A 137,459-nucleotide genomic window follows, 5' to 3' on the forward strand; every position below is an offset into this window, starting at 1 on the left:
CAATAGAGTAACACTCCATCTCTCAAAAAAATAAAATAATTCCAGCTGGTTGAGGTTGCTCATGTCTATTTAATCCCGGTACTTTGGGAGGCTGAGGCAAGTGGATGCTTGAGGCCAGGAGTGCTAGACTAGCCTGGCCAACATCGTGAAACCCTGTCTCTACCAATAAAAATACAAAATTAGCCAGACTCGGTGGAGTGTGCCTGTAATCCCATCCTTCTAGGGAGGCTGACAAACGAGAATTGCTTGAACCTGGGAGGCGGAGGTTGCAGTGAGCCAAGATCTCGCCACTGCACTTCAGCCTGGATGACAGAGTGAGACAGGGTCTTACCCTGTCACCCAGGTGGGAGTCCAGTAGCCCAATCATGTTTCATTGCAGCCTCCACTGCCAAGGCTCAAGCCATCCTCCCACCTCAGCCTCCGGAATAGCTAGGATTGCAGGTGTGTATCACCATACTCGGCTAATCTTGGTATTTTTTGTAGAGATGGGGTATCCCTATGTTGCTCAGGCTGGTCTTGAACTTCTAATCTCAAGCAATCTCTCACCTGGGCCTCTGGGCATGAGCCACTGCGTCTGGCATGGTGCTTCTTAATATATTTTTACTTTTTTTTTTTTTTTTTGAGACGGAGTTTCGCTCTTGTTACCCAAACTGTAGTGCAATGGCGCGATCTCGGCTCACCGCAACCTCCGCCTCCTGGGTTCAGGCAATTCTCCTGCCTCAGCCTCCTGAGTAGCTGGGATTACAGGTACGCGCCACCATGCCCAGCTAATTTTTTGTATTTGTAGTAGAGACGGGGTTTCACCATGTTGACCAGGATGGTCTCGATCTCTTGACCTCGTGATCCACCCACCTCGGCCTCCCAAAGTGCTGGGATTACAGGCTTGAGCCACCGCGCCCGGCACTTTTTTTTTTTTTTTTTTTTTTTTTGAGACAAGGTCTTGCTCTGTCTTCCAGGCTGAAACGCATTGATGCAATCATGGTTCACTGCAACCTCCGCCTCTCTCGTTCAAGCAATCTTCCTGCCTTAACCTCTGGAGTAGTTGGGACTACAGGCATACACCATGATGCCTAGCTAATTTTTTTTTTTTTCAGTCGTTTCTCCATGTTACCCAGGCTCCTGGACTCAAGCGATCCTCCAGCCTCGGCCTCCCAAAGTGCTGGGATGACAGGCATGAGCCATGTGGTACTTAAAAACAAACAAACAAACAAAGGGAACAAAAAAACCCACACTGGCTATAGAAGTGGCACGGGCCTCTATACACTATGAGATTCTTGGTACTAGCTACAAATTCTGTGCATACTCAAGATTTTCTGGAGTAGGTGTAATTACCCGGTTTTACAGGCAAGGATGCAAAGGCTGAGCCCCAAAGACCTACCCAAAGTCCTATAGCCGGCAAATAGATGGAGGTTAGATTAGAACTGAGGACTTTATTCAAGAGCCCTATTCTCACAACCCCATGGGGGCTTCTCGCTGCTTTATTCCCAGCACGCCCAAAAGAATGAATGAATGAATGCCTCGGGCACTGTGCCCACCTCCCAGCAAACTGTGGAGCTTGGACGAGCCCATTGTTTCGCGCAGGGGTGCCTGTCCGCCTTGCGCATGCGTAGTCCGTCGGCATGGGCCGCTCCGCTCCATCCGTCTGTACAGGGTATCGCCTCTCTCCTATTTGGTACATCCTCTCTCCCCCTGCGCCAGGGCCAGGGTGGTACACTCCGCCTCCGCTCGTCGCCCCTCCCCATCGGTTTCCGCGCGAAAAGCCGGGGCGCCTGCGCTACTGCAGCTGCTTCTGCTCTAACCTCCGAGATGCCGGCGCGCACCACCCCAGCCCGGGTGCCCACGCTGGCCACCCCAGCCATTTCGCTGCCCGACGATGTCCGTAGGCGGTAGGTACCCTGGGGGGAGCGCGGACTCTGGGAACCAGGCAGGGCGCTGGGTGGGGGGTCGTTTCCCCACCGGGTGGCCGCTGGCCGCTGCTGACAGACGGGCGCGCATGCGTGGGGTGGTGCGGCGCGCAGCGGCGGTTGGCGCGGGCAGAGTGGCACTTCCGGTCCCGCGTGCCCGGGCTGTTTGGCGCCAAAATGGGCCGTGGATTCCCCCTTAGCTCCCTGGTGGCTAGAAACTAGGTAGCGGGAGAGGTCTCTTTTGATCCACAAATCGAGCAAGCTTTGGGTTTGTCTCCAGGGTTCCCTTCTCCACGCAGCGGCGTGCCGGCCTCCTGCCTCCAGCCTGGTTGCACAGGAAGTGGGCAGCCCGCGGCCAACGGACACCCCTCGGGCACGGGCACTTCGGCCTCCACTTCCGGTGTCCTGCCGGGTCCCTGGGGGTGCTTCTCTGGTGGGAGGGGGTGCCTCAGTGCCTTTCCCCAAAAGTTGTGCATCCCGGTAGCGGCCTCCAGAGACGGACGTCATAGCTCAGCCCGGGCTGGGCTGGCTCCTGTTTGCGAGCCCAGCCTTCAGTCGGGGTGGCGGGGGCGGGGGGGACTCATTCTGTCACTTGAGACTGTGTGGTCCTTGCTCCTTAGGAAAGTCGTGTTTTGGCAGGAACTTTAAGCATGCAGTGCAGCGCAGGGAAGCGTGAAGGATGCATGGTTTGTCTTTTCTAGTAAATCTGTGCCGTGGGCATCAGGGAAGCCTTGCTAGTGAGAACTGGCTACACTTTCGTGTGTGTGTGTGTGTGTGTGTGTGTGTGTGTGTGTTCATGTGTGTGTTCTTTAGTGTATGTGTCTAATGTTGGGGGCCCTGGCTGTAGCCTCTGTCCAACTTCCGTGCACAAGTATCAGTGGGAACACTGGTCCCAGCCCCTTGTTGATGAAATTCATGCCTGAGAACTTGTTCAAGTGAGGTGTGCATTAGTCATCTCAAACCTCACCAGACCTGGACACTTCCAGCTGGATTTGCAAAAGCACTCTTTGCCATTTTTGCTTCCTTGGGCTTGTTAAGTGGCCTGGTTGGGCCACGCCAGTACTGATTTGGGTCTTTGGGGTGGGATGGATATTTGGTTTGACTCCCTCTTTCTCTTTTTGAAGGCTGGGTGCTGTGGCTCATGCCTGTAATCCCAGCAATTTGGGAGGCAGTGGCGGACGAATCTCTTGATCCAGGAGTTTGAGACCATCCTGGGCAAGGTGGCAAAAACCCATATCTCCTAAAAATATAAAAATTAGCCAGGAGTGGTGCCATGCGCCTGTAGTCCCAGCTACTGGAGAGACTGAGGTGGAATTATCACTTGAGCCCCAGTGGTTGAGGCTGTAGTGAGCCAAGATTGTCCAACCTGGGTGACGGAGTGAAACCCTGTCTCCAAACCCACTTTTTAAATTTATTATTTTTAGAGATGGGTCTCTGTTGTCCAGGCTGGAGTGTCCTGGCACAATTATAACTCACTGTAGCCTTGAACTCCTGGGCTCAAGGGATCCTCAACCTCCTGAGTAGCTGGGTCCACAGGCCACTCACCACCATGTCCAGCTGACTTTCTTAGTTTTTGTTTCTGTATACATGAGATCTCACCATATTGGCTAGGCTGGTCTTAAACTCCTGCCCTCAAGCATTCCTCCTGCCTCTATGTCCCAAAGGTTAGGATCACAGGTGTGAGCCACCCTGCCTTAACTACTTTTTTTTTTTTTGAGATGGAGTCTCATTCTGTCACCCAGGCTGGAATGCAGTGGTGTGATCTCAGCTCACTGCAGCCTCCACCTCCCTGGTTCAAGTGATTATCCTGCCTCTGCCTCCCAAGAGGCTGGGATTACAGGTGTATACCACCATGCCTGGATAATTTTTATATTTTCAGTAGAGACAGGGTTTCTCAGTGTTAGCCAGACTGGTCCCAAACTCCTGACCTCAAGTGATTAACCTGCCTTGGCCTCCCAAAGTGCTGGGATTATAGTCAAACCACTTTGTAACCAGTTAGTGGGGATATATCTTCTTGAATGATCTGTGCCAGTATCCTCCCAGGATAAAACTTGATTTAAAATGGAAGTGAAGTTATGAAAGTGTCTAACTGCATGATGTTAAATCCAGTTCAGAGAAGCTTGGGCCCAGTCTTTTTTATTTCCTTTTATTTTGCAGAGTTGGGGTCTTGCCATGTTGCCCAGGCTGGTCTTTGACTTCTGGCCTCAAGCAATCCTCCTGCCTCAGCCTCTCAAAGTGTTAGGATTATAGATGTGAGCCTGGCCTGCCCACCCTTCTTTAAAACACAGCCGCCACTTTGAGGACCTTAAACAAGCATATGTCACCTCTATATTCGTAGTCTAGGCATGATGACATGGGTTTTCAGCTGGTATTGCACTAAATGAGAATATGCCTGGCTTATAAAGGCTTATATGCTAGTGGCCAATTAGCTTGCTTTTTTCAGTTTCTGTTTGTTTAAGAGATAGGGTCTCGCTGTGTCACCTAGGCTGGAATGCAGTGACACAATCATGGCTCACTGCAGCGTCGAACCCCAGAGCTCAAGCCATCTTCCTGCCCCAACCTCCTGAGTAGCTGGTACATACCACCATGCCCAGCTAATCCTTAAAACATTTTTTAGAGGTGAGGGTCTTGCTTCATTGCTCAGGCTGATTTTGAACTCCTGACCTCATGATCCACCCACTTTGGCATCCCAAAGTGCTGGGCTTACAGGCATGAGCCACTGTGCCCAGCGTTAATTCATTCTTAAGCCTGCTCATAGAATGGTAGCCTTCCCCACAAGAGTGTTGAATTTTGTCAGTGCACCCTGCATGTTGCCATTATAACCCTAAAATTAGTAATTATTTCAGGGTCTCTTATCAGAGTGTCTGCTGTATTCACTGTACCTGCAGCTTGGAGCACAGTAGACTCGAATGCTCGCTTGCCAGCTGTTCCCCTGCATAGCCTGGATTAACACACCAGTACTAGCAGCCTCCTTCACAATTACTTTCTTATCTGCTAGTTATTCTGTGATTAGATTAAGCTAGGTCTTGAACTCCTTAAGTCCAGTTCCTTGACTACTACTGAGTACATACTGAGTAAGGCAAAATTGACCTAACTCTTTTTGTTTTGCTCCCCCATGGTAGGATTCTAGTGGTGCGGACTGCTGGGGTTCAAATCCCACCCTACTTGCCAGCTGTATGGCTCAGTCATCGAACCTCTTGGTGCCTTGGTGTTTCGTCTGTAAATACCTAATACCACAGGGACATTGGGAAGACTGAGCTTATCTGTATAAATGTGTTAAGAGCAGCACCTGTCCACAGGATCGGTAATTACGTGGTCCTGTGTGTACAGAGGGCATGCTATGAGTTTTGTTCCAGACCACGACAGTAAAGTGAATCTAGCAAGAAAGTGAGTGACACACACATTTTGGTTACTCAGTATGTGGGGTAAGAGTTATTATTAGACTAGGCCGTGCACAGTGGCTCATGCCTGTAATCCCCAGCACTTTGGGAGGACGGGGAGGGAGGATCGCTTCAGCCTAGGAGTTCAAGACTAGCCTGGGAAACATGGTAAGAACACCCCCATCTCAAAACACACACACACACACACACACACACACACACACACACACACACACACACAAAGTCAAAAGTGGTGGCATGCACCTGGGATCCCAGCTACCCAGGAGGCAGAGGTGGGAGGATCGCTTGAACCCATGAGGTCAAGGCTGCAGTGAGCCGAGATTGTGCCACTGCACTCCAGCCTGGATGACAGAGTGAGACCATGTCTCAAAGAAAGGTATACTATAGTTTTAACTATGCGGTAGTATTATATCTAAAACATGGTACCTACCTTAATAAAAAATACTTTTTGCTTAAAAAATAGTCATCTAGGCCAGTTGTGGTTGTTCATGTCTGTAATTCCAGCACTTTGGGATGCGGAGGTGGGTGGATCACTTGAGGCCAGGAGTTTGAGACCAGCCTGGCCAACATGGTGAAACCTGGTCTCTACTAAAATACAAACAATTAGCCAGATGTGGTGGTGTGTACCTGTAGTCCCAGCTGCTCTGGAGGCTGAGGCAGAAGAATCACTTGAACCTGGAGATGGAGGTTGCAGTGAGCCAAGATTGTACCACTGCACTCCCGCCTGGGCATCAGAGTGAAACTCCATGTCAAGAATTACAAGCCTTCAGCAAATCATAATCTTTTTGCAAGTGGAGGGTCTTACCTCAAACTTACTGGCTTAAAGGACATAGATTTATTTTCTTAGTTATGCAGGTCAGAAATCTGATGTGGGTCTCACCTGATGAAAATCAAGGTGTTGTAGGCTGCATTCCTTTCTGGGGGCTCTAGGAGATAATCTGTTTCCTGTTTTGGGGTGTTGGCAGAAGTTGGTGGTTGTAAGACTCAGGTCCTGGTTTTCTCACTTGCTGTAAGCTGAGGGTCGTTCCCCGCTTCTGGATGCCATCTCATCCCTCAGTCCATGCCCCCTTCCTTTCCCTTTAAAATCAGCAGCCTAGGATTGCATCTCTCTCTGATCCATCCATCATTATTGCTCGTTCTCTCTCAGTGCAGCTAGGAAGGTTCTGTGTTCTTAAGGACTCAAGTGATTGGATTGGACCCACCCATATAATCCAGGATAATCTCCCCATCTCAAGGGCTGTATTCTTAGTTATATCTGCAGAGTCACTTTTGTCATATAAAATAACATTCACAGGTTCCAGGGATTACGGCAGGTTCCAGGGATTACGACATGGACTTTTTTTTTTTTTTTTTTTTTAAGACGGAGTTTCGCTCTTGTTACCCAGGCTGGAGTGCAATGGCGCGATCTCGGCTCACCGCAACCTCCGCCTCCTGGGTTCAGGCAATTCTCCTGCCTCAGCCTCCTGAGTAGCTGGGATTACAGGCACGCGCCACCATGCCCAGCTAATGTTTTGTATTTTTAGTAGAGACGGGGTTTCACCATGTTGACCAGGATGGTCTCGATCTCTCGACCTCGTGATCCACCCGCCTCGGCCTCCCAAAGTGCTGGGATTACAGGCTTGAGCCACCGCGCCCGGCTTTTTTTTTTTTTTTTAAACAGTCTCACTGTCAGCCAGGCTGGAGTACAGTGGTACAATCTCGGCTCACTGCAACTTCGGCCTCCTGGGTTCAAGCGATTCTTGTGTCTCAGCCTTTTGGGTAGCTGGGATTACAGGCTTGATCCACCACGCCTGGCTAACTTTTGTATTTTTAGTAGTGGCAGGGTTTTGCCATGTTGCCCAGACTGATCTCGGAACTCCTGAGCTCAGGTGATTTACCTGCCTTGGCCTCTGGAAGTGCTGGGATTATAGGTGTGAACCACCACACCTGGCAGGTCTACTCTTTTGCCTACTGCAGATGGCATCTTGGGCAGCCCTGCTCCAGCTGCCATGCAGCCAGCCTGAAGAAGCTGGGTTAACAGAGACTTGTAACTTGTCTTGCATAGTCCACTGTATTTTATTTTTAGAGACAAGGTCTTTCTCTGTCACCCAGGCTGGAATGCAGTGACACAGTTATAGCTGTCTATGCTCTAGTGATCCTCCTGCCTCAGTCTCCTGAGAAGCTGAGACCCCAGGTATGTGCTCTCACACCTGGCTAATTACTATTTTTTGTAGAGGCAGGGTCTCTGCAGTGTTGCCCAGGCTGGTCTTCAATTCCTGGGCTCTAGTGATCTTCCCGTCTCAGTCTTCTGAGGAACCAAGACTACAGGTGCATTCTACCACAGCCAACTAATTACTATTTTTGTAGAGACAGGGTCTCGCCAACTAATTACTATTTTTTGTAGAGACAGGGTCTCGCTGTGTTGCCCAGGCTGGTCTCAAATTCCTGGGCTCTAGTGATCCTTCCGCCTCAGCCTCCCGAGCAGCTAGGACTGCAGGTACATGCTGTCATACCTAGCTAATTACTATTTTTTGTAGAGACAGGGTCTCGCTGTGTTGCCCAGGCTGGTCTCAAATTCCTGGGCTCTAGTGATCCTTCCGCCTCAGCCTCCCGAGCAGCTAGGACTACAGGTACATGCTGTCATACCTAGCTAATTACTATTTTTTGTAGAGATAGGGTCTGGCTGTGTTGCCCAGGCTGGTCTCAAATTCCTGGGCTCTAGCAATTCTTCTGCCTTGGCTTCCCGAGAAGCTAAGACTACAGGTATATGCTGTCATACCTAGCTAATTACAATTTTTTTTTTTTTTTTTTTTGTAGAGACAGGGTCTCACTGTGTTGCCCAAGCTGGTTTCGAATTCCTGGGCTCTAGTGATGCTTCTACTTTGGCCTCCTGAACAGCTAGGACTATAGCATACCCAGCTAAGTATTCTTTCTTTTAGAGACAGGGTCTCACTCTGTTGCCCAGGGTGGTCTGGAATTCCTGGGCTCAAGTGATCCTCCTGCCTTGGCTTCCCAAGTGTTGAGATTACAGACATGAGCCACTGTGCCCAGCCATGATGTGTTGTATTTCAGACCAGCATCTCTGGCATAGAGGTATGGGAGTAATCTTAACGTTTTTGCAATTTCTTCCTGTCCAATATGTATTAGATACCTCTGCTGGGTTAGTTTTCTTAAAACATGGCTCTGATAAGGGTCAGATGCGGTGGCTCATGCCTGTAATCGTAGCACTTTGGGAGGCTGAGGTGGGCATATACCTGAGGTCAGGAGTTCAAGACCAGCCTGCCCAACATGGCAAAACCCCTGTCTCTATTAATAATACAAAAACCCCACAATTATGGTTGCGGGTGCTTGTAGTCCCAGCTAATCTGGAGGCTGAGGTAGGAGAATCGCTTGAACCCGGGAGGTAGAGGTTGTGCTGAGCCGAGATCGCACTACTGCACTCCACCTTGGGTGACAAGAGCAAAACTGAGTCTTGGGGAAAAAAAAAAACAAACAAAAAACGGCTCCGATACCATGGCTTTTACTTTGGTGACTAGGTTTGATGGTTTTTTAACTCTAGAACAAGACTGATGAGCGTGATTGATGCTCCTGCCCTCCCTCAGTGTCGCCAGCCTCCTCTCTGGAGGTGCCTTTCTCTCCCTGTGTGTGGCCAGTCTTGAGTTTGTTTCTTGGGTGTTTCCAGAGCCAGCCGTCCGGTGATGGAGCCCCTGTTTGAGCAGCTTCCTGTGACCAGTTCACACAGAGCTCTCAACTCCTTCTTCCTGAGGCTCTTGCATCCTTTCCCTTGGGAAGCCTGCAGGCATGAGCTGTATTTGCCTTGTTCCTCCATGGCTGTTTATGTATATCTTATCTTCCCTCTTCGGCGGACAAATCTCCGAGGGAAACACTAGGAATGAATCATAGGGTCTCGGGCTGGACCCTAAGCCGGCATTCTCAGTCCTCTGCGAGGTCCTTCACGGCCATCTGCAACCCTGCTGGCTTCAGCAGATGTGATCGGTGTCATCACAGTTTTACCAGGGAAGGGACGTCTCTAAAGTGACCCTCCCATGGGCTCCTCAGTGCTTGCCTGGGATCCCACCTGCCACTCTGGGACCAGGCAGGTTAAATCAGGTCTTCACTGGATGAGACATCCTAGGGGTTCTGAAGGTTTCTCTCTTCTTTTTGCCAGGCTAAATATCCCAGTTCATAGGAAGGGTTGAAAGAAAGCAGACCCATTCTGCAAAGGACACCTTGGTCTCTGCAGTCAATTGAGCCTTGTCCTCCACACCCCAGGCAACCTCGGGATCAGGGACTGGCTGGCTGGTCGAGATAGAAGCCAAGTCCTTCTAGTTTTCTCAGCGAAGTGACTAAGAAGTCAGGTGCAACACTGCTACCACAGCGTGTGTGCCTCTGGCTGGAAGTACCTGTGTCTGTAGCTCTCCTGGCTTAAGACTCTCCCTGGACCCCAGTTGCTGCAAGCGTGGAATTACTTTTGCCTGGAAGCGATTTCCCTCTTCTCCTGGAAATCCTGATGGTTTTTTCTTTTGAGACAGGGTCATGCCCTATTGCTCAGGCTGGCCAGGCTGGAGTGCAGTGGTACCATCATAACTCATTGCAGCCCCAACCTCCCAAGTTGAGCGTTCCAGGCTCAGGCAATCCTCCCACCTCAGCCTCCCAAGTAGCTGGTACCACAGGTGCACACTACCACACCCGGCTAATTTTTACTTTTTTTTTTTTTTTTTTTTTTTTTTTTTTTTTGTAGAGATGGGAGCTCTCAATATAGCCCAGGCTGGTCTCAAACTCCTGACCTCAAGTGATCCTCCTGCCCCAGCCTCCCAAAGTGCTGGGATTACACAGTAGCTGGCATGAGCTACTGTGTCTTGCCTTGAGTCCAAGTGATACAGTATATATAATGTATGATACGCAGTCTCTCTTACCACACTGCAGGATGCTAAGTAGCTCTTCTACAGAGCAGCCTTGCCTGACCACCCAGCAAGTCAGGAAGTCCCTGCCTAGTGGCACCTACATCTAATGACTTAGCTCATTTCCTGGAGCAGGGCCTGGCATTCAGCAGGTGCTAAGATGTGAGCAGCACTGGTGGGGAAGCAGGGCCCACAAGACCCGGAGCAGCCGTTGTATGATATTGGTTCAGCAAAGTATTCCTCACGCTGCTGCCTGCACTGGCCCTCTAGGAGGTCCAGCCTGGAGGAGCCGCTTCTGCCCTTCGGAAAAATGATAACTGAGCACCTGTCTGTGTGGATGCTGGGTGGGAAGGTCCAGAGATGGCAGTGGCCTGGTCTCTGCCTGGGGCACCTTCCTTCCACCAACAGACACTTACCCAGCTAGTTAGACCTGTTCTCACCCCACAGTCTGCAGTTAACACCCAGGCTGGGAACAATAACTGCTGTGTTCCCCTCTCTTTTCCTTGGTGCCTTCTCTTTTTTTCTGAAGAGATAATCTCCCTATGTTCCCCAGGCTGGACTTGAACTCCTGGCCTCAAACAGTCCTCCCGCCTCAGCCTCCTGAGTAGCTGGGATGACAGGCGTGCACCACCGCACTCAGCTATTGTTCTTTTATTTCTTCCCTCTTTCCACACAAAAGAGTCAAGCCACTAATTGTCAGTAATCAGATCAGACCACGGTTTTCCAGGCAAACTCCTGGCAGTTCTATACTTAGGAATAATTAGTTAGAGACATCCTGAAGAATGTTCTTCGAGGAGGCACCAGCCACCTCCTCTAACTTCACCTCTGTCTGCCCTGTGTGTGGGCACCCCTTGCTTCCCTGGATGCCTTGACTCCCCCATTTCATCCTTATTAAAATGCTACTACCTCCCACAGGCCTTTAGGAGCATTAGCTGGCTTCTTCACAGTATCCTGTGGCCCTGGGCTACTCATTCTCACGCTGGCCACTCTGTGGCACACCTTATTATGGGCTGTCATCAAATCCAGCTGGAGAAAGACCCACTGTAGGTGATTTCCCTTAGGGAAGGGCACCAACTGTATGACCTGCCCCTTCCCTTTCCTGGTACCTTTTTCAGTCAGGGTCTTACTCTGTTGCCTAGGCTGGTGTGCAGTGATGCAATCATGTCTCACTGTGGCCTGGACCTACCAGGCTCAGGTGATCTTCCTTCCTCAGCTTCCCAAGTAACTAAGACCACAAGTGTGAGTCACCAAATCCAGATAATTTTTTTTTTTTTTTTTTTGAGACAGAGTATTGCTCTTGTTGCCCAGGTTGGAGTGCAATGGTGTGATCTTGGCTCACTGCAAGCTCCATCTCCTGGGTTCCAGCGATTCTCCTGCCTCAGCCTCCCAAGTAGCTGGGATTATAGGCCTGTGCCACCACAGCTGGCTAATATTTTATTGTTAGTAGAGATGGGGTTTTTCCATGTTGGTCAAGCTGGTCTCGAACTCCCAACCACAGGTTATCCACTGTCTCGGCCTCCCAAAATGGTGGGATTACAGGAATGAGTCACCGTGTGTGCCTAGCTTTTTTTTTTTTTTTTTTTTTTTTTTTGAGACGGAGTTTCACTCTTATTGCCCAGGCTAGAGTGCAATGGTACAATCATGGCTCACTGCAACCTCTGCCTCCTCGGTTCAAGCGATTGTCCTGTCTCAGCCTCCCGAGTAGCTGGGATTATAGGCATGTGCCACCACACCCAGCTAATTTTGTATTTTTAGTGGAGACAGGGTTTCTCCATGTTGGCCAGGCTGGTCTTGAACTCCCAACCTCAGGTGATCCGCCCACATATATATACATAGACATGTATATATGTATATATTCTGTTACAGAGATGCTGTATAATCTCACCATCAGAAAAATCACCCCTGAAAAGGGAACCTTGTTCAGATCAGATGACTTCTTAGCATTAGGCATTTCAGTAGGACACTCTAGACAGTGGTGGAGAGACAAAAGCCAGCTTATTTTTTTCTAACTCTCAGATTAAACTTTCCTTAGAACTGTGATATTCTTACAGGCAAATGAAGTTGCTTAACAAGTGTTTGTGTTTTCTCCCTATTTTTTCCCCCCAGGCTCAAAGATTTGGAAAGAGACGGCTTAACAGAAAAGGTAATGGCCACCTTAAAGTTTTTCTTTACCAAATGTGACATTTCAGTACCAAATGTGACTGACATGCTTTATGCCTCATAAAAAGATTTGTTTTCTTGAAGTGGATTTGGCACTTTTTGCCATGAGGTTTCAAAGATAATTGGGATAGTCTTGTTAAATGTTGGCACGAATTTACTGCTAATAGTTTTTTTTAAACCAATCTCAGTTACTAAACAATCTATTTTGGATTGTAGCTTGTCCTGGTAACACTGTTGTATTGTGTTTTTGTTGTTGTAGTTGTTTTGAGATAGGTTCTCATTCTGTCGCCTAGGCTGGAGTGTAGTAGCAGTCTCGGCTCAGTGCAACCTTCGCCTCTTAGGCTCAAGTGAACCTCCCATTCAGCCTCCCAAGTAGCTGTAACTATGGGCTCAAGCCATCATGTCCAGCTAATTTTTTATATTTTTTGTAAAGGTGGGATTTTGTCATGTCACCCAGGCTGCCTTGAACTCTGAGGCTCAAAGCAATAAATTTGCCTTGAGCTCCCAAAGTGCTGGGATTACAGGCCTGAGCTACTGTGCCTAGCCAACACTTTTCAAAAGCGTAGTATGGTTCTTATAAACCATGATAAGTCTCCATCTCACCTCTAACTTTCCCATCCTTCACCACTTTGGAGAAAGGAGTGAAGTGATCCTAATGGAAATAACCCTGAACATGTTTCATGACTGTTTAGTTTTTTGGCCAAGACAGCGTTGCCTGCCATCCAGTCATTGTGATGTGACAGCTCAGTAACTTGTGTCCATTATTGACTAGCTTGGGAATGTGGGAACTGCTAAACCTACACTCTTCTCTTAGGAATGTGTGAAGGAGAAATTGAATCTCTTGCACGAATTTCTGCAAACAGAAATAAAGAATCAGTTATGTGACTTGGAAACCAAATTGCGTAAAGAAGAATTATCTGAGGTAAGTCAGTTTCCAGCATCTGAGCCTCTAGAAAAACGTCTCCTCCCTGTAACTTCTATGTGACCAGGGAGGCGGCTCGATCGCCGGTTGTCCTCGTTGCCTGATGATGATGATGATGGAAACGAATGTGTTTCCTTGTTTTCTTGACTGCCACTTGTTTACATTCACTGCCGCTTAAATTATCCTTTCCTGCTGTAGGAGGGCTACCTGGCTAAAGTCAAATCCCTTTTAAATAAAGATTTGTCCTTGGAGAATGGTGCTCATGCTTGCAACCGGGAAGTGAATGGACGTCTAGAAAACGGGACCCAAGTAAGAGGTGAAGACCGTAGAGTGATAATGGCAGATGCCAACAGCCCCCCCAAACCCGTTTCCAAACATCGCACGCCCAGGAGGAGCAAGTCTGATGGAGAGACTAAGCGTAAGAGCACGATTCATTTTCCTTTTAAATAGTTTTCAGACAGAGTCTCACTCTGTTGTCCAGGCTGGAGCGAAGTGGCATGATCTCAGCTCACTGCAACCTCCACCTCCCAGATTCAAGTGATCTTAGCCTCCCAAGTAACTGGGGTTAGAGGCATGTGCTACCACACCTGCTGGTTTTTATATTTTTAGTAGAGATGGGGTTTCACCATGTTGGCCAGACTGGTCTCAGACTCCTGACCTCAGGTGATTCACCCGCCTCAGCCTCCCAAAGTGCTGGGATTAGAGGTGTGAGCCACCATACCCAGCTCTTTATTTTTATTTTTATTTTTTTAAGACACAGTCTTGCTGTGTTGCCCTGGCTGGAGTACAGTGGTATGATCTTGGCTCACTGCAACCTCCATCTCCTGGGTTCAAGTGATTCTCCTGCTTCAGCCTCTTGAGTAGCTGGGATTATAGGTGTGCACCACTACACCCAGCTAACTTTTTTGTATTTTAGTAGAGGTGGGATTTTGTCATATTGCCCAGGCTGGTCTTGAATACCTGAGATCATCTGATTTTCCCACCTCGGCCTCCCAAAGGATTGGGATTACAGACACAAGCCACTGCGCCTGGCCCACGCAAGGAGAGGTTCTATTTCCTGGCCTTCTTTGGCGTTTGGCCCCTCAAATAACTGATGTGATATGGCTCAGCAAACTGGCAGCTGCTAACTGCCAACATTAGCAAGCTGGTTATTGACGAGAATAAAAATGCAAAGATGCTTAGTCCTCGGAACCTGGCTTCCTGCAATAACTTGGTAATGTTTAACTGCATCATTGCTGTGGGATTTCTGTTCATAGTGGCTTTTTGTTTGTTGTTAATGCTTTTTTTTTCTTTAAACAGCTGAACCTTCACCTAGCCCCAGGATTACAAGGCAAAGTACCAGGCAGACCACTATCACATCTCATTTCACAAAGGGGTCAGTATCCAACAAATTGGCAGCTGGCTTTTTTAGGGGCCAGCTGTTTTGGGATGGAACTGGTAGGGTGTCAGGTGGCAATTCTGTCTTCTGTGTTGATAGGTTTTTGTCTTGCAGTTCTGTTCACTAGACATTCATGAATAGCATTTCTGAAAACCTTACCTGCTTTTACTCACATAGGAAAGTTCAAATGTACACAAAATCATGAGTTTTGTATAATGAACCCTGAAATACCCATCATCTAAAGCCAACAGTTATTCACTTAACAGCCATTGTTTTATCTATGTCCCTGTGTTGTGTGTCCCCACCTGGATTACTTTGTCTATAAATATTTCAGTATATTTCTAGACAATGAGATATCTTTTGACAACTTTTTCTTACTCATATTTTACAATAATTGCTAACACTTAACAGTCTTTTTTTTTTTTTTTTGAGACAGGGTCTGGCTTGGTTAACGAGGCTGGAGTGCAGTGGCGTGATCTTGGCTCTTTGCAGCCTCTGCCAGGCTCAAGCGACCCTCTCACCTCAGCCTTGCAAGTAGATGGGACCACAGGCATGTGCCACCATGCCTGGCTAATTTTTTGTTTATTTTTGGTAGAGGCCGGGTTTCATCATGTTGCCCAGGCTAATCTTAAACTCCTGAGCTCAAGCACTTCTCCTGCCTCAGTGTGGCAAAGTGCTGGGATTACAGGTGTGAGCCACTATGCCCTTCACAGTCTTTTTTTTTTTTTTTTCGAGACTGAGTCTCACTTTGTCGCCCAGGCAGGAATGCAGCAGCACAATCTTGGTTCACTGCAACACAACCTCTGCCTCCTGGGTTCAAGCGATTCTCCATCCTCAGCTTCCTGAGCAGATGGGATTGCAGGTGCATGCCAACATGCCTCGCTATTTTTGTATTTTCAGTAGAGATGGGGTTTCACCATGTTGGGCAGGCTGGTCTTGAAATCCTGACCTCAGGTGATGTGTCCACCGTGGCCTCCCAAAGTGCTGGGAGGAATGAGCCACCACGCCCCATCAAAACAGTCTTTTTAACAAGACAAAGTATAATACTGTTCTGATGCCTTATAAAAATGTAATATCAAATATATAGTTGGTATTCACATTTCTTTGTGGTGAACAAGCTTTTGTGGCAAACCAACAGCGTTTAGTTGACTTGTTTCTTAAAGTTATAGATTCTTTCCCTCCTGTTTTCCTGTAAATTCCTTAATTCCTTCTCTTCTTGCTGTTTACTTGAAGAAATTCATTCATTTGGGGCCGGGCGTGGTGGCTCACGCCTGTAATCCTAGCACTTTGGGAGGCCGAGGTGGGTGGATCACCTGAGGTCGGGAGTTCAAGACCAGCCTGGCCATTATGGTGAAACCCCATCTTTAAAAAAAAAAAAAAATGTGCCGGGCGCGGTGGCTCAAGCCTGTAATCCCAGCACTTTGGGAGGCCGAGGCGGGTGGATCACGAGGTCAAGAGATCGAGACCATCCTGGTCAACATGGTGAAACCCCGTCTCTACTAAAAATACAAAAAATTAGCTGGGCATGGTGGCGCGTGCCTGTAATCCCAGCTACTTAGGAGGCTGAGGCAGGAGAATTGCCTGAACCCAGGAGGCGGAGATTGTGGTGAGCCGAGATTGCGCCATTGCACTCCAGCCTGGGTAACGAGCAAAAACTCCGTCTCAAAAAAAAAAAAAAAAAAAAATGCATTCATTTGTCCAATAGTTTTTAGATTGGGCTGATTGCATTCTGTGGTGTTCCACAGGTCCCTTTGTCTTATGCTCCCTATAAAGTGATAGATAGAACTACAGGCCTGATCACATTCCAGCTTTTTATTTTTTATGGCTTGCTTTTTTTTTTTTTTTTTTATTTTGGCGGGGGACAGAGTGTTGCACTGTTGCCCAGGCTGGAGTGCAGTGGCATGATCTTGGCTTACTGCAACCTCCACCTCCTGGGTTCAAGCAATTTTCCTGCCTCAGCCTCCTGAGTAGATGGGATTATAAGTGCCTGCCACCCTGGCTTACGTTTGTACTTTTGATAGAGACAGGGTTTTACCATGTTGGCCAGCCTGGTCTGAAACTCCTGAACTCAGGTGATCTGCCTGCCTTGGCCTCCCAGAGTGCTGGGAATACAGGTGTGAGCAACTGTGCCCGGTCTGAGGCTGATTTTATGGATGGTACTGTGTCCCTCCATCAGAGAGGTGTGTAATGCTTCTTCTCTGACACCAGCAGCTGTTGGTCAGTTACCAAACCCGTGATTTCTTAGGACTTGCAACATGGCAAGACAGCATTCTAAGCCCATTATTCAGAGAAACGTTAAATCTGAAGCCTTCTGCCAGGCGTGGTGGCTCACACCTGTAACCCAGCACTTTGGGAGGCAGAGGCAGATGGATCACCTGAGTCAGAAGTTCCAGACCAGTGTGACCAACATGGAGAAACTCTGTCTCTTACTAAAAATACAAAATTAGCTGAGAGTGGTGGCACGTCTGTAATCCCAGCTACTCTGAAGGCTGAGGCAGGAGAATCACTTGAACCTGGGAGGCGGAGGTTGCGGTGAGCCAAGATCACATCTTTGTACTCCAGCCTGGGCAACAAAACCGCAGCTGTGTCTTTAAAAAATAAAAAACAGGCCGGGCGTGGTGGCTGAAGCTTGTACTGTAATCCCAGCACTTTGGGAGGCCGAGGTGGGTGGATCACGAGGTCGACAGATCGAGACCATCCTGGTCAACATGGTGAAACACCATCTCTACTAAAAATACAAAAAAATTAGCTGGGCATGGTGGCACGTGCCTGTAATCCCAGCTACTCAGGAGGCTGAGGCAGGAGAATTGCCTGAACCCAGGAGGCGGAGGTTGCGGTGAGCCGAGATCGCTCCATTGCACTCCAGCCTGGGTAATGAGAGCGCAACTCCGTCTCAAAAAAAAAAAAAAAAAAAACAAACTGAAGCATCTTTCAACATCCTGGTGAACAAGGGCCCTTGCTGGGAGAGAAGGCATCCATGCCCTGAACTGTCCCTAAGGGAGTGCATTGAGGAAGGAGGCCTGTCAGTCACTACAGGCCCGCTGGAGGTCTAGGGTCTTGTTACACTAATGGTCGGCCTCACTGTGTGTGACAGCCCTGCCAAACGGAAACCTCAGGAAGAGTCTGAAAGAGCCAAATTGGACGAGTTCATCAAGGAAGAAGACAAAGACAAGGTAGGGCTGGAACTTACATTTCCTCACTCCAGCTGAACTTGGTGTATTTAATGATTGTGACCTCATATGTGGTCTGTTCAAGTAAAAACCCTGTCTAGTTCGAGCTCTCCAGAGAGATGGGACCAATCAAATGTATATGCGTGTATACAGATGGGTAGATATGTTTATACATATGCACGTGTACGTATGTACATATATATAATTTTATTTTTTTTTTGTGGGTACATAGTTGGAGTATATATGAGGAGAGACACGTATTTTGAGGAAGTGGCTCACAAGATTGTGAAAGCTGGTAGATTTGAAATCCGCGGGGCAAGGTAGAAGAAGCCCGGGGAGAATTGATGTCACAGCTCAAGTCTGAAGGCAGTCTTACATACATACGTGTTATATATATATGTATGTATATGTATTCTGACTTTTTTTTTTGAGACCAGATTTTGCTCTTATCACCCAGGCTGGAGTACAGTGGCATGATCATGGCTCACTGCAACCTCCACTTTTCAGGCTCAAGCAATTCTCTTGCCTCAGTCTCCCGAGTAGCTGGGATTACAGGCACCCACCACCACTCCAGTTAATATTTTGTATTTTAGTAGAGATGGGGTTTCACCATGTTGCCCAAGTTGGTCTCCATCTCCTGAGCTCAAGTGATCTGCCTACCTTGACCTTGTAAAGTGCTGGGATTACGGGCATGAGCCACTGTGCCTGGCCAGGTTTTTTTCTTTTAAGCTTTTTTTTGAGGTGGAGTCTCACTCTGTCGCTTAGGATGGAGTGCAATGGAACGATCTTGGCTCACTGCACCCTCCGCCTCCCAGGTTCAAGCGATTCTTCATCCTCAGCCCTTCTGAGTAGCTGGGACTGCAGGCATGTGCCACCAACCCAGCGAATTTTTATATTTTTAGTAGAGATAGGGTTTTACTGTGTTGGCCAGGTTGATCTCAAACTCCTGACATCAAGTGATCCACCCATCTCGGCCTCCCAGTGTGGGGATTACGGTTTTGTTTTTTTGTTTTTGAGACAGGTCTCATTCTGTCACCCAGGTTGGGTTGCAGTGGTGCAGTCATGGCTCGCTACAGCCTCAACCTCCTGGGCTCAAGCAATCCTCCCACCTCAGCCTCCCGAGCAGCTGGGACTACAGGTGCATGGCACTCAGCTAATTTTTTTATTTTTTGTAGATTTGGGGTTTCCCCATGTTATCCAGACTGGTCTTTAAATAGATAAACATTTCTGACACAAGATGGAGAATCTTTGATTCTCTTATGTCGTATCACTAGGCAAACTCCAGTGATGGGCAGTGTGCCTGCCTACTTCTCGGAACCGCCTTTGTTTTGGGATTGGTAGGGCATTAATACCAGAGTAAGAGTTTCTCAGGTCTTCTCCCCAAGACCCAAGCCCCCTCCTTTTCCACTCTTGTTGTAACTGTGTCAAATATGTTAATATTTCAATTCACATTGTGGTGGTTATCTTCCCTTGAAACCAGTATTCTTACCTTTTTTGTTCTTCTTCCCTTCCCTCCACACAGGATGAGAAGAGGCGTAGAGTTACATCCAAAGAACGGTAAGAATAGTTACTTTACCTTTTCTTTTTCTACGAGTTGTGTAATCTTGATCACAAAATTACTGTTTCAGAAAGTTTAAGGCTGGGCACAGTGGCTCATGCCTGGAATCCCTGCACTTTGGAGGGACTGAGGCAGGCTAATCATTTGAGGTCAGGAGTTTAAGATCAGCCTGACCAACGTAGTCTTTAGTAGAAACCCTGTCTCTACTAAAAATACAAAAATCAGCTGGGCGTGGTGGTGGGTGCCTGTAATCCCAGCTGCTCCAGAGGCTGAAGCAGGAGGACTGCTTGAACCCAGGAGGTAGAGGCTACAGTGATCCGAGATCATACCACTGCACTCCAGCCTGGGCGATAGAGCAAGACTCCGTCTCAAAAAAAAAGTTTAAAAAGACCTTTATCGTGAGTTTCCATGGCAACCATATCCTCATTAAGGACGTTGAATTTGGGGTCAGATCATTAGTGTTTAGACTGAATTTGGATTCTCCTCTTTTCTTGGAAGGAAAGAATTGAGGACGGCTGACATTGGAACCATATGTAAAAATTGTATCAATTACTGAATGTTAAATGAGTATGCTTCTGTTAGGGCTCCTGAGATAATGAAGGTTGCTTTTGGGGGTAGGAAAGAGGAGCTTTATAAGAACAGCTTCTGTGAGGAAGCTCTTGGCATTCACACTTGGGGTCTGTTTTGCTTGACAGAGTTGCTAGACCACTTCCTGCAGAAGAACCCGAAAGAGTAAAACCAGGAACATGCACTGAAAAGGAAGAAGAAAGACATGAAAAAGTAAAGCTCTCTCACCTCCAAGTTTGTTAATTCTCCTTTAATTCTATACCGTCCCAATTTATTTTCAGAACACAGGGACAGGGTGTGGGGAACATGGAGGAACAAGATGGCTTTTGCCAGTGATCGAAATGGCCTTGACTTTGGCTAAAACACTTTTCAAACTTGTTTTTTGGTGTTCTTCTACATGGAAGGTGGGTTATGAGGTTGTGATAGTGAGGACCTTTGCTACTTATTTGTGGTATTTATTTTATTTTCTGTGTGGCGGGGGAGGGGTTGTTTTTGAGATAGTCTCCAGCTCTGTCACCCAGGCTGGAGTGCAGAGGTGCAATCTCAGCTTACTGCAACCTCCATCTCCCAGTTTCAAGTGATTCTCATGTCCCAGCCTCCTGAGTAGCTGGAACTACAGGTGCCCACTGCGACGCCCAGTTTATTTTTGTATTTTTAGTATGGACGGGGATTCACCGTGTTGGTCAGGCTGGTCTCGAACTCCTGACCTCAAATTATCTACCTGCCTCAGCCACCAAAGTGCTGGGGTTACAGGCATGAGCCACCATACCGACCAGCCTTTGCTAGTTTATCAACTAGTCACAGAGCTTCAGTTTGTTACCTCGCCCACTTGCTTCTCTGGCTGACAAGATCTTTGTAAAGATCTAATTTTCAGACATAAGAGGTGCTAATTTTTTTTTTTTCTTTTTTGAGACGGAGTCTTGCTCTGTCGCCCAGGCTGGAGTGCAGTGGTGCGATCTCGGCTCACTGCAACCTCCGCCTCCTGGGTTTAAGTGAATCTTGACTCAGCCTCCTGAGTAGCTGGGATTTCAGGTGGCTGCCACCACACCTGACTAATTTTGTATTTTTAGTAGAGATGGGATTTCACCATTTTGGTCAGGCTGGTTTTTTATCAACTCCTGACTTGAGGTGATCCACCCACCTCGGCCTCCCAAAGTGCTGGGATTATAGGGATGAGCCACTGCACCCCACCTAAAACACTTGTCAAACTTGTTTTTTCGTCGTTTTCTACATGGAAGGTGGGTTATGAGGTTCGATAGTGAGGACCTTTGCTACTTATTTGTGATATTTTATTTTATGTTACTTTCTTTTTTTTTGAGACAGTCACCCACTCTGTCACTGTCACCGAGGCTGGAGTGCAGAGGTGCGATCTCGGTTCATTGCAACCTCCGCCTCCCAGGTTCAAGTGATTCTCGTGTCCCAGCCTTCCGGGTAGATAGGACTTAGGCACCTGCCACCACGTCTGGCTAATTTTTGTATTTTTAGTAGAGATGGAGTTTCACCACATTGGCCAGGCTGGTCTCAAACTCTTGACCTTGAATGATCTGTCTGCCTCAGCCATCAAAGTGCTGGCATTACAGGCATGAGCCACCACACTGGCCCACCTTTGCTGCTTAATCAACTAGTCAGAATTTCAGTCTGTCACCTCGCCCACTTGCTTCTCTGGCTGACGAGATCTTGGTGAAGATCTAACTTTCAGACGTAGGAGGTGCTAAAATTCTTTAGCATCATCCAGACATAAAATTGCATTTTCCTCTGTGAAGTCAGACCAGCTCTTTCCCCAGTCCCCCATCTTTTTTGTAAAATCTGAGCATCTAAGGTTCTATGCAATACAGATGTTGGATCCTGGTTTTTTTATTTTTTTTTTTAATAGCTAAGGGCTGGGCATGGTGGCTGATGCCTAAATCCTAGCACTTCGGGAGGCCAAGGTGGGTGGATCACTTGAGCTCAGAGTTCAGGACTAACCTGGACAATGTAGTGAGACCCTATCTCTACAAAAAATACAAAAATTAGCCTGGTGTCGTGGAGTGTGCAGCATGCAATGTGCCTGTAGTTCCAGCGTCTTGGGAGGCTAAGGCAGCAAGATCACTTGAGCTCAGGAGGTTGAGGATGCAGTGAGCCATTTTTGCCCTACTGCAATCCAGCCTGGGTGACAAAGGAAGACTGTCTCAAAAAAAAAAAAAATGACTAGAAGTTACCTTCGAGTGCCTTTCTTAGGAGGTTGGTAAAGGATAGCTGTCCATTGGGGAATCAACTAAGATAATGCAATTTTTTATTTTTATTTTTGGAGACAGTTTTGTTCTTGTTGCTCATGTTGGAGTGCAGTGGTGGGATCTCGGCTCACTGCAACCTCTGCCTCCCAAGTTAAAACTATTCTCCTGCCTCAGCCTCCCGAGTAGTTGGGAACACAGGAGCCTGCTACCACGCCTGACTTATTTTTATATTTTTAGTAGAGACGGGGTTTTGCCATGTTGGCTAGGCTGGTCTCAAACTCCTGACCTCAGGTTCAGGAGTTCACCCACCTTGGCCTCCCAGAGTCTAGGACTACAGGCGTGAGTCACCGCACCCAGCCGAGATTCGTCTTTCATTGATCACCTTTCCTACCCTGGTTCTAGTTAAATTAGACAGCAGTTGCAATCAGTACGTACCTGGAATTCATTTCAGAACAAGCAGTTCTAACGGGCTAGTTCAACCACCACCCTCCAAAGAAGGAACCTGGGGCAAGGTTGGAATCACTCACCTGTGGGCACGCTAGCAGGATCTCTTTCTGGCAGGAGGAAGGTTTGCAATGTGTGTCTTAATACCAGCAACCTTTGTGATCTGTTCCCAAATTACCACATGGAGACTTTCTGAGGGTCGGATTTGATTTGCCTGGTTCTTCTATGGCAAGATGTATCAAAAAAAAAAAAAAAAAAAAAGATGTATCTAGTTTTTTGTTGTTGTTTGTTTTTGAGACAGTCTTGCTTTGTCGCAAAGGTTACGAGTGCAGTGGTGCTATCTTGGCTCACTGCAGTTTCCACCTCCCAGGTTCATGTGATTCTCCTGCCTCAGCCACCTGAGTAACTGGGATTACAGGCGCTGCCATCACACCCAGCTAATTTTCGTATTTTGAATAGAGACAGGGTTTCACCATGTTGGCCAGGATTGTCTCGATCTCTTGACCTCATGATCCACCTGCCTCAGCCTCCCAAAGTGCTGGGATTCGAAGTGTGGGCCACCATGCTGGGCCATGTCTGGTTCTTTAAATGCAGCCTCAGGCTGGGTGTGGTGGCTCACACCTGTAATGCCAGCACTTTGGGAGACTGAAGTGAATAGATCACTTGAATTCAAGACTAGTCTGGCACCATCTCTACCACAAATAAAAAATAAGCTGGACATGGTGGTGTGCACCTGTAAACTTGGCTACTTGGGAGGCCGAGGCAGGAGAATTGCTTGAACCTAGGAGGTAGAGGTTATAGTGAGCCAAGATTGCACCACTGCCTCGGTGACAGAGCAAGGCTCCATCTCATAAATAAATAAATGAATAAATGCAGTCTCACTGGATGTGTTGTTGTGTCTCTGTTGGAGCTACTTTCCAGATTGGGCCATCGTACTTCATTTCTTTATATGGAAAGTAGAGATCTGTAATAAGGTTACTTTCTGTAAGGCCATCAACACTTACTGATGACAGGTGGCAGAAGAATTTTGAAGTAAAAATACTTAAATAGCAGTGTTGTAGTATCTCCTTTCTAAAAGTTTCATTTCCTATCTACTTACCCCACTGAAGAAGAAAAGTGCTATCTTGAACACCTGGGCACACGTGATCCTTCCACTTCAGCCTCCCAGAGTGCTGAGAGGACAGGTGTGAGCCGCTGTGCCTGGCCGGTAGACTGTCTTTAGTCCCACCAACTGTACTCTAGGATAAGTTCAGGTGTTTTATTTCCATAGGATGCTTTAATAGATCCAAACCAAATTAAAATTGTCTTTTTTCCCCCCAACTTAGGAAGACAAGAGACTCCGGAGTCAAACCAAAGAACTGTAAGTACAGCGAACCTGCCTTTGTGCTTTATGTTGTGAAACTGAATTGCTAGCATAAGTATTCTGGTAAAGTAACGTGTTGGTGTGGAACAGTGGGCACTAATTATACACCTCTTATTTGGGCAACTTCTACTTGTGAAAGGCGAGACTACCCTGCAGCGAAGGCTGAAGTTAGCTTCTTTAATTGTAACTTCATTTTGAGAAGGAATCTCCCTCTGTCACCCAGGCTGGTGTGCAGTGGCGTGATCTTGGCTCACTGCAACCTCTACCTCCTGGGCTCAAGCTATTCTCCTGTCTCAGCCTCCTAAGTTACTGGGACTACAGGCATATACCACCATACCCAGCTAATTTTTGTATTCAAAAATACAAAATACAGGCCGGGCGCGGTGGCTCAAGCCTGTAATCCCAGCACTTTGGGAGGCCGAGGCGGGTGGATCACGAGGTCAAGAGATCAAGACCATCCTGGTCAACAAGGTGAAACCCCGTCTCTACTAAAAATACAAAAAGTTAGCTGGGCATGGTGGTGCGTGCCTGTAATCCCAGCTACTCAGGAGGCTGAGACAGGAGAATTGCCTGAACCCAGGAGGCGGAGGTTGCGGTGAGCCGAGATCGCGCCATTGCACTCCAGCCTGGGTAACAAGAGCGAAACTCTGTCTCAAAAAAAAAAAGAAAAAAGAAAAGAAAATACAAAATACAATTTAAAAATAAAAAAAACGCAAATATTAAAAATATTAAATTAAAAAATAACCTTAAAAATAAAAGTACAAAAAAATTAGCTGGGCATGGTGGAGCATGCCTGTGGTCCCAGCTACTTGGGAGACTAAGGCAGGAGAATCGAACCTGGGAGGTGGAGATTGCAGTGAGCCGAGATCACACCACTGCACTCCAGCCTGGGTGACATAGTGAGACTCTTATCTCAAAAGAAGAAGAAACAATTAACTGAAGCAAATGTTGAGACTGACCCTGAATCCAGAGACAGCATTTTGCCATATTGGTCAGGCTGATCTTGAACTCCTGACCTCAGGTGACCCTCCCCCTTCAGCCTCCCAAACTGCTGGGATTACAGGGTGACTTTGTCTTCCACTTCTCCTCCTGACCCCTGGGCCCTCCTCAGGGTTGGTCACACAGTTGTGTGTCGTGTGGTAGTGAAAGGCTATCGAGTGAGCAGCTGTCAGTTACCTATTGCTCTGAAAATGCTATGTGACAAATGGCCCCAAGGCCAGAGGCCTAGAACAGTGTGCATTTGTCAACCTTGCCTGTCTACAGCTTGGTGGCTGTTGACTGATCTTGAGCTGGCTTAATGGGGACGGCTGGGCTGACCTACCTCTGCCTTCACTGCTTGGCCAGCCTGGATAGACCCTTGTGGCTGTGCAAGGGCGGGAGGGCAGAAGTGAAAGTAGCGCTTTTTCAAACGTTTGTTGAAAAAAAAATTGGGCCAGGTGCACTAGCTCACGCCTGTAATCCCAGTGGTTAGGGAGACTGAAGCAAGTGGATCACTTGAGGTCAGGAGTTCAAGATCAGCCTGGCCAACATGGTCTGTATCAAAAATACAAAAAAATTAGCCAGGCATGGTGGTGCATGGTCCCAGCTACTTGGGAGGCTGAGGCAGGAGAATCACTTGAACCAGGGAGGTGGAGATTGCAGTGAACTGAGATCATATCACTGCACTCCAGCCTGGGCGACAGAGCAAGACTCCATCTCAGGGAGAAAAAACAAAAAACAAAAAACAAAAAAAAAACAATTGGCCGAAGCAGATGTTGAGACTAAGCCTGAATCCAGAGGTGGGCAGAATACCCCACCTGAGCGGCAGGGCCATAGCAGAGGGAGAGGTGAAGACTCAGACCTGTGTGTAGTCAGCTGTCTACAGTCACTGACTGACAGATCGCCCATCAGCCCAGCTCTGCTAAACCTGGGCAGGCCAGTCATGAATCTTCCTCCACTGCAGGCTGGGTTCCCATCAGGCCACAGAAATCAGGGCATTCCCTTGTCTGTTTTTTGCATTAAGCCACTAGCATCTCAGATGACCAACATTTAGGTGGGGTGTTGATGGTGTTCCTGAGGACCGTGAGTCCTGAAGTAGTAGTAAATGCCCTCTGAGTTTCCTGCAGTGAAGAGAGGCCACCTGTCCTCTGAACCTGGAGGGGAGCCTCTGTCAGCCCTGGGAGCCTGTTGGTCCCGGTGCAGGGTCCCCGAGCTGACCAGCCTGTACGTGTGTCATTTTCTGTGACAGAACACCCAAACAAAAACTGAAGGAGGAGCTGGACAGAGAAGCCAGGGCAGGCATGTATGCTGATGTGGATGAAGATGGAGAGGAGAAAGTAAGGGCGGGATCTTTGTTTCTGAACTCCCCCTTATTCTTCTCTTGTTTGGTTTGGTGGGAGGTTGCAGGGTGGGGCTCTGGGTTCAAGTCCAGCCCCATCCACCCAGGCTCCATGGGGCCGTCTAGACTCTTTCTCTGTCTGGGGGCTGGGATTTGTGGCTAGATCCCTGTGCCCAATGCCCAATGAATACTCGGTTGTCCTCTCATTTGCCCTAGAGAGGGTCTGTGTGTGCCTGGGCTGAGACATGTGTGAAGCATACTCTCTTGAGGCCTAATTGCTGAGAAGCCTTGATACATGTCAGCTCTGATGCACTTGGCAGCCACACCTCGATTTTTTACCAGCCTCCTACGTTTATCTGAGACTAGCTTTCCCCCTGCCAGCCTCCCCAGTCTAGTTCAGCCAAGTGCATACATTTAAACCCTAAGCATTATGTGGAGTACAGCTGGGCCTCTGTCAAAGCACAGGACGGCCAGGTGGGCTGCAGGCTCTCCTGCCTGAACTCTAGGGAAGGGAGCTAGGTCATTGGTGGTGGTGGTGCGGGGGTGGGCGCCACATCCCTGTCTAAGAGAGGCTGAAGACCCCAAGAGGGTCTCTGTGGGTTTCTGCCTGTTGTGTTCTAGAGAGTGGAGCCCAAAGTTACGGGCTTGGTGGGTGGCCAGTACCCTGACTTCTGACCCGGCCACCAGTGGGCCTCCGTCCTCACCCCGTAGCAGGGGAACTTTGGTATTGCCTCCAGCCTCCCACTGTGACGCCTTACTGTCCCTCACCTCTTCTGTCCAGATATTGGTCACCTTACTGTCAGTACTTGCCTGGGATCCCTTCAGACTGGAGAAAGCTTAGTGGCCTAATCACATTACTCCTTGCCCTCTTATCAGAAACTGGCAGGGGCCTGAGCTCACACCGCCAGCACTTTTGCCTCATGGTAGAAAGGGATGTGAGGGCTGGCATGGTGGCTCATGCCTATAATCCCAGCACCTTGGGAGGCTGAGGCAGGCAGATCACTTAAGATCAGGAGTTCGAGACCAGCCTGGCTAAGATGGTGAAACTTCATTTCTACTAAAAATACAAAATTAGCCGGACATGGTGGTGTGTGCCTGTAATCCCAGCTACTTGGGAGACTGAGGCAGGAGAATAGCTTGAACCCAGAAGACAGAGGTTGCAGTAAGCCGAGATCATGCCATTGTATTCCAGCCTAGGCAACAAAAGCAAAACTCCATCTCAAAAAAAAAAAAAATTATTTTTTTGTAGAGACAGGGTCTCACTGTGTTGCCCAGGCTGGCCTTGAGCTCCTGGCCTGAAGCAATCCTCCCACCTTAACCTCACAAAGTGTGGGGATTACAGGTGCACGCCACTGCACACAGCCTGTAAATAAAGTTTTGTTGGAACAGAGCCATGCTTTTCATTTACATTTTGCCTGTGGGTGCTGTTGTGCCACTGTGGCAGAGACCGATCATCCTGACACAGACCACGTGGTCGGCAAAGCTGAAAATACTTATCCTCTGGCTCTTTCAAAAACAGTTTACCAAGCCCTAGTCTAGGAGGTTGTTTAGTGCTCACTTGTTTGTATCCGGTAGGAAACTAAGTGGGGGAAGTGAAGCCTCATGTGTACCCAGTAGATCTTCCTAGGCCTGCCTGTCCTCCAGCTCCACAGTGCTGGGATCTATAACCTGTAATTTTGCTGTTTGCATTTTGTCTCACTCTGGCTCAGAAACTAATTTTTTCCCTTCTTTATCTCTCTACCTCCCTTCTGTTTTTCCCTCTTAGGATGAGAAGAAGCACAGAAGTCAACCCAAAGATCTGTAAGTGGTTAAAATGCTTGTGCCTTTGTGTCATCTAAATCAGTAGAAAGCCTGTGCTAGGCTAAGTGTGGTGGCTGACGCCTGTAATCCCAGCACTTGGGGAGGCTGAGGCATGAATCACCTGAGGTTGGGAGTTCGAGACCAGCCTGGCCAACATGGTGAAACCCTGTCTCTACTAAAAATACAAAAATTAGCTGGGTGTGGTGGCAGGCGCCTGTAATCTCAGCTACTTGGGAAGCTGAGGCAGGAGAATCGCTTGAAGCCAGGAGGCAGAGGTTGCAGTGAGCCAAGATTGTGCCACTGCACTCTGGTCTGGATGATAAGAGTGAAACTGTTTAAAAAAAAAAAAATGCCTGTTCTAGAAACCTGTGGTGACGTAGACAGGTGCAGGGACCCTGGGACCTCTGAAGGCCTCATCTCAGGATGACAAACCGGCAGTGTGCCTGTAGGGCTCCCATGGGTATCTTGCTTTCCCGTGGGAAGGCATTAGTTTGTCATTTTCCGTGTTAGTTGGTGATGTGGTTAGTGTTTCTAAGCTGCTGCTTGCTGTGTATCTGTTCACCTGCAGAGCTGCCAAACGAAGGCCTGAAGAAAAAGAACCTGAAAAAGCAAATCCACAGATTTCTGATGAAAAAGATGAGGATGAAAAGGTAAAGCCCTTATTTTTCTTTTTCTTTTTCTTTTTTTTTTTTGTGATGGGGTTTCGCCATGTTGCCCAGGCTGGTCTTGAACTTCTGACCTTAAGTGATCCTTCTGCCTTGGCCTCCCAAGGTGCTGGGATTACAGGCATGAGCCACTTGTGCCTGGCCTGTTTGTTTTTGACATTTTATTTGAATCAGGACCCAAACAAGGTTTATATAATGGATTTGGTTGAGACATATCCTAAATGTTTCATCTGTAGTTTTCCCACTCCTTCATATACTTGTAACTTGTGGAAAGTTATCTGTAGTTTCTAGGGTTCTGGACTTTGCCTGTCACATCTCACTGTAGCCCTGTCTGCTGCAGGCTGCTTGAGCACATGCCAGTCTTTGTTGTTCTCAACAGAACTTTTGAAATAGTGCTGTGTGTGTTCTGCATCACACAGGAAGCACAGTTTTCTTTCTTGGTGAAACTGTTGAGCTAATGTACTGACCGCCTGACCCATCCACAAAGTCCTTTCAGCTTCCCATCTAATGCGGGTTTTTTTGGTTGGTTGGTTTGATTTTTTTTTTGAGACGGAGTCTTGCTCTGCCCTCAGGCTGGAGTGCAGTGGCAGGATCTTGGCTCACTGCAACCTCTGCCTCCTGGGTTCAAGCCATTTTTCTGCCTCAGCCTCTTGAGTATCTGGGATTGCAGGTGCCCGCCATCATGCCTGGCTAATCTTATTTTTAGTAGGGATGTGATTTCGCCCTGTTGACCAGGCTGGTCTGGAACTTCTGACCTTAAATGATCTGTGTGCTTTGGCCTCCCAAAGTGCTGGGATTCCAGGCATGAGCCACCATGCCAGGCCTGGCTGTAAGATTTTTGATTATACAAGTTTAGGTGGTGGAGTGAGTAAGAGCATACCTGCTGGTCCTCTCACTGCCTCCCTCCCCATCTGTCTTATGGTAATCACATACACAAAGTTCTTAACACCAAAGCACTATCTGGGCGTAAAACGCTCTTGTATCCTTTACTCCTGTTTTCCCTGCAGGAGGAGAAGAGACGCAAAACAACCCCCAAAGAACCGTAAGAATTTATTCCTGGCATTATCCAAAGCTGATGGTAATGTTAAAATGATGATGGTTCTCGAAGAAAAGGGAAGGGGTTTTAGTAATTGCCAGAGCAACCTTGGGGAGCAACTTTAGGTTCATTTTGGATTGGGTTGGTGAACATGGGACCAAGATGCGTCAGGCAGGACGGCTTGTGGCAAAGAGCCACTGTGACCTCGTACCTGGGCCTCACAGCAGCCAGGGCCTCCCTGGGCCAGGTGTCTCAGGCAGAAACCTCACAGGGGCAATGTTGATATTTTCTGAAACAATTAAACTTTCTTGTGCTTTTTCCCCCAGGACGGAGAAAAAAATGGCCCGCACCAAAACAGTAGTCAGCTCCAAGGTACATGCCTGCCTGGGAATAAAGCTGGTGGCGGTGCTCACGAGGTGGCTGGGAGCGGCTTTCTGAGCGCCGTCATCTGTGTTCCTGCTCCCACAGACCCACCCTCCCAAGTGTATTCAGTGTGGTCAGTACCTGGACGACCCCGACCTCAAATATGGGCAGCACCCACCAGACGCGGTACGTGAAGCTCTCTTCCCAGCCTTCCACCGCCCGTCCCTTGTCCCTCTGCTCACCGGCCCCATGTCCTTCAGGTGGATGAGCCGCAGATGCTGACAAATGAGAAGCTGTCCATCTTCGACGCCAACGAGTCCGGCTTTGAGAGTTACGAGGCGCTTCCTCAACACAAACTAACGTGCTTCAGGTAACTGCACTTCAGTGTGCATGTTTGCTTTGTGGGAGGAGACACTTCCCCAGAGGCCCCTACTGGCTTATGATTCTGGTGACATCTTTTAGTGCCTGACCTACATCATGTCTTAAGCTAACACTTCTTGGTTAAGAGCCAACATGGAGGGCTGGACGTGGTGGCTCACGCCTATACCAGCACTTCGGGATGCTGAGGTGGGCAGATCACTTGAGGTCAGGAGTTAGAGACCAGCCTGGCCAACACAGTGAAACCCTGTCTCTACTAAAAATACAAAAAGTAGCCGGGTGTGCACCTGTAATCCCAGTTACTCGGGAGGCTGAGGCAGGAGAATTTCTTGAACTCGGGAGGTGGAGGTTGCAGGGAGCCAAGATGGTGCCACTGCACTCCAGCCTGGGCGACAGAGTTAGACTCCGTCTCAGAGAGCTGCTGTGGAAAGCTGGTGAAGGGACAGTAGACCTTTGCTGGTTCTTTTTGTTTTGGTTTGGTTTTTGGGTTTTTATACTATGTGTATTAGCTTTCCATTCTGTTCACACCCTGAAGGTCACACACTGAGATGAAGGCCTGCTCTGTGCTAGGTACCAGTGATCTAGGTGTTAACAGTTGTAGCTGCTCAGGTCCTGCTTCACGGAGCCAGAAACAGGTGGTACCTGTCGGGTAGTCACAGCCACGACAGATTTAAAAAGCCTGGTCTCATGCAGAGAGAATGAGTGGGAGGAAGAAGTTCTGTTGAGACGGGAGAGGCAACTACTTCAGTAAAGGCCTTGGTGACCTGCATGAGAAGTGGCCCAGGGGATGGCAGAGTGGGGCCCTCCCAGGTAGAAGGGGGCATGAGTACCAGGGCTTGGAGGGGCCTGTGCCAGCTGTGGAAGGTGAATGGCGAGGCTGGTGTGGTGGTTGGTGGGTTGGGGCCCACATAGGGCTTTAGTGTCCTCTGAGGGAAGGTGCCTGGAGCGTCCAGCCCATACCTTCGCCAAGGCTCACCTCAGCTCTTGAGTGGGCACAGGCCCAGGGCTCTATGGCATTCTCTGCCTATTTTTTTTCCCTTTCCCTGTGGGTGCAGTTACCCTCCAGGGCTTCACTTTGTTGTTTGTGGGAAATGCCTCAGCTCCAGGAATGGCCCTGCCTCCTTTTAGGCCTGAGTGTTGTTTTCCCTCTCTGTGAATGGGAGAGGGAGTGCCTTGGGGGCCCCTGTTGGAAGCAACCCCAAGCAGCAGTTCTTACACCCACTTGGAAGGCATCCACACGCTCTCTGTGCTTGGCTGATGGTGGTTCCCCTCCCTCTCCTTCTTTGGGATCCTGATCCAGATAGATATGCTGTTGTGTTTACCAGCAACCGCTAGTCCCCCCAGGCCTGGCCCAAAGCAGGGCCACACGCCTCTTCTTGTTGGCTCGAGTTAGGTGTGCTGTGGTGGGCAGAGCTGGCAAGCACGCTGTTGGGCCTGCCTCTGGTCTTCGTCAGAACAGAGGCTTGGGGGAGCCTGGGGCTGGGGCTGTCAGAGGCCTGAGTGTCTCAGCTTCCTCCCTGAGTGAGGTCTGTCATAGATTTGTTCCTGGAGGGTGGGATGGTGGCATGGAGGACAGTTCCCACAAGTCATATTCCTTCTCTCTACTGGAGCTGGACTGCCTGGGTTATTTAGGGACTCTCCATACTGCTGTACTTGACCTGAAAGTGGCAGATGGAAGCCAATCATGGGTGGGGTCTGGCCTGGGAACTGGTGGGTCCTGCGCCCGCCTGGGTTTAGAGCTTCTCTCCCCTATATGTCTCCTGTATGAAGAGAGCCTCCGGCTCAGGTGTGCATTGAGGAGCAGAATCCCTTCTTCTGTTGGCCCTCCATTGACCCTCACTGTCTTTATCCGTCTGTCCTTTCATCCTAAGGGTGGGACTGCCATCTCTTCTGTCTGCCATGCCTGGCACACAGTAGGGGAGCTCCACTGGAGGTGTTCGTTTTTTGTTTGAGCATTTCTGGTCTCCAAGGCACGAAGCTGAGTGAGTGTTGTGAGGAGTATTGTCCAGACACCTGTGCAGACCCCTACATAGGGGCTCTGAGGATAACCCAGCACCTTCGACTGGGAAGGGGTGGCCTTTGTGTCTAGATGAGCAGGTTTGTGAGCAGAACCCCCAGTTCACATATTTTTCCTTAAGTTTGACATCTGGTCTCTTTGTCTTCACTAAGGAATGTGCTCCCAAATGTCAAGGGTGCCCCCTCCAACCCTGTGTTGGAGATTTATGCCCAAAAGGAGACAGAAATCCTTCCCTCCCACATCCTTTTTCCACACTGTTCTGTAACCTGCTTTCTTTTTTAAATTGAGATCTGACTTGTATAGTATAAAATTAACCACATATGAGGTATCTTAAATAAGAGAATTCATAGGTATAGAAAGCAGATTGGTGATTGCAGGGGGCTGGGGTTCAGGGGCCGGTGGGGAGGAGTCTGGAGAGCTGCTGCTTAATGGGAATGAGGCTTTATTAACGTCTGAGTGACGGAAATGTCCTGCAGCTGAATAGAGGTGGTGGCTGCGCAGCATAGTGGAAGGTTCTAGAAACCACTTATTTCCCACACTGTAAGTCTGATCTCTTGGTGTTGCTCTTGCAAACACACATACTAATGATGCTTGGCTGGAAGAATAAGGTAGAAACTCTGGGTGATATAACACTGTCTTAATCTAGTGTTCCGCAACCAAAAAATGAGCATCGGGGCTGGGCGCAGTGGCTCATGCCTGTAATCCCAGCACTTTGGGAGGCCAAGGCAGGTGGATCACTGGAAGTCAGGAGTTCGAAACCAGCCTAGCCAATGTAGTGAAACCCTGTCACTACTAAAAATACAAAAATTAGCTGGGCATGGGGGCACAGGCCTGTAATCCCAGCTAACTCAGAAGGCTAAGGCAGGAGAGTTACTTGGACCTAGAAGGTGGAGAGATTGCAGTGAGTCAAGATCGCGCCACTGCACTCCAAACTGGGGGACAAAGCAAGACTCTGTCTCAAAAACAAACCATAAGTGTTGGACTTGCATCGTCTCATTGCCTGGTACCTGATCTGAACTCTGCACCGTGACCCGCCTTCAAGGCTTAGCTGGTAAGTGTGTGCTTTGTTTCCTGTCTAGCGTGTACTGTAAGCATGGTCATCTGTGTCCCATCGACACTGGCCTCATCGAGAAGAATATCGAACTCTTCTTTTCTGGTTCAGCAAAACCAATCTATGATGATGACCCATCTCTTGAAGGTAAGTGGAATGGTACAGGATGATGTTTGGGTACACTTTAAAACAGGCGTCCCCAAACTTTTTACACAGGGGGCCAGTTCACTGTCCCTCAGACAGTTGGAGGGCCGCCACATACTGTGCTCCTCTCACTGACCACCAATGAAAGAGGTGCCCCTTCCTGAAGTGCGGCGGGTTGTGGGGGTAGGGGGATAAATGGCCTCAGGGGGCCACATGCGGCCTGTGGGCCGTAGTTTGGGGACGCCTGCTTTAAAAAGAGCCAGGCATGGTGACTCACATCTGAAATTCAAGCATTTCAGGGATCTGAGGCCAGAGGATCGTTTGAGACCAATCTGGGCAACATAGCAAGAGCCTGCCTGTACAAAAAAATAATAATAATACACATGTATATATAAATAGAAACATACAAAGCAATATTCAGCTGGAGCTACTGCCTTTTAAAATTAGGGCATGAGACTTTGTGCCAGGAACAGCTGTAGGCCAAGTCACCCTGGTGACTGAGGAGCACTGACCTGGCTGATGGGATGTCTCCTGAGCTGGGCACTTGGAGGGCCTCTGGTCCCTCCTGGGTTTGAGACATGAGTCAGAGCCCTTAGGCCATTTCCTTTGGGGAAACTTTTTTTTTCTGCTCTAGGTGGTGTTAATGGCAAAAATCTTGGCCCCATAAATGAATGGTGGATCACTGGCTTTGATGGAGGTGAAAAGGCCCTCATCGGCTTCAGCACCTGTAAGTGTGTGGCCCATCATAGGCTGGCCCAGGGTCTGAAAGGGGGCCTTCGTGTTCTCCTTCCTGGGGTTTGGCTGAGTTCTGGTGGGAATTCTCAACAGGCTTGCAGAATGGCATGTGACTCTGTGGGAGCCTTACCGGGTTCAGTTGGGGTAGCCTCTTGTATTAGTTATGACTGGCTCTGGAACAGACTCTCCAGTTAGAAGAGCAGGTCTTGGCTAGGTGCAGTGGCTTACACTTGTAATCCCAGCATTTTGAGAGGCCAAGGTGGACAGATCATTTGAGGCCAAGAATTCAAGACCAACCTGGCCAACGTGATGAAACCCCGTCTCTACTAAAAATACAAAAATTAGCTAGATGTGATGATACACACCTGTAATCCCAGCTGCTTGGGAGGTTAAGGCAGGAGAATCACGTGAACCCGGGAGATGGAGGTTGCAGTGAGCCGAGATCATGCCACAGCACTCCAGGCTGGGCAATTGAGCGAGACTCTGTTCCCACCCCTCATTCCGCAAATAAAGAGCAGGTCTTATTCTTGCAATCCAAACCCAGACTGAATTCCAGAAACCAGAGTTGGGCTTTGTTGAAGGCCTTACTCAGCTAGTCTTCATTCTCTGGCTGGCTAAGACAGGCTCCTGCAGAACGAGCCAGCTATGATGTGTTGTGCCTGTTTCTGACATTGGGGTACAGGATGACTTTTAGACTGTTGGGTGAGCTTGGTAGACTCCTCCCTGCCCTGTGGCCACCACCGTAGGTGCCATCAAATTCCAGTTCCTTTTTCACAACTCCTCTGTTCATCCCAGCGTTCGCCGAGTACATTCTGATGGATCCCAGCCCCGAGTATGCGCCCATATTTGGGCTGATGCAGGAGAAGATCTACATCAGTAAGATTGTGGTGGAGTTCCTGCAGAGCAATTCCGACTCGACCTATGAGGATCTGATCAATAAGATTGAGGTAAGAGATGGAGGTTCCTCACCACCCAGGATTCCCACCGAAACTTGCCTTCAAAACCAGCAGACACCGTTTTTCAGCTCGATCTAGGCCAGTTTGGCTTAAGCATGCGAGAAACCTGTTCTCTCTTTCAAGACCACGGTTCCTCCTTCCGGCCTCAACCTGAATCGCTTCACGGAGGACTCCCTCCTGCGACATGCACAGTTTGTGGTGGAGCAGGTAGAGAGTTACGATGAGGCTGGGGACAGCGACGAGCAGCCCATCTTCCTGACGCCCTGCATGCGGGACCTGATCAAGCTGGCTGGGGTCACGCTGGGACAGAGGTAAGGCACGATGGGGACGAGAGTGAAGACCAGGGACCGGGAGGGTAGAGCGTGGCCCACGTCCTCTGTCCCACTCCTCTGAGATGCTGGAACCTCTCCTGTAGGCGAGCCCAGGCGAGGCGGCAGACCATCAGGCATTCTACCAGGGAGAAGGACAGGGGACCCACAAAAGCCACTACCACCAAGCTGGTCTATCAGATCTTCGACACTTTCTTCTCAGAGCAAATTGAAAAGGATGACAGAGAAGACAAGGAGAATGCCTTTAAGCGCCGGCGGTGTGGCGTCTGCGAGGTAACCTTGCCCGTGGAGGCTCCCGCTCCCCTAAAGCAGCCCAGCCTCTGACCTGATCTGTGGACAGTTCCATCTTTCTCCCTGTGACTTGAGACTCTGACTGCTCAAATGTGGCCCTTGAGACAGAAATTAGTTAGTGGTCTGGGAGGACCCTGCATGCTTCATGGAACATCGATAGGACAGGTATCCGCAGTGGCGTGCTTGGGTGCTTTGCTGGTAATTCCACTGGCCTTCACTGAAGAGCCTGGCTTCTGGGTGGCTCTGCTGTGCCTGCATCTCACTGTTCAAAGGGTTCCGTGTGAGGGCTAAGGAGGAGTTGACATCTAAGTGGACACTTTGTACAACTTAGATTTAAGGTCCTTAGGAGGCCTCCCTTTTTGTGAGTTTTTAAAATCTATATTTACTTCCCTCAGAAGGAACCAACCTAGTCCTATGACCCAGAAACCAGGTATATTTTGATACCTATCACTTGACTTTGTTTTGGATGAACACTGGCTTCAGGCCTTTGCCTTTGATCCCCGTGGCATCCCTTAACAGGAGCCTGCAGATCCGCCCCGTTCTTACTTTTCTCAGTTAACACATTTTTTTTTGAGACAGAGTCTTACTCTGTTGCTCAGGCTGGAGTGCAGTGGTGCAGTCTCAGCCCCTCCACCTCCCAGGTTCAAGCAGTTCTCTGGCCTCAGCCTTCACCTCTCAAGTAGCTGGGATTACAGGCATGCGCCACCACACCCGGTTAGTTTTTTTGTATTTTTAGTAGAGACAGGATTTCACCATGTTGACTAGGCTGGTCTTGAACTCCTGCCCTCAAGTGATCTGTTCACCTCAGCCTCCCAAAGTGCTGGGATGACGGGCGTGAGCCACTGTGCCTGGCCCTTAAATCTTTTGTTTTTAATTATGCAACTGTTATGTGTTGACACAGGTAGATCTAGTTATTTCATTTTAAGTATTCTGTAGTATTTCATTAAATGAATATCCTAACTTACTCCTCAATAATAGGCACCTCTTCAGGATTATAAATATACAGCAGCATCCTTGAGCAAAACTTCTCGTGAGTGTATCTGCTTAGAAATAGTATTGCTGGGCTGTGGGTGTATATTCTTAACTTTGATCAAGAAGATTGCTATCCAAAATGGTTTTACCAACTTATTCAAGCAGTGTGCATTCTTGTTTCCTCACACTGCCCATTTGGCTTCTTAACCTTTGCCCATCTGGAGAATGGGAAGGGAATTTTATTTCTCGCTCACCTATCATACTTCTAATGAGGTTGGATATTGCTTTTTTTTTTTTTTTTCTTATAGAGACAGCATCCTGCTGTGTTGCCTAGTCTCAAATTCCTGGCTTCAAGTGGTCCTCCTGTCTTGGCCTCCCAAACTGCCAGGATTAGAGGCATGAGCCACTGCACCCAGCCAAATATGCACATTTTTAAAAGTTTTCTTGTTTTTTGTTGTTGTTGTTGAGATGGGTTTTACTCTGTCATCCAGGCTGGAGTGCAGTGGCATGGTTGTAGCTCACTAAATCCTCAACCTCTTGGGCTCAAGTGATCCTCCACCTCAGCCTCCCAAGTAGCTGCGGCCACAGGTGCATGCCACCATGACCAGATAATTTTTAAAAAACCATTTTGTAAATGGGATTTTGCCATGTTTCCTAGGCTGGTCTTGAACACCTGAGCTCAAGCAATCCTCCCACCTTAGCATCCCGAGTTGCAGGGACTACAGGAATTTGTCACCATGCCTGGCTAATTTTTAATTCTTTTGTAGAGATGGGATCCCAGTATGTTGTCCAGACTGGTCTTGAACTCTTGGATTCAAGTGATCCACCTGCCTTAGCCTCCTAGTGTACCAGTTCAGACATGAGCCACCATGCCCAGCCTAAAAGTCTTAATTTACTATTTGTCTCATTGTTAATTGTTACTAAGGGCTATGTGATTCATTTTTTTTTTTCCTTTTTTGAGACGGAGTTTCGCTCCTGTTGTCCAGTCTGGAGTGCAGTGATCTTTGGCTCACGGCAACCTCTACCTCCCAGGTTCAAGCAATTATCCTGCCTCAGCCTCCCAAGTAGCTGAAATTACAGGTGCACCCCACCACACCTGGCTAATTTTTATATTTTTAGAAGAGATGGGGTTTTACCATTTTGCCAGGCTGGTCTGCTGACCTTAAGTGATCTGCCTCCTCGGCCTCCCAAAGTGCTAGGATTACAGGCATGAGCCACTGTGCCCAGCCCTGATTTGCCTTTTTAATGCCATTTTTTTCAGGTGTGTCAGCAGCCTGAGTGTGGGAAGTGTAAAGCCTGCAAGGACATGGTTAAATTTGGTGGCAGTGGACGGAGCAAGCAGGCTTGCCAAGAGCGGAGGTAGGTCGAGCCGAGTCTTCCTCCCGTGGCAGAGGACTTGCTGGCTGATGGTGGATTCACCAAGGCGGAAGGGCCCCGCCGTGTGTGGGACAACAGCAGGATTCCTTCGTTAGGCGTCGTCTCGGGGCCTGTCCCTGTTAGGAGGAAAACAGCCCCAGTTGGTCTTACTTAGAAAAGTGGCCTTAGGTATAACCAGTAACATTGCAGGTGTCCCAATATGGCCATGAAGGAGGCAGATGACGATGAGGAAGTCGATGATAACATCCCAGAGATGCCATCACCCAAAAAAATGCACCAGGGGAAGAAAAAGAAACAGAACAAGAATCGCATCTCTTGGGTTGGAGAAGCCGTTAAGGTAACCCTTGGAGCCCCTTGGTTGGCTCACTGCCGTGCTCCCAGTAAGCAGGTTGCCTCCTAGTATCTTGCCAACCTGACACCTCTTGGGCAGCCTGAGCCCCGGCACCCAGAAACCCGCCTATTTATCCCTGAGAGGAGCAGGACATGCCAAGACCATGTTCTGTGGCTTAGCACCAGCAAGGCATTTTTGTGTGGCCACAAGACTCAGTTCTCTTCATGTTCCAAAATGGACATTTGACACAGTTCTAGGGGCATCAGGCAGGTGAGCCCTCATAGCTTGTTTTCTGTATTGCTTTGAGAGAGTCTTGCTCTGTCACTCAGTCTGGAGTACAGTGGTGCAATCTCAGCTTGCTACAACCTCTGCCTTCCAGGTTGAAGCAATTCTCTTGCCCCAGCCTCCTGAGTAGCTGAGATTACAGGCATGCACCACCATGCCAGGCTAATTTTTTTGTATTTTTAGTAGAGACTGGGTTTCATCATGTTGGCCAGACCATTCTTGAACTCCTGGCCTCAAGTGATCCACCCACCTTAGCCTTCCAAAGTGCTGGGATTACAGGCAGGAGCCACCATGCCTGGCTCCTCATAGCTTGTTTTCAAGAGAGCTGTCACAGCCCCCTCAGGCCTGGGGTGGGTGTTTTTGGAGCACCAGCAGATGGCCTCCCATCTGTGGTCATCAGCCTCTCTGAGGGTCAGTTTCTCTACCACAATGTGAGGTAGAGGAGTGAGTATCCTCTGTGTTGCTTCTCTGATGTTTGTAAATTAAAGATGCAGTCAGTTCACGTAAGCATGAGGCTTGCCACCTGCTGGCTGCGTGGGCCATGGCTTAGTCCCTGCGGGAGGACAGACATGGGTACTGGTGTATGGCATTTGTGCCCCTGCAGGATGGGGGCCGGGGAGGAGGCTGGGGCCTTTCAGAGGTGACACCTGGGTTGAGATGGAGAAGGTGGGGGAGGAGCTAGCCACATGAAGACCTGGGAGAACGCTGCGCTGAAGTGGCAGTCAGCTGAGCTTGTTGGAAAAAAGGGAGGCCCGTGCAGCTGGAGTGGCCTGAGCCAGGGCGTGACAGGCAGGACAGGGGTCAGGGGTCAGACTGTGGCCTTATAGACCATGGTGAGGTGTTGGGGGCTGTGCTGTTAAAATTGAATGCTGGAACCCGAGTGGCAGAGCAGAGGTGGGAGGGATGGGAGCGCCTGCAGCATCCGGCCAAGGAAGGTGGATGTTCTCTGATTTTTTTCTTATTTATTATCAAAACCCTTGTAGAACAGGGTGCTCTCTGTAGCCACAACTCTTCATTGACTTCTTAATGAGATTGAGTTACGTTGTTATATAAAGTAACAGAGGACCATGCCGGTCAAGCCCAGCAAAGACCCTCAAAATGATCCTCCCTGAACTTACCCTCTCCTTTTCAGACCGACGGGAAGAAGAGTTTCTATAAGAAGGTGTGCATTGATGCGGAAACCCTGGAAGTCGGGGACTGTGTCTCTGTTATTCCAGATGATTCATCAAAACCGCTGTATCTAGCAAGGTTTGCGTTGTTTTTCTCGACTTCTGCGTGCACTTTCTCATCATCAAGCCTGTTTTGCCAAAACAGCAGCTTTTTGCCCTAGATGAAAACTGCTGATTCCAGGATGAGTTCCCCTACATAGACTCGGTCACATTCGCCAGCCAAGTTAGAACTTTCTCCCCATGCCTGTGTTCCGATTCCAGGGTCACAGCGCTGTGGGAGGACAACAGCAATGGGCAGATGTTTCATGCCCACTGGTTCTGTGCTGGGACAGACACGGTCCTTGGGGCCACGTCGGACCCTCTGGAGCTGTTCCTGGTGGACGAATGTGAGGACATGCAGCTTTCATACATCCACAGCAAAGTGAGGGTCATCTACAAGGCCCCCTCTGAAAACTGGGCCATGGAGGTGAGTGCCTGGTGCCCCTCACGAGCCCCTGCCTTGCCATGCAGGGTCACTGCTGATGTGCATTGTTTTGTTCTGATTTTTTTTTTTTTTTTTTAATTTGAGACAGAGTTTTACTCTTTTTGCCCAGGCTGGAGTACAATGACACAATCTCAGATCACTGCAACCTCCACCTCCCGGGTTCAAGTGATTCTCCTGCCTCGGCCTCCCAAGTAGCTGAGATTACAGGCACCCACCACCAGGCCTGGCTAACTTTTTTTTTTTTTTTGTATTTTTAGTAGAGAAGGGGTTTCACCACGTTGGCCAGTCTGATCTTGATCTTTTGACCTCAGGTGATTCACCTGGCTCAGCCTCCCAAAGAGCTGGGATTACAGACATGAGCCACTGTGCCCAGCCTGACACGCATTCTTATCTCCCAAGGGAGGCATGGATCCCGAGTCCCTGCTGGAGGGGAATGATGGGAAGACCTACTTCTACCAGCTATGGTACGATCAAGACTACGCGAGATTCGAGTCACCTCCGAAAACCCAGCCAACGGAGGACAACAAGTTCAAGTGAGCGTGGGGGCTGGGCTCGGGGACAGCACGCACTTTGAGCTTGCATCGCTCCCGTTTCCTGTGCACTTCCGCATGGTTGGCTTCCCCCAGGAGCCCCCCAGTTAGTGTTTCTTGCTCATCAAAGGCCAGCCTGACTATGGATGATGCTTCAAGTGTATAGTTGGCCAGGAGTTGCTTTAAGTGTGTAGATGATCTGGTGTTGGCTTTGTAAGAGGTTTCTCTATTCAGGAACAGGGTTCATCTTCCCATTTCCAGACTTCCCATGTGTTCTTAGCACGTGTGCCCCAGCTCTGGCATGTTTTTGGCTGTTTTTTATTTTCCTCTGTAAATGAGACCTTTTATTTGATTCTGTTCTAATTGGGTGACTGCTTTGAGGGAGGCCTTTTTTCTTTACATCCAATGCCCCATACCTTCTTTCTAATCTCTGTACCTCACTTGTTTCAACTAAAAGCATCAGCCAGCCCTCCGGAGGAGCAGGTGGCAATCGGGGTGACCCGGGGAGGCCAAGAGGGCTTCCCTGGGTGCATCTGCGCTTCTCCCATAAGCCTTGTGCTGGCTTTGGCTTGATCTCTATTTTTATTTTTATTTTTATTTTGAGATGGAGTTTCACTCTTGTTACCCAGAGTCTCAGGTGGCGTGATCTCGGTTCACTGCAATCTCCGCCTCCTGGGTTCAGTTCAGGCGGTTCTTCTGCCTCAGCCTCCAAAGTAGCTGGAACTACAAGTGCCTGCCACCATGCCCAGCTAATTTTTGTATTTTTAGTAGAGACTGGGTTTCACCATGTTGGCCAGGCTAGTCTGAAACTACCGACCTCAGGTGATCTGCCCCCTTCAGCCTCCCAAAGTGCTGGGATTACAGGTATAAGCACTGCGCCCAGCCTCTATTTTTATTTTATTTATTTGTTTATTTAGAGATAAGGTCTCTCTCTATCACCCAGGCTGGAGTGCAGTGGTGTGGTCACAGCTAATTGCAGCCTTGACCTGCTGGGCTCAAGTGATCTTCCCACCTTAGCCTCCTGAGTAGCTAGGACTGCAGGCATGCACCACCCTGCCTGGTTAATTTTTTAAAAAATTTTATGTGGAGACGGCATCTCACCGTGTTGGCCAGGCTAGTCTCACACTCCTAGGCTCAAGTGATCCTCCTGCCTTGGCCTCCCCAAGGGCTGAGATTATGGACATAAGCCACCATGCTGGGCCTTGCTCTCTATTTTTAAGGCCATCTTCAACTCTCCTTGAAGGGCTTACTAGTCAAGAATAATCTTGAATGTCCTCAAATACCTGTTGAGCCTTTATTGAGAGAACAGTAGGAGTCTCTGCTGGATTGAGTTCCTCACTGAGCCACTTGGGACTCTTGGTCATGGTGTGTTCTTTTTTTTTTTTTGGGGACGGAGTTTCTCTCTTGTTACCCAGGCTGGAGTGCAATGGCCTGATCTTGGCTCACTGCAACCTTCGCTTCCCGGATTCAAGCAATTCTCCTGCCTCAGCCTCCCGAGTAGCTGGGACTACAGGCATGCGCCACCATGCCCAGCTAATTTTTGTATATTTAGTAGAGATGGGGTTTCATCTTGGATCCACCCGCCTCGGCCTCCCAAAGTGTTGGCATTACAGGTGTGAGCCACTGCGCCCAGCTTCTTTTTTTTTTTTTTTGAATTTCATTTTAAGTTTTGGGGTACATGTGAAGAACATGCAAGATTGTTGCATAGGTACACACATGGCAGTGTGATTTGCTGCCTTCCTCCCCATCACCTATATCTGGCATTTCTCCTCATGCTATCTCTCCCCAACTCCCCACCCCCCGCTGTCCCTCCCCTATTTCCCCCCAACAGACGCCAGTGTGTGATGCTCCCCTTCTTGTGTCCATGTGTTCTCATTGTTCAACACCCGCCTATGAATGAGAACATGCGGTGTTTGATGTTCCGTTCTTGGTCAGGTTGCTGAGAATGTTGGTTTCCAGGTTCATCCATGTCCCTACAAAGGACACGAACTTATCGTTTTTGATGGCTGCATAGTATTCCATGGTGTATATGTGCCACACATTTTCCCTGTTCAGTCTATCATCGATGGGCATTTGGGTTGGTTCCAGGTCTTTGCTATTGTAAACAGTGCTGCAATGAACATTCATGTGCCTGTGTCCTCATAGTAGAAAAATTTACAATCCTTTGAATATATATCCAGTAATGGGATTGCTGGGTCAAATGGAATTTCTATTTCTAGGTCCTTGAGGAATCACCACACTGTCTTCCACAATGGTTGAACCAATTTACATTCCCACCAACAGTGCAAAAGTGTTTCTATTTCTCCACATCCTTTCCAGCATCTGTTCTCTCCAGATTTTTTAATGATCTCCATTCTAACTGGCATGAGACGGTATCTCAATGTAGTTTTGCATGATGTATTCTTAACCGTATTCTAGATCCTGTTTGTTGATATCTTAGGGTTTTTGTATCGATGACTCAAGTGGGATTGGCTTGATTTTCTTGCTTTGTTCTCTCTGGGCTTTGGTCTCAAATCAGTGCCTTCAAAATGTGAACACAAAGCACAAGAAGGCCACTTCCTTCGAGCATCTGCAAATAATTTCTCTTAGTCGCCAGAGTCGCTGGATTAAACCGGCAGTAGCTGCTGTGGTCACGGCCGGCCACCTCAGGGCCTTATATTTCTGTCCCTTTATTTCCTTCAGGTTCTGTGCGAGCTGTGCTCGTCTGGCTGAGATGAGGCAAAAAGAAATCCCCAGGGTCCTGGAGCAGCTCGAGGACCTGGACAGCCGGGTCCTCTACTTCTCAGCCACCAAGAACGGCATCTTGTACCGAGTTGGTGACGGCGTATATCTGCCCCCTGAGGCCTTCACATTCAAGTGAGTGCCCCCTCGGAGCAGGCAGGGCCAGGGCACTCCAGGCAGTCAGGCTGGCTTTGTGGTGTCCCCCTCCTCACAGACATCCCCCACTTCTCCACACCAGCTGTTGTCCCAGCCATCACATTGGCAAAGCTGGCAAACATAAAACATGGAATATAGACTGACTGCGGTGCCATCGCAGAGCAAAGCTGAGTATCATAGTCAGAACTCAGTGGTGTGGCTGGGCGTGGTGGCTCACGCCTGTAATCCCAGCACTTTGGCAGGCCAACACAGTGGGGCGGGATCACCTGAGGTCAGGAGTTCGAGACCAGCCTGACCAACATGGTGAAACCCCGTCTAATAAAAATACAAAAATTAGCTGGGTGTGGTGGTGCCTGTAATCCCAGCTACTTGGGGGGCTGAGGCACATGAATCACTTGAACCTAGGAGGCGAGGGTTGCAGTGAGCCAAGATTGTGCCACTGCACTCCAGCCTGGGCAACAGAGCGAAACATAGTCTCAGTAGCTGCTGTCTCGCTCACATGAGGTGCCCATCATGGGTCAGCAGAGGGCTTCGCCTGTTGTGTCCCTTGGATATCTGGGTGGCTTGAGTCAGAAGTTGCCAGTCTCCAAGCCCAAGGGAAAGCACACAGGACATTCCCCAGGCAGTGACTTGCTATTAGGTCACTTCTGCTCACTTCACATGCTGGGAAACACAAGATGCCAAGCAGTCGGGAGGCAGAGCCTGGGATATCTGAGCAGTATCGGCCACCACTGTAGCCAGTAATGCGCAGAGGGTGAACGCATTCTTCAAACTTTGAGACTGAATCTCCAGCTAAATTTTTTTTCCCCCGAGACAGAGTCTTAGTCTGTCACCCAGGCTGGAGTGCAGTGGCGCGATCTCAGCTCACTGCAACCTCTGCCTCCCAGGTTCAAGCGATTCTCCTGCCTCAGCCTCCCAAGTAGCTGGGATTACAGGTGTGTATTACTACGCTTGACTGATTTTTGCATTTTTAGTAGAGATGGGGTTTCACCATGTTGGCCAGGCTGGTCTCAAACTTCTGACCTTGTGGTACACCTACCTCTGCCTCCTTCCAAAGTGCTGGGATTACAGGAATCAGCCACAGCACTCAGACTAAATTGTTTCTTAGGGTACTCATCTGCCTTAATTGATTAGATGTTGGACTTTCAGTGATTATTGTCAGTCAGTCATTCCTAACTGAGTACTGCAAGGTGGAAGGTTCACTGATAGCAAATGGGTGCTTCTCTGCAGCATCAAGCTGTCCAGCCCTGTGAAACGCCCACGGAAGGAGCCCGTGGACGAGGACCTGTACCCAGAGCACTACCGGAAGTACTCCGACTACATCAAAGGCAGCAACCTGGACGCCCCTGAGCCCTACAGAATCGGCAGGATCAAAGAGATCTTCTGTCTCAAGAAGAGCAATGGGAGGCCCAACGAGACTGACATCAAGATCCGGCTCAACAAGTTCTACAGGTCAGCCGGGGCCTCTGCTCTTCCAGAAGGCTCTGCCTGAAGCAGGGTTATGACAGCACCCACGGCTGTTCTAAGTCAGGTTGAAGTAGCTGTTTTTCCAAGTGTTTCTGATGATCGCTGGACTCCAGTGACTAGAATTCTAGTTCCTAGCCCCCACTTTTAGGTCCTTATTATAATGCTGCAGAGTCCTTTTTCCAAAAGAAATCCTTAAGCTGGCCGGGTGCTGTAGTGAACACTAGCTGGGCGTGGTGGCACATGCCTGTAGTCCCAGCTACTTGGGAGGCTGAGGCTGGAGGGATCACTCAAACCCAGGAATTTGAAGCTGCGGTGAGCTATGATCTCACCACTGCACTCGAGCCTGGGTAATAGCCAGACCCTGTCTCAAAAGAAAAAGCAGTGGTAGAGTGGGCACCCCAGAGAACCTGCCAAACTCCATCTGTGACTGTCCGGGTTCTGTCCCGCTGTCCCCACCTGTTCCCAGGTCCTCCTTTCTGTCTCTGGGATTTTTTTCTTTCCCAAGCTTTTGACCTAAGTCCATTTTCTTTTTCTAAGACCCAAGTAACTGGCAGTAATTATGCATGAATCTGAAACTAACCTGTATAGAAAAGTATACACTTGCCTCACCTCTTAGCTAACGTAGAGAAGATTTCCTGAAGCCTTTGTAATAACAGGAAAGAAAACAGAGTTCTGAGTGGTACAGGCAAGAGAAACACACTCTGGAGAGGCTGCTACCGGGAGGTGGGCACAGCAGGGCAGGGCCAGGAGTGCAGAGCAAGCAGCCAAGCTGACCTAATGGAGGGGGAGTCTTTACCCTGTGGTTCCCTAACTGGGAGAGGTCTACCTTGCAGTTCCCTAATGTGCGGAGGGGATGTTTTTACCCTGTAGTTCCCTAACTAAGCATGGGGGTGGGGTCCTTTACCTTGTAGTTCCCTAACTGGGAGGTCTTTACTCTGTGGTTCCCTGATTAAGTGGGGTCTTTACCTTGCGGTTCTCTAACTGGGGGGTCTTTACCCTGCGGGTCTCTAACTGGGGGGGTCTTTACTCTGCGAGTCTCTAACTGTGGGGGGTGGTCTTTACCCTGCGGGTCTCTAACTGGGGAGTATTTATTCTGCAGTTCTCTAACTAGGGCATCTTTACCCTGAAGTTCCCTAAATGGGGGTTCTTTACCTTGCGGCTCCCTAACTGGGGATGTCTTTACCTTGCAGTTCCCTAACTGGGGGGTTCTTTAACTGGTAGCTCCCTAACTGGGTGGGGGCTCTTTACCCAGCAGTTCCCTGGGCACCCCAGGAACGTGGTACTGTTTAGTTTGGCATAAGCTCACCGCAAAGGAGAGCTTCTAATGAGGCCTCTCCCGCTTGCAGGCCCGAGAACACGCACAAGTCCACCCTGGCGAGCTACCATGCAGACATCAACCTGCTCTACTGGAGCGATGAAGAGGCTGTGGTAGACTTCAAGGCCGTGCAGGGTCGCTGCACCGTGGAGTACGGGGAGGACCTGCCCGAGTGTGTCCAGGAGTACTCCATGGGCGGCCCCGACCGATTCTACTTCCTTGAGGTGGTGCCTCTGCTTGCTAGAGGGAAGGCTTCGGGGTCAAAGTTGGCCAGAAAGGAGTCTGATACTGGGTTATGCACAAGGCGGCTTGGCCGCAGGGTTTAGCCTTTGCAAGAAGTGGGTAGCTGGCCGAGGTGAGGCTGTTCTGCGGGACCTTTTGCAGGGGTCTGGGCAGTGCCTGCAAAGCCGCAGTTGTCGCAGGATTCTCCATAGAACAGATCTGTGAGATTCAGGTTGTTCCAGCATTTAACACTCCTGGTTTTTTAAAAAAAATGCTTTGTTAAGAGAATGTAATGTTTTAGTATCCCGGTGCAACTAAATGTTAAGGACAATGAGGGCAGCCTCCAGCAGCCTGATTGTTGCCTTAGCATGAGTTGAAGAAGGTACCCCTGCATCTGGGTCCCTTGGGCTAGGTACCCACATCCAGGCCCAGCCCACATGACTGCATGTGGCCCTGGTTATGGAGAGGCTCTCGAGTCAGCTGAACAATGATTTGTAAATGTTTGGGGCTTGGCCATTCCATGTTATCTTAATACAGCTGTGTTTCCCCAGGCTCAGATGAGGATAGCCCAATTGGGCAGCAGACTCTGCATAGCACTTTTTCCTCTTCTAGAACAAGTAGTCCAAGTGCTTACAATTGCAGGCATTTCAGCATCAGTCAGATTAAATGTTAGTATTAATAAAATGGGTTGTTATAAGTTTCCATTGTAGCAAAATCAAACTCCTCTTATTGGTGGCTAACTGGTCATGGCCCCACTGAGGGAGAAGTTAAGTGACTCTCAAGTTGCTGTCTGACTAGTCTGTGTTAGAGAGGGGACCAGTGTGTTTCCCTCCTGAACGATCGCAGTGCTCTTTTTCAGGCCTATAATGCAAGGAGCAAAAGCTTTGAAGATCCTCCCAACCATGCTCGTAGCCCTGGAAACAAAGGGAAGGGCAAGGGAAAAGGTACGTCACTGTTGGGTTTCTTTTCAAGTCATTCTTTTGTAACTCAGAGGCTGCCTCGTCAATCGCTCAGTGTAAAACCGCTTCTGGTGTTAACAACTCTGGGACAGCGAGGCCATCTGAATTAACAAGGCGCTGAGAGCAAGGTAGGACTTGGACTCTGACGAGGGTTTAGTCTCTGGCTTCTCCCCCTCCAGGGAAGGGCAAGCCCAAGTCCCAAGCCTGTGAGCCGAGCGAGCCGGAGACCGAGATCAAGCTGCCTAAGCTTCGGACCCTGGACGTGTTTTCTGGCTGCGGGGGGTTGTCAGAGGGATTCCACCAAGCAGGTGAGCGTCCATAGGCTCCATCTCTGAACACCTAGTGAGCCCAGATCAGGCAGGTGCTACCTAAAACACGTTCTGACCCCTTCCTGACTCAAGAATCTCCTTCTGAGGCTGGGTGTGGTGGCTCACGCCTGTAATCTCAGCACTTTGGGAGGGCAAGGCGAGTGGATCACCTGAGGTCAGGAGTTTGAGACCAGCCTAGCCAACATGGTAAAACCCCGTCTCTACTAAAAATACAAAAATTAGCTGCATGTGGTTGTGTGCGCCTGAAATCCCAGCTGTTCAGGAGGCTGAGGTGGAAAAATCACTTGAACCGGGGAGGTGGAGATTGCAGTGAGCTGAGATCATGCCACTGCACTCCAGCCTGGGGGATAGCGAGACTCCATCTCAATAAAAGAAAAAAAGAATCTCCTCCTGGAGAGCTGAAAGTGTGCCTTTGTCCTTGGTTTGCCAGGCATCTCTGAGACACTGTGGGCCATCGAGATGTGGGACCCCGCAGCCCAGGCGTTCCGGCTGAACAACCCCGGCTCCACGGTGTTCACAGAGGACTGCAACGTCCTGCTGAAGCTGGTCATGGCTGGGGAGACCACCAACTCCCGCGGCCAGCGGCTGCCCCAGAAGGGAGACGTGGAGATGCTCTGTGGCGGGCCGCCCTGCCAGGGCTTCAGCGGCATGAACCGCTTCAACTCGCGCACCTACTCCAAGTTCAAAAACTCCCTGGTGGTCTCCTTCCTCAGGTAAATGGGTGGAAGCCCCCAGTGTTGCCTGCCCTTGACCAGACGGCCTAGGGCTATGCCACAGGTCACCAGTGGTCATTTTCACCCTGCACTGAGGCCTCCGCCCCCCCGAAGCTCAGAGCTTAGCTCTCGATAGGGAGAGACTTTGATAACATTCATGAGGGACTTCCAGCACATTGGGTCGCTTCTCCCCTCTGTCTGTGGGGGTGACTCCTGCAGTCTCTCCCACCCACTACAGCTACTGTGACTACTACCGGCCCCGGTTCTTCCTCCTGGAGAACGTCAGGAACTTTGTCTCCTTCAAGCGCTCCATGGTTCTGAAGCTCACCCTCCGCTGCCTGGTCCGCATGGGCTATCAGTGCACCTTTGGCGTGCTGCAGGTGGGCCCCGGGGCCGGGACGGGCAGACAGATGTGGCCACTATATAGCGCGGCCTGCAGCCAACCATCCCTTACTGAAAACAGTTCAATGGCACAGGCCTGCCATCCAGGCAGCAGAGGCTGGCGTGATGCTCTGTCTTGCTGGCTGGGTCAGGGGAGATGCATGCTCAGCCAGCGCCCAACCAGTCCACCTCTAGCGTCTCTACAGCTGTGTTCTCGTACATGCCCAGGAGGGTTGGCTGCAAGGGGCTCCTTGATATGCAGCTCTCGGGCTCCATTTCCTCGACAGGAAGGGCAAGCAGCGTAGCATTGAGTCTGCATGGGGTAGGGGAAGTGAGGTGCTCAGAGCCATGTGTAGGCGCAGCTGTTGAATTGGTTTGAAAGACAGTTGTACTTTAGAAAACTGCACACAGACCTCTACAGGAGGCCAAGGGCTGCACTCCAGGTGGCCGTGTCTGCAGGGGCAGGGGTGGGATTGGTCTGTGGGGCCAAGGCCTTATCTGAAAAGCATCCTCGGTCCTCTGTATCAGCTCAGCAATTGCGGGCACAACTAAAAATGAAGCAGCTAGGCTGGATGTGGTGGGTCACACCTGTAATCGCAGCACTTTGGGAGGTGGAGGTGGACGGATCATGAGGTTATGAGTTCAAGACCAGCCTGGACAACATGGTGAAACCCTATCTCTACTAAAAATACAAAAATTAGCTGGGCATGGTGGTGCATGCCTGTAATCCCAGCTACTCTGGAGGCTGAGGCAGGAGAATTGTTTGAACTGAGACCCGGGAGGCAGAGGTTGCAGTGAGCCAAGATTGTGCCACTGCACTACAGCTTGGGCTACAGAGCGACACTGTCTCAAAACTAAATTTTTAAGAAGTAAATAAAAATAAAAAAATGAAGCAGCTACCCAGATGCTAGCACAGGATGTCTACCTGAGGGGGCAAGCACTCGGCTGCCTGCCCCCCAGTTCAGCCTCGGGGCAACTCAGGCTCACCAGGCAAGACTTGTTGCAGCTGGTTCTGTCCTTGTGACCACAGTCGTCAGAGAAGCAGCAGGGATCCTGGTCTCTGATCCTGCCCTCTCCCCAAATGCTAAGACCTCGGGGCCCTTGCAGTGCTCTGAGAGCTGGCCACACTTGCCCGCAGGGTTTGCTCCCATCTTCCCCAGTGGCTGCCCCCGGGTTCAGCTGCTTTTGTTCTTTATCTGCTCTGACCTCTGACCAGGAGCACACCTACTGGGGGTAACGGGATTCTGCAGGTGTGCTCCACACCAGCCAGCCACTCTTTGAGTTGGGCTGCTAACCCTAGGCCTGTGTCTAGCCATTCCAGTTGGGGATGTCTCACTGACGCTACGGTTGTCTGTCCTTCCCCCACAGGCCGGTCAGTATGGCGTGGCCCAGACGCGGAGGCGGGCCATCATCCTGGCCGCGGCCCCTGGAGAGAAGCTCCCCCTGTTCCCGGAGCCACTGCATGTGTTTGCGCCCCGGGCCTGCCAGCTGAGTGTGGTGGTGGATGACAAGAAGTTCGTGAGCAACATAACCCGGTAGGTGGCCTCCATCGCTCCTCTGCGCTGTGGAGCAGGCCTTGGTAGCTCACGGGGCCCATAAGTGCTCTCTGGTGAGTGAGGCTTGGGGAGGAGAGGATGCTATGGCATCCAGCCTGCCACATGGCACTCTGCCACCCCTGGTTTCTAGTTCTAACCCTGCGTCATCTGCTCCCGAGTAGATGCTGTGTGCAGAACAGTCGGCCGCACACTTGGCTGTGGTTGTCTGCAAAGCCCACACCATAGCACTGTCCCCCGTGCAGATGGCCTCCACGTACACTGCCACCCATGTGACCTTGGGCTGTGCTGTGACCTCTGGAGAAGGCCATCTGAGCAGGCAGGGGGTGGCCCCCGTGATGAAGGGACAGCTGCTCTGTGCATCCCCGGTAGTGTCAACCTCCTGTGTTGCAGGTTGAGCTCGGGTCCTTTCCGGACCATCACGGTGCGAGACACGATGTCTGACCTGCCGGAGGTGCGGAATGGAGCCTCGGCACTGGAGATCTCCTACAATGGGGAGCCTCAGTCCTGGTTCCAGAGGCAGCTCCGGGGCACACAGTACCAGCCCATCCTCAGGGACCACATCTGTAAGGTAACAGCACCCATAGAGAGCAGCTCCTTGAGGCCCAGCCCAGCAGCCTCAGGGGAGCAGTCAGAGCCTGCCCAAGGCTCAGCGGGGACATGGAATCTGATCCCAGGCTCTTCCTCCTGAGTCCTCAGCCCGTGCGTGACCTCCGGCTCCTCTCACATAGTCAAGAGGAGGTCAGAGCTCCCATAGTCCTGAACTCGGTCTGGAATGGGGTCTAGCACCCACCCCTGCCTCCCTCTTCGCTGCCTCTACCCACATGTTTTCCCAGGATGCCAAGACCAGCTCTTGACCCTCCCCCAGTAGTACTCCCCTCCCCCACCCTAAAGGCTCAGCTTAGATTCCCATGCTGACCCACCCCTGCACTGCCCCACGTCCCTGCCATGGCCTCGAGCCAAGTGCGCCATCCTGACTGTCTCTTTCCCAATGGGCGTGAGCCCCAGGCGGCTTCCTGGTCACCATGGTGTTCCCAGCACCCAGCCCACCACAGATGCTTGGATGCTGCTAACACAGGGTGACAGCTGGGCCCCCACACTTTCAGGACATGAGTGCTTTGGTGGCCGCCCGCATGCGGCACATCCCCTTGGCCCCTGGCTCAGACTGGCGAGATCTGCCCAACATCGAAGTGCGGCTCTCGGACGGCACCATGGCCCGGAAGCTGCGGTACACCCACCACGACAGGAAGAACGGTCGCAGCAGCTCTGGGGCCCTCCGCGGGGTCTGCTCCTGTGTGGAAGGTGCGGTCTGTAGGCTGTGGTTCCCGGTGGGCTCGGGAAGGACAGCAGAGCCCTGGGGCTTTGGCCCATGAACCTGGAGGCCAGGTCAGGGAACAGACACACCAAGACTGGGTGTTCCAGAGAAGGTAGCTGCTGACTGTGTTAAGTAATAAAAGCAGGCTAGGCCAGTGGCTCATTCCCCTAATTGCAGTATTTTGGGAGGTCAAGGCAGGAGAATCGCTTAAGCCTGGGAGGTTGTGGCTGTGGTGAAATGATTGTGCCGTTGTCCTCCCTCCTTGGAGGCTGAGTAAGACCCTGTCTTACTCAGATCTCAGACTGACAAGCACTGACAGGTCACTGGGGCATCGCCCGCCAGGTCTGGACAGGAAGGAGGCTTCTGTGCCTGTCACTGGGTGGGGCCAGGGACAGCACAGTCTCTTCAGAGGGGACACCTGCTGGCCATCGAAGTGGGAAGACGGCCCACAGGAGGGACAGGGTTGAGACCTCTGAGTTGAGGCAGAGATTGAGCCAGAAGGAGCAGGCTACAACCCATGGAGGTGACAGAAAAAAGTCAATAATCAAAACATGTCAGGCGTGGTTTAATTCCAGCACTTTGGGAGGCTGAGGCAGGCAGATCATTTGAGGTCAGGAGTTTGAGACTAGACTGACCAACATGGTGAAACCCTGTCTCTACTAAAATTATAAAAATTACTGGGGTGTGGTGGCACGCACCTGTAATTCCACACTACTTGGGAGGTTGAGGCAGGAGAATTGCCTGTACCCAGGAGGCAGAGGTTGAAGTGAGCCACGGGCATGCCATTGCACTCCAGTCTGGCGACAGAGTGAGACTGTCTCAAAATATATATAGTAATAATAAAAGCAGTGCCTAGAGAAGGAGGATTGCTGGTTGTTCCACCCCAGGGGGTCCCTTGCACAGGAGATGCCGTCCCTGCCTCCCAAAGCTCTAAGAGCCACTGTCCCCCATCCCATAACTGCAGCCTGATTACTGTCCTCTCTTCCAGCTGGCAAAGCCTGCGACCCTGCAGCTAGGCAGTTCAATACCCTCATCCCCTGGTGCCTGCCCCACACTGGGAACCGGCACAACCACTGGGCTGGCCTCTACGGAAGGCTCGAGTGGGATGGCTTTTTTAGCACAACCGTAACCAACCCCGAGCCCATGGGCAAGCAGGTAGGTGGGGAGGGGTGTCTAGTGGCCTGGGTTAGGCTCTGTACTTGGAGGCCCAGCTGGGTGGAGGGGTGGGCTTAGCCCAGTGGGAGATAGCACCCCTGGACTCCAGGCACCTGGCTTCCTCTTCCTCCCACCCCCTTCGTGTCCCTGGGATAGGCTGGCAGGCCAAGGCCAAGTCTGGACTCTGCCATGGTACCATTTCCCTCCCTGTCCCCCATGGTGACCCGGCCTGGGTACTGCTGCCCTGACCCACTGCTTCTCTCCCCGCAGGGCCGTGTGCTCCACCCCGAGCAACACCGTGTGGTGAGTGTGCGGGAGTGTGCCCGCTCCCAGGGCTTCCCCGACACCTACCGGCTCTTTGGCAACATCCTGGACAAGCACCGGCAGGTCAGTGGGGCGGCGCCCGCCAGGTCTGGACGGGAAGGAGGCGTCTGTGCCTTTCACTGGGTGGGGCCAGGGACAGCACAGTCTCTTCGGAGGGGGCATCTGCTGGCCACCGGGTAGTGCCAGCACTCGAAGTGGGAAGATGGCCCGCAGGAAGGACAGGGTTCAGACGTCTAAGTTGAGGCAGAGATTGAGCCAGAAGGAGCAGGCTATAACCCATGGGGTTGACAGCTCGATTGCTGAAGGTTAAAATGAACCTGTACCTTTGTTCCTATCTGCTTCTCAGGTATGAGGTTCGCTTAATGAGTTAGTCTTAGTTAAGCATATTTTCATCAACGCAAGGCACGCACATGGCTTAGAAACCAGTGTCCAGGGTTCTTTGAAAACCACGTTTCCCCCCTCCCCCACAAACCTGGTTCTCAGGAAGCGGCCACTCTTTTTTTCCTTTTTTATTTTTTCTCTTTTTTTTGAGGTGGAGTTTTGCTTTTTCACTCAGGCTGGAGTGAAGTGGCGAGATCTCAGCTCTCAGCTCACTGCAACCTCCAAGCCCTGGGTTCAAGCAATTCTGCCTCAGTCTCCCGAGTAACTGGGATAACAGGTGTGTGCTACCACACCTGGCTAACTTTTGTATTTTTAGTAGAGATGGGGTTTCACCATGTTGGCTAGGCTGGTCCCAAACTCTTGACCTCAGATAATCTACCCGCCTCGGCCTCCCAAAGTGCTGGGATTACAGGCCTAAGCCACTGTGCCCTGCCAGGGAAGCAGCTGGGAGTGAAATGTATCTAGGTGGCTCATTTGTCTTTTTTTAATTTTTCCTGAGACAGGGTCTCACTGTGTTGCTCAGGTTGGAGTGCAGTGACATGATTTATGCTCACTGCAACCTCTGCCTCCCAGGTTCAAACGATTCTCCCACTTCAGCCTCCCGAGTAGCTGGGATTACAGGCACATGCCACCACGCCCAGCTAATTAATTTTTGTATTTTTAGTAGAGACAGGGTTTCACCATGTTGGCCAGGCTGGTCTTGAACTCCCGGCCTCAAGTAATCCACCTGCCTTGGCCTCCCAAAGTGCTGGGATTACAGGCGTGAGGGACTGCACCCAGCCCCATGTGTCTTTATCTTGAGTCTTTCTGAAGCTCTTTAAAGTCCCAGTGACACATAGCTGTGGGGTGGGACGATGGGCCAGTTGGAGGGTCCAAGGGCCTCATGCTGGAAGGGCTTTGGGACCATGTGAACAGGACCAGAACTCCTGCCCAAGGGGCACAATGCCCAGGTCATCCTCCATCTGAGCAGGGGCTGGCAGCACACCTGCCCCCCTGGCCTGGCTGTCCACATCAGGCGTTGCCCTTCTCCCCTCCCGCAGGTGGGCAATGCTGTGCCGCCGCCCCTGGCCAAAGCCATCGGCTTGGAGATCAAGCTCTGTGTGTTGGCCAAAGCCCGAGAGAGTGCCTCAGGTATGGTGGGGTAGGCTGGGCTTCCTGTGGGGCCTGACTGCCCTCTGGTGGTACATGCAGGGGCAGGTGCCAGCCACTGCTCTGGGCTCTGGGGTGGCCCCATCTTTCTAAGCGGCTGATGTGAGGACTGAGTGAGTTGCCTGTGTCAAGTGCTTAGAGCAGGCGTGCTGCATGCAGTAGGTGTGTAGTCGGGCTGGCTGCTGAACAGGCCCTGGGGCCATGTCCCTCACTCCTGCTCAGTAGGTCTGGCTTGTTTGGCAACTGCCTCAGCTGCTCACTGGAGCCTCTGGGTCCAGGACCCTCAGGGTTTGAGGAACGCTCAGTCCCCATGAACTCCTTAGCACTCTGCCACCGATTGGGTCAGCCGTGCCATTAGCGCCTGGGCATTAACCTTTCCCAATGGACTGTGTCTGTTGCACTCACCTGTTAAGTAGTGACACTGCACATGTTCCCCAGAGTGACTTCTCCTTTTATTTCCCTTCAGCTAAAATAGAGGAGGAAGCTGCTAAGGACTAGTTCTGCCCTCCCGTCACCCATGTTTCTGGCACCAGGAATCCCCAACATGCACTGATGTTGTGTTTTTAACATGTCAGTCTGTCCGTTCACATGTGTGGTACATGGTGTTTGTGGCCCTGGCTGACATGAAGCTGTCGTGTGAGGTTTGCTTATCAACTAATGATTTAGTGATCAAATTGTGCAGTACTTTGTGCATTCTGGATTTTAAAAGTTTTTTATTATGCATTATATCAAATCTACCACTGTATGAGTGGAAATTAAGACTTTATGTAGTTTTTATATGTTGTAATATTTCTTCAAATAAATCTCTCCTATAAACCACCCTGGGTGGGGACTCGTGATTTGCATGGGGCTTCTGGCTGAGGCTGGACAGGATCAAACTCCTCCACGCTGAAGGCGACCCACACAGAGTTTGAAGCTAGGTACTCCGTGTGTTTCTGTGTCTGTTCAGAACAGAGTCACATGAGTTGATCCATGACAAGCAGATGGAACTTGATAGTGTAGGTTCCAGGAAAGCCTTTTCAGGGAACGGTCTTGGCCAGCCTTGGGCATGGCTGCTGGCCCTCCTTTGGTCTGGAGTGGGTCGTGATGCCTGGCAGTGGAGTAGCCATCCTGTGACCATGAGGACAGCTCTCTGCAGCAACTGGTGGAGCAAGAAGAGAAGTCATCACGGAGCTGCCCTAGGAGCCCCAGCTGCCCTGTCCCCAGGCAGAACCCCTTCTTTAGTTTTTTTTCTTTTCAAATATTTAATTTATTTTTAGACAGAGTCTTGCTCTGTTGCTCAGGCTGCAGTGCACTGGGACAGTCTCGGTTCAATGCAACCTCTGCCTCCCAGGTTCAAGAAATTCTCCTGGCAGGGCGCGGTGGCTCAAGCCTGTAATCCCAGCACTTTGGGAGGCTGATGCGGGCGGATCATGAGGTCAAGAGATCGAGACCAACCTGGTCAACATGGTGAAACCCCATCTCTACTAAAAATACAAAAAGTTAGCTGGGCATGGTGGTGCGTGCCTGTAATCCCAGCTACTCAGGAGGCTGAGGCAGGAGAATTGCCTGAACCCAGGAGGCGGAGGTTGCGGTGAGCCGAGATCGCGCCTTTGCACTCCAGCCTGGGTAACAGGAGCGAAACTCCGTCTCAAAAAAAAAAAAAAAAATTCTCCTGCGTAGCTGGGATTGCAGGTGCCTATCACCACACTCAGCTAATTTTTGTATTTTTAGTAGAGATGGTATTTTGCCATGTTTGCCAGGCTGGTCTCAAAATCTTGACATGATCCGCCCACCTGAGCCTTCCAAAGCGCTGAGATTACAGATGTGACCCACTGCACCCAGCCTTCTGTTAGCATTTTGTTTTTGTTTTTGTTTCTTTGAGACACAGTTTCAGTCTGTCCCCCAGGCTGGAGTGCAGTGGCGCAATCTTGGCTCTTCGCAACCTCCGCATCCTGGGTTCAAGCGATTCTCCTGCCTCAGCCTCCTGAGTAGCTGGGATTACAGGCATACACCACTACACCCTGCTGATTCTGTATTTTTAGTAGAGACCGGTTTCTCCGTGTTGGTCAGGCTGGTCTTGAACTCCCGACCTCAGATGATGCATCTGCCTCAGCCTTCCAAAGCATTGGGATTACAGGTGTAAGCCACTGCGCCAGGCCAGTGTTTTTTAATAGTGACATAACACTTTCATGTGTCTGATGACCACTGGATGTACCCCTTCTCTGTGGAGGCCACATGACTTTGCTGGGAGCTCCCTGGGCGTTTGGGATGACTACCCCTGCCCAGTCATCCTGGCTCATCCTGGCTCTGCCATACAGAGACTTCTCATTTTGAGGAAGTTAGTTTATTTATATTTGTCACTCTTGGTTTTTGTAGCCTGCTTATTTATTTTTGCGATGGAGTCTTGCCGTGTGACACAGGCTGAAGGGCAGTGGCGTGATCTTGGCTCACCGCAACTTCCACCTCCCAAGTTCAAGCAGTTTTCCTGCCTCAGTCTCCCAGGTAGCGAGGATTGAGCAGTGGGGATTACAGGCATGCACTACCAGGCCCAGCTAATTTGTTTTTATTTAGTAGAGACAGGGTTTTGCCATGTTGGCCAGGCTGGTCTCAAACTCCTGACCTCAAGTGATCCTCCTGCCTCAGCCTCCCAAAGTGCTGGCATTACAGGTATGAGCCACCGTACCTGGCCTTTGTAGCCTATTTAGAAATGCCTCCCCTCCCCTCATCAATAGATCTTAAACATGTATCTTCCACATTTCTGACTTTCTCATTTTAACATGTGAATCACTTCTAAGGACTAAAAATGGGAATCTCAGCTTATTTTTTGAAGACTGATAATAAACGCACACGGCAAAGTGCAGCAGCTCAATTTGACAGATGGTGTAAAGTTCCCCCAGCCGAAATGTTTTTTAAAATACACTTTTTGTTGCTTTTTTAAGCTAAACATTCATTTTAAAGCATATAATGAGTATAATGAGTTTTCTTTTTCTGGATTCCCAGGCACCTTGATTAAGGCAACTGAGTCCTTGTCTCCTCACAAGGTCACGCCATATATAAATAGAAGGATAAGAGCTCGTGTACCTATTGTCTTTTTTTTTTTTTTTTTTTTTCCTGTGAGACAGGGACTTGGTCTGTCACCCAGGCTGGAGTGCAGTGGCCTGATCTCGGCTCATGGCAACCTCCACGTTCTGTGTTCGAGTGATGCCCTGCCTCCAAGTACTGGGACTATAGGAGTGTACCAACTGTGTTTGTTTATTCTGAGATGGAGTTTTACTCTTGTTGCCCAGACTAGAGTGCCATGATGCAATCTCAGCTCACTGCAGCCTCTAGCTGCTGGGTTCAAGGGATCTTTCTACCAGCCTCCCAAGTAGCTAGGATTACAGGCATGTGCCCAGCTAATTTTTGTATTTTTGGTAGAGATGGGGTTTCACCATGTTGCCCAGGCTCTTCTCAAACTCCTGACCTTGAGTGACCTGCCACCTCAGCCTCCCAAAGTGTGGGATTACAGGCATGAGTCACCATACCCAGCCTAATTTTTATTTTTGTAGAGATGCAGTCTCACTATATTGCCCAGTCTGGTTTCAAGTGACCCTCCCACTTAGCCTCCCAAAGTGCTTGATTATAGGTTTGAGTCACTACACCTAGCCAATGGTGTCTTTATTTATTTATTTATTTTTGAGATGGAGTTTTGCTCTTGTTGCCTAGGCTGGAGTGCAGTGGCTTAATCTTGGTTCACTGCAACCTCCGCCTCCTGGGTTCAAGCGATTCTCCTGCCTCAGCCTCCTGAGTAACTGAGATTACAGGTGCCTGCCACCACTCCCAGCTAATTTTGCATTTTGTATTTTAGTAGAGATGGAGTTTCACCATGTTAGTCAGGCTGGCCTCAAACTCTTGACCTCAGGTGATCCACCCACCTCGGCCTCCTAAAGTGCTGGGAGCCACCATGCCCATCGGTAGTGTCTATTAAGACTGCTTTTACAAAAACTTATCAGGACATGGGGGCGTGTGCCTGTAGTGCCAGCTACTCAAAAGGCTGAAGTGAGAGAATTGCTTGAACTCAGGAGGCGGAGGTTGCAATGAGCAGATATTGTGTTACTGCACTCCAGCCTTGATAACAGAGAGAGACGCTGTCTCAAAAATAAACTGCTTTACGCCAGGTACAGTGGCTCACGCCTGTAATTCCAACACTATGGGATGCCTAGGTGGGTGGATCACCTGAGGTCAGGAGTTCAAGACCACCTTGGCCAACAGGGTGAAACCCTGTCTCTAGTATAAATATAAAAATCAGTCAGGCGTGGTGGTATGTGCCTGTAGTCCCAGCTACTGAGGAAGTTGAGACAGAATCACTTGAATCTGGGAGGTAAAAGCTGCAGTGAGCCACCATCGTGACACTGCACTCCAGCCTGGGTGGCAAAGACTCTGTCTCAAAACATAAATAAACAAACTGACTTGCACTTTGAAGGTTGTCTTACCTAGGAATCTCTCTTGCTCGTCTATTTTGAAAATTGGGTTAGAATATGAAATATGCAGGTCCTAAATGTTCAGCTTGGATTTTGAGAAGTGAAAACAGCACTGCAGCCCACATCCTTCTCAAGACAGAGAATGTCTCTGTCACCTCGGGTCACTTGATGGCTCTTCCCACTTGATGTCCCCCTTCCCTGTCACTGGGCAGCTTCGCATCCAGTTTTATCTCCCTAGCTGACATTTGCCTGTTGAGGCCAGCATAGGCTCTTGAGTTTGGGGTCTTTCTCTCAGCATAATGCCTTAGGGATTCATCCATGCCATTAATATGTGTATCAGTTTTGTTCTTTTATTTTTTTGAGATGGAGCCTCACTCTTGTGCAGTGATGCAACGTCAGCTCACTGCAACCTCTGCCTCCTGGGTTCAAGCAATTCTCCTGCCTCAGCCTCCCGAGTAGCTGGGATTACAGGTGTGCACCATCACGCCTAGCTATTTTTTGTATTTTTAGTAGGGGTTTCACCATGTTGGCAGGGATGGTCTTGATCTCCTGACCTCGTGATCTGCCCACCTTGGTCTCCCAAAGTGCTGGGATTACAGGCTTGAGCCACTGCTCCTAGCCAATTTTTTTTATTTTTGAGACAGTCTTACTCTGCTGCCAGGCTGGAGTGCAGTGGCGTGATCTCGGCTCACTGGAACCTCCACCTCCCAGGTTCAAGCTATTCCCATGCCTAAGCCTCCCAAGTAGCTGGGATTACAGGCCTGTCGCCTGGCCCAGCTAATGTTTGTATTTTTAGTAGAAATGGGGTTTTGCCATGTTGGCCAGGCTGGTTTCGAACTCTTGGTCTCAAGTGATCTGCCTGCCTCAGCCTCCCAAAGTGCTGGGATTACAGACATGAGCTACCACGCCTTGCCGCTGATTATTATATTTTTCCTAGAGACAAGGTCTTGCTTTGTTGCCCAGGCTGCTCTCAAACTCCTGGGCTCAAGTGATCTGCCGGCCTTGGCATATCCAAATGCTGGGAGTTTAGGCATGAGCCACTGGGCCTGGGCAGAAATACAACATAGTAACTATACTCAATATGTTATACAATAAATCTCTCAGAATGCCTTTATTTAAACTTTTTTTCTGGCTGGGCATGGTGGCTCACGCCTGTAATCCCAACACTTTGAGAAGCCAAGGAGGGAGGAACGCTTCTGGCCAGGAGTTCAGGACCAGCCTGGGCAACACGGTGAAACCCCATATCTACAAAAAATACAAAAATTAGCTGAGCATGGTGGTGCACACCTGTAGTCCCAGCTACTTGGGAGGCTGAGATGGGAGGATTGCTTGAGCCTAGCAGGTGGAGGTTGCAGTGAGCCAAAATTGCACTAGCCTGGGTGACAGAGCAAGACTTACGTCAAAAACTAATGTACACAGGAGATTGTGTGTAGCCTATATGAAAACACTATGCCATTTTATTTTATTTTTGAGACAGTCTCGCTCTGTCACTCAGGCTGGAGTGCAGTGGCACAATCTTGGCTCACTGTAGCCTCTGCCTCCCGGATTCAAGCAATTCTGGCTCAGCCCCCCGAGCAGTTGGGACTACAGGCATGTGCCACCATGCCTGGCTAATTTTTTTGGATTTTTAGTAGAGATGGGATTTCACCATGTTAGTAAGACTGATCTCGAACTCCTGACCTCAAATGATCCACCCGCCTCAGCCTCCCAAAGTGCTGGGACAACAGGTGTGAACCAGTGCACCCATCCTATGCCATTTTATATCAGGGATTTGAACATATTCTGATTTTGGTACCACATGGGGTCCTGGAACTAATCCCCTGGGGACACTGAGGGGTGGCTGGACATAGATTTGTATACACATGTGTATCCACATCTAGGCTACTTTTCTAGGAGTTGAATGGCTGGGTTGAAACTTTTGAATTGGCACATCCTCTAAAAATCGAGCAGGGGAGACAGTCTCGCTCTGTCGCTTAGGCTGGAGTGCAATGGTGTGATCTCAGCTCACCGCAACCTCTGCTTCCCAGGTTCAAGCAATTCTCCTGCCTCAGCCTCCCCAGTATCTGGGATTGCATTAACTTTACAAGCTTCTGGAAGAATTGACATGCTAATGACAAGCTTTCCTTTCTGAGAACAGGGGTTGTCCCCTGTTTATTCAGGAATTCCTTTGTGTCTGTCACAACTTTTCATCCCGATCTTGCAGACTTCATAACTAAATTTTTAAATATTTAGTCCCTTCATTACTAATATAAATGAGATGTTTTCTTGATTTCTTTTTTTTTTTTTTTTTTTTTTTTGAGACAGAGTCTCGTTCTGTTGCCCAGGCTGGAGTGCAATGGCGTGATCTCAGCGCACTGCAACCTTTGCCTCCTGGGTTCAAGCAATTCTCCTGCCTCAGCCTTCTGAGTACTCCTGAGTAGCTGGGACTACAGGCGTGCACCACCACACCTGGCTAATTTTTTTTTTTTTTTTTTTTTTTTTGAGACGGAGTTTCGCTCTTGTTACCCAGGCTGGAGTGCAATGGCGCGATCTCAGCTCACCACAACCTCCGCCTCCTGGGTTCAGGCAATTCTCCTGCCTCAGCCTCCCCGGTAGCTGGGATTACAGGCACGCGCCACCGTGCCCAGCTAATTTTTTTTTATTTTTAGTAGAGACAGGGTTTCACCATGTTGACCAGGATTGGCTTGATCTCTTGAGCTCGTGATCCACCCGCCTCGGCCTCCCAAAGTGACTACCGGCGTGAGCCACTGTGCCTGGCTTTTTTTTTTTTTTTTTTTAGATGTATTACTACTTTTTGTAAAGACTGTGTTGCCCCGGCTGGTCTCCAGTAAGTTCAGTTCTTGTAGGTGTAAAGCAGAAGTAGAAGTGTTGGGTCATTTGGTAGTTCTGTTTTTAATTTTTTGAGGAAACGCCATACCATAGTTCATAGTTGAAGGTTGTTTTTTTAAATGAAACAAACATGTAAGGCAAGGCTGAAGCCTGTTTGTGGGCCGTGCAGATACTTCCTTCTTGTCTAGAAAACCACAGTAAAGACGTGTCTCCTTTCTGCCCCTGTTTCTTGACTGTTACCACATCTGCATGTTCATCAATTTAGTATTTCCTTTTTATTTGTCTTTATTCTTTTTTCCTTTTTATTTTTATTTTTTTGAGATGGAGTTTTGCTCTTGTTGCCCAGGCTGGAGTGCAATGGCGTCATCTCTGCTCACCACAACCTCTGCTTCCCAGGTTCAAGCGACTGTCCTGCCTCATCCTCCCGAGTAGCTGGGATTACAGGCATGTGCCCCCACACCCAGCTAATTGTGTATTTTTAGCAGAGACGGGTTTCTCCGTATTGGTCATGCTGGTCTCAAACTCCTGACCTCAGGTGATCCGCCCACCTCAGCCTTCCAAAGTGCTGGGATTACAGGCGTGAGCCACTGCAACCGGCTTTTTCTTTTTCTTTTTCTTTTTCTTTCTTTATTATTTATTTATTTTTGAGACGGAGTCTCTGTTGTCCAGGCTGGAGTGCAGTGGCGCAATCTTGGTTCACTGCAACCTCCACCTCCTGAATTCAAGTGATTTTCCTGCCTCAGCCTCCCGAGTAGCTGGGACAGGCGTCCACCACCACTGTCTTTTTTGGAAACAGAGTTTTGCTCTTGTTGCCCATGCTTGAGGGCAATGGCTCACACCTGTAATCCCATCAGGTTGGGAGGCCAAGGTGGGTGGATCACCTGAGGTCAGGAGTTCGACAACAGCCTGCCCAACATGGTGAAAACCTGTCTCTACTAAAAATACAAAATTAGCTCCGCATGGTGGCAGGCATCTGTAATCCCAGCTACATGAGAGGCTGAGGCAGGAGAATTGCTTGAACCCCAGGGGCAGATGTTGCGGTGAGCCAACATCGCACCATTGCCCTCTAGCCTCAGCAACAAGAGCGAAACTCCATGTCAAAAAAAAAAAGTCTTGCTCCATCCCCCTGTCCTGTTTAAGCCCCTCAGTCTGTGGTATTTTGTCATGGCAATGTGAGAGAAAGTAACAATTGTTAAGCCAGGTTTGTTCATTTCTGATTTCCAGCATAATTTCACAAAGCCCCTGACTCCGGGACATATCTCTGCAGCTCTCCAGAAAGAGGCTGTGAAGACAAAACAGGATAGAGCACAGGGCACCCCTGTCTCTTGCCCGAGTCACTATATTCCTTAAATGAATCTGGGCGCAGTGGCTCATGCCTGTGATCCCAGAATTTTGGGTGACCTGGATGAGAGGATCACCTTATCCTGGGAAGGTTGAGGCTGCAGTGATCTGTGATCGTGCCACTACACTCCCGCCTGGGTGATAGAGCAAGACTCTGTCTCAAAACAAAACCCTGGTCCAGGCCTTTTCCTACATATGAAATAACATCTAATGCGGTTAGGGGATTATGCTTCTGTAGTCTATAACCAGATGTACTCTTGCGCCCAAACCTTGATGTGGCCAAGCACGGTGGCTCATGCCTGTAATTGCAGCACTTGGCCCACTGCAGCCTCCACCTCCCAGGCTCCAGAGATTCTCCTGCCTCAGCTTCCTGAGTAGCTGGGATTACAGGCACACGCCACCATGCTCAGCTAATTTCTGTATTTTTACTAGAAATGGGTTTTCACCATGTTTGCCAGGCTGTTCTCAAGCTCCTGGCTTGAGGTGATCTGCCCACCTTGGCCTCCTGAAGTGCTGGGATTACAGGCATGAGCCAGTGTGTCCAGTCTCCTTCTTTTTTAGAGACAGAGTTTTTGCTCTGTCACCAAACCCAGAGTGTAATGGCACAATCAGAGCTCACTGCAGCCTCAACCTCCTTGGCTCAGGCAGTCCTCCCACCTTAGTGTCCCAGGTAGCTGGGACTACAGGCATGCAATACCATACCCAGCTATTGTTTTGTGTGTAGTGATGGAGTCTCATGACATTGCCCAGTCTGGTCTTGAACTCCCACAAGTGCTGGGATTATAGGCATGAGTGACAGTGCCTGGCCAAGAAATAGATGTTACATCTCACATATATTACATAAATCCATATTATATATTCATGTCCAAAAATAATCTTTCCTTTCTTGGTGCCTTCTTTCCAAAGCATTCCTCATCAACAAGTTCTTATTCTTTCTTTCCAGGAAATGATTTGCGTATTTGTATGTATCTGCATATCTATGTGCTATTACAGATGTACACAAATTTGTTCCTATAATATGTGCCATTTTATATATCACTTCCTCTTTTTTTTTTTTTTTTTTTTTTTTTGGAGATGGAATCTCTCTGTCTCCCAGGCTGGAGTGCAGTGGCACGATTTCGTCTCACTGCAACCTCTGCCTCCTGGGTTCAAGAGATTGTCCTGCCTTAGCCTCCTGAGTAGCTGGGATTACAGGTGCCTGCCAGCATGGGTGACTAATTTTTTTTTGTATTTTTAATAGAGACAGGGTCTCACCATGTTGGGCAGGGGCTGGTCTTGAACTCCTGACCTCGTGATCCACCCACCTCAGCATCCCAAAGTACTGGGATTATAGATGTGAGCCACTGCACCCAGCCTTTGCTTCCTCTTTTTATCTTGACGGTTGTTTTTTACATGAGCACAAATGGATCTACCTCCTTAAAGATCAAATAGCAATTTATAGATTGTGGCATAGCATAACTGCCTCTATTCCTGTGGATGGGTGGACAAGTGTTTCCAGTTTTTGTATCATAAACAATACTGCACGGACATTTTACTCTCACGTCTTTGCATATATTTTCAAGTTTATTCACAGCGGGAATTATTAGCTGGTTCAAAGGAAAATTCATACTTTTTTTAAAATTTAATTTTATTTATTCATTTATTTTTAAAGATGGGGTTTCACCATATTGGTCAGGCTGGTGTCAAACTCCTGACCTCAGGTGATCCGCCCACCTCAGCCTCCCAAAGTGCTGGAAGTACAGGCGTGAGCCACCGCACCCAGCAATTCATACGTACTTAAAATTTTTTTTTGAGATGGAGTCTTGGTCTGTTGCCAGACTGGAGTGCAGTGGCGCAATCTCAACTTACTACCAACTCTGCCTCCTGGGCCTGGGTTCAGGCGATTCTCCTGCCTCAGCCTCCCGAGTAGCTGGGACTACAAGCACCCACCACTACACGCAGCTAATTTTTATATTTTTAGTAGAGATGGGGTTTCACCATGTTGGCCAGGATGGTCTCGATCTCTTGACCTTACGATCCACTTGCCTTGGCCTCCCAAAGTGCTGGGATTACAGGCATGAGCCACTGTGCCCATCCCATGTGAGCATTTTAAGTTTTAGTAGATGCAGGCCAGGCAAGGTACCATGTGCCTGTAATCCCAGCACTTGGGGAGGCCAAGGTGGGAGGATTGCTTGAACCCAGGAGTTTGAGAGCAGCCTGGGCAACATGGCGAGACCCGATCTCTACAAGAAATATAAAAAGTAGGGCCGGGCACGGTGGCTCAAGCCTGTAATCCCAGCACTTTGGGAAGCTGAGGCGGGTGGATCACGAGGTCAAGAGATTGAGACCATCCTGGTCAACATGGTGAAACCCCGTCTCTACTAAGAATACATAAAACTAGCTGGGCATGGTGGCGTGTGCCTGTAATCCCAGCTACTCAGGAGGCTGAGGCAGGAGAATCGCCTGAACCCAGGAGGTGGAGGTTGCGGTGAGCCGAGACCGTGCCATTGCGCTCCAGCCTGGGTAACAAAAGTGAAACAAAAGAAACATAAAAAGTAGCCAGGCATGGTGGCACATGCCTGTAGTCCCAGCTATGTGGAAGGCTCCTGTAGGAGGATTGTTTGAACCCAAGAGATGGTGGGTACAGTGAGCTATGATTGCACCATTGCACTCCAGCTTGTGCAACAGAGCCAGACCTGTCTCAAAAAAAGAAAAAGTAAAAAGTTGTATTAGATGTCAAGATTCCATCCAAAAAGCTTGCATGAACTCATGCACTAACATTGTGTGTGAGCATCTGTTTCCCTGTAACGTCTTACATATGTATTTCTTTTTGAGATGGAGTTTTGCTCTTGTTGCTCAGGCTGGAGTGCAGTGGTGCAATCTCACCTCACTGCAAACTCCACCTCCAAGGTTCAAGTAATCCTGGTTTTTTTTTTTTGGTTTTTTTTTTTGAGACAGACTCTGTCTGCTAGTCTGGAGTGCAGTGGCACAATCTCAACTTAACTGCAACCTCTGCCTCCAGGGTTCAAGTGATTCTCCTGCCTTAGCCTCCTGAGTAGATGGGACTAGAGGTGTGTGCCACCACACCTGGCTAATTTTTTGTATTTTTAGTAGAGACGGGGTTTCACCATGTTAGCCAGGATAGTCTCGATCTGACCCCTTGATCCACCTGCCTCAGCCTCCCAAAGTGCTGGGATTACAGGCGTGAGCCACCAAGCCCAACCATGCCCAGCTCATTTTTGTATTTTTAGTAGTGATGGGTTTTCACCATGTTATCCAAGCTGGTCTTCAACTCCTGACCTCAGGTGATTCAGCAGCCTCGGCCTTCTGAAGTGCTGAGATTACAGGTGTGAGCCACCGTGCCTGTCCTGTTTCCCTATAACATCTTTATTACCACTGGGTGATACCGAATTTTTAAAGCTTTGCTCAGTCTGCTAGGTTGTTTGGATTTTGTGTTGCTCAGAGTACGTTTGACTAAACTTGTACAGATGTTTATCAGCCCTTCGGACCAGCTTCCTATTTTCACTGATATAGCCAGGTCACCCTCTTGAAAGGCTGCAGAGGCCTCTCTTTCCTGCTCTCCACCTACTGTTTTCCCTTCCACTCAGCTCTCTACAGGCTTCTAGCATAATTTTTTTCACAAGAAACGCTGGTGATATTTGAAACACTTGAGTGACCTTCTCACTCACACCCCAGAGGATAAAAAGCATAATTTTTTTCCCGTCTTATTTTTTCTCAAGCCATTCTCCCTAACAAGTTTTTGTTTGTTTTATGTGTGTTTCTGGTGTTTTTTTTGTTTGTTTGTTTGTTTGTTTTTTTGTTGTTTTTTTGAGACAGGGTCTCTTTCTGTTGCCCAGGCTGGAGTGCAGTGGCATGATCATGGCTCAACCTCCTGGGCTCAAGCTATTCTCCTACCTCAGCCTCCTGAGTAGCTTGGACTGTCACAGGCACATACAAGTATGACCAGCTAATTCTTAAAAAGTTTTGTTTCAGAGATGGGAGGTCTCACTATGTGTTAGCCAAGCTGGTCTTGAACTCCAGGCTCAAGGGATCCTTCTGCTTCAGGTCCCAAAGTGCTGGGATTACAAGCACAGGCCACCACACCCAGCTAATTTTTGTATTTTTAGTAGAGGTGGGTTTTTGCCATGTTGCCCAGGCTGGTCTCAAACTTCTGACCTCAAGAGATCTGCCCACTTTGGCCTCTCAAAGTGCTGGGATTACACCCGTGAGCCACTGAGCCCTGCATTGTCAGGTTTTTTTGTTCATTATCAGCCTCTTTAGGAGAAAACCCAAATTTTTCTAAAATTGAATTTAAATCAACTAAATTAATTTTAGTTTAATTACACTTAATATCTCCCTAAAGGCAGAAACTAAATACTTAGGAATAAGATGTTGTCTGATAGAGCTGGCTTTGGAAGACCACAATATCTAAGTTTTTTTTCCCCCGCTCCCTGGAAACCAGTTTTTCCTCCTGGGGAGTCATCATGAATCACTCCAGCTGAGGATGGTTGTTTTTAGAGCAAGGAGCTGAGCAATAAACAAGTAAATGCACAATATTATACCGGAAAGCCAAGAACACTACAAAAAGGGGGGGGGAGTGGCTCAGGGGGCCCCTTGACATCTGAATCTGTGGGATTGGGAAAGAAGGCAAGGAACAGTTTAAGCAAACGGATTGTTTTCCCTGAGCCTCAGCTTTCTTTTTGTTTTTCTTTTTTAGAGACGGTGGTGGTGGGGTGGGGGGGTGTCTCACCATGTTGCCCAAGCTAGTCTCGAACTCCTGGCCTCAAGCAACCCCCATGCCTCAGTCTCTCAAAGTGCGGGGTTACAGGTGTGTGATACCGCACCCAGTCTCAGCCTCAGTTTCCTGAGCTGTAAAATTGCAATAATATCCTCCTCACCGTGCTTCATATACAATAAGCACTCGATCAGTGAGCCTTGTTGTTGTTATATCATTTTATTTAACTTATTTTTCTGAGGTGGAGTCTCATTCTGTAGCCCAGGCTGGAGTACAGTGACGCGATCTTGCCTCACTGCGGCCTCTGCCTCCCGGGTTTAAGCGATTGTCCCGCCTCAGCCTCCGGAGTAGCTGGGACTACAACTGCAGGCTACCACACCCGGTTAATTTTTGTATTTTTATTAGAAACGGGGTTTCACCATGTTGGCTGGGATGGTCTTGATCTCCTGACCTCGAGATCTGTCCGCCTCGGTCTCCCAAAATGCCGGGATTAACAGGCTTGAGCCACCGCGCCCGGCCTATTATAGTTTTTTTTTTTTTTTTTTTTTTTTTGAGACGGAGTTTCGCTCTTGTTACCCAGGCTGGAGTGCAATGGCGCGATCTCGGCTCACTGCAACCTCCGCCTCCAGGGTTCAGGCAATTCTCCTGCCTCAGCCTCCTGAGTAGCTGGGATTACAGGCACGCGCCACCATGCCCGGCTAATTTTTGTATTTTTAGTAGAGACGGGGTTTCACCATGTTGACCAGGATGGTCTCGATCTCTTGACCTCGTGATCCACCCGCCTCAGCCTCCCAAAGTGCTGGGATTACAGGCGTGAGCCACCGCGCCCGGCCTAATTTTTAAAGGCTAGTAGGACCAGTCCTGAAATCAGCCTCTGCGCCCTACCGCTCTTCCGCGCTCCCTACTCTGGTACCAGCAGCTCCCAGCTGCAGACACAGCCGCGTGCGCCTCCACCTCCGTCCGCAGGTGTCGCTGTGGATGTCGCGGCCGGCCCCTCTAGGCGGAGTCGGCGGAACCGGAAGTCTCCTTTTTCGCCCACTTCCGCTCTCTAGCCCGGGCTTGGGCTGCGTGGAGAGCGTTTTTGGGATGCCTACCGGAGATTTTGAGTGAGTTGGGGATCACGGAAGCGGGCGCGGGAGGCGGTTACGGGGCTCTGGGAAGTATTATGGGGCCTGGGTGCGCCGAGGCCGCGGGGGCCGGACCTGGCTGACTTAATCTTAGCTCCCTGTACACTTGTTTCCGCAGTTCGAAGCCCAGCTGGGCGGACCAGGTGGAAGAGGAGGGAGAGGACGGTAAGTGAATCCGTTTGCCCCAGGTCATCGCCGCCAGGCTCGAGCCGGGTCACTGCTGCCTGTTTCCGTCTCCCAGCCTGGCACCGTGTCCGCCGTCACGGCCAGCTCCTGCCCCGCGCCTTCCTCCTTGGGGCTCGCCTGTCGCCAACTCCAGGTGTTCCCTGGCAGGTCCCTCTTCCTCCCATGCCACAGTGCTAGCCCTCCCAGCTGTTCCCTTACTCCAGGGAGAAAGTTGTAATCTCCTGTCTCCTGTTTCTCTGCTGGCGCCTGGATGGCTTCATGGCGTGGCCCCCACCTTCCTACGAGGGATTCCCCTATCCTTGCCACTCCGCGTCCCCACAGGGCCATCCCAGTGGCTGCCTGGCCAGCCCTCTGCCCTTGGCCTGCATTTCTCAGCTTTTGCTGTAGGCGTTATCCCAAAGGCCCTTCCATGTCAGCTGGGGAGCTCCTGCCCCTGGAGCTGACCCCTTCTCCCCATGCTGCTTCTCGCAGACAAATGTGTCACCAGCGAGCTCCTCAAAGGGATTCCTCTGGCCACCGGCGACACCAGTCCAGAGCCGGAGCTGCTGCCGGGAGGTGAGTGAGAACTGCCACCCCGTGTCCGGGCTGCCTCTCCCTCCAGCCGTGCCGCTCCCGATGCCCGTGACCCAGGGCTCAGTTTCTTGCTCTTTTTCCCCTTCTCCAGCTCCACTGCCGCCTCCCAAGGAGGTCATCAACGGAAACATAAAGACAGTGACGGAGTACAAGATAGATGAGGATGGCAAGAAGTTCAAGGTGAGGGTGGGAGGGGGCAGGGAAGGAGGACGCTTTTCCTTGGGGACCCTGAGACCAGAAGGGGTTGGGGTGTGTTGAGGGGGTTGATAAAGGAGCTCCTTTGGTTCCAGGAGCCTGACCTTTCTCCTCTCCCATCCTCAGATTGTCCGCACCTTCAGGATTGAGACCCGGAAGGCTTCAAAGGCTGTCGCAAGGAGGAAGGTGAGATCCTCCTTCCCCAGGGATAACACAGAGGAACTGGAAGTGTGTGTTCCCTAAACCTTTGTTTTTAAGAGATGGGGCTTAACTCTTTGTACCTGTTGTGAAGCTGAACTGAGCCTTGGGTGCTTGTACTCACTTGGGGCCTTGAAAAGTTCAGGGCACAGGAGTTGATAAATATCAGCTAAATAAATGATGATACATAGTAAAAATGTTCAGTGATGGGCCGGGTGCAGTCAGAGTAGCCAGATGTGGTGGTATTCACCTATAATCCCAGCTACGGGGGAGGCTGAGGCAGAAGAAATGATAGTAATATCAAATAAATTCGATTAAAAATGTTAGATTCTTTTATTTTTTTTTTTTAAAGACACAGGGTTGGAGCCTGTTGCCCAGTCTTGAGGGCAGTGGCACAATCAGAACTTACTGCAGCCTAGTGCTCCCAGGTTGAAGCCCTCCTCCCACCTCGCCCTCCTGAGTAGCTGGGATTACAGGAGTGCACTGCCGCACTGGGCTAATTTTTTGTAGAGGTGGGGTTTCTCGTCGTTGATCAGGCTGGTCTCCAGTTCCTGGGCTCAAGAGATGCTTCCACCTTCACCTCTCAAAGTGCTGGGATTACAGGAGGGAGCCCCTGCGACCAGCCGTGGTTAGATTTTTTTATTCCTCTTAGCCTGTCAGTGGTGGAGGAATGGAGCCAGGTGGTCACAGCAGTTTCTGGAAGAAGTGATATCAATTAATACACTTGGGACAGTTTGCTGTGCGCTTAATTTGTACCATGCCAAGCACCTTGCAGGGTGTTTCTCATTTGATGTCCTTAGAAGCCCAGGGAGGTAGGAAGCTTTTGTGGTTCCCGTTTTACAAGTGAGGAAACCAAGGCTCAGGCTGTGTAGCTCAAAGGCCTGGAGGTCTGGGTGGACCCCTGTACATTCCTGAATATTGAACCCTAGTGGGAGCTGGTCCGCCAGCACGAACAGGCCCCAGGCTGTGTAGCTGTCCCCTGGGGCCCGATGCTGACAGCTAAGAGAAATAAAAAAGGAGCTTGGGCCTGGAGGGAACTCATCAGAACTGTTCAGGGAGATTCCAGGCCTAGACACTCCGGGGGAGGCTGTAGGTCTGGGGTACTCCACTGTGGAACCCTGCCTGCACCTGCCCTCAACTGTCCCCCATCCCTCCCTGACTCCAGAACTGGAAGAAGTTTGGAAACTCAGAGTTCGACCCACCAGGGCCCAATGTGGCCACCACCACTGTCAGTGATGATGTCTCTATGACGTTCATCACCAGCAAAGAGGTAAGTGGGGCAACCAGACAGGGCTGGTGTCCTGGGGTGGGGGCAAAGGGGGTACCTCAGCTGCCTCTGAGTTCCCCCAAACCTGCCCTTGCCAGGACCTCAACTGCCAGGAGGAGGAGGACCCCATGAACAAACTCAAGGGGCAGAAGATTGTGTCCTGCCGCATCTGCAAGGGCGACCACTGGACCACTCGCTGCCCCTACAAGGACACGCTGGGGCCCATGCAGAAGGAGCTGGCTGAGCAGCTGGGCCTGTCCACCGGCGAGAAGGAGAAGCTGCCCGGAGGTGCGTGGGTGAGGGCTCTGGATGCTGTTGCAGGCGTGATGTGTGTGTGGGGTCCTTGGTCACTGCCTGCTGTCCATGCATGGGGTTCTGTCCCCACTGTTACCTCCGGCATGACAGTGCAGGGGTCTGACGGTGCCTCTCTTTCCTTGAGGTGCCTTTTGCTTCCTAGTTGGCGGCATCTCCTGTAAGGTTGGGAGATGGGCGTCTCCCGTTTATATGTGACTTGGCAGCTGTGACTCTGCTGATGGCCCTGTCACTGTCCTGATGTGAGCTGCTTGAGCTGTCAGTCCGTCCCACGGTGCTGACCCTCCCCTCCCGTTGTGTGTGTGGTGTCTGCTGCCCACCTGTGACTGTCCCTTCTGAATCCTTTTGTGGGGTTAGCTGGTGGTGAGTGGGGAAGTGCACTTGGTGCCTGCTGTGTGAGGGGAACCTGGGCACTGTCCTGTCTGTCCCGTGACTGCCATCGCTGTGCACATGAGGCTGCTCTCCCTGCCTTCTCTGGCGGGGGGTTGGGGCTTTTCCTCCTCTGCCTTACCAGTGTTGCTGGCTGGGAGCTCAAATGGTATCAGCTTTCCGGGTGTGACCTTAGTGTGTTCTTGGCCAACCGGCTGCCTGTGGCTTTGGCAGACGGTGCCTGCTCTGGGTCACTGGAGCCTCAGCTTCCTGGGGCAGCTCTGTCCCTGTGCCTGTGCCAGGGTGAAGTTGAACTCGGCTGTCTGTTGGTCCCCAGAGCTGGAGCCAGTGCAGGCCACCCAGAACAAGACGGGGAAGTATGTGCCGCCAAGCCTGCGTGACGGGGCCAGCCGCCGTGGGGAGTCCATGCAGCCCAACCGCAGAGGTGAGGGGTGCCCCAACGCGGGGCTGGTGTGTGGGCACCTCCTGGCACCCTGTCATTATCCCCGAGGTGCACATGAGGGCCATACAGGGGCCTCCACTCACAGCCACCTCCCCTCACAGCCGATGACAACGCCACCATCCGCGTCACCAACTTGTCGGAGGACACGCGTGAGACTGACCTGCAGGAGCTCTTCCGGCCCTTTGGCTCCATCTCCCGCATCTACCTGGCCAAGGACAAGACCACGGGCCAGTCCAAGGTAGGTGGGTGGGCACGGCGGGGCTGTGGAGCAGGGCTTTGCCTTTCCCAGCTCTTGCCCCTGATCCCGCCCACACCTCCCCCTGCAGGGCTTCGCCTTCATCAGCTTCCACCGCCGTGAGGATGCTGCGCGCGCCATCGCTGGAGTGTCTGGCTTCGGCTATGACCATCTTATCCTCAACGTCGAGTGGGCCAAGTAAGATCCGACCCCTACCCCGGGTCCCTGCCTTGTCCCAGCACCACCACTGAGCCTGGTGCTGACCAATAGTCCTATAGCAATTTAATAGTCCCCAAGTTGGTTTTGAGGGGATAGTCCTTCATTGTCTTTTTCCAAAACCTGGCAGAGGGGTACTGGGTGGCAGCTCTTGTACCTGGGGTCCTTGCCAGTCTTTGGGCCAGGCCTTGAGACCGGCTGTCTGACTCTGCCCCCTTTGTCCTCGTATTACCCCATCTTTGCTCCCCCCCCCCAAGGTGCCACGAGTCTTGGGGTGCCCCCCAAGGTCTCACACCATGTCACCCTCCTCTTGCCTTCCCCAGGCCATCCACCAACTAAGCCAGCTGCCACCACGTGCTCGGCCCAGGACCCTTGGCAACAGAAGGCAGCCTCTGAGAGTGCGGGCTCCAAGGGCAATAAAAAGGCTCCTCTCTCTCTACGCCGCCCTGTTTATTCTTGCATCTAGTTCTCAGTCCTGCAGTGGGACCAGCCCCTGCCCTCCCCCGGGTATGGGTTTGGTCCCTGACCCTGCGGAGTCCCTGTAGCCAGTGCTCTGGGTGGGAAAGGTGACTCCTGCCTGGGCTGCAGCAGGCCCAACCTGGCTGCAGTCACAGGCCTTGCTTTCTGGGGGAAGTGGCACCTTGGAATGACACCTGGAATAAGGAGGTGGCTTTAGCCAGGCCACATCACAGACTCACCTCATGGGATGGGCTCCGATGGTTCAGGAGTGGCTGTGGCATTGAGGGGCAGGGCTTGGCCGGTGCTCTTGGTGTCCTCTGGCTTCCAGCTGTCCTTGTAGCCGGGGCAGTGTTGGCGGCAGCAGTCGAGGCTGGGCACCACGGCCATATAGAGCAGCGGATGGATGCAGAAGGCCAGGGGCATGAGGCCTCTCATCGCCTGGTAGCCCACGTAGGGCCCCAACTCCAGGGCCGCCGTGGCCTGGCCCACATCTGCAAAGTTTGGGCAGTGGCTGTACCAGCGCCGCCGAGCCTCCACATTGAGCACCCGCATGATGTGGTAGGGTACATAGGAGCTGGCATAGAGGGCCACGCCACTTGCCATCAGTGCTGCCACACGCAGCTTCTCGGCCACAGTCATACCTGTGCTGCGCAGCACAGCCAGTCCAAGGGCACCATAGGCTGCCAGCGTGAGCAGCAGTGGCAGGACACAGCCCAGCCCCGCCAGCACCAGGCTGTACGCTCTGTAGGCCGCCAGCCTGTGGCTGTCTGCTGTCCCCAGACACTTGATGCAGGCCTCAGGCCTGGCCACACTGCAGGTGCCCGCCCCCTGCTGTGGCCTCTTCAGGTGGGAGAAGCTGAGCGTGGGCGAGGCCAGCAGGGCGGCCAGGACCCAGCCTGTGGCACTCAGGGCCCAGGCGTGCTTCGGCCGCAGGTAGCTGCGGGTGAAGAAGGGGTGCACGATGCCCACGTAGCGGTTGAGGCTGATGCAGGTGATGAAGATGACACTGCCCAGCAGGTTGCAGGTGAAGAGGAAGCTCTCCAGACGGCACATGGCCTCCCCGTAGCGCCAGTGCTTGGGGGGATAGAGGTAGGCGGCCAGCGGGGGCAGCGTCAGGGCACAGAGCAGGTCACTGACTGCCAGCTGGGCTGAGAAGACCACAGCAGGGTGCCATGGGCGCTGCTCCCGGGTGCTGAAGCGGTACAGGGCCAGGCCATTGCTGGCCACAGCCACCAGGAACTCAACCACCAGTATGGGCCACAGGAAGTTCCCCTGGAATGTATTGAGGATGTGGTCAGCAGCCACCAAGAAGTAGACAGGGCAGGCCGTGGCACCTGTGGGCAGAAGGTGTCACCACCTGAGCCGTCATCTCCCATAAGGTAGCTCCTGCTGCCCCCCCCCCCCCAAGCCCACCATGGCATGGATCCTGACACGAGTCCTTTCCCCTTCCTGGAAGGGGACCAGGCTCTACTCCATTATATGGCCAGGATCAGGACTCAGAGCCAGGGTTCTGCACTGGGCCCCAGTGGGCCAGCTGGGGCAAGCCAGTGGCCACCCAGCTCCCCCATTACCCTCGTCTACCGGAGTCCCTGGCCCCACTAGAGGCCTTCTCCCTGAAGTCCAACCCTGACAAGTCCTGCCAGCTTCGCTTCGGATCTGTGCTGCCTGAAGCCCCATTGGGGTGCAGCCCTCACCCACAGCCTCTTCTCTCCGTGGCCACCAGAGGGCACCTGCGAGTGCTGGAGTCCTGTCCCCACCCCTCTGCTTCCAGCTCACTTGGCCGTGGAGTTGCCACCAAAGAGCCACACTCACCCCATAAGATTCCATGGGTGCGCTCCCACCTGCCACACTCCCCAGTGCCATCCTCTCTGCTCCGACTCACTCCCTCAGGCTAGCCCACTCTGGCTTCCCGGCTGCTTCTGCAGGCTTCTTCCTTGGGACCTTCCCACCGACTTTTTTTTAAGACACAGTCTCACTCTGGCGCCAGGCTGGAGTGCAGTAGTGCAATCTCGGCTCACTGCATCCTCCGCCTCCCGAGTATCTGGGATCACAGGTGTGCCCCACCCCGCTGGGCTAATTTTTGTATTTTTAGTAGAGATGGGGATTCCCAATGTTGGTTACTACTGACTTCTAAGGATTTTTAGAAGTCCTTTCTGTACTGGAAAAACTTGAGTGGTGCTGGTATTTCCAGCAGGAGGCACAAAGGTTGCCTCCAAGAGCTGAATGATTTGCTAAATTACATTTATCCCACCCACCTCTAGCACTTTGGAGCTTGGTTATCTAGCTCTGATTTCCTCCGCCAAAACCAATGTTTGAACCACTTTGACCTCTGATTTCCTTTTCAGGCTGGTCTCCAACTCCTGACCTCAGGTGATCCACCCACCTCAGCCTCCCAAAGCCCTGGGATTACAGGCATGACCCACCATGCCGGGTCACACCCTGACATTCTTGAGGCTCCCTCTCCCACGTCTGTGGTCCTGCCTGCAGAGCCCCCAAAACGTGCCTGCAGCCTCATGCCCTCCATTCTCCCTTCTCCCCAGCATTTTCCTCCATATCGTGCCCCCGCCTAATGACAGAAAATCTCCCTCCTCTGGGAGGACGAGGGGCTCTGCTTACCCACTACTGGCACCAGTGCCCAACACAGTGCACAGGGGACAGCAGCACAGGGGCGCTCACTCCTCATGTTCCCCACTCCCACCGGGAACAGGCTCCTCCGGAAGTGCCTACCCACTCCCAACCCCAGCCTGCTCAGGGAAGAAGTGCCATTTATGCCTCACTTTTTTCTGGAGACAGGATCTCGCCGTCACTGAGGCTGAAGTGCAATCACAGCTCAGTGCAGGCTTGAACTCCTGGGCTCAAGTGATTCTCCTGCCTCAGCCTCCTGAGTAGCTGGGACCACAGGCTCCTGCCACAAGCAGCCTCAACCTAGGTTTTACCAATACCCATCCCCGACCGACCCCACCTTCTGACAATCTGCAGACCCCTGGGTAAGCCATCACACCTTCTCCTCACCTGAGTGGTTGGCTGCCATGCTCCCGCGCCGTCTGCCGAGCCTGAGCTTGTCTGCAACCCAGTTCCTCTGTCTCTCCTCAACCTCCTGTGGCCAAGCTCCAGTCCCGCCCCACCGTTCCGGGGCCAGCCAGCAGAGCAGACCAGAGCATCCTGTTTCCACCCACATTTCCTTCCTCTTTGTGCCAGTCAGCCGGGGGTTCAGGCCCATGTGCTTAAAGCGTGACCTCTGTCTGCTTGAAGGGCTCTTGGTAGCACTGTGGGGAGGGGCTGCCCATGCCCAATACTGCCACCAGTGACACCACCCAACCCCATGCAGGAAGGGGGAAAGGGACCCAGCTTCCAAGAGCAAACCAGGTGGGAGACTCCCAAGTGTCACCAGCCCGGGACTCCCAAGTGTCACCAGCCCGGGACTCCCAAGTGTCACCAGCCCAGGCCTCTCTGGGTTGCTCTGTAGGGCTCCAGGATCCCCCATCCCAAAAGCTGATGTGCCCCCACCTAATGGAACAACCCCTGGTCAGTTCAGTCCTTTATTGGAATGGAAGGGTTGGGGACAGAACTCCTTTATGAAAGGAAACCGAGGGCCGCGTCTCTCGGGCCCCAATCTGGGGCGTTCAATCTATCCACTGCTCCAGCGCGGCTGGGCCTCACGCTGCTCTCTTCTGTGGCCGGCCCCGGCCCCGTCCACGATGCCAGGAAACCCCCTTTGGCCCCCGCCTGCCCTGGGCCCCCTGGGGCTTGTCCTTGGGCAACTTCCGGTCACTAAAGCGACCCTGGCTTCGGTCTATTTCCCGCCGCTTCCAGCTCGGACACTTGGCTGGCTGTTTCTGCTTTGCCTCAGGGAACAGGTCTGTGGGGAAGAGACCATGTCAGGGCCCCAGGAACAAGGACAAGCCCTGGGGAACCCGCTGCAGAACCCACTCCATACCCTCACTGGGCGGCTCGCCCACCGCCTGGCAGAAATACTCGACGTCATCGTCTTCCAGGTCATCGAACTCCTCATTCAACCACGGGCTTGCTCTCCTCGAGGCCACTTCGTGACTGCTCCCAACCTGTGCCTTCTTCATGCCCTCCAGGCTCTTCTCCCTGAAGGAGGGATTGGGTGGTGGTCAAGGTGGCTGCCCATCCCCAGGACCCCTGGCCTGGCCCTGCCAAGCCCCACCCAGACCTGTGGGCCTCCCGCTGCTCCTGCTTGCGCTGCACATTCTGGGCCTGCTGGGCCCGCCTCTGCGCCTTCAGCCGCAGTCTCTTCTCCTTGGCTTCCAGGATGGCCTGCAGCTCCTCCTCCGTCTTGTGCACTGAACAGGGAGATGCGGGTCACCAAGAGTCGGGTGCAGCGCCACATCCGTGACCCACCCACCCCTGGGCCCCAGCCTCACCAAAACTGTGGAACATTACTTTGCCCTCCCCAATGCTGTCCTGGATCTTGATGAGTTGCAGCGTCATCCTCGGGCCGATCTGGGGCAATGAGAGAGAAGTGTGAGCCCATTGGTGGGGCTGGGGGTCCCCAAGGGTCACCTGCCCTGGGCCTCACCTCAGTGAGCCGCACAGCGCTCTGCTGGGCCGGCATGTTGCCACGGCCAGCGACAGCCTGGGGCAGCTCCGTGATGTTATGCTCACCGTCGGGCTCCGCCTCACTCTCCGACAGCCCTGCGCCCCTATATGGGGAACACTCGTGGCTCGATGGGGGAGCTCAGACTCCCGGGCCCATTCTGGGGTGCCTGGGCTGCGGGTAGCCTCCCATCCTGTGCCCTCCTTACGTGGCCAGCAGCTCGCTGATGTCCTGCAGGCGGCTCATGTTGGGGAACTTCTCCTGGAGAAGCTTCTTCATCCCGCGACTCGCACCCACAGGAACCACCTTGATGCTACTGTGGGGACATGAGTGGATGACAAGGGGGTGGTCAGGGGTCTTGGGGCTGGCAGTCCACATCTCGTCCTTCCCACAGTGCGTTAGGGCGTTTACTTTGAGACAGAGCAATCAGAGTCTCAGCAGGAGTGCTGTCATCAGCCGCCTGCAGAGGCCCCCATCCCGTACCCCCTCATCCCTGGCCTGCTGGGATGCTCACTAGTGGCGGAAGTCCAGCTCCTGGGAGTCAGGGTTGTAGTCAATGAGGAGGCAGCGCTTGATGGTGTTCAGGTTTACCTGGGAAGGGAGAAAGAGCGCATGCTCCAGCAGACTCTCGGCAAAGTTTGGGGAAATGGGGGTTTTAGGGGACACATGCAGCTACACTGACTGTGGTGCTGGCTAGAAATCCTGCTTCCAGCTTGCACCTATGGTTTCAGCTATTCTGGAGGCTAAAGTTGGGGGACTGCCTGAGCCCGGGAGTTCAAAACCAGCCCAGGCAACATAGAGAGTGTCCACGTCTACAAAAAGTAGATGTAAAAATGAGCTGGACACGGTGGTGCACGCCTGCAGTCTCAGCTACTTAGGAGGCAGAGGCTGTAGCACTGCTTGCACCCAGGAGTTCAAGACCAACACAGGGAAACTCTGTCTCTTAAAAAGTAAAGGAGGAGGCTGCGCACGGTGGCGCAAGCCTGTAATCCCAGCACTTTGGGAGGCCGAGGCGGGTGGATCACGAGGTCAAGAGATCGAGACCATCCTGGTCAACACGGTGAAACCCCGTCTCCACTAAAAATACAAAAAATTAGCTGGGCATGGTGGCACGTGCCTGTAATCCCAGCTACTCAGGAGGCTGAGGCAGGAGAATTGCCTGAATCCAGGAGGCGGAGGTTGCGGTGAGCCGAGATCGTGCCATTGCACTGCAGCCTGGGTAACAAGAGGGAAACTCCGTCTCAAAAAAAAAAAAAAAAAAAGTAAAGAAATCCTGGTCCCACAGCCCATATTAGACTCCCTGATAACTGGTATCTTATGTAAGTCCCGTCTGAGAGTCACTGATGACAGGGATGAGTTAGGACTCAGGAGCCAAATTTAAAAATCCAGTCCCGCCCCCTGGAATCTGAACTCGGCATTTCTGCCAGCCTCAGTTTTGCTTTTTTTTGGAGACAAGATCTTGCTTTGTTACCCACGATGGAGTACAGTGGCATGAAGATGACTCACTGCAGCCTCAACCTCCTGGGCTCAGGTGATTCTCCCACCTCAGCCTCCCCAGTAGCTGGTACTACAGTCATGTGCCACCACACCAGACTACTTTTTAAAAATCTACTTTGTGTAGACATGGGGTCTTGCTATGTTGCCCAGGCTGATTTCAAACTCTTGTGCTCAAGCGATCCTCCTTCCTTGTCCTCCCAAAGTACTGGGATTACAGGCCTGAGCCACAGGACTCGGCCCTGCAGCTTTCCGCTGTAAAACACGGCCATGAGAAGAGATGCTACGCTCAACACACACAGAAAACAAAACTCTGTCAGTATGTCTTTCCACCTGCTGGACAAGGCGCAGCTTGCAGGGTGGGGAGTGCTGGGGGCATCTCTGGACACTTTTGCCCAGCATCACCGGACAAATGAGTGGGATTTAACCTCAGGATTCAGCCAACCCAGGAGCTGTCAGCCTCAGCACTAGGCATAGTGAGCAATCCACCTGAGGGCCTGTGGCACCTCTACCTGCTGCACCCACCCGTACCTGCCACCTCACTAGGCCGGGCCCACCTTGTGCACATTGATGGAAGGGAACAGGTTCTGGAACATGGTGGCCATGAGCTTCACATGCATGCCATGGGAGCCAAAGCTGTTGAGCACCAGGAGGGGTGGGTGGGCAAACTGCTGCTCGTGCATGCGGTGCCGGCGCAGCGAGGAGACCACGTCACGCACCAGTGAGTACTGCAGGGCAGGAGTGAGGAGGGGGTGACCATCAACCACACGTGGCTGAGGCCACCCCCAAGTCCAGCTCCCGCCCACATGACTTTGTACCACCTCCCCCACTCACCTTCTTGACCTGGAAGGTCAAGGTGGGGCCTCCTGGGAGGCGCATCAGCTTCTGCAAGGGAAGAGAAGATCAGTGAGGCTGGAAAGGTCTAGCAGAGGAGCCTGGGAGTAGGCACCTTTGCCCCATCTCTTCTTCAGAGCGTTTACTTTGAAGCCAGAAATCACAGCGGCTCAGAGGCATATGTGTTCATCATGAGAGACGGGGAAAGTAGGGGTTTGGGGGAGATGGAGGGGTGAGGGTGTCTACTCACAAAGTAGACACTGGTCTCTGTTTTGCTCAGGATCAGAAAGTGTGTGACCCCGAGGGGCCCAGCCACTGCCACGCAGTCCTTCAGTGAGTTCTTCTTACGAACCTAGAAACGAAAAGAGAAAAAAACAGCTTAGCTGGACATAGTGGTGCGTGCCTGTAATCCCAGCTACTCGGGAGGCTTAGGCAGGAGAATCGCTTGAACTGAGGTGGAGGGTGCAGTGAATCGAGATGTTGCCATTGCATTCCAGCCTGGGCAACAAGAGTGAACCTCCATCTCCAAAAAAAGAAAAAGAAAAAAAAAGAAAAAACATAGCTATCCCTTATTGCAGTGACTATAAGCTGATGCTGCAAATTATGTTAGGCACCTGACCCTTTCAACAAGCCCACACAGCTATCCCTTATTGCAATGACTATCAACTGATACTGCAGATCCCATTATGGTCTGTCTTGCACCTGACCCTTCCAACAAGCCCACACAGCTATCCCTTATTGCAATGACTATCAACTGATACTGCAGATCCCATTATGGTCTGTCTTGCACCTGACCCTTCCAAGAAGCCCAGAGGAGCAAAAGGATCTTAGCCTTTACTTCAAAGTCAACTGGACATGGATTTCAGTTCTAACTCTCTTTTTTTTTCCTTTTATTTATTTATTTATTTATTTAAAACGGGGTTTCACCATGTTGGTCAGGCTGGTCTTGAACTCCCAACCTCAGATGATCCACCCGCTTTGGCCTCCAAAGTGCTTGGATTACAGGCGTGAGCCACCATGCCCAGCCCTTAACTCTGTCTCTTGCTCACAGTGCGTCTTCCCATTTGACAGATGAGCGAACCGAGGCCCAGCAAGGTTAAGTAACTAGCTTCAGGTACTAGGGAAAAGTCAGTTTCCAACCCTGCTTTGCTGTCTCCAGATTCTAGCTCCCCCACCCCCCACCTCCCGGTCATGGCCTGCCCCTGTCGCCCAGGCTGGAGTGAAGTGGCATGATCCTGATTCACTGCAGCCTTAATTTCCTGGGCTCAAGGAATCCTCCAACCTCAGCCTCCTGAGTGGCTGGGACTACAGGCATGCACCACCATATCAGACTAACTTTTCTATTTTTTTTTTTTTGTAAAGACGCCATATTGCCGAGGGTGGTCTCGAACTCCTGGGCTCAAATGATCTTCCCGCCTCAGCCTCCCAAAACCCTGGCATTACAGGCTGAGCCACCACGCCAGGCTCCAGATTCCAGTCTTTTTTATTTTTTGGTATCACTTCTATTTGATGATGGAGAGATTCCAGTCTTAACCGCCGCGCTTAGGCTACTAATTATCCCGCAAGCTGTGCGCCCTCGCTCCAGCCCAGAAAAGCCCTGAGGCAGAGATGATATTCCCCATGAGAATCCCTTTCTCCAGCTTAGGGAGGCATTACTGCGGCCGCGAAGACGAAGCTCAGGGTGGGTGGAGACGGGCTAGCGGTGAGGTACAGACCTGCAGGCGGCTGGCAGTGAGCGGCTCCATGACCCGCCGCACGTCCAGAGTGAGCTGCCGGATGTTCCGACCCGCGCAGCCCCGCGTGAACACGAACGAGTGCGGGTTGGCGGCATAGGCCTCGAGGTTGTGGAGCTGCGCCTGGGCGCGCGCACGCTTCTGGTGCCGGGACTACGGCGGCGAAAAACAAACAGTGAGCGCCGCGACCCGGACCGAGCCCCCGCCCGTACCCGCTGCCTCTCCAGCCACCGCGCCTTACCCGTCCTGACCGCCCCATGCTGCTGTGTCCTCCGCGAGGTTTCCTCTGCCGATTCCCGCACCGCGCAGCTCACTTCCGGCGCCTGAGAGGCCTCACGGAAATCGGCACGGCGTGGTGACGTCATCAGGCGGGCCTGCGCACTAGGTGGCCTCCGAGAGCGGGGAGGGGCAATCAGGTGGAGCGGCTGCTATGGAGACAAGGGAGGCCTGTTTCTAGGCAGACAGGGCGGGGCTACGCGGCTCCCGGCGGCAGAGAAACTGATCTGCCAGTTCGAATCCTGCTTCGACCCATTTCCTCAAGCTGGGCTAAAACCACTTTCTGCATTCCGAGGCATCTAAAATATCCCAAAGTGAGGATGATAATGTCCTCCGGGCCCACGAATGAGGAGCGATCATGCATGCAGAATGTGGGGCGCTCTGGCGCCAGGTACTTGGGGAGAAGCCAGCAGAGGGAATAAGGACTGTGGCAATCATTCATTTTGATCCCACAGCTCCTCTGGGCCAGCTGTCCTCCCCGGGTACTCCTGTCTGCAGACCCGCTGAAGGATGGAAACTCCACATCACCTTCTGGAAACTCAGGGCAAGGCGGGCGCTTCGTGAATAACTGGCCCCCTCCTTCTTTCCGCTCAAAGCTTCAGTCTTGGCCTCAGGCCTCTGGCTTCGTCCTCAAAACCTTGCAGTTGGGGGAAGGGGCACCCTCTCCCTGGGCTGAACATTGCTCTCCCCTCCCCCATCGGCCTCCTCTCCCTCCCGGTCTCTCCGGCACCCCGATTCTTCCTCCTCTCCCCCATGTGTCTCTCTTCCCTCTCATCTTCTCCTTGTCTCTGTCTCCATCTTGCAACTTTGTCTCTGTCATCAGTTGTCTCTTTCGTCATTTATAACCAAAGAAGTTTCCTTTCTGTGTCTGGCCCCATTCCCATTTCTTTCTTCTCTGCTTCCCTGTGTCTCTCCCCATCTCCCCATCTCTCCATATCTCTGCCATCTCCCTGTCTCTCCCATCTCCATCTGTCTTCTTCAGCCCTTCTCTGTAACTTAGGACGTTTACTCCCTCTCTACAGCCAATGGGAAAGCCAGAGGGGGCTGAGAGTGGGGCGAGGGGCCCAGCATGGGGGCCCCAGCTCAGGCCCAGAGCCCAGCCTGGCAGCTTCTCTCAGATCTGGGACGACCATTTCCTCTTTCAACCCTGGAGTCCACTCGAGTTACTTGGGAGCTCAGGACGGTGCGGACCAGGGGAAGAAGGCGGCTCTTCCAGCGTGTGGCTGGTTGTCGGTGGGGCCTTCAGACAGGTCTCGGACCCTGGGCCTGGACTGTGCGGGGCTCTACGTGAGTTTCTTTGTACCCCTGGGAAATGACTGCATGGTTACTTCTCCAAGTTCCCTCCCCGTGTGATTTGACTTGTGTGAAAATATGACCGAGTGTGTGGGAGACCGATGGTGACCTCCGTGGTGTGGTGGATGGGTGCCTGGGTGTCACCTGTGTGTACCTGTTATGTATCTGTGCATCACAATGTGATCACAAGAAGCAGGATGTGGACAAGTCTGACACATAGATAAAGACCCATTTAGGGCCAGGCTTGGTGGCTCACGCCCATAATCCCAGCACTGTGGGAGACTGAGGCGGGTGGATTACCTGAGGTCTGGAGTTCGAGACCAGCCTGGCCAACATGGAGAAACTCCGTTTCTACTAAAAGTACAAAAATTAGCAGGGTGTGGTGGCAGGTGTCTGTAATCTCATCTACTGTGGAGGCTGGGGCAGGACAGTCACTTGAACCCGGGAGGTGGAGGTTGCAGTGAGCTGGGATCGTGCCATTGCACTCCAGCCTGGATGAAAAGAGCAAAACTCCCTTTCAAAAAAAAAAAAAAGGGAAAGAAAGAAAGAAAAAGACCCACTCAGCCCACCCTCATTTCCCTTTAAGTTATGATGTATATGTGACGGTATTTGGAACATACAGTTGTTGCCTGAAACTGTTATGTTTCCAGCTGTGTCTTTTATTATCAGTGGGACATCCTTTATTTATGATAGCATAATTCCAATGCAAAAGTCAAGCGTTATGGTTACATATTAGGATAGGTTCAGCTCCAATATGATGATGTTTAACACTAACTTTAACATGTTAAAGTTCTGATTCCTGAAAGTTTTTCTCACTTATTATTTCCTCCGGCTGGGTGCAGTGGCTCACGCCTGTAATCCCAGCACTTTGGGAGGCTCAGGTGGGCGGATCATAAGGTCAGGAGTTTGATACCAGTCTGGCCAACATGGTGAAACCTCATCACTACTAAAAACATAAAAATTAGCCAGCGTGGTGACATGTACCTGTAGTCCCAGCTACTCCGGAGACTGAGGCAGGAGAATCACTTGAACCCAGAAGGTGGAGGTTGCAGTGAGCCAAGATCATGCCACTGACTCTAGCCTGGGAGAGAGAGCAAGACTCAATCTCAAAAAAAAAAAAAAAGAAAAGAGGGCTGGGCGGTGGCTCATGCCTGTAATCCCAACACTTTGGGAGGCTGAGGTGGGCAGATCACAAGGTCAGGAGTTCGAGACCAGCCTGGTCAACGTAGTGAAACCTCGTCCATACTGGAAAAATAAAATACAAAAATTAGCCAGGTGTGGTGGTGGGCGTCTGTAGTCCCAGCCACTTGGGAGGCTGAGGCGGGAGAATCGCTTGAACCTGGGAGGCGGAGGTTGCAGTGAGCCCAGATCCAGCCATTTCACTCCAGCCTGGGCAACAGGGTGAGACTCTATCTCAAAAAAAAAAAAAAAAGAAAAAAAAAAAGAAAAGAAAAAAGAATACACTGTGGGCTGGGTGCTGTGGCTCACGCCTGTAATCCCAGCACTTTGGGATGCCAAGGTGGACAAATCACGAGGTCAAGAGATCGAGACCATCCTGGCCAACATGGTGAAACCCCATCTCTACTAAAAATACAAAAATTAGCTGGGCATGGTGGCGTGTGCCTGTAATCCCAGCTACTTAGGAGGCTGAGGCAGAATTGCTTGAATCTGGGAGGCGGAGGTTGCAGTGAGCTGAGACTGCACCACTGCACTACAGCCTGGTGCCTGGTGACCAAGTGAGACTTTGTCTCAAAAAAGAAAAAGAATACATTTCTTCGACCACAATTTAAAATTTTCCAGTGGGTGGATCACCTGAGGTCAGGAGTTCACGATCAGCCCGACCAATATGGAGAAATCCTGTTTCTTTTTTTTTTGAGACGGAGTTTTGCTCTTGTTACCCAGGCTGGAGTGCAATGGCGTGATCTCGGCTCACCACAACCTCCACCTCCTGGGTTCAGGCAATTCTCCTGCCTCAGCCTCCTGAGTAGCTGGGATTACAGGCACGCACCGCCATGCCCAGCTGATTTTTTGTATTTTTAGTAGAGACGGGGTTTCACCATGTTGACCAGGATGGTTTCGATCTCTTGATCTCGTGATCCACCTGCCTCAGCCTCCCAAAGTGCTGGGATTACAGGCTTGAGCCACCGCGCCCGGCCGAGAAATCCTGTTTCTACTAAAATACAAAAATAGCTGGGTGTGGTGGTGTACGCCTATAACCCCAGCTACTTGGGAGGCCGAAGCAAGAGAATTGCTTGAACCCAGGAGGCAGAGGTTGCGGTGAGCTGAGATCCTGCTATTGCACTCTAGCCTGGGCAAAAAGAGTGAAACTTTGTCTCAAAAAATGAATAAAGTAAAAATAAAAATGTCCAATTGTGTCTTTTTTACTTTTTTATTTTAATTAATTAATGTATTTATTTATCTTAAGAGTTTCACTCTTGTCCCCCAGGCTGAAGTGTGGTAGCTTGATCTCGGCTCACTGCATCCTCTGCCTCCTAGCTTCAAGCGATTCTCCTGCCTCACCCTTCCGAGTAGCTGGTATTACTGGCCCACGCCACTGTGCCTGGCTAATTTTTGTATTTTTAGTAGAGATGGACTTTCACCATGTTGGCCAGGATGGTTTTGAACTCCTGACCTCAAGCGATCCACCTGCCTTGGCCTCCCAAAGTGCTGGGATTACAGGCGTGAGCTACTGTACCCGGACTTTTGTTGGGTGTTAATTCATGTGTCTTTGTGTCTGCTGTTATGTGCCCATATGTGTATGACTGCTGTGGTATACATGTGTGAGTTTCTGAGTCAAGCTACCTTGGCTGCTTTTCATCCTGGTCTCTTTCCGGCTGTGTGACCGCAGGCAAGTCACTCACCCTCTCTGAGCCTGTTTCCCTGCTGTAAAATGAGGCTATATACAGAGAAGCCAGCTCAGGTTTTAAGGATCAAATGACATAAAAGGTGCGGAGAGTTTAGAGCTGTACCTTACACACAGTGAGTCCCCAGTGACGGTCCTCATTCTATGTGTGGTGTGTCTGGAGCTGGGTTCCTGCCAGGCTGCCCCGGGGCCTGCAGCCTCCCATGCTCTGGGCTCTGCAGTGGAGGGTGGCGGGGAAGGGGAGGGATGTCCAGGACACTGACCTGTGTTATCACGCTCTGGTGGCCTGGGCAGGGGGATCTGGCAACTCTGTCTCATTTCTCATTCGGGAAATGCTAAATATTTATAGTTTGGCCTCCTGGGCCCAGCATCCCAGCTCCACTCCCAGGCTCTGGGGGCTGGGGAGTGGTTACCAAACCTCCTCTCTCCTGTCCCAACATCCCCCCTACACCCTTCTCTAGCTCAGAGGCTCCACTGGACCCTCGACTCTTCCTTGGACCTCTTGTGCGCCCTGCGAGCTTCGCTGGATTCAGGGTCTTGGGCGTGAGAGGTAAGAGGGTGGGAAGGTAGGTGGAGGTTGATTCTCACTGTTGGAAAACCCCAACCACAGCCACCCCAGGCAGAGTGTGAAATGCAGTGTGAAAGGCAGCTGGGGGTGGAGGGTGGGGGGGAGTTTCAGTGATCAGAGGGCAAAGAGAGGACCTCCCGCCGCCCTTGGGAGCCCCCTGCTTGGAGTCCAAGTCCAGAAGTCAATGTGGCCGTCTCCAGCCCAAAACCCTGCTCCCACCAGACTCCGAGTAAAACGCAAGTCCTCCTCCGGGTCCACAAGACTCTTCACATGTTGTCCTGTCACCTCTCACCCACTCCTGCTTTCCCTCCTCACTTACCCTGTTCCAGCTTCACAGACATTTCTGTCATTGCTTTTTTCCAGTCTGTCTGTGTCACCCAGGCTGGAGTGCAGCGGTGCGATCTCGGCTTAGTGCAACCTCGGCCTCCTGAGTTCAAGCGATTCTCCCACCTCAGCCTCCTGAGTAGTATCTGGGATTACAGGCATCTGCCACCGAACCCAGCTAATTTTTGTATTTTTAGTAGAGACAGGGTTTCACCAAGTTGGCCAGGCTGGTCTTGAACTCCTGACCTCAGATGATCCTCCTGCCTTGGCCTCCCATGGTGCTGGGATTACAGGTGTGAGCCACCATGCCTGGCCCCTTTCTGCCATTTCTTGGGTCCGACCTCAGGGCCTTTGCACCTGCTGTTCCCTCTGCCTGGAATGTTCATCCTCTTCTTTCTCTTCCTTCAGGTCTTTGTGAAAATGTCACTTATTCTTTATTTTAATTTTTTGTAGAGACAGGGTTTCGCTATGTTGGTCAGGCTGGTCTCAAACTCCTGGGCTCAAGCAATCCTCCTGCCTTGGCCTTCCAAAGTGCTGGAATTACAGGTGTGAGCCACTGTGCCCGGTCAAGTGTCTCTTCTTCTGTGAGGCCTTTCCTGACTCCTCTATTTTAATTTTTTTATTTTTTGAGACAGAGTCTTTCTCTGTTGCCCAGGCTGGAGTGCAGTGGTGCGATCATGACTCACTGCAACCTCTGCCTTCTGGGTTCTTGTGATTCTTGTGCCTCAACCTCCTGAGTAGCTGGGACTATAGGTGCCTGCTGCCACACCTGCTAATTTTTGTATTTTCAGTAGAAACAGGGTTTCGCCACGTTGGCCAAGCTGGTCTCAAACTCCTGACCTCAAGTGATCCTCCTGCCTTGGCCTCCCAAAGTGCTGGGATTACAGGTGTGAGCCACCGCACCTGGCCCTGCCTCCTCTATTAAATGTCTCCAAACCCAAGGACTGTCACCTCCTTTCCTGTTCCATTTTTCTCCTAAGCACCATCACCCTCTGACCAGTTCCACAAGGGCAGACATTTTGTCTGTTTGGGTTAAGGCTGTGTCCTCATTGCCTGAAACAGCACCTGGCATAAAATGGGCACTTCAGGCATGCGTGGTTGAATGAATAAATGGGGCAATGTATGTGTGAGATGGAGACCCTCAGGATACGTGCTTGCACAGCCATCAGGAAGTATAATGTTTAGGGCTGGTTGTGGCTGCTCACATCTGTAATTTCAGCACTTTGAGAGGCCAAGGTGGATCACCTGAGCCTAGGAGTTGGAGACCAGCCCAGGCAACATAGTGAGACCCCATCTCTACAAAAAAGTACCTGGGCATAGTGGTACACCTGTAGTCCCAGCTACACAGGAGGCTGAGGCAGGAGGACTACTTGAGCACAGGAGTTGGAGGCTGCAGTGGGCTATGATTGTTCCACTGCACTCTAGCCTGGGCAACAGAGCAAGCAAGTCTCTCTTTTTTTTTTTTTTTGAGATGGAGCCTCACTGGGTCTGGGTTGTCCAGGTTAGAGGGCAGTGACGCAGTCTCAGCTCACCGAAACCTCTACCTCCCAGGTTCAAGCCATTCTCCTGCCTCAGCCTCCCAAGTAGCTAGTTTACAGGCATGTACCACCACGCCCAGCTATTTTTTTGTATTTTTAGTAGAGATGGGGTTTCATCATGTTGGCCAGGTCTCAATCTCCTGACCTCAGATGATTAGTCCGCCTTAGCCTCCCAAAGTCCTGGGATTACAGGCGTGAACCACCATGAGATCAGCCTGACAAACATGGTGAAACCCCATCTCTGCTGAAAATACAAAAGATTAGCTGCGTGTGGTGGTGCGTGCCTGTAATCCCAGCTACTCGGGAGGCTGAGGCAAGAGAATAGCTTGAACCCGACACGGGGGCGTTGCAGTGAGCCAAGATCACACCACTCCAGCCTGGCAACAGAGGGAGACTCCGTCTCAAAAAAATTCCAGCACTGGGATTAAAAAACCACAGGGCAGTGGAGAAATCCCATCTCTACTAAAAATACAAAATTAGCCGGGCATAGTAATACACGCCAGTAATCGCAGCTACCTGGGAGGCTAAAGCAGGAGAATTGCTTGCACCCGGGAGGCAGAGGTTGTGGTGAGCCGAGATCGCACCCCTGCACTCCAGTCTGGGCGACGGAGTGAGACTCCATCTCAAAAAAAAAAAAAAAAAAAAAAAAAGTGAACAGTGTTCCAGACTGCCAAGACAGCAGGAACTAAGGCCCTGAGGCTGAAACTTGCTTAGTGTGAGGACGGGCGTGGGAGGAAGTAAGGGCAGGAGGGAATATGGCAGATAGCGCAAGTTTTTATGGGCCATGGGAAGATTTGGGCTTTTGCTCTAAAGGAGGTGGGAGCCAAGGAGGCTTCTGGGCAGAGGAGGGAGGAGGGAGGGAGGTGAACTGACTCGGGTGTCCACCGGCGCCCTCTGGCGGCTGTCGTGGGTAGTAGACCTGGGGTTGAGGATGGAAGTTCAGAGAGCAGGGAGGCAGCTGCTGTCAGGAAATCCAGATGGTGTCTTGAGCTGGGAATTCAGGGAGGGTGTGGGGCGAGGGGGGAGCAGCAGGGACGTGGAGGAATTCGGGGTCTAAACAGAAGAGCAGACAGGCCTGGCTGATGGATTGGATCTGCTGGGGTTTTGGTCTGAGGACGTGGAAGATGGAGTTTCCAATACGCGACGGATAGGAAGACAGCGAGACATTTCCCTCACTCCTCCTCACCTCCTTGCACCCCGCTCCCTTTGCTTTTTTTTTTTTTTTTTTTTTTAATGGAGTTTCGCTCTTGTTGCCCAGGTTGGAGTGCAGTGGTGCGAACTTGGCTCACTGAAACCTCCGCCTCCCGGGTTCAAGCGATTCTCCTGCCTCAGCCTCCAGAGTAGCTGGGATTACAGGCACGTGCCACCATGCCCAGCTAATTTTTGTATTTTAGTAGAGACGGGGTTTCACCATGCTGACCAGTAAGCTCTCAATCTCTTGATCTCGAGATCCGCCCGCCTCGGCCTCCCCAACTGCTGGGATTACAGGCCTGAGCCACTGCGCCCGGCCTCGCTTGTCGAATGAATGAAATGCATGCATGAGACCCGTTATCCTGCGGGGCGCCAGGAGCTCAGTGTTGAAGCCAGAGTGGGATCACCTTGGAGCTCTCAGCCGCGAGGGAAATGAGATGGTGGCGGGAATTATGGGCCAGGGACACCGCGGGTGTAGACGCACGCATCCCCGCGTGGAAGCGGAAGGGTCTGGCCGGGCCCCAGCACCTGGTCTTCCTCGCGTTCCTCCTCTGCCTGCAGGTCTGCCGCCATGGGGACGCCCTGGCTGCGCGCGCTGCAGCTGCTGCTCCTGCTGGGCGCATCATGGGCGCGGGCGGGCGCCCCGCGCTGCACCTACACCTTCGTGCTGCCCCCGCAGAAGTTCACGGGCGCCGTGTGCTGGAGCGGCCCGGTGTCCGCGCGGGCGACGCCCGAGGCCGCCAACGCCAGCGAGCTGGCGGCGTTGCGCTTGCGCGTCGGCCGCCACGAGGAGCTGCTGCACGAGCTGCAGAGGCTGGCGGCGGCTGACGGCGCCGTGGCCGGCGAGGTGCGCGCGCTGCGCAAGGAGAGCCGCGGCCTGAGCGCGCGCCTGGGGCAGCTGCGCGCGCAGCTGCAGCACGAGGCGGGGCCCGAGGCGGGGCCGGGGGCGGGGCCGGGGGCGGAGCCTGCCGCGGCGCTGGCGCTGCTCGGGGAGCGCGTGCTCAACGCGTCCGCCGAGGCTCAGCGCGCCGCCGCCCGCTTCCACCAGCTGGACGTCAAGTTCCGCGAGCTGGCGCGGCTGGTCACCCAGCAGAGCGACCTCATCTCCCGCCTGGAGCGCCTGTGCCCGGGGGGCGCGGGCGGGCAGCAGCAGGTAACCTCGCAGCCTCCCGGAATAGCAGCATCGTCCGTGAAATCGGCCTTTTGCAACCCCACGATCTCTTATCCGCGGTTCTGAAATCTGCAAAACCCTGAAAATCGAATTCCTACTCGCCCCCTCTCGTAACGTATTTGGGTCAAAAAGTGACTGGTGGCTATTTATAGCCTTTACTTATCCACTTAATGTGAATAGTCATAGGATCCTATAAGTAAGCATATTATCACGTAAAGAGCAAAAACCCCTTTGGGGTGTTATGTATGTTCTATACACACATGCATGTACATAACCCTCCCTGAATCTAAATCCAGCCGTGTTGTTCTGAATTCTGGAACGTGTCTGGGTCTGGGTTTGGGATAAGAGATTGTTGCTCTGTGACAGTCCCTGCCTTACAGGGTGGGTGGGAGGAGTCAGTAAGTTGGATATTGTTGGATGTGTTCTTACTATCTCTACAGAGAAGGAGGCTGGGGCACAGATCAGTTAAGCCGTGAGGACAAAGAGCGGATATTCAAGCCTAGATCTGTCTGCACTGTATTATTTTATTTTATTTTTGAGACGGAGTCTCGCTCTGATTCACAGGCTGGAGTGCAGTGGCACGATCTCAGCTCACTGCAACCTCCACCTCTCAGGTTCAAGCAATTCTCCTACCTCAGCCTTCCAAGTAGCTGGGATTACAAGCTATAGCCACCACATCCAGCTAAATTTTGTGTATTTTTGGTAGAGACAGGGTTTCACCATGTTGGTCAGGCTGGTCTCAAACTCCTGACCTCAGGTGATCTGCCCGCCTCAGGCTCCCAAAATGCTGGGATTACAGGCGTGAGTCACTTCGGCCAGCCTGTCTGCACTTTAAAGCCAAGTTTAGCCTTTGGGGAGGATCATTCCTAGGGCTGGGACACCACATTGCCAGATGTCAGGTCATTTGGAAACTGGGAGATTTATCCACCATCCCTGCCCCTGAGACCAGGCCTCCTGGCCTGACGGTTAGTGCAATTACACCTGACTTTCTCTGTTACCTTAGGTCCTGCCCCCACCACCACTGGTGCCTGTGGTTCCAGTCAGTCTTGTGGGTAGCACCAATGACAGCAGTAGGAGGCTGGACTCAGCCCCAGAGCCCCGGAGAGACCAAATCCTGAGACAGCAGGAGCCCCTGGCTTCTCTCATGCCTGCAGTTCACCCTGCTGTTCCTACCAAGCCTGCGGGTAAGTCGACAGCAGGGCTGAGGTACTGTGCGTAGAGGGAAATTGAGGAGTTGGGATTTTAGTGGCAGATTTCTCTCATTGTGAGAGGACTGGAATAAATAATACCCTTATTCTGATTTTTAAAAAGACCAAACTTGTTACTAAGGTGTGAAAATAGGAGAAACAAGAAAAGGAAGAGGGATTCTTATTTTAGTGAGGCAATGGTAGATTTAGCACGGCTACTTTGTTAAGAGTTTGAGGTGGTTCAGAGTACTATGTTCAGGACTTATATTCTGGTGAGGAGACCATTAAAAAACCAGGGTTTAAGAATCCCAGACTTGACATTTCCTCTGGTCAGAGACAAGGGACCCAGAGTCTTAGGTAAGGAAATGGCTATTGAGGCTTGGATTCTGGTGAGGAAATGGGAGAGGCAGGCCTCTTATTGTGGTGAGGACATGGGAGAGGCAGGACTCTTTGGTAGAAAAGTGGGAGAGGCAAGACTCTTATTCTGGTAAGAGGACCTGTGAGAATCTCAACTCTTGCTCCGGGAAGGGATTGGTCAGCCCAGGCTGTGCCTCCCCATATCGCTGTGCCTACAGGCCCATGGCAGGATTGTGCAGAGGCCCGACAGGCAGGGCATGAACACAGCGGAGTGTATGAACTGCGAGTGGGCCGGCACGTGGTGTCAGTATGGTGTGAGCAGCAGCTGGAGGGTGGAGGCTGGACTGTGATCCAGCGGAGGCAGGATGGTTCGGTCAACTTCTTCACTACCTGGCAGCACTACAAGGTGGGCACAGACGGGCAGAGGCAGGGCAGGGGAGGGAGCCTGTTCTGGCCTCCTGACTTCCCTGCCCTTCCAGGTGGGCTTTGGGCAGCCAGACGGAGAATACTGGCTGGGCCTTGAACCTGTGTATCAGCTGACCAGCCGTGAAGACCATGAGCTGCTGGTGCTCCTGGAGGACTGGGGGGGCCGTAGAGCACGTGCCCACTACGATGGCTTCTCCCTGGAACCCGAGAGTGACCACTACCGCCTGCGGCTTGGCCAATACCGTGGTGATGCTGGAGATTCTCTTTCTTGGCATAATGACAAGCCCTTCAGCACCGTGGATAGGGACCGAGACTCCTATTCCGGTAAGGAGAACTCTTATCCTGGTGGGAGGATAGGGGATATGGGACTCCTGTTTTGGTGTGGGAAGACAAGGAGATGGGGTAGGTAAGACGCCCCTCTGTTAAGTATTGGGGTAAGCAAGCTTTTATTCTGTCAAGAGAACAAGGGACAGTACTTTTACTCTGGTGAGGGGACAGGAAGCCCAGATTCCTTCTCTGATGAGACAAAAAAATAATAATAAAATAATAATAAATAATAATAATAATAAAGACTCCTGTTAGGGTGAAGGGCAGAGGGTGAGAGCTAGTACTCTTATTCTAGAAAGGAAGTAGATAATTACTTTCTTTTATTTGATAAAGGAATAAGCAGTAGACTCCTAGTTTGCAGAAAAGGTGGGAAAAGAAGTTACTTGTACTTTGGTAAGGAGATAGGGAAGGAATTAAGGCTATTACTCTGAAGAAAATTGGGGGGCCAGGGCTCCTATTTTGCTGAGGAGATGGAAGATCAGGGCTTGTATTGAATAAGAATAGGAGGGGCCAGGGGATGTCTGGCAAAAGCCTTATACTGTGAGGTGCAGATAGAGGCTTTTATTCTGATAAGGGGACATGGACTCTTTCTCCCCTCAGGTAACTGTGCCCTGTACCAGCGGGGAGGCTGGTGGTACCATGCCTGCGCCCACTCCAACCTCAATGGTGTGTGGCACCGTGGCGGCCACTACCGAAGCCGCTACCAGGATGGCGTCTACTGGGCCGAGTTTCACGGCGGGGCATACTCTCTCAGGAAGGCCGCCATGCTCATCCGGCCCCTGAGGCTGTGACTCCGCTCCTCCGTCCCCTAGGCCCCAGGGGACATTGGTCAGCAAGAGCCCAAGTTGTCCTGGCCACACTTTCTTTGTGGCTCAGTGCCAGTGGGTCCCATGGAACTTCCCCTCCATGGATCTGTGACCCTGGGCGCCGCAAATGGGACCCAGGCATCCCCCCCTGCCAATATCTCGGCCCCAGATGGCTCCCCAAGGTCATTCATATCTCGGTTTGAGCTCAGATCTTACAATAACACAAAGTAGCCACAGACCGTGTCTGGTTTGTGTCTGCACCTGGCAGGGGTCACTCCCTGGGCCCGCCCTCCTCTTCCTGCACCTCCTCTTCCTCCTCCTCCTCCTCCTCCTCATTCAGGTCCTCCAGGATAAGGTTGTCCAGGTCTTCCAGGAGGCCCCCCTGGCTCAAGCAGGTGGCCACAGTGGAGCCACTGCTGATGTGAGGGTTGCTGGGGTGGAGCACTTTGGGCAGGTGGTTCTGCTTCCGGCTCTTGGGGTGAGCACAGGATGTCCCAGGCACGTGGGGCTCTGGGGAGGGAAAGCTGTTGCTGGCATGGGGCCTGAGGTCCTGGGAGAGTATGAGGAGGACGGGGCTGAGGCCATTCGGGGCTGTAGGGAGGAGCTGAGGCCACAAGATGCGGGATCAGAGTGACTGGACATTCAGAGGTGTTGAAGATACAGGAGACCCAGGGACATGGGGAGTCACCTGAGACTACAGAGGAAAAAAAACAGGGGCCCCAAACCCAGAGACCATAGGGGCAGAGGCCATGGGGTCCCTCAGGCATGGGCCACTGGGGTGAAACCTCAGAGCCTTGTGGGCAAGACCACGGAGACTGGGGGGCCACAGAGGCCACCTGGAAGCAGTGGCTGCTGCCGTGGGAGATGAAGCGGACTGAATGGAGACTTGGGGACTTAAAGGGACAGAAGGGGATGAAGACTGCCCAGGCTGTTAGGGGAGAAGAGCCTCACCTCGCCGGTTGTAGCAGTCAGCAGCTGAGCAGGAGTGAGTGTGGGTGCTGCGGCGATCCGTGTCCCGGTCCCAGCGCGGGGGGAGGATCCGTGTTGGATACACGGGGAAGCCACACCCGTAGCAGGGAGACGGGGACCCCATCTGTGCCCAGCCCCTGGGGGCGGGCAGGGCTGTGAGGGTCCGAGGGCGAGGCTGGGCCAGGGTGGGGCCGGGGCAGGGAGGGGCAGGGCTGGGGTAGGGCAGGGCTGAAGGGGAGCTGGGGGTCAGCGCCCTCACCGGAAGTTGTGCCGACACTTCGGGCAGTGGAACTCGGCCAGGCCCCACATCTTGTCGGCTGGCACTGGCTCGTAGCGCTTCCGGCATTTCCGGCACCGGGATACCTGGTGGTGGTGGGGAGGGGGGTGTGAAGAGGGGACCAAGGGTTGTTAGAGGGTCAGGGGTAACAGTATGCTGCAGCGGCTGGCCTCAGCTTGAGCAAGCCAACTCAGTCAGTAACTGTACATCCACAGCCTGATATTGACCATGGTGGGAATATTTACACCACGATAATTGGCAAACACTACACATCTCGGCTTCCTGCCTCTTTTGCAAGACTTAAGTGTTGAATGGAAGCAAACTACTGGTCAGGAGGTTCAGAGGCCAGATTTGGGGCTGTGTTTTTGAGGTCAAATTCGGTTTCTTTCTTTTTTTTAAGAGACAGAGTCTTGCTCTGACACCCAGGCTGGAACGCAGTGTTGTGATCATGGCTTACAGCAGTCTCAATCTCCCTAGGCTCAAACAAGCTTCTCACCTCAGCCTCCTGAGGAGTTGGGACCACAGGCACATGCCACCGCTCCCAGCTAATTAAAAAAAAAATTTTTTTTGCCAGGTGCAGTGGCTCATGCCTGTAATCCTAGCGCTTTGGGAGACAGAGGCAATAGATTGCTTGAGCCCAGGAGTTTGAGACCACTTGGGCAACATGGCAAAACCTGATCTCCACACACACACACATACAAATATAAAAATTAGCCAAGTATGATGGTGCAGGCCTGTAGTCCCAGCTACTTGGGAAGCTGAGGTGGGAGGATCACTTGAACCCAGGAGGTGGAGGCTGCAGTGAGCTATGATCACACGACTGTACTCCAGCCTGGGTGACAGAGCGAGACTCCATCTCTGAAAATTTTTTTTTCTTTTCTCGCCCTATCACCCATGCTGGAGTGTAGTGGTGCAATCTCAGCTCACTGCAGCCTTCACCTCCCAGGTTTAAGCTCTTCTCCTGCCTCAGCCTTCTGAGTAGCTGGGATTACAGGTGCCTGCTGCCATGCTCGGTTACGTTTTGTATGTTTTAGTAGAGACAGGGTTTCACCATCTTGGCCAGGCGGGTCTTGAACTCCTGACCTCATGATCTACCCATCTTGGCCTCCCAAAGTGCTGGGATTACAGGCGTGAGCCATGGCACCTGGCCCCCCCAAATTTTTCTTCGGAGACAAAGTCTCGCTCTATCACTCAGGCTGGTCTCAAACTCCTGGGCTCAAGCAGTCCTCCCTGCTTAGCCTCCTAAAGCGCTGAGATTGCAGCCGCAAGCCACTGCACCTGGTCAAGATTGATTTCTGTAGTAGGTGTTCAACTGTGGGGTCAGATGTCAGGCTCTGGGGTAAGGGGTTACTGGGCTTCTCACATTGAAGGTCAGAAGTCCAGTCCTGGGTCAGGGGTTGGGATCAGAGATCAGGGCTGCGCTCTGAGTTTGGAGGTCAGGGATTGGACGCTTAGTGATTGAAGCCCTTAGGTCAGAGGTACAGTCACTGAGGCTGGGAGTTGGGAGTGGACTTCAGGACAGTCAAAGTCAAGGTTAAGTTGTGGGTCATCACCTCCTTCCTCTGGGGCACGCGGCGCCACCAGACGTGGTCGCAGGAGGAGCAGGCGAACTGCCGGTCCACAGCAGGGATAAGGTCGTCCTGGGCCCGTTGAAACATGCGTAGGTTGGCTTCTGTCAGCGGCAGGAGGGAAGTCGCCACTGCCTGTGGAATGGGGCAGGTGGGGATGAGGTCACCCCTTTTTCTTCTTCTTTTATTTTTTTTGAGATGGAGTTTCGCTGTTGCCAGGCTGGAGTGCAGTGGCGTGATCTCAGATCACTGTATCCTCCACCTGGGGTCACCCCTTCTGTACCAACATAAACATCAGCCCTTCTCTCCCTACAGAGGGGTCTTCCTCCTGCCCCAGTGAGTATCTCCCCTCCTTTCCTAGTGGCCATGCTTCTGTGCCTGCAGACGTCCTCCTCCCCACTTCCCAATCCCCAGCTACAGCCACCAGCTCACCTCAATGTCCCGGTCCTGTTTCATGTCTTCTGGTGGGTCCTGGGTGGAGATAGCAGGGGCAGAAACTGGGGATGGGGCTCAGGCCTCTTTCCACCCCTGTTTGCTGGGATAGGGGCCTGGTTACAAGGAGAATGGGGTGCCCCTAACTCGCCAGGAAGTCACAGAGCACTGCCCACTTACTGAGAGCCAGGTGTCCTCATAGCAGCCCTGAGAAGTGGGCACGCCTGTGACATTATTGCTGCACTGGGGAAACTCACACTTAGCGGAGGACTGGCCTGAGTGAGGCCAGCCTGACCCCCATATTCACTTCCTGCCTGCAAATGCCACATGCTTGTTGGTGTTGTGACACATCGCCCCTTTGAGGCCACGCTGTGCCAGGGATAAGTGGTGGGGATCTGGATTGAGAGAGATTCGGGTTTGAAACCTAACTCTATCACTTCCAGCTGTGGGGACTTGGGCAAGCCACTTCCTGCCCACTGGGTTCCCACTGACTGACAGGCATGTCAGAGCTCAGGCTCTGACTCTAGGTGGCCAGGGTTCAAATCTTAGCTGCCACCTGCTTGCCGGGTGAACCTGGCAAGTGACTTCAAGCCTCAGTTTCTTTGTCTGTGAAATAGGGATGATAAATAATAGGACCTGTCTCCTGGGTCACTGTGGTGATGAAATAAATCAATTCCTGGAGTCTCGCCATGTGGGAAGTACTCAATCAATGCTACCCTCTGCTAGTGTTATAATTATTATATTTTTGAGACGGAGTTTTGCTCTTGTCGCCCAGGCTGGAGAGCAATGGCACGATCTCAGCTCACTGCAACCTCCACCTCCCAGATTCAAGTGATTCTCCTGCCTCAGCCTCCCAAGTAGCTGGGATTGCAGGCGTGCACCACCATGCCCGGCTAATTTTTTGTGTTTTTAGCAGATACGGGGTTTCACCATCTTGGCCAGGCTAATCTCGAACTCCTGACCTCAAGTGATCTGCCCGCCTCTACCTCCCAAAATGCTGGGATTGCAGGCGTGAGCCACCGCACCCAGCCCCTCTGCTATATTTTTATCATACTTTTATATGTGTAAATGCAGACTATGATACATATTTTATTATACTCTTTAACAGCCCTACACTGAGCCTTTCAGGCAGGTGAAATCCACAGTGTTCCCATCACCAAAGCTGTCAAAGCAGCAAAGCAGCCACGTTGCACCTGTGCTTCAAAGCCATTCATTCATTCACTCTGTTACTCAACACAAGGGTTCCATTTCCCCATCTCTCTCCCCTCCCCAATCCCCTGCTCGTCCCAGCCTTTTTAGGGACTGCCACTAACAACCCTTCCCCACTTCCAGTCTTTGCTCATGCCATTCCCTCCCCCACTGCAAGACCCCTGGCTTCCCATCCCAGGGCTCACTCCACCCCATCCTTTAAGACTTGGTACCTCCTCCTCCAGGAAGCCTTCTCTGACCTCTGGGGTTCCCCTACCATGGCAATAATCCTGGCTCCTTTCATTACCTAGTTTCATGGCTCTCTCTCCCTCATTGAATACAATCAGCACATAATGAGTGCCTACTGTTTGCAGGTTCCCTGGCCGGTGCAAACCACGGAGAGGTGAAAAAGTGAATAAGATTGGGTGATGAGTTGCAGACAATGCCTGGTCCCTGCTGTTTCAGAGGAGGGTCACCATGAACGGGTCGGGTCCCCTCTTGCTCTCCCTCCCGTGACCCAGTCCTTTGAGAGGGGAGGGGTTACCTGGGCATCCAGGTCGTTACTCAGTTCTTGGCCATCTTTTTGCTTTACCCCTGCGGTGGACAGTGCGTATAAGGGAAGGGCCTTTTAAGGGTCTATGGGAGTTCCAGGCCACCCAGAGCCGCGACGCAGAGCCTCCCCCAAGCTGGGATCTCCAGGGGAGGTGATCTCAACGCCTCTCCCTAGACCACGCCCCCTCGGCGATCCCACGCGCGGTCCCCGCATCAGGCCCGGGACCCCCTCAGCCTCACCGTACACGATGGAGCGCCCCACTCCTGTGTGGTCGCTGCCGAATTTCCTCATCAGAGCCCCCGCCTTCTTGGAGGATACCTTCCCATGAAACTTCTCCCGGAGGCGCCGGACGCTCTTCTCCAGCTGGGATGGGGACACCGGGGCTCCGGTGGGGGAAGGGGACGCGCGATCTTCCCTCCCCCATCTCTAGGCACCGTTCTCCCGGCCTGAACTTGACCCTTGGTTTTGGCCTCCGCCGCTCCCCCCCTCCATCCCTCTACGGCATTTCCTGGAAAAAGCCAAAGTCCCCACAGGGCGTTGGGGGAGGGCGCGGGCTGGGGCGAGCGTCCCAGCCTAAGGTGGGGGGTCGGCCAGGTTATCTCTGGCCTTTGACCTTTGACCCTGCAGCCCCCGCTTTTCCTCAGGGAGGCCTCATTTCGCTCTGGGGAAACGTGGGAGTCACTTTCTTTTCCAAGGGGGGCGAGCGCCAGGCAGGGGTAAGGATCTGGGGTTCTAGGATGGGGGTCCCCAGGAACTGCGAAGCCCCTTCCGCGCCTCCTGGCCTCTCCTCGGGGTCTGTCGCGGCTCCCCTCCCCGGACCAGCCGTAGCCATCTCCTACCTCCACACCTTCCTGAGACATGGTGGCGGCGGCGCAGGTCCCCGCGAGGGTCCGCACTGCGCGGCTCAGCCGCCCCCCTACCTGGGCGCGCCTGTCGGTCCAGCAGCCGCGCAGGGCAGGGGGCGGTGCCTCGGGGCCGGCTCCGCCCTTCCTCCCCGGCCCCTGTTTCGCTTTCGGTTCGGGGGGGACCGGGCGCGCTGGCTCCGCCCTGGCTCCGCCTCTGCTCTTGCGCCCCAAACCCAGGCGGGCGCCCCGGGTCTGCACCCTGCGGCGGAGCGCGCAGACCTCGGGCGGGGGAGGCGGCGCGGCCTCTGCAGTCGGTCACATGTCCCCACGCTGCGCGGGGTCCGCGTCTTCACGTCCCTCGTGGGGGCGGGGCTGCATCGGAAGGCCGCGGCGAGGCCTCGCGCCCCCCCTCCCAGCACCCGCTCCCCAAGTCCATCACCCTCCTCTCTGTCCTCCCTCCTCCCCCGGGAATCTGGAGCTTCTGAGAACCTGGGCCCTTTTCCTGCCCTGAGTCTCTGTCCCGCTACGGTCACCTCTTTGAGCCTCAGTTTACTCCTCTGTGAAATGGGGAGGATCCTGGTGTCTACACCATGGAGTGGGGCCTGTGCCAAGATTCCCCAGTGGATCGCGTAATAGCGCCTGGCTTGCAGTAGGCGCTCAAGTAGCACTGGGCCACCTGCTGTGTGGCCTTGACGGGGCAGGCAGTGTGTGTGGTGCGGGGAGCGGTGCTTGCGAAAAATGCAGATTCTTGGTCTCTAGCAGCCGGGTAGAATCCTGCTGTCTCCGGGATCCAGGGAATCTGCCATGGTTGAGAACGCGGTGGGCCGGGACAATTCGAACCTAGTATAGGACGCATCTGGGAGCCCTAGGGTGGTGGGGCTCTGGCCCAGCCTGGGGACATCAGAGATGGCTGCTTCATTGGAGGAAGGGATGCTTTGTACAGCGTCACTGGAATTGGAGGTCTAAGGGAGGACTAGAGTGGAGAGATGAAGCAGCCTGCGGAGCCCCCAAAGCAAGACTAAGTCTGGGGCGCTCGGGCAAGGGTTTTTTAAGCCCAGCACGCTTGACATTTTGGGCTGCCTAGTGTGGGGGACTGTCCTGTTATCCGGGGCCATTTAATAGCATCCCTGGGCTCCACCCACTAGATGTCAATGGCTCCCCACTCTCCCCGTGGTGACTACCAAATATGTCTCCAGAGACTGCCAGATACTCTCTGAGTGGCAAAATAGCATTGTGTTCAACGACTCCAAATTTTTTTCTCCGTTGGACACCCCACAGGTAAAACTGTTAAAGCTCCACCCCCAGATGGATGTTTATTTATTTATCTTTTGAGACAAGGTCTTGCTCTGTTGCCCAGGCTGGAGTGCAGTGGCTTGATCATAGCTCACTGCAACCTTGAACTCCTAGGCTCAAATGACCCTGCTGCCTCAGCCTCCTAAGTAGCTGGGACTACTGGCTTATGCCACTATTCCTGGCTAATTTTCAATTTTTTTTGGTAGAGACAGGGTCTTACTATGTTGCCCAGGCTGGCCTCAAACTCCTGGCCTCAAAGATGGATGTTATTTATAAGTTATATACAAATACAATTATATCAATATATTCTGTAAATTGTTATATAACAGTATCTTTATTATAGAAATATATATATTTTGTGATGGAGTCTCACAGTGTCACCTGAGTTGGAGTGCAATGGTGAGATCTGGGCTCACTGCAACCTCCACCTCCCGGGTTGAAGTGATTCTCCTGCCTCAGCCTCCCAAGTAGTTGGGATTACAGGTGCCTGCTACCACACCTGGCTAATTTTTTGTATTTTTAGTAGAGATGGGGTTTCACTATGTTGGCCAGGCTGGTATCAAACTCCTGACCTTGTGATCCTCCCCCTTGGCTTCCCAAATTGCTGGCATTACAGGTGTGAGCCTCCACATTGGCCAAAAGATACGTTCTTTAGTAAACAAAAAACTGGTCCAGGCTTGGATCACGAGGTCAAGAGATAGAGACCCTGCTGGCTAACATGGTGAAATCCCATCTGCACTAAAAATACAAAAATTAGCTGGGAGTAGAGGTGTGCGCCTATAACCCCAGCTACTCAGGAGGCTGAGGCAGGAGAATTGCTTGAACCTGAGAAGCAGAGGTTTCAGTAAGCCGAGATCACGCCAGTGCACTCCAGCCTCGTGACAGAGCGAGACTATCTCAAAAAAAAAAAAAGCCAACTTGGTGGCTCACACCTGCAATCCCTGCACTTCCGGAGGCAGAGGTGGGTGGATCACCTGAGGTGAGGAATTTGAGACCAGCCTGACCAATATGATGAAACCCCGTCTCTACTACAAATACAAAAAAATTAGCTGGGCATGGTGGTGCATGCACCTGTAAGCCCAGCTACTCAGAAGGCTGAGACAGGAGAATCGCTTGAACCCAGGAGGCAGAGGTTGCAGTGAGCCGAGATCACACCATTGCACTCCAGCCTGGGCAACAAGAGCAAAATTCTGTCTCAAAAAAAAAAAAAAAAGAAAGAAAAAGAAAAGAAAACCGTAATCTCAGCTACTTGGGAGGCTGAGGCAGGAGAATCGCTTGAACCCAGGAGGCAGAGGTTGCAGTGAGCTGAAATTGTGCCATTGCACTCCAGCCTTGGCAACAAGAGCGAAACTTCATCTCAAAAAACCCAGAAAACTGCAGATTTAAAACTATACATGAGGGCTGGGCTTGGTGGCTCATGCCTACATCCCAACACTTTGGGAATCTGAGGCGGTTGGATCCTTTGAGGCCAGAGGTTTGAGACCAGCTTGGCCAACATGGGGAAACCCTATCCCTACTAAAAACACAAAAATTAGCTGGGCATGGCGGTGCATGCCTATAAGTCCAGCTTATTGGGAGGCTGAGGTAGGAGAATTGCTTGAATCGGGTGGGCGAGGTTTCAGTGAGCCGAGCTTATGCCACTGCATGCACTCTAGCCTGGGTGACAAAGCAAGACTCTCAAAAAATAGATAGATGAACCTGGGCATGTAGCACTTTGGGAGGTCAAGGTGGGAGAAGCACTTAAGGCCAGGCATCCAAAAACAGCCTGGGCAACATAGCAAGACCTTGTTTCTTTTTTTTTTTTTTTTTTTTTTTTTGAGACGGAGTTTCACTCTTGTTACCCAGACTGGAATGCAATGGCGCGGCGAGCTCAGCTCAACGCAACCTCCACCTCCTGGGTTCAGGCAATTCTCCTGCCTCAGCCTCCTGAGTAGCTGGGATTACAGGCACGCACCACCATGCCCAGCTCATTTTATGTATTTTTAGTAGAGACGGGGTTTCACCATGTTGACCAGGATGGTCTCGATCTCTTGACCTTGTGATCTACCCGCCTCAGCCTCCCAAAGTGCTGGGATTACAGGCGTGAGCCACTGCGCCCAGCCAAGACTTTGTTTCTTAAAAAAAAAAAAAAAAAAAAAAAAGTTATTTTTAAAAAACTGAAAACAAGCAATAAAACTCCCCAAATCTAGATATTCGAATGTTTTCCAGTTGAACTCCAAAGCTTTGTTTCTGGGCGCATGTACTCCACCCTGGAGACGACTATATTTGCAAACTACAAGCAGTTCGTGATTCTTTGTGGCTGAATGGTGCAATTCTGGGCAGTGACGGCGGCTTTGGACTGCACAGAGGACCTGGGATTTTATCCTGAGGGAAGTGGGGACGTTTGGAAGGGATCTCCCATCATAGTTGCCAGTTACCAATCTATTTACCCAGTGTAGGGGGAGGTCATAGCTATGTCCCATCCACTGGTTGGGGTGGGCACTGGGTGGGCAGGAAACAGGGAAGAGTCTGATCTAGCCCTGATACAAATCACATCTACTAGGTTTTATAATTTTGTTTTTATTTTTGGACAGAATATGCAGATCAAAGGTCTGATAGGTTGTAATCATTGTGGCAACCATATAGAGCATCTACTCTGTTCCAGTTGCTGTTCCAGGCACTGTGGACATGGCAGCAAACAAAACAAAGATCCCTGCCCTTGTAGAGCTGGCATTTTTTTTTTTTTTTTTTTTTTTTGAGACGGAGTTTCGCTCTTGTTACCCAGGTTGGAGTGCAATGGTGCAATCTCGGCTCACTGCAACCTCCGCCTCCTGGGTTCAGGCAATTCTCCTGCCTCAGCCTCCTGAGTAGCTGGGATTACAGGCACGCGCCACCATGCCCAGCTAATTTTTTGTATTTTTAGTAGAGACAGGGTTTCACCATGTTGACCAGGATGGTCTCAATCTCTTGACCTCGTGATCCGCCCGCCTCGGCCTCCCAAAGTGCTGGGATTACAGGCTTGAGCCACCGCGCCCGGCCTGGCATTTTTTTTTTTAAAGACCAGGGTCTCACTCTGTTGCCCAGGCTGGAGTGCAGTGGCGCAGTCATAGCTCTGCTTCAGCCTCAACCTCCTGAGCTCAAGCAGTCCTTCTGTCTTGGCCTTCTGAGTAGCTGGGACTGCAGGTGTGTGCCACCACACCTGGTTAATTTGTTTGTTTTGTTGTTGTTTGTTTTGTCTTTGTTTTGAGACAGAGTCTTGCTCTGCCACCCAGGTTGCCGTGCAGTGGCGCAATCTCAGCTCACTGCAACCTCTGCCTCCCGGGTTCAAGTGATTTTCCTGCCTCAGCCTCCTGAGAAGCTGGGACTATGCATGTGCCACCACGTCCAGCTAATTTTTATACTTTGTGTAGAGACAGAGAATCTTGCTATGTTTCCCAGGCTGGTGTTGAACCCCTGGGCTCAAGTGATCCTCCCACCTTAGCCTCCCATTGTGCTGGGATTTCAGGCATAAGTCACTGCCTGGTCAATCCTTATGATGTTATGTAGTCTTTGTAGCTCAGGCTTGAGAAATGGCTTTGCTGGGCTGCTCTGGCTCAGGGCCTCTCAGAAGGTTGCAGTTAAGGAGTTGGCCAGGGCTTCCATCATCTGAAGATTTGACTGGGACTGGAGAATCTGCTTCCAAGGCAGCTCACTCCCAGGGCATGCCGATGGCTGCTGTTATTGGTGGAATGCCTTGATTCCTCCCAATATACTTGAGTGGCTTGAGTGTACTCCCGGCATGGCAGCTGGCCTCCTGAGCACACCAGAAAGCCAGGTGGAAGTTGTATCATTTTATGATCTAGCCTAAAAGTCACATAGCATCACTTCTGCCACATGGTGTACATTAAAAGCTCATTGGCCGGGCACAGTGGCTCATGCCTATAATCCCAGTACTTTGGGAGGCCAAGGCAGGAGGATTACTTGAGGCCAGGATTTCGAGGCCAGTCTGGGCAACATAGTGAGATCCCATCTCTACAAAAAATTTAAAAATTGTTGGCTGGGCATGGTGGCTCACTCTTGTAACCCCAGCACTTTGGGAGGCCAAGGTGGCTGGATCACCTGAGGTCAGGAATTCGAGACCAGCCTGGCTAACATGGTGAAACCCCCTCTCTACTAATATTACAAAAATTAGCTGGGTGTGGTGGTTGGTGCCTGTAATCCCAGCTATTTGGGAGGCAGAGGCAGGAGAATCACTTGAACCCAGGAAGTGAAGGTTGCAGTGAGCCAAGATTATGCCACTGCACTCCAGCCTGAGTGAAAGAGTGTGATTCTGTCTCAAAAAAAAAAAAAAAAGGCAATGAATCTTGACCTGGAACTGGACCCTTGGAAGCTTAAGCTGAGTGACTGTGTGTTAATTGTGGAGGAAGGCTGGGCACGGTGGCTCACGCCTGTAATCCCAGCACTTTAGGAGGCCAAGGTGGGCAGATCACTTGAGGCCAGCAGTTTGAAACCAGCCTGGCCAACATGGCAAAACCCTGTCTCTACTAAAAATACAAAAAGTAGCCAGGTGTGGTGGGGCATGCCTGTAGTCCCAGCTACTCGAGAGGCTGAGGTGGGCGAATTGCTTGAACCTGGGAGGCGGAGGTTGCAGTGAGCCAAGATCGCACCACTATGCTCCAGCCTGGACAACAGAGTGAGACTTCATCTCAAAAAAAAAAAAGAAATATATATACATAATATATATATATTATGTATATATAATATATATAATATATATATTATGTATATATAATATATATAATATATTATGTATATATAATATATATATTATGTATATATAATATATATATTATGTATATATAATATATTATGTATATATAATATATATAATATATTATGTATATATAATATATATAATATATTATGTATATATAATATATATATTATGTATATATAATATATATAATATATTATGTATATATAATATATATAATATATATTATGTATATATAATATATAATATATATATAATGTATATATAATATATAATATATATTATGTATATATAATATATAATATATATTATGTATATATAATATATATATTAATAATATATATAATATATATAATATATATTATATACATAATATATATATTATATATATATTATATATATATCGATCGATAGATAGATAGTGTAGATAGTGGAGGAAATGGAGCCCACTGGAGCATGTGTGTACTTTTCACAATCTAGTCAATTTCCTACTCCAGTTGAGTCAAATGAAAAATTGATCGGAAATGCACAGAGCTGGAGAAGGTGTAGGGAAATGAGAAATTTCCTAAATCATCGGAGACAACATCCATTGGTGAAACCTTTTGGAAAGGGCACCATGGAAAAATCTGCTACTAAACTATTAAGCATGCTGGATTAACTGAGTCTCTCATTTTCTGTCACCTTCTTTTTTCTTTGAGACAGAATTTCACTTTTGTTGCCCAGGCTGGAGTGAAATGGTGTGATCTCGATTCACTGCAACCTCCACCTCCTGGGTTCAATTGATTCTCCTGCTTCAGCCACCCAAGTAGCTGGGATTACAGGTGCCAGCTACCATGCCCAGCTAATCTTTTGTATTTTTAGTAGAGACGGGGTTAGATCATATTGGCCAGGCTGGTCTGGAACTCCTGACCTCAGGTGATCCACCCGCCTCAGCCTCCCAAAGTGCCGGGATTACGGTACCGAGACATCGTGCCTGACCTCTTTTTTTTTTTTTTTTTTTTTAGATACAGAGTCTCACTCTGCCACCCAGGTTGGTATGCCATGTTGACATCATAGCTCACTGCAGCCTTGAATTCCTGGGCTTGAGTGATCCTCCTGCCTCAGTCTCCCAAGCGGCTGTGATGATAGGTGTGCATCATCATGTCAGCTAATTTTTTTGTTTTTGACACCGAGTTTCACTCTTGTTGCCTAGGCTGGACTACAATGACACGATCTTGGCTCACTGCAACCTCTGCCTCCCAGGTTCAAGTGATTCTCCTGCCTCAGTAGCTGGGATTACAGGCATGTGCCACCACACCCAGCTAATTTTGTATTTTTAGTAGAGACAGGGTTTCTCCATGTTGGTCAGGTTGGTCTCCAACTCCCAATCTCAGGTAATCCACACACCTTGGCCTCCCAAAGTGCTGGGATTACAGGTGTGAGCCACCGCTCCTGGCCATTTTTTTTTTTTTTTTAAATTGTAGAAACAGGGTCTCATTATATTGCTCAGGCTGATCTTGATCTCCCGGGCTCAAGTGACCCTCCCTCCTCGGGCCCCCTAAGTCCTGGAATTACATGCATGAACCACTGCACCTGGTTTGAATTTTTCTTGCAACAAGCATCTAATCTATCATTTTCATAATGAGAAAAAAATAATAAGATAAAGCCAATTAATTTTTAAAAATAACATGGATGAAACCCTGGACACTGTCTTTGACAATGAACGCCTAAGACGTAAGAAGTAATTTGGGATTTTATAATTTGAGTAGTTCTCAGTAAATGGAACCTCTTTGGAGCACAGAAATCTATTGTTTGAGTCCTGTGAAATGAGCTTCATATACTTTTCCAGGAATACCTTATGGGCAAAAGCTGAGGAACCTGTTTGGTGGAGCTCTGCTAAAATGAGTTTGGTGAGTGGAGAAATTACAATGGCTAAAAGAAATGCCCTGAGCATATCTGGGGCTCGCCGGGTGTCAGGCTCTCCGCAGGTTATGCCCTCGGCTTTAGGATCTTCTGGCTTAGGCATGATTGGCCCTTACAGTGGAAGAAACTGAGCCTCCAAGAGATTAAGCAAATCATGCAGACAGCCAGCTTATAAGTGGTATAGCCAGGATTTGAACTCAGGCCAACTGACTGCAAACTCCTTCAAGCTGGAATTTAGGTTGAGAATTATAGATATGAAGGGGGCATGCTTTGGAACCAGACAGTCCTTAACCCACCTCCCTTCCTTCCTCTCTCCTTCCCTCTCTCCCTTCCTTCCTATTTTCTTTCTTTTTTTTTTTGAAACAGAGTCTTGCTCTGTCGCCCAGGCTGGAGTGTAGTGACACGATCTTACATGCTACCTCTGCCTCCTAGGTTCAAGGAATTCTCATGCCACAGCCTCCAGAGTAGTAGCTGGGATTACAGGCATGTACCACCATGCCCGGCTAATTTTGTATCTTTAGTAGAGACAGGGTTTTGCCATGTTGGCCAGGCTGGCCTCGAACTCCTGGCCTCAAGAGATACGTCTGCCTCAGCCTCCCAAAGTGCTGGGATTATGGGCGTGAGCCACCACATCTGGCCACTTTCTTTCTTTTTTGGGGGATGGGAACTTGCTGCGTCACCAGGTTGGAGTGCAGTGGCATGATCATGGCTTACAGCGGCCTTCACCTTTTGGTTCAAGTGATCCTCCCACCTCAGCCTCCCAAAGTGCTGGGACTACAGGTATGAGTCACTACGCCAAGCACTTTGGTTTATCTTGTGTTTCCTAAGGCGTGGCCTGTGGGAAACAGTCCTTCACTCCAATTTGCTGCCACAGCTCAGCTCCTGACCGCAGAAACATCCATTGTTAATCATTGATCCTACATTCTGGAGGAAAACCAAGGCCAGAAGTCTCAGAGGCAAAGTACTGAAGAAAAGGCAGTTGGCGCAGACACCAGGCCTGTAACTCTGGGATATAGGTTGGCCAGACAGCGTCACCTCTTTCTACTTTACATTTGGAAATTTTAAATTTGTGGCTAGCATTCGCTCCCCTCTAAGCACCACCCTCTGCCCTTTTTTCCTTTTCTAATTGCAAAAGCAAAGCGTGTTGGACTCCTCCTCCAAACAAGTTAAACATTAAGAAGTGTTTGATTTGGGAGGAAGTCCCTGTGTACGCACGCATGGTAAAAAACATTACATACTTTCGTCCGTTGCCACTTGAGTGTTTTTTCTTTTCTTTTTTTTTTTTTGAGACGGAGTTTCCCTCTTGTTACCCAGGCTGGAGTGCAATGGCGCGATCTCGGCTCACCGCAACCTCCGCCTCCTGGGTTCAGGCAATTCTCCTGCCTCAGCCTCCTGAGTAGCTGGGATTACAGGCACGTGCCACCATGCCCAGCTAATATTTTGTATTTTTAGTAGAGACGGGGTTTCACCATGTTGACCAGGATGGTCTCGATCTCTTGACCTCGTGATCCACCCGCCTCGGCCTCCCAAAGTGCTGGGATTACAGGCTTGAGCCACCGCGCCCGGCCCACTTGAGTGTTTTCCATGTTGAAGAGCAGGAGATGGAGGATGTGCACATTCTGGTTCCAGAGCCTGCCTTTCTCTTTTCTTTTCTTTTCTTCTTTCTTTCTTTCCTTCTAGCTTTCCTTTCTTTTTCTTTCTTCTTTCTCTTTCTTTCTTCTGTCTCTCTCCTTTCTCTTTCTTTTTCTTTTCCTTCCTTCCTTCCTTTTTTTCCTTTTTTTGAGACAGAGTCTCACTTTATTGCCCAGAGTGGAGTGTAGTGGCACAGTCTCAGCTCACTGCAACCTCTGCCTCCCAGGTTCAAGGGATTCTTCCACCTCAGCCTCCTGAGTAACTGGGATTACAGGCACCTGCCACCACACCTGGCTAATTTTGTGTGTGTGTTTTTAGTAGAGACGGGGTTTCATCACGTTGGCCAGGCTGGTCTTGAACTCCTGACCTCAGGTGACCTGCCTGCCTTTGCCTCCCAAAGTGCTGGGATTACAGGCATAAGCCACCATTTTAGGCCACTATGCCTGGCCCCAGTTTTCTTTTCTATATGTCTGCCTTTGGGAGAATCTTCTTGTCTTCATGTATCCTGAAAAGATAATAGGCCAGGTGTGGTGGCTCAAGCCTGTAATCCCAGCACTTTGGGAGGCCGAGGCAGGTGGATCACAAGGTCAAGAGATCGAGACCATCCTGGTCAACATGGTGAAACCTCGTCTCTACTGAAAATACAAAAAATTAGCGGGGCATGGTGGCACGTGCCTGTAATCCCAGCTACTCAGGAGGCTGAGGCAGGAGAATTGCCTGAACCCAGGAGGTGGAGGTTGCGGTGAGCTGAGATTGCACCATTGCACTCCAGCCTGGGTAACAAGAGCGAAACTCTGTCTCAAAAAAAAAAATAAAATAAAATAAAAAATAAGTATAGGTGAGGCTCAGCAGCTCCTGCCTATAGTTCCAGCTCCTCAGGGGCCTGAGGCAGGGGGATCACTTGAGCCCAGGAGTTCAAGGCTGCAGCGAGCCATGATCATGCCACTGCACTCCAGCCTAGGTGACAGAGTGGGAACCTGTCCATAAAAATGAATAAGAGCTAAAATTTAAAAAGTAAACAGATTAGCTTGGTGTAGTGGCTCATGCCTGTAATCTCCGCACTTTGGGAGGCTGAGGAATGGGGAATCACTTGATTCCAGGAATTCGAGACCAGCTTTGGCAACATAGCAAGAACCCATCTAAAAAAAAAGGAGAAAGAAAAGAGAAAAATAGTGGAGAGATTTAAAGACTCAATGAAACCGAAAGTTGCAATACTGACAAAGAAAAAAAAAAGGTGCAAATAACTAAAATTGTAAATGAAAATAGAGATATTACTATGGACCTTACAGAAATGTAAAGGATTATAAAAGAATGCTATGAACAATTATTCACTGAGAAATCAGATAACCTATCCAGATGAACAAATTTCTAGAAACACATAAAACTGACTTAAGAAGAAATAGAAAATCTCAACAGACCTGTAATAAGAGCTAGAATTAGTAATCGAAACCTCCAAACAAGAAAAGGTCATGACTGAATGGTTTAAGTGATGAAGTCTACCAATAATTTAAGTACACATTATTTTCAAATGCTTCCAACAAGTAGAAGAGAAAGGAACCAAACTTCCTTCCTTCCTTTTTTCCTTCCTTCCTTCCTCTTTCTCTTTCCTTATTTTTTTCTTTTTCTTTTTTTCTTTTTTTTGAGACAGGGTCTTACTCTGCTGCCCAGGCTGGAGTGCAGTGGTGTGAAAGATTCACTGCAGCCTTGACCTTCTGGGCTCAAGCAATCGTCCTGCCTCCCACGTAGCTGGGACTACAGGCATACGCCACCACATCTGGCTAATTTCTTAATTTTTTTGTAGAGACAGGGTCTCACTTTGTTGCCCAGGCTAGTCTCAAATTCCTGGGCTCAAGTTGTCCTCCTGCCTCCCAAATTGTTCGAATTACAGGAGTGAGCCATCACATCTGGTCTCTCTCACTCTCTCCCCCACCCCTCTTTTTCTTGGATACACTGTCACTCAAGCTGGAGTGCAGTTGTGTGATCACAGCTCACGGCAGCCTCAACCCTCCAGGTTCAAGCCATCCTGCCACCTCAGCCTCCAAAGTAGCTGGGACTATAGGCACACACCACCAAGCCTGGCTAATTGTTATATATTTTTTTGGTGCAGACAGGGTTTTTCCATGTTGCCCAGCCTGGCTTGGAACTCTTGGATTCAAGTGATCTGCCTGACTCTGCCTCCCAAAGTGCTGTGACTACACGTGTGAGCCATCATGCCCAGGAGGAGGAGAGAATATTTCTTAATATTTTCTTAAATATTAAGAATTCTCGGGCCGGGCACGGTGGCTCAAGCCTGTAATCCCAGCACTTTGGGAGGCCGAGGCGGGTGGATCTCCAGGTCGAGAGATCGAGACCATCCTGGTCAATATGGTGAAACCCCGTCTCTACTAAAAATACAAAAAAAAAAAAAATAGCTGGGCATGGTGGTGCATGTCTGTAATCCCAGCTACTCAGGAGGCTGAGGCAGGAGAATTGCTTGAACCCAGGAGGCGGAGGTTGTGGTGAGACGAGATCGCGCCACTGCACTCCAGCCTGGGTAACAAGAGCAAAACTCCATCTCAAATAAATAAATAAATAAATAAATAAATAAATAAAAGTATTCTCTTAATATTTCTTTCTTTTTTTTTTTTTTTTTTTTGAGATGGAGTTTTGCTCTTGTTACCCAGGCTGGAGTGCAACGGCGCGATCTCGGCTCACCGCAACCTCCGCCTCCTGGGTTCAGGCAATTCTCCTGCCTCAGCCTCCTGAGTAGCTGGGATTACAGGCACATGCCACCATGCCCAGCTAATTTTTTTGTATTTTTAGTGGAGACGGGGTTTCACCATGTTGACCAGGATGGTCTTGATCTCTTGACCTCGTGATCCACCCACCTCGGCCTCCCAAAGTGCTGGGATTACAGGTGTGAGCCACCGCGCCCGGCCTTCTATTTCTTAACACATCTTATGGGGCCAGCATTCCAGACAATGATACCACAAGAAGAGAAAACTACAGACCCACATCCCTTATGAATATAGATGCAAAAATTCTCAACAAAATGTTATCAAACCAAATCCTGCAGCACATTAAATGGGCTGGATATCACAGCCAACTAAAATGTATTCCCCTAGTGAACCCTGCCTCTCAGTAGTCATGCCTTGTGTAGTCTCCACCCATGCTAAATAATACTGGCTCATGTAACCAATAGGATGTTGCAGAAATGATGGTGTGACTCCCAAGGCTAGGTCATAAAAGGCACTGTACCTCCCTCTGCTCTTTCTCTTGGAATAATGACTCTTGGAAAGCCAGCTCCCATATTGTGAGGAAGCTCAAGCAGCTTCTTCTCCATAGCCTCTCCATAGGGCTCTGTGGAAAAATCTACATGGCATGGACCCGAGGTCTCTCACCACCAACCGCCACCAACTTACCAGTCATATGAGTGAACTACCTTGGAGGTGGGTCCTCCAGCCCCAATCTAGCCTTCAGATGACAACTGCCCCCCACTGATACCTTGACTGCAACTTCATGAGAGATTCTGAGCCAAACTCTCCAACTAAACCACTGTCTGTGAATTCCTAACCCACAGAAATGAAATGATAATAATAATAAATATTTATTGTTTTAAGCCTCTATGTTTTTTGCTGGATACAAAAGAAAAAAAAAGCCTCTATGTTTTGAGGTGATTTGAGAGACAAAATATACCCTAACTCAGAAGAAGGCATTTTTTTTTCTGTAAAGGACAGAATAATAAATATTTTAGGTTTTCAGGCCACATAGGTTCTTTGTTGCACATTCTTCTTTGTTGTTTGTTTATATTTATTTTTTAGAGACAGGTCTCACTCTGTTGCCCAGACTGGAGTGCAGTGGCATGATCATAGCTCACTGCAGCCTAAAGCTGCTCAAGTGATTCTCGCTCCTCAGCCTGTCACATAGTTGGGACTACCGGTGCACACCACCACCGTGCCTGGCTCTTGTCTAGGTGGATCATGGACTCCCGGCCTCAAGTGATCTTCCTACCTCATCCTCCCAAAGTCTTGGGCTTACAGGCAGGAGCCACCGTGCCCAGCCTGTTGTTGTTGATCAATCCTTTAAAAATATATTTTTTAAAAAGTCTGGGCGTGGTGGCTCACACCTGTAATCCCAGCACTTTGGGAGGCCAAGTCATGTGGATCACCTGAGGTCAGGAGTTTGAGACCAGCCTGGCCAACATGGCAAAAGCTTGTCTTTACCAAAAATAGAAAAATTAGCCAGGCATGGTGGCGGGTGCCTGTAATCCCAGCTACTGGAGAGGCTGAGGCCGGAAAATCACTTGAACTCGGGAGGCGGAAGTTGTAGAGAACTGAGATCACCTATTGCACTCCAGCATTCCAGCCTGGGGGACGAGATAAATAAATAAATAAATAAATAAATAAATAAATAAATAAATAAAACTAAACGTTAAAAAAAAAAAAAAAAGGCCTTAACTGAGGGCTGTACAGAAACAGGCCATAAGCCGTTCACCTGCCCTCTTTCCTTCCTTGCTTTCTTCCCTCTCCTCCCCCCCTTCCTGTATCCTTCTCTCTTTTTTTCTCTCTCTCTGCCTCCTTCCCTTCCTTCTCCTTCCTTCCTCCCATCTCTCTCTCCCTCCATCCTTTTATCTTTCTTTCCTTCCCTCCGTGTCTTCTTTTTCACTCTCTTTTACTTCTTCAATCATTCATTGAGCAAAATGAGCAGCCATTATGTGCCAGGCCCTGAGTGTCTGTGATTATTACTGTGGCTAAGATAGGCAGCCTCCCTGCTCTCCTGGGGCTCCCAGCCTAGGAGGGGAAACAGACAGCAAAAACACAGATGAAGAATCTAGTCTTGGTGCAGTGACTCATGCCTGTAATCCCAGCACTTTGGGAGGCCAAGGCGGGCGGATCACCTGAGGTCAGGAGTTCGAGACCAGCCTGGCCAACATGGTAAAACCCCATCTCTACTAAAAATACACAAAAAGTAGCTGGGTGTGGTGGCGGGTGCCTGTAATCCAAGCTACTCAGGAGGCTGAGAGAGAAGAATCACTTAAACCCAGGAGGTGGAGGTTGCAATGAGCCAAGATCACATCACTGCACTCCAACCTGGGCGACAGAGTGAGACTCCATCTCAAAAAAAAAAAAAAAACAACAGAAAAAAATAGCTGGGCATGGTGGCATACCCCTGCAGTCCCAGCTACTTGAGAGGCTGAGGCAGGAGAATTGCTTGAACTGGGGAGGCAGAGTTTGCAGTGAGCCAAGATCTCACCACCGCACTCTAGCCTCACTTCAGCCTGGGTGTCAGAGCAAGACTCTGTCTGAGAAAAAAAAAAAAAAAAAGCAGGGTGAGGGGAGAGTGACAGGAGGGAGTCTATTTTAGGTGTGTTATGAAAGAAGTTATCTCTTTTTTTTCCCTAGAGACAGGATCTTGCTCTGTCACCCAGGCTAGAGTACAGTGGCATGATAGTAACTCACTGGAGCCTTGAACTCCAGGACTCAAACAATCCTCCAGCCTCAGCCTCCCAAGTAGCTGGGACTACAGGCTTATGCCAACATGACAAATAAATATATATATATATATATAATTTTTTTTGTGAAGGTTGGGGTGTCACTAAATATATATATATATATATATTTTTTTTTTTTTTTTAAAGATTGGGGTGTCACTATGTTGCCCAGGCTGGTCTCAAACTCCTGGGCTCAAGTGATCTTCCTGCCTCAGCCTCCCAAGTAGCTGGGACTACAGGTGTGTACCACCATGCCTGGCTAATTTATTTTTATTTTTAGTAGACACAGGGGTCTTGCTATATTGCCCAGGCTGGTCTTGAACTCCTGTCCTCAAATGATCCTCCCACCTCAGCCTCCCAAAGCGCTGGGATTTCAGGTGTGAGCCACTGCACTCTGCCTGAGAAGGTGTCTTTGAAGAGGTGACATACATTTATTTACTTACCTATTTATTTATTTAAGACTTAGTCTTGCTCTGTTCCCCAGGCTGGTCTTGAACTCCTGTCCCCAAATGATCCTCCTGCCTCAGCCTCCCAAAGTGCTGGGATTTCAGGTGTGAGCCACTGCACTCTGCCCAAGAAGGTGTCTTTGAAGAGATGACATACATTTATTTACTTACCTATTTGTTTATTTAAGACTTAGTCTTGCTCTGTTGCCCAGGCTGGAGTACAGTGGGACGATCTTGGCTCACTGGAACCTCCACCTCCCAGATTCAAGTGATTCTCTTTCCTCAGCCTCCCGAGTAGCTAGGATTACAGCGTGTGCCACCACGCCCAGCTAATGTTTGTATTTTCAGTAGAGACGGTGTTTCACCATGTTGGCCAAGGTGGTCTCTAATTCCTGACTTCAAGTGATCCACCCACCTCAGGCTCCCAAAGTGCTTAGATTACAGGCATGTGCCACCATGCCTGGCCAGAGGTGACATTTAAACAGAACCCACACAAAGGAACGATTCAAGCCAAGCCGACTATGGGGGAGGGGTGCACCTGGGTGAGGAATAGTGGGTGCAGAAGCCCAGCACTGGGAATCATCTCCCTGCTGAGGTGGGTGTTGGAAGGATGCAAGGGAGGCCAGTGTGATTAGAACGGAGCAAGAAAGAGAGGAGATAGGAGACAGGTCCCCGCCACGCTGGGACAGATCGTGGCGGTCCCCTGGTGAAAGCTGAAACAGCGACAGGTGTCCAGGGTTTGCATGTGACATCCTGTGCTCTTTATTTGGGGTTAAACCCGGTGGCCTAGAGCTGCCTGGTGACACCTTCCTGAAAGCAGAAGAGGCTCAGGACTCACAGCCGTGGGTGAGCATGTATTCCGAAAATTCCTCCAGTTGGCCCCGCGATTCTTCCTTGCTGGCATCTCTGTCTCCTGGCCCAGGACGTAGCTGTAGCTGTGAGCCAGAGACAGCAAGCAGCTGAGGAAAGCCTGGTGCCCTGGAGACACGGGGACCTCCCTGCCCTGCCCTGTCTGACAGCCTCCCAGAGCCTTAGCCTGCAGTGTCCACACCCTAGGGCCCTCTCTGGTCTTCCAGCCTCTTACCCCAAATCATGGGGAATTAGAAAATGCTTCCCTGGCTGGGTTCGGTGGCTCACGTCTGTAACCCCAGCATTTTGGGAGGATGAGATGGGCGGATCACTTGAGGCCAGGAGTTTGAGACCAGCCTGGGCAACATGATGAAATCCTATCTCTACTAAAAGCAAAAAAATTAGCCAGGAGTGGTGGCACATGCCTGTAATCCCAGCTACTTGGGAGGCTGAGGCAGGAGAACCACTTGAACCCAGATATGGAGGTTGCAGTGAGATGGAGGTTGCACTTTATGAATGGTACTTCCTGGAGTTGTGCAGTACACAACTTGTACCTCCATTCAGGGCCACCCTGAAATCTGAGATCTCTTATGGTAGGTCCAGCAAAAATTGTGGAACTGAAGGCTGGGTTGAGGGTAGGGAAGAGACCAGGCCTGAGTCTGCAGGACAGGTGGAGCCACTCACCTACCCAGATTTGATTTTTCACAGGTCTAATGTCTGGCCCATGATGAGGTACGATTCCTGTTCTTGCAACCCCAGGGAGTCGTGGCAGGTGGCGTGGGAGACAAATTTCTTCATGCTGAGAGGTGTGGCAGGGTCCATGCCCAGTGTGTGTGCATGCAGAGGTTGGACCCTCCCGCACACTGGGACCCCCAGGGTGGACCTCCAACATGACTCCACACTGGGATTCCGCCTTTGTCACCTGGGACACACCACTCTTAATGATGTCTTCAAGCTGCATGTTGTAATAGACGTAAGGGTTAGAGGCAGAGACCTTCACAGATTCCAGCTTTGTCTTGTACTCTGGGGAAAGGGGAGGGCAAGAGGGTGTCATGTTGGCGTCTGGCCTGCAGGTGGGCTCTGCCTGTCCCCTGCCGCTCCCCACACTCACCAAAATCCACGCCTGTCTCACATGCTGCTACCTGGAGCTCCTCCTGCCTCAGTTGGACACTGGGCTTCCGCAGGGATGGGCACTGTCCTGCAGGGTCAGGCGGGCAGCTGCTCTGGCTGCCCTGGGACAGGGGACTTCCTCCTATTCGTCCCCCCACTCCCCCTCCCTTCAGCCCCCAGGCCTGGAACCCTTGGGTCTCTGGATCTGGCCTTTCTAGTCTGTGGGGCTCTCTCTCTCTATTTTCTTTTTCCTTCCTTCCTTTCTTCCTTCTTTTTTTCTTTTTCTTTTTTTTTAAATTATTGTTTTAAAGAGATGGGGGCCAGGCAAGGTGGCTCACGCCTGTAATCCCAGCACTTTGGGAGGCTGAGGCAGGCGGATCACAAGGTCAAGAGATTGAGACCATCCTGGCCAACATGGTGAAACCCCGTCTCTACTAAAAATACAAAAATTAGCTGGGTGAGGTGGCGTGTGCCTGTAGTTCCAGCTACTCAGGAGGCTGAGGCAGGAGAATCACTTGAACCAGGGAGGCAGAGGTTGCAGTGAGCCGAGATCATACTACTGCACTCCAGCCTGCTGACAGAGCAAGACTCAGTATTAAAAAAAAAAAAAAAAAAAAAAAAAAAGGAGTCTCACTATGTTAGCCAGGTTGGTCTCAAACTCCTGAGCTGAAGCAATCCTCTCATCTCGGCCTTCCAAGGTGTTGGGATGACAGGTATGTGAGCCATCATACTTGCCAATTTATTCATTTTTCTAGACAGAGTCTCTCTCTGTCACCCAGGCTGGAGTGCAGTGGTGTGATCTCAGTTCACTGCAACCTCCACCTCCCAGACTCAAGCGATTCTCATTCCTCAGTCTCCTGAGTAGCTGGGACTACAGGTGTGTGCCACCACGCCCAGCTAATTTTTGTATTGTTAGTAAAGACAGGGTTCCACCATGTTGGCCAGGATGGTCTTGAACTATCAACCTCATGATTTGACCGCCTCAGCCTTCCAGAATGCTGGGATTACAGGTGTGAGCCACTGCACCTAGCCTGATCATTTGGTTTTGTTTTTTTTTTTTTGAGACGGAGTCTCGCTCTGTTGCCAGGCTGGAGTGCAATGGTGTGATCTTGGCTCACTGCAACCTCTGCCTCCCAGGTTCAAGCGATTCTCCTCCCTCAGCCTCTGGAGTAGCAGAAAGCACAGATGCTCACGACCACATCCAGCTAATTTTTGTATTTTTAGTAGAGACGGGGTTTCACTATGTTGGCCAGGATGGTCTCGATCTGTTGACCTCGTGATCCACCTGCCTCAGCCTCCCAAAGTGCTGGGATTACATGCATGACCCACTACACCTGGCCTTTGGTCACTTTCTTGTCTATTTCTCCCTTCTTCGTCTCTTTGTGTCTTTCTGGCTCCCTGTCATTTGATCTTTGGCAGTGCGTGTGTGTGTGACAATCTTTGTCTCTCTGTGCCTTGTTTCTGTCTCTCTTTGGCTTTGTCTCTTTCTGTCTAAATTCAGACTAGACTACAGCCAGGAGGCTTGAAGGGGTCCTGGATTCACTCCCGGCCTGACAGCCCCAGCCCGGTGGCACGAAGCTCACTCTCGGTACATCTCACCCTCTGCACATCTGCAGACGTCTTTGTGGCAGATCTTTTGCAGGGAAGATTGCTCTGTGGGCAGGTTGTAGAAAGTGCTGCATCCCCAGGCTGTGGGTGGAGGGTGCAGGGATTGGGGGAGGGGTCGTTGGGCCAGAGTTCCTGGGGGTTCAGTGTCCACCTCTCCCCTCTGGGCCCTGGCCTTGCCCTCCCCATCCTCCAAAGGGCCGAGTCCAGGCTCCCTCCTGCCCCTCCTTGTCCCAGGGCTGTGCCCTCCAGGTCCTCCCAGACCTTTGCCTCTTCCTGGCCCTGCCTGCTGCAAGCGTCACTTTGAAGGGCCGTGCCCAGCCACCTCCGTCGACAGGCGGCCACGCCCACTCAAAAGAGCCTGCCCCTTCCCCACCCATTCCCTGCAGGCCACGCCCAGTCCCCCTTCAACTTACAAGGCTCATAGTAGTCGTAGACGGTGATCAGCGCGGCCTGCAGGAACTCCACCTGCAGCATCCTGTGAACCCGAAAGCCCAGCACTGTGTTTTTCTCATGGGAAAGCTGGAGAGAACAGAGTCTTGTCTGAGCCGACCAGACACTGACCGTGGGCACTGACCTTGTGGCACTGACCACGAGGCCTTGGCTGTTGGCATTGGCCATGACCACGGACCATAAGGCCTTAATCATAGGAACTGCAACCAGAGGAGCTAACCTCAGAGGGCCTGGCTCTCTGCAAAACCCTCCCAGGGGGCTGACCTTGGGTTCTCCAGCCCCCAGGGTGCCCACACGTCTCTGGTGGAGGGCACCCGGCCTTCCTCACCTTCTCCAGGTAGAGGACAATGGTGCTATCGCTGGTACTTGTCTTGGTTTCATGCTGAAAGGAGTACCTCTCCACATCACTTGTGAGCTGGGGCAGAGGGCAGACACTGGAGGGTGCTGACAGCCTCCAAGGCCCCCAGCCCTAGAGCTCCAGCCTTTCTCCAGTCAACTCCACTCTTGGGGAAACTGAGGCCCCAGCAGGAAAAAGATTTGGTTGAGGCCATGCAGGGAGTCAACCTGAAATGACGCTGGGGCGTTATAACCCCGGAGTCTTGCCTCGAATAGCCACTGCCCCGCACCCACGTGGGACGTATGGAAATGTTACTCAGGAAGCAGGCAGGTGGGGTCTGCATTACCTGTTTGAGATCATCCTGGTTGGGGTAGAAGCCGGTGAGCAGGGAGACCTCCATGATGGTCATCGTGGCCTCTTGATCGTCCTGGAACCTGGGAGTTCACAGCCCCAATCTCTCCCCACTGTCTTCCCCACTGCTATCATCCCTTGCTCAGTCTAGTGCAGTAGCCTCCTCTCAGGTCTCCCCATGTCCCCTTTGCCATGTACAACAGAGCTCTAGCAAGCAGAGATCTGACTATGTCACCTCCTTGCTTCAATGACCAAAGGCCTTCCCTCAGTCCTGACACCCTTCCACGTCACCTTCTCCTACCTCAGCCTTCGTTTGATCACTGTTAGCCTTGTTCCCTCTCCTGCCACCAGACCTTTGCACATGCTGTTCACTCAGCCTGGAACCCTCACTTCTGCCTTTTTTTTTTTTTTTTTTTTTTTGAGACGGAGTTTTGCTTGTTACCCAGGCTGGAGTGCAATGGCGAGATCTCGGCTCATTGCAACCTCCGCCTCCTGGGTTCAGGCAATTCTCCTGCCTCAGCCTCCCGAGTGGCTGGGATTACAGGCACGCACCACCATGCCCAGCTAATTTTTTGTATTTTTAGTAGAGACGGGGTTTCACCATGTTGACCAGGATGGTCTCGATCTCTTGACCTCATGATCCACCTGCCTCGGCCTCCCAAAGTGCTGGGATTACAGGCCTGAGCCACTGCACTCGGGCCCGCACTTCTGCCTTTTCATCCTGAAACACTCCTCATGTTTTCCATCTTAGCTGATGCATCACTCCCTCTGGGAAGCCTTCCCCAACCTACACCCCAAACACACCAGATCATTCTTTTTTTTTTTTTTTTTTCTTTTTGAGACAGGGTCACCCAGGCTGAAGTGCAGTGGCTCAGTCATGGCTCACTGTAGCCTCAGCTTCCTGGGCTCAAGCGATCCTCTTGTCTCAGCCTTGTGAGGCTCTGGGACTATAGGCATGCACCACCATGCCTAGCTAATTTTTGAACTTTTTCTTTTTTAGAGATGGACTCTTGCTATGTTGCCCAGGCTGGCCTCAAACTCCGGGGCTCAAGTGATCCTCTCGGCTTCCCAAAGTGCTGGGATTATAGCATGAGCCACCACGCCAGGCCCAGATCATTCTCTGATTTGCTTCCCATGACTCTGTAAACCTCTCCTTTGCCACATGAAAATCATAGTTGCCATTTCATATTGCTTCTGTGTGATTATTTGATGATTGTCTGCCTCTCCTGATAGACTGTGGGCTTCGCCAGGGCAAGAAGGAGAGGCTGACTTGATTATAACTGGGTGCCTAGCTCCAAGAACAGGGCCTGGCACACAGTAGGTGCCCAATAATATTTGTATTTGAAGCAGACCTGGGCAAGGGAGGTATGGGACAGGGCAGGACTGGGGTAGGAGCTGGGGTGCCTGAAGAAGATGAGAACCACAGGGAGAGCTTCAGGGCTTGGAACCAGCTCCGGGCATCTGAGTCACAGAGCATGTCATCTGAGGACATGCAGACATGGCAGGAGGCAGGGACAGAACGGGGGACAGGCACAGAGAAGCAAGCTTGGCTGGTTTCCACCATCCACTCAGCACACAGGGAGGGCTGCTGAGGAATCTGGATAGCAGAAAGTGAGACCCTCCTCCCGCCCAGTCCAGGATCCTGGTGCCCTGACCTTGTTTCCATCCGGAGCCGAAAAGTTTCCTCTCCCTTTTTATTTTCTGCAGAGAGAAGGCAGCATTTTAGAGGCTGGGGAGCACAGTGATCAAGTGCAATCTCTGGAGCCAGCTTCTTGGGTTCAAATCTTGACTGCTGTGTGACTTAAGCAAGTTGCTGAACTTCTCCGTGCTTCAGTTTACTCATCTGTAAGGGGGGATCATAACATTCCCAACCCAGGGTTGTTATGAGGATTAAATGAGTTAATATAAGTAAAGCCCTCTGCATGGTGCCTGATTGGTGCTTTGTAACTATTGTTATTAAGAAATCTGGCAAAAACCAAAGACTGGGTCGTGTTTAGTCCCTACACTTCATGGGACTGGTGAGGCTTGTTCTCCTCACTTGCACAGTGAGCTCCCAATAGTCCTCTCTCCTTCTTGGTGCCCCAGACTGGGAACTGGGAAATCCAACTATTTCTGGTTTTTGTTTTCTTTTTCTTTTTTTTTTTTTTTGAGACGGAGTTTCGCTCCTGTTACCCAGGCTGGAGTGCAATGGCGCGATCTCGGCTCACCGCAACCTCCGCCTCCTGGGTTCAGGCAATTCTCCTGCCTCAGCCTCCTGAGTAGCTGGGATTACAGGCACGCGCCACCATGCCCAGCTAATTTTTTGTATTTTTAGTAGAGACGGGGTTTCACCATGTTGACCAGGATGGTTTCGATCTCTTGACCTCGTGATCCACCCGCCTCGGCCTCCCAAAGTGCTGGGATTACAGGCTTGAGCCACCGCGCCTGGCTGTTTTTTCTTTTGAGAGAGGGTCTCACTCTGTTGCCCAGGCTGGAGTGCAATGGTGCAATCATGACTCACTGCAGCTCAACCTCCTGGGCTCAAGCGATCCTCCCACCTCAACTTCTTGAGTAGCTGGGACCACACCCACGTACCACCATGTCCAGCTAATTTTTTTGTAGAGATGGGGTCTCCCTATGTTACCCAGGCTGGTCTTGAACTCCTAAGCTCAAGCGATACTCCTGCCTCCGCCTCCCAAAGTGTTGGAGTAACAGGCATGAGCTACTACCCAGCCCACTGTTTCTGATAATCTCCAGAGCCCCTAATCTGGCCAAGCCTCCACCGTCTCCCACAGGACCAGTGCAGTCACCTCCTTCCTGGTCATCTGGCTCCCACCCTCACCCTCTATATCTATTTCCCCCAGAGTGGTCAGATCAGAGGGAGCCTGTGCAAATCTGTGGTAGGTCACGTTCCTTCTCTGTTGGGAACCTTCTATGGCTCCCAGCTTACTCAGAACAAAAGCCAAAGTCCTCGCTGTGGCTAACAAGTCCCTACACCATCTTCCCCCATCAGCTTTCCAACTTCTTCTAAAACTCTACCCTTGCTCCTCCTGTAGCTACACAGGCCTCCTCATTATTTCTCAAACACGACGAGCTCACTTCTGCCCCAGGGCCTTTGCACCTGCTGTTCTGTCTGCCTGGAATGCTCTTCCCTCAGATCCTTCATGGCTGACTCTCTCCCTTCTTTCTTATCTCAGCTCATATGCCATATCCTCAGAGGGCTTTTCCTGGATCATCCCAAAGCCTGCATCACCTTTTCCTACTTTATTTATTCTCTTTTTTTTTCCATGTTTTTTTTTCATTTATTTATAATAAATAAATAAAGTAGTTGCTTATAGTCATTACTATCTCCAGTAACGACTATAAGCAACTACTTTATTTAGTTATTTATTATTTATTTATTTATTTGTGATGGAGTCCTGCTCTGTTGCCCAGGCTGGAGTGAAATGGCACCATCTTGGATCACTGTAACATCCACCTCCCAGGTTCAAGTGATTCCTCTGCCCCAGCCTCCCAGGTAGCTGGGATTACAGGATCCAGGCACCATGCCCAGCTAATTTATATATTTTTAGTAGAGATGGCATTTCACTATGTTGATCAGGCTGATCTTGAACTCCTGACCTCAGGTGATCTACCTCCTGATCAGCCTCCCAAAGTGCTGGGCTTACAGCTGTGAGCCACTGTGCCCGGCCTTTCTACTTTATTTTTTACAGACTTGTTATCACCTGCTATTATGCTATATACTAATTTTTTTTAAGTGGGGTCTTACTCTGACACCCAGGCTGGAGTTCAGTGGCACAGTCTTGGCTCACTGCAACCCCTGCCTCCTGGGTTCAAGTGATCTTCCTGCTTCAACTTTCTGAGTAGCTGGGACTACAGGCACACACAATATCTGCCTAATTTTTTATATGTTTAGTAGAGGTGGGGTTTCACCATGTTGGCCAGGATGGTCTCAATCTCCTGACCTCATGGTCCGCCTGCCTTGGTCTCCCAAAGTGCTGGGATGACAGGCGTGAGCCACTGTGCCTGGCCTGATTGTTTTTAATATATACATATTTATTTGTATTTCTTACAGACATGGTCTCACTCTGTGGTTCAGACTGAAGTGAAATGGTGCAATCATAGCTCACTGCAGCCTCAACCTCTTGGCCTGCAGTCCTCCTGCCTCAGCCTTCTGAGTAGATAAGATTACAGGTCCCCACCACCATGCATGGGTAACAATTTTTTTTATAGAGATGGGATCTTGCTATGTTGCCCAGGCTGGTTTTGAACTCCTGGCCTTAAGTGACCCTCCTGCCCTAGCCTCGAAAAGTGCTGGGACTACAGGTGTGAGCCATGGTGCCCAGCCTAGATGTATTTATTTAGGTTGTAAATAAATAATTGTATGAGTATAATATGTTACAATTTATGTATTGTTTGTCTCTCCCACTAGAATGTGGCTTCTTGGAAAAAAAGGAATATTTTTCTTGTTCATGCCTATGTTGCCGGGGCTCATAAATGACCCAACACACAGTGAGTGCTCACTAAAATGTTGTTTCTATTCAAAATTGATTAGAGACAGGGTATTACTCTATCACCTGAGCTGGAGTGCAGTGTGGTGGTCATAGCTCACTGCAGCCTCTAACTCCTGGGCTCAAGCGGTTCTCCTGCCTCGCCCCTCAGTAGCTGGGACTGCAGGTGCACACCACCACACCCAGCTAACTTAATTTTTTTTGTAGAGATGGGGTCTTGCTAGGTTGCTCAGGCTGGTCTCAAACTCCTGTCCTCAAGTGACACTCCTGCCTTGGCCTCCCAAAGTGTTGGGACTACAGGGTGCACTACCACATGGCTAATTTTTTTTTTTTTTTAAGACGGAGTTTCGCTCTTGTTACCCAGGCTGGAGTGCAATGGCGCGATCTCGGCTCACCACAACCTCTGCCTCCTGGGTTCAGGCAATTCTCCTGCCTCAGCCTCCTGAGTAGCTGGGATTACAGGCACGCGCCACCATGACCAGCTAATTTTTTGTATTTTTAGTAGAGATGGGGTTTCACTATGTTGACCAGAATGGTCTCGATCTCTTGACCTCGTGATCCACCTGCCTCGGCCTCCCAAAGTGCTGGGATTACAGGCTTGAGCCACCGCGCCCGGTTTTGTTTTTGTTTTTGTTTTGTTTTTTAAGAGTTTGGGTCTTGCTATGTTCCCCAGGCTGGTCTGGAACTCCTGTGCTCAAGTGATCATCCTGCCTTAGCTTCCCAAAGTGCTAGAATTACAGGCATGAGCCACCGTGCCTGTCCTCACTAAATATTTGTTGAATGACCGCATTACATGATAAATGTGCTTAATGAATGATAGTCAAATAAAATAATAGGCTGAGTGCAGTGGCTCACACCTGTAATACCAGCACTTTGGGAAGCCAGGGTAGGCAGATCACTTAAGGTCAGGAGTTTGAGACCAGCCTGGCCAACATGGTGAAACCCCATCTCTACTAAAAATATAAAAATTAACCGGGCGTGGTGGCCGCACCTGTCATCCCAGCTACTCATGAGGCTGAGGCAGAGGAATCTCTTGAACTCAGGAGGCAGAGGTTGCAGTGAGCTGAGATCACACCGCTGCACTCCAGCCCGGGTGACAGAGCAAGACTCCATCCCAAAAAAAACTTCAAAGACCAAAAAAATATAATAACAAAGAACAAGGATTAGGCATTCCTGGGTCCAGGCTCACCTTCTGGAGCACTGCGGAGAGTCGCATTCAGTTGGTACGGGTTGCAGTTGTCTTCCCAGGACACTGGGGACTGTGGTACGTGGTCAGGATCTGCCGGGCCAGGAAAGGGGGCTGTCAGAGCCCTTCCCTACCCACTGCCTTTGCCCTGCACCCCAGTCTTTGACTTCCCAGGTCTCTGGCCATGTAGGGAATTTACTGCAAGAATGCTCCCTGTCAATTCCTAGGTGCAGCAGCCACAGCACTGTCTGGAGTCTACCTCTCCATCTCCTGGGTTCGAGCAGTTCTCCTGCCTCAGCCTGCCGAGTAGCTGGGATTACAGGTGCCTGCCACCGTGCCTGGCTAATTTTTTTTGGTATTTTTAGTAGAGATGGGGTTTCACCATGTTGGCCAGGCTGATCTCGAACTCCTGATCTCAAGTGATCTGCCTGCCTCGGCCTCCCAAAGTGCTGGGATTACAGGAGTAAACCACCATGCCCAGCCAGGAATATTTTTTGTTGTTGTTCATGTCTGTCTTCCTGGGACTGATAAAATGACCCAGCACACAGTAAATGCTCACTAAATATTTGTTGAATGGGCCGGGCATAGTGGCTCATGCCTGTAAATCCCAGCACTTTGGGAGGCCGAGGTGGGTGGATCACTTGAGATCAAGAGTTCAAGACCAGCCTGGACAACATGGTAAAACCTCATCTCTACTAAGAATACAAAAATTAGCTGAGCATGGTGGCATATGCCTGTAGTCCCAGCTACTCAGGGGGCTGAAGCAGGAGAATCACTTGAACCCGGGAAGCAGAGGTTGCAGTGAGCTGAGATCATGCCACTGCACTCCAGCCTGGGCAACAGAACAAGACTCAGTCTCAAAAAAAAAAAAAAAAAAAAAATTGTTAAATGACTCTATCCAGCAATAAATATGCTTAATGAATGATAGTCAAAATAAAATAATAAAGAAGAATTAGACGTCCCTGGGTCCCAATCACTGGCTGAGATTTTGGAGGAATGGTGGAGTTATCTTCTGGGCCTTGGGAGGCATACTGGAGGGAAAATCTTCCCTTGGGAGCAACAAGCAAGGGGACATCTGCTGAGGGACTCAGCCTGGTGGGAGGGGCGGAGGAGTCAGGACAGCTGGTCCTCTACCTGTCCTGGCTCTTGATTTAGAACAAATGAAGGCCATTCTGATTCTGTCTCTCCAGCTGTAGAATGAACTTACCAACTTCCTAGTAGCTTTGAGGTGTTCTTAGCTTGATACCTAGCAAATAGCAGTGCCCTAAATGATAGCTAAAATTATTGATGATTTTGATCTTGTAGAATCTAGGGCTTGCCTGTAGCCCCATCACCTAGGGAAGCCCTTGGCTCCAGCTAAGAATCTCAAGACGGGGCCGGGTGCTGTCGCTCACACCTGTAATCCTAGCACTTTGGGAGGCCGAGGTGGGCGGATCATGAGGTCAGGAGATCGAGACCATCCTGGCTAACACAGTGAAACCTGGTCTCCACTAAAAATACGAAAAGCCGGGCATGATGACACACACTGTAGTCCCAGCTACTCAGGAGGCTGAGGCAGGAGAGTACCTTGAATCTGGGAGGCGGAGGCTGCAATGAGCCGAGATCGTGCCACTGCACTCAGCCTGGGCGACAGAGTGAGACTCCGTCTTAAAAAAAAAAAAAAAAAAAGAATTTCAAGATAGGGGACTATGAGCTGAATGTTTGTGTCTCCCCAAGTTCACATGCTGAAACTTAATCACCAGTGTGATGGTATTTGGAAATAGGGTCTTTGGGGGGGCGATTACGACACAAGGATGATGTTCTCCTGCATGGGATTAGGGCTTTTGTAAAAGCAACCCCAAAAAGCTTCCTCACACCTTCCTTTTTTTGGAGACAGGGTCTTGCTGTGTTGCCCAGGCTGGAGTGCAGTGGTGCAATTACAGCTCACTGTAGCCTCAACCTCCTGGGGTCAACCAATCCTCCCACCTCAGTCTCCTGAGTAGCTGGGATTACAAGCACATGCCAACACACCTGGCTAATTTTTAATTTTTATTTTTGTAGAGACAAGGACTCACTATGTTGTCCAGGCTGGTCTTGCACTCCTGACCTTAAATGATCCTCCTGTCTCGATCTCACAAACTGCTAGGGTTATAGACACGAGCCACCTTGCCTGGCCTTCCTGGCCCCTTCTATCATGTGAGGATATAGCAAGAAGGCACCATCTATGAAACAGAGAGTGTCTTGATCTTGAACTTCAAACTGTGAGCAATAAATATTTTTTTTCCTTTCTTTCTTTCTTTCTTCCTTCCCTCCTTCCTTCCTTTCTTCCTTCCTCCCTCCCTCTTTTCAAAATTCTTTTCTTTGTTTTTTATTTTTATTTTTTTACTTTTCTCTCTTTCTTTCTTTGACTGAGTTTCACTCTTGTTGCCCAGACTGGAGTGCAACGTCACAATCTCAGGTCATCGCAACCTCTGTCTCCTGGGTTCAAGCGATTCTCCTATCTCAGCCTTCTGAGTAGCTGGAATTACAATCCACTACCATGCCCAGCTAATTTTGTATTTTTAGTAGAGATGGGGTTTTCCATGTTGGCCAGGCTGGTCTTGACCTCCCGACCTCAGGTGATCTGCCCACCTCAGCCTCCCAAAGTACTGGGATTACAGGCTTGAGCCACTGCACCCAGCCTCTTCTTTTTTCTTTTTTTCTTTTCTTTTCTTTCTTTTTTCCTTCCTTCCTTCATACCTTTCTTTCTTCCTTTCTTCCCTCCCTCCCTTTCTTCCTTCTTGCTTTCTTTTCTTTCCTTCCTTCCTTCCTTCCTTCCTTACAGAGTCTCACTCTGTTATCCAGGGTAAAATGCAAGGTCTTAATCATGACTCACTGCAGCTACCACCTCCTGGGCTCAAGCAATCCTGCACCTCAGCCTCTTGAGTAGCTGTGACTATAGACACGTGCCACCACGCCAGTTAATTTTTCTATTTTTTGTAGAGACAGAGTCTCACTCTGTTGCCCGGTGGGTCTTGAACTCCTGGGCTCAAGCGATTCTCCCACCTGGGTCTCCCAAAACGCTGGAATTGCAGGCATTAGCCACATGCTGGGTCAATTTCTACTGTTTATAAACCACCCAGTCTATTTTGTTGTAGCAGCCAGAACAAACTGATATGGTAGAATACAAGACCTACCGAGATGGTGCCTCTCCCGCTGCCATTGGCTTTGATCTCTAGATCGTCCTGGGCAAGGAACTGAAAAGAACAAAGAGGAAGATTTAAGGGTGGAGGAGGCAGCAAAGTGAGGGTCAAGGGCAGGGGGATGTGGAGCCTGAAGAGTCACCAGGGCCTCGGCTATTCCCTAACCTGGGACCTGGTGATTCGTTTTCCATCTCTCTACATGCAGATGGTTTTTCTTTTCTTTCTTCAGAAAGCATTTGTGGTGTCTACACTCTCATAGATCAACTGGAATTGCTCGTTTAGCCTTTTTTTTTTTTTCTTTTTGACACTGGGTCTCTGTCTATAGCCTAGGCTGGAGTGCAGTGATGTGATCTCAGCTCACTGCAGCCTCTGCCTTCTGAGCTCAAGCAATCCTCCTGTCTTGGCCTCCCAAGTAGCTGGGACTACAGGCGTATGCCACCATGCCTGGCTAATTTTTGTTTGTTTGTATTTTTCTGTAGAGACAGGATCTAACTATGTTGCCCAGACTGGTCTTGAACTCCTGGCCTCAAGTGTTCCACCCACCTCGGACTTCCAAAAGTGTTGAGATTACAGGTGCAAGTCACTGCACCCAGCCTTTTTTTTTTTTTTTTGAGACAAGAGTCTCGCTTTGTCATCCAGGCTGGAGTGCAGTGGTGCAATCCCAGCTCACTGCAGCCTCTGCCTCCAAGGTTTAAGCAATTCTCCTGCCTCATCCTCCTGAGTAGTTGGGATTACAGGTATGTACCACTATGCCCAGCTAATTTTGATATTTTTAGTAGAGACAGCATTTTACCATGTTGGTCAGCCTGGTCTCGAACTCCCAACCTCAGGTGATCCGGCCACCACAGCTCAGGCTGTGTCCTAATATGCATCCCTAGAATCTGTTCTCTTTGTAGCATTTCCAAGTTTCCCTGTGAATGGAGCTGCCATGAGCCCCTTCTCACTGGCACCTCTGCACCTCTCTATTTTTCTTTGCCTTTTCAAATTGATGCATAATGGGCCAGGTGCAGTGGCTCATGCCTATAATCCCAGCACTTTGGGAGGCAGAGGTGAGTGGATCACTTGAGGTCAGGAGTTCGAGCAGCCTGGCCAACATGATGAAACCCTGTCTCTACTAAAATATACAAAAATTAGCTGGGTGTGGTGGCAGGTGCCTGTAAATCCCAGCTACTTGGGAGGCTGAGGCAGGAGAATCACTTGACCCCAGGAGGTGGAGGCTGCAGTGAGCCAAGACTGTGCCATTGCACTCCAGCCTGGGCAATAGCGTGAAACTCCATCGCCCCCCCAAAAAAAAATTTGATGCATAATGGATGTACATAGTTTCAAGGAACACGTGATAATGAAACTCATTCATATAATGTGTAAAGATCAGATCAGTGTACCTCAGATATCCATCACCTTAAGTATTTGTATTTTCTTTATGCTAAAATCATTCTAATTCTTTTCTTCCAGCTACTTTGAAATATGCAGTAGATTATTGTAAACTACAGTCACCCTACTAATCTATCAAATGCTCGGTCTTATTTCTTCTATCTAACCATATGTTTGCATCCATTAATCTTTTCCTCCCTCCCTTTCTTCCTACACTTCCTATCCTCTGGCAACTGCCAATCTAATCTCTATCTTCATCTGCAGCTACTCTTGTTTTCCTCACTGCATTCTTCTTACATCAGCTGGAATAAAATTTTAAAAATTCGGCTAGGCGCGGTGGCTCAAGCCTGTAATCGCAGCACTTTGGGAAGCTGAGGCGGGTGGATCACGAGGTCAAGAAATCAAGACCAACCTGGTCAACATGGTGAAACCCCGTCTCTACTAAACATACAAAAAATTAGCTGGGCATGGTGGCGCGTGCCTGTAATCCCAGCTACTCAGGAGGCTGAGGCAGGAGAATTGCCTGAACCCAGGAGGCGGAGGTTGCGGTGAGCCGAGATCGCGCCACTGCACTCCAGCCTGGGTAACAAGAGTGAAACTCCGTCTCAAAAAAAAAAAAAAAAAAAAAAAAAATTTTTAAAATTCACAGCCGGCCGGGCGCGGTGGCTCAAGCCTGTAATCCCAGCACTTTGGGAGGCCGAGACGGGTGGATCACGAGGTCGAGAGATCGAGACCATCCTGGTCAACATGGTGAAACCCCGTCTCTACTAAAAATACTAAAAATTAGCTGGGCATGGGCGTGTGCCTGTAATACCAGCTACTCAGGAGGCTGAGGCAGGAGAATTGCCTGAACCCAGGAGGCGGAGGTTGCGGTGAGCCGAGAGCGCGCCATGGCACTCCAGCCTGGGCAACAAGAGCGAAACTCAGTCTCAAAAAAAAAAAAAAAAAAAGGCCGGGCGCGGTGGCTCAAGCCTGTAATCCCAGCACTTTGGGAGGCCGAGGCGGGTGGATCACGAGGTCGAGAGATCGAGACCATCCTGGTCAACATGGTGAAACCCCGTCTCTACTAAAAATACAAAAAATTAGCTGGGCATGGTGGCGTGTGCCTGTAATCCCAGCTACTCAGGAGGCTGAGGCAGGAGAATTGCCTGAACCCAGGAGGCGGAGGTTGCGGTGAGCCGAGATCATGCCATTGCACTCCAGCCTGGGTAACAAGAGCAAAACTCCGTCTCAAAAAAAAAAAAAAAAAAAAAAAAAAAAAAAAATTCACAGCCAAGCCAAATGTAGTGGCTCACGTCTGTAATCCCAGCAATGCAGGAGGCCAAGGGGGGAGGATTGCTTGAGCCCAGGAGTTCAAAATATGCCTGGGCAATTTAGCTAGACTCCATCACTACAAAACAAAATGAAACAAAAAAAAAAAAACACTAAAAGTTGAGTCGGGCAAGGTGGTGCATGTCTGTAGTCCCCGCTACTCAGGAGGCTAAGGCAGGAGGATCACTTGAGCCCAGGAATTTGAGGCTGCTGTGAGCTATGTTTGTACCACTGCCCTCCAGCCTGGGCAACAGAGTGGGAACCTGTCTCTAAAAAACAAACAACAACAACAACAAAAAAAAAAAAAAAAGAAGAAAGAAAGAAAGAAAGAAAAAAGTTAAAAAAAAATCACAGCCAGTCACTCAAAATCTCACTGCCTATAGGATCAAGTCCTAATTCTTGCCATGGCCTCGCAGCCCTCACTGCTGAGCCATGCTAGCCTCAAAGCCTCCTGACAGCCTGCTTTATCTGCTGTTCTCCCTTCTGACCACACCTGTGCCTGACTGGCTCTGGGTCTCCACTCTATGCTGTTCCCTATGTCAGAAACACTTTTCCTCAGCAGGGAACAGTGGTTCATGCCTGTAATCCCAGAACTTTGGGAAGCTCAGGCAGGTGGATCACATGAGGCCAGGAGTTGAAGACCAGCCTGGCCACCATGGTGAAACCCCATCTCTACCAAAAATGCAAAACATAGCCAGGCATGGCAGTACATGCCTGTAATCCCAGCTACTGGGGAGGCTGACACAGGAGAATTGCTTGAACCCAGGAGGGTGGAGGTTTCGGTGAGCCAAGATTCTGCCACTGCACTCCAGCCTGGGTGGGTGAGTGAGACTCTGTCTCAAGAAGAAGAAGGAGGAGGAGGAGGAGGAGGAGGAAGAAGAGGAGGGGAAATCGGAGAGGGAGAAGGGGAGGAGGAGGGGAGGAAGAGGAGGGGGAAGAGGAAGAGGGGGAAGAGGAAGAGAGGGAGGAGGAGGAGGAACAGTCTTCCTTTCCCTCTGCCTTCTTCATCTGGACAACTATTTGTCCAGGACATCCACTAAACAATGCATGACCTTAGACTGGTTGTTTTACTTCTTCTCTTCTTTTTTTCATAGAGATGGGGTCTCACTATGTTGCCCAAGGTGTCATTTCTTTTTATTTATTTATTTATTTATTTACTTATTTATTTTTATTTTGAGACAAAGTCTCACTCTCAGGTGACCTCAGGTCACTGCAACCTCCACCTCCTGAGTTCAAGCGATTCTCCTGCCTCAGCCTCCCAAGTAGCCGGAATTGCAGGCATGCCCATGTCCGGTTAATTTTAGTATTTTTAGTAGACATGGAGTTTCACTATGTTGACCGAGTGTTCTCAAACTCCTGATCTCAGGTGATCCACCCACCTTGGCCTCTCAAAGTACTGGGATCACAGACATAAGCCACGGCGCCAGACCCATTTCCTTCTAGATCATACATTCCATAAGAGCAGGGACCACGGATCTTTCAGAGCATAACCCCAACACCTAGGAGATTCATTGGTACATAGCAGATGCTCAGGAAATGTTGGTGGAATAAATGAATCAATACATTGACAGTATAGCCACATTTCCAACGCTTATGATATCATCTTGAGGAGGGATATTGGCAGGGACATGATGCTTGGCCTCATCTCAAATGCCACCTCTGCATGGACTCTGGCCTGCCCCTCAGTGCCATACCTTTGCTGACCACTGCTGGTAGATATTGTTGTCATCAATCTGCCAATTCACATTCAAGGCTCTCTTAGGGGCACTGGACATGGAGATCCTGGACGCCCTCGAAGGGAACATCTCTGCAGAAGCGGGTCAGAGCTTCAAGGGCCACCACCGTGGTCTGGGTGTTGGAATGGGGTGGGGAGGTGGAGGGGTGGGGGCGCGGTGTACGTGGATCAGCACCACAGACAGCACCCGAGACGCCATTGGGCAGTGCATCAGGACCAAGGACAGCCCCACCCCCCTAACTTCCCCCTTGGGCTGGGCGCGTCAGCACCTTGGCTAGCGACCCCGGCCCTCACCTCCCGGAGGTCCCCATCACCTGGGTAGACCCTAAGCCTCCTCCAAGCTCCCGCTTCTCTAGTAGCCACTTGGCGATGGGGTGCGTCTCATTGTGCCGGCCAAGCTCCAGCTTCTGCATGAGCGCATAGGCCGTGGCCTCAACGGTGTACAGCGAGGGGCCCAGCTTCTGCTCATCCACTGGCCAGTGGGTTTTGTCTAGAAATAGGGACACCTGGCTTGTCACCAAGAGCTGGGCCTGCCCACCTTAACCTCCTCTCTCCTTGTGCCATCTGGCCCAGTTTTCTCATCTGTCATCTTATTGATCACCTACTTTATTTTTATTTTTGTAGGGGGATGGGGGTGGTTCTCATTATGTTGTACAGGCTGGTTTCAAACTCCTGGCCTCAAGTCATTCTCTCACTTTGACCTCTCAAAGTGTTGGGATTACAGGCATGAGCCACCGTGCCCAGCCCCGATCACCTACTTTGTGTGAAGCTCTTTGCTGTGAAAACGTGGACATTCAATTTTCAGAACGACCCTAGGAGACGGGACTCTATTTACCAATGGGAAAATTGAGTTAAAAAAAAAAAAAAGCCGGGTGTGGTGGCTCACGCCTGTAATCCTAGCACTGTGGGAGGCCGAGGCGGGTGGATCACAAGGTCAAGAGATTGAGACCATCCTGGTCAACATGGTGAAACCCCGTCTCTACTAAAAACACAAAAAATTAGCTGGGCATGGTGGCATGTGCCTGTAATCCCAGCTACTCAGGAGGCTGAGGCAGGAGAATTGCTTGAACCCAGGAGGTGGAGGTTGCGGTGAGCCGAGATCGCGCCATTGCACTCCAGCCTGGGTAACAAGAGCGAAACTCCGTCTCAAAAAAAAAAAAAAAAAAAAGTTCCTGGCTGGGCGTGGTGACTCATGCTTATAATCCCAGAACTCTGGGAGGCCGAGGCAGGCGGATCACCTGAAGTTAGGAGTTCCAGACCAGCCTGGTCAACATGGTGAAACCCCGTCTCTACTAAAAATACAAAAAAATTAGTTGGGCGTGGTGGCAGGCACCTATAATCCCAGCTACTCAGGAGGTTGAGGCAGGAGAATCACTTGAACCCGGGAGGTGGAGGTTGTAGTGAGCCAAGATCATGCCATTGCACTCCAGCCTGGATGACAAGAGTATTAAAAAAAAAAAAAAAAAAAAAAGGTAAAAGTTCCTTTAGGTCCCTTCAGTTCCACTGCAAGCAAATTGACCTAGCTCCACTTTCCTTGACTTGTAGAATGTAGCAGATGGGATATGGACCCTTGGGGATGAGGTAGAATCAACCAGGGGAAGGTTTTATAACCTCTCCATCCTGCTGGGCTCGGTGGCTCACACCTGTAATCTCAGCACTTCGGGAGGCTGAGGCAGGCAGATCATAGAGTCAGGAGTTTGAGACCACCCTGGCCAATATGGTGAAACCCATCTCTACCAAAAATACAAAAGTTAGGGGGGCGTGGTGGTGGGTGCCTGTAGTCCCAGTTACTCAGGAGGCTGAGGCAAGAGAATTGCTTGAACCCAGGAGGTGGAGGTTGCAGTGAGCCAAAATCGTGCCATTGCACGCTAGCCTGGGTGACAGAGCAAGAGACTCTGTCTCAAACAAACAAACAAACACCCCTCCCCGTCCTTGACAACACCAAGCACTCTTTCCACCTCAGGGTGTTTGCTTGTGCTGTTTGTTCCCTTTGCTTGGAATGTCCATGGTCTTTTATGAAGGTGTACCTTTTTTTTTTTTTTTTTTTTGAGACGGAGTTTCGCTCTTGTTACCCAGGCTGGAGTGCAATGGCGCGATCACGGCTCACCGCAACCTCCGCCTCCTGGTCTCAGGCAATTCTCCTGCCCTAGCCTCCTAAGTAGCTGGGATTACAGGCACGCGCCACCATGCCCAGCTAGTTTTATTGTATTTTTAGTAGAGACGGGGTTTCACCAAGTTGACCAGGATGGTCTCGATCTTTCGACCTTGTGATCCACCCGCCTCGGCCTCCCAAAGTGCTGGGATTACAGGCTTGAGCCACCGCGCCCGGTATGAAGGTGTACCTTTAAAAAAAAGGTTTTTTTGAGACAATCTTGCTCTGTCGCTGAGGCTGGAGTAGAGTGGTGAGATCTCAGCTCACTGTAAACTCTACCTCCCAAATTCAAGTGATTCTTCTGCTTCAGCCTTCTGAGTAGTTGGGATTACAGGCAGGGATTACACCACTATGCCTGGCTAATTTTTGTACTTTTAGTAGAGATGAAGCTTCCATGTTGGTCAGGCTGGTCTCGAACTCCTGAGCTTGTGAGCCACCCGCCTCGGCCTCCCAAAGTGCAGGGATTACAGGCATGAGCCACCGTGCCTGGCCTTTTTAATTTTTATATAGAGACAGAGTCTTGCTCTGTTGCCCAGGCTTGAGTGCAGTGGGGTGATCACAGCTCACCACAGCCTTGACCTTCTGGACTCAAGTGATCCTCCTGCCTTAGCCTCCCTAGTAGCTGGGACTACAGGTGTATACCACCACAGCCAGCTAATCACAAACTTTTTTTTTTTAGAGATGGGGTCTCACTACATTGCCCAGTTTGTTCACAAACTCTTGACCTCAAGCAATCCTCCTGTCTCAGCCTCCCAAGTGGCTGGGATTACAGACATGAGCCACCACACCTAGCAGGTATGTCTTTCTGTCTTTCACCTTGGCCCCCCAATCTGTAC

General features: G+C 50.7%; 7 protein-coding genes and 2 non-coding genes across 19 annotated transcripts; 3 read left to right on the forward strand and 6 right to left on the reverse strand.

The window, feature by feature from the left end:
- The first annotated feature begins 1,736 nt into the window (after positions 1-1,736).
- DNMT1 (DNA methyltransferase 1) lies at positions 1,737-56,149 on the forward strand. Of its 2 annotated transcripts, XM_003938944.4 has the most exons (40): positions 1,737-1,886; positions 12,292-12,328; positions 13,160-13,267; positions 13,466-13,685; positions 14,567-14,642; positions 17,740-17,818; positions 19,338-19,372; positions 20,069-20,153; positions 23,923-23,957; positions 26,188-26,275; positions 28,043-28,077; positions 28,646-28,727; positions 29,750-29,784; positions 30,105-30,150; positions 30,247-30,327; positions 30,402-30,511; positions 33,616-33,734; positions 34,366-34,458; positions 35,262-35,413; positions 35,546-35,733; positions 35,838-36,024; positions 38,276-38,373; positions 38,581-38,728; positions 40,140-40,255; positions 40,438-40,642; positions 41,060-41,193; positions 43,873-44,046; positions 45,298-45,519; positions 46,881-47,073; positions 47,931-48,015; positions 48,210-48,338; positions 48,790-49,072; positions 49,311-49,452; positions 50,822-50,988; positions 51,400-51,577; positions 52,113-52,308; positions 53,310-53,476; positions 53,747-53,863; positions 55,222-55,312; positions 55,797-56,149. In XM_003938944.4, the coding sequence occupies exons 1-40, from the start codon at positions 1,807-1,809 to the stop codon at positions 55,826-55,828; spliced, it is 4,848 nt and encodes a 1,615-aa protein (XP_003938993.3). In that variant the 5' UTR covers positions 1,737-1,806; the 3' UTR covers positions 55,829-56,149. The 2 variants fall into 2 exon arrangements, with proteins under 2 accessions (XP_003938993.3, XP_074240749.1); XM_074384648.1 differs by lacking the exons at positions 1,737-1,886; positions 12,292-12,328 and having other exon boundaries at positions 13,179-13,267; positions 13,506-13,685.
- A 13,510-nt stretch (positions 56,150-69,659) lies between these two features.
- EIF3G (eukaryotic translation initiation factor 3 subunit G) lies at positions 69,660-74,236 on the forward strand. The gene is made up of 11 exons (XM_003938940.3): positions 69,660-69,762; positions 69,902-69,948; positions 70,441-70,524; positions 70,634-70,722; positions 70,864-70,923; positions 72,101-72,205; positions 72,301-72,490; positions 73,221-73,328; positions 73,448-73,584; positions 73,673-73,779; positions 74,121-74,236. The coding sequence occupies exons 1-11, from the start codon at positions 69,743-69,745 to the stop codon at positions 74,134-74,136; spliced, it is 963 nt and encodes a 320-aa protein (XP_003938989.1). The 5' UTR covers positions 69,660-69,742; the 3' UTR covers positions 74,137-74,236.
- P2RY11 (purinergic receptor P2Y11) lies at positions 71,245-77,446 on the reverse strand. Of its 5 annotated transcripts, none has more exons than XR_012513449.1 (3): positions 77,269-77,287; positions 73,026-75,590; positions 71,245-72,672 (listed from the first exon to the last, which is right to left on the reverse strand). XR_012513449.1 is itself a non-coding variant. In XM_010349624.3 (3 exons), the coding sequence occupies exons 1-2, from the start codon at positions 77,285-77,287 to the stop codon at positions 74,497-74,499; spliced, it is 1,113 nt and encodes a 370-aa protein (XP_010347926.2). In that variant the 3' UTR covers positions 71,245-71,631; position 74,496. The 5 variants fall into 5 exon arrangements, 3 of the variants coding, with proteins under 3 accessions (XP_010347926.2, XP_010347927.2, XP_010347928.1); XR_012513448.1 differs by having other exon boundaries at positions 71,245-71,631; positions 72,594-75,590; XM_010349624.3 differs by having other exon boundaries at positions 71,245-71,631; positions 74,496-75,590.
- Positions 77,447-77,781: 335 nt separating this feature from the next.
- PPAN (peter pan homolog) lies at positions 77,782-91,517 on the reverse strand. Of its 5 annotated transcripts, none has more exons than XM_074384653.1 (13): positions 91,460-91,517; positions 83,120-83,306; positions 82,861-83,031; positions 81,396-81,497; positions 81,146-81,196; positions 80,869-81,039; positions 79,332-79,408; positions 79,026-79,133; positions 78,800-78,923; positions 78,645-78,723; positions 78,434-78,563; positions 78,194-78,351; positions 77,782-78,115 (listed from the first exon to the last, which is right to left on the reverse strand). In XM_074384653.1, exons 2-13 carry the CDS (start codon positions 83,135-83,137, stop codon positions 77,913-77,915), a joined length of 1,392 nt encoding a protein of 463 aa, XP_074240754.1. In that variant the 5' UTR covers positions 83,138-83,306; positions 91,460-91,517; the 3' UTR covers positions 77,782-77,912. The 5 variants fall into 5 exon arrangements, with proteins under 5 accessions (XP_074240754.1, XP_003938988.1, XP_074240753.1 ...); XM_003938939.4 differs by lacking the exon at positions 91,460-91,517 and adding an exon at positions 88,198-91,431; XM_074384652.1 differs by lacking the exon at positions 91,460-91,517 and adding an exon at positions 85,432-85,855.
- Positions 79,206-79,283, reverse strand: LOC120362903 (small nucleolar RNA U105B). The gene has a single exon (XR_005578694.1). It is a non-coding gene; the product is annotated as a small nucleolar RNA U105B (small nucleolar RNA).
- On the reverse strand, positions 81,266-81,350 carry LOC120362894 (small nucleolar RNA SNORD105). The gene has a single exon (XR_005578685.1). It is a non-coding gene; the product is annotated as a small nucleolar RNA SNORD105 (small nucleolar RNA).
- On the forward strand, positions 87,651-95,441 carry ANGPTL6 (angiopoietin like 6). The gene is made up of 6 exons (XM_039465925.2): positions 87,651-87,860; positions 91,493-92,084; positions 93,106-93,286; positions 93,865-94,052; positions 94,126-94,396; positions 95,000-95,441. The coding sequence occupies exons 2-6, from the start codon at positions 91,503-91,505 to the stop codon at positions 95,188-95,190; spliced, it is 1,413 nt and encodes a 470-aa protein (XP_039321859.1). The 5' UTR covers positions 87,651-87,860; positions 91,493-91,502; the 3' UTR covers positions 95,191-95,441.
- On the reverse strand, positions 94,500-101,352 carry SHFL (shiftless antiviral inhibitor of ribosomal frameshifting). 2 transcript variants are annotated; one of them, XM_010349627.3, is made up of 8 exons: positions 101,032-101,352; positions 100,432-100,700; positions 100,184-100,233; positions 98,452-98,490; positions 98,005-98,154; positions 96,434-96,537; positions 96,157-96,311; positions 94,500-95,715 (listed from the first exon to the last, which is right to left on the reverse strand). In XM_010349627.3, the coding sequence occupies exons 2-8, from the start codon at positions 100,481-100,483 to the stop codon at positions 95,477-95,479; spliced, it is 789 nt and encodes a 262-aa protein (XP_010347929.1). In that variant the 5' UTR covers positions 100,484-100,700; positions 101,032-101,352; the 3' UTR covers positions 94,500-95,476. The 2 variants fall into 2 exon arrangements, with proteins under 2 accessions (XP_010347929.1, XP_003938990.1); XM_003938941.4 differs by having other exon boundaries at positions 100,432-100,555; positions 101,032-101,347.
- Positions 101,353-117,298: 15,946 nt separating this feature from the next.
- Positions 117,299-121,275, reverse strand: LOC120362681 (complement C3 alpha chain-like). Its single transcript, XM_074385695.1, has 7 exons — positions 121,213-121,275; positions 120,858-120,998; positions 120,493-120,598; positions 120,071-120,160; positions 118,473-118,559; positions 118,050-118,384; positions 117,299-117,322 (listed from the first exon to the last, which is right to left on the reverse strand). The coding sequence occupies exons 1-7, from the start codon at positions 121,273-121,275 to the stop codon at positions 117,299-117,301; spliced, it is 846 nt and encodes a 281-aa protein (XP_074241796.1).
- Positions 121,276-137,459: the final 16,184 nt, after the last annotated feature.

This window comes from Saimiri boliviensis, chromosome 14 (genome assembly GCF_048565385.1).
Source record: "Saimiri boliviensis isolate mSaiBol1 chromosome 14, mSaiBol1.pri, whole genome shotgun sequence".
NCBI classification, from domain to species: Eukaryota; Metazoa; Chordata; class Mammalia; order Primates; family Cebidae; genus Saimiri; species Saimiri boliviensis.

What these genes read in the sequence shown, in the direction of transcription:
- DNMT1 (XM_003938944.4), top strand. Translation starts at nt 1,807, where the DNA reads ATGCCGGCGCGCACCACCCCAGCCCGGGTGCCCACGCTGGCCACCCCA. An exon ending in GGTCTGCTCCTGTGTGGAAG is followed by an intron (nt 52,309 to 53,309) that starts GTGCGGTCTGTA and finishes CCTCTCTTCCAG; the next exon opens with CTGGCAAAGCCTGCGACCCT. An exon ending in CCGAGCCCATGGGCAAGCAG is followed by an intron (nt 53,477 to 53,746) that starts GTAGGTGGGGAG and finishes CTCTCCCCGCAG; the next exon opens with GGCCGTGTGCTCCACCCCGA.
- EIF3G (XM_003938940.3), top strand. Translation starts at nt 69,743, where the DNA reads ATGCCTACCGGAGATTTTGA. An exon ending in GCCGGAGCTGCTGCCGGGAG is followed by an intron (nt 70,525 to 70,633) that starts GTGAGTGAGAAC and finishes CCCCTTCTCCAG; the next exon opens with CTCCACTGCCGCCTCCCAAG. An exon ending in AGGCTGTCGCAAGGAGGAAG is followed by an intron (nt 70,924 to 72,100) that starts GTGAGATCCTCC and finishes CCCTGACTCCAG; the next exon opens with AACTGGAAGAAGTTTGGAAA.
- PPAN (XM_074384653.1), bottom strand. An exon ending in ATCAGCGAGCTGCTGGCCAC is followed by an intron (nt 78,924 to 79,025) that starts GTAAGGAGGGCA and finishes TTCCCCATATAG; the next exon opens with GGGCGCAGGGCTGTCGGAGA. An exon ending in GGGCGAGCCGCCCAGTGAGG is followed by an intron (nt 78,116 to 78,193) that starts GTATGGAGTGGG and finishes TCTTCCCCACAG; the next exon opens with ACCTGTTCCCTGAGGCAAAG.
- ANGPTL6 (XM_039465925.2), top strand. Translation starts at nt 91,503, where the DNA reads ATGGGGACGCCCTGGCTGCGCGCGCTGCAGCTGCTGCTCCTGCTGGGC. An exon ending in TGTTCCTACCAAGCCTGCGG is followed by an intron (nt 93,287 to 93,864) that starts GTAAGTCGACAG and finishes CTGTGCCTACAG; the next exon opens with GCCCATGGCAGGATTGTGCA. An exon ending in CTACCTGGCAGCACTACAAG is followed by an intron (nt 94,053 to 94,125) that starts GTGGGCACAGAC and finishes CTGCCCTTCCAG; the next exon opens with GTGGGCTTTGGGCAGCCAGA.
- SHFL (XM_003938941.4), bottom strand. Translation starts at nt 101,052, where the DNA reads ATGTCTCAGGAAGGTGTGGAG. An exon ending in GGGGCGCTCCATCGTGTACG is followed by an intron (nt 100,234 to 100,431) that starts GTGAGGCTGAGG and finishes TGTCCACCGCAG; the next exon opens with GGGTAAAGCAAAAAGATGGC. An exon ending in TGACTGCTACAACCGGCGAG is followed by an intron (nt 95,716 to 96,156) that starts GTGAGGCTCTTC and finishes TTCCCTCCCCAG; the next exon opens with AGCCCCACGTGCCTGGGACA.
- LOC120362681 (XM_074385695.1), bottom strand. Translation starts at nt 121,275, where the DNA reads ATGACCATCATGGAGGTCTCCCTGCTCACCGGCTTCTACCCCAACCAG. An exon ending in ACCAGGATGATCTCAAACAG is followed by an intron (nt 120,999 to 121,212) that starts GTAATGCAGACC and finishes CTGGAGCTCTAG; the next exon opens with GGCTGGGGGCCTTGGAGGCT. An exon ending in TGAGACAGGCGTGGATTTTG is followed by an intron (nt 118,385 to 118,472) that starts GTGAGTGTGGGG and finishes CCCTTTCCCCAG; the next exon opens with AGTACAAGACAAAGCTGGAA.